We start from the raw sequence: 119,839 nt of genomic DNA, 5'->3' as shown, positions 1-119,839 counted from the left end.
AGTAGAGAGAGATAGAGGATGTGTGTGTCATTTCAGGAGGTGATTAAAGATGAGGCGTCGTCTGTTGCCTGTTGTTATGTGATCCACTCCCTCCTGCCTGGAGAGATGCTGGCATTACCTCAGACCGGAGGAGCTCCAGTTTCTCTCTGTGGCCACAGGACAAATGGGCCCTGGTCGTCCACAAGAGGACAGCTCCTGTCTTTTATCTCCTCTCCGCTCTTCCCCTCCCCTCTCATCTCCTACCCTCTCCTCACATCTCTATTCCCCTCTCCTCTCCTCACCTCTCCTCTTCAGATCACTGAGCAGCTACAGTCTTCAGGGTGATTGGCTTGCAGGCCAAGTGATGATGGGTGCAGTGATCAGGTGATGGTAATGTGCATGGTACCGTGATGGTACCCTCTCTGTTGCCCATGCACATTCACAGTAATGCAGCGTGTATTGAACTGGGGTTGTTGCTTTTTTTACATCTTTGAAATCAATGTTTAAAGTGTGATTACAGCAATTGTTGCACTGATGATCCCTGCAGGACAGAGTGTAGCCGGGTGGCCCGTTCAGTAATAAAACACCTGTGGGAGTACACACTGTTATATACAGACTGCAGTATATGTTGATCATTCAACCATTTATTTGTGCATGCTCATCTCATGTACTTAAATGATCTATTGACTTACAGATGGCTAGCATGGCTAGCATGGCTGCTGAATTTTTTTTTTAATGTTCCTGGAACTTGTTTGATTTGAATGAACATTTGGCTGTTTGTACCTGTCTGCTCTGCAGATGTGATGTGTGTGTGTGTGTGTAGCAGTGACTCATGGCAGGCAGTGCTTGGCGTCATCAACGGTCTGGTCTGGTAGAGGTCAGCAGCTGTGATCGCCGGTGTTTCCTTCCCATCCACACTAGTGACCATGAGAAGCAGCCGTCCTGCTGTGTCTGTTTGCTGAGCAAATAAAAACATTTTCCAGGCACTTCATGACATGTCACCTGGTTGCCATAGTAGCAGTTTGGTCAGCCTTTCCTGTAAAGATTGAAATAACACATTCAGGTCCTGGCATGCGCATGCACAATTCCGTAAAATCTCTTTATCTCCCTTGCTGTGTATGGCTGTCTCTCTCTTCTTCTCTCTCTCTCTCTCTCTCTCTCTCTCTCTCTCTCTCTCTCTCCCTCTCTCTCTCTCTCTCTCTCTCTCTCTCTCTCTCTCTCTCTCTCTCTCTCTCTCTCTCTCTCTCTCTCTCTCTCTCTCTCTCTCTCTTAGAGTCATATCATCAGTGTTTTATTTAGGCATGGTCTCTCATTTTGTTCTTTTGAATTGTATATTGTGCTGGTCTTAATCCAACCATAACATGTTTTACTTTAACAACACTGAAGAGAACAAGCTTTGGTTGAATCTCTTATCATAATTCCACCCCTTCTCCTATCTCCTTCCTGCGAAGCTGTGTTGCTCTTCTGAGGAAGAGAATCAAACAGTCAGGAAGTTTACACAGTTCCAATACATGTGCCTGGTTCCATGGAATTCCAGTTTGGTCCATACAAGTGCTGGCAAAGCTCTCATCTAATAACAAGGGCTCTTGTGAACCAAGGCTACAGCAATACAATTAATACTTTGCTAAGTGTTAAACATTTGAGCTGCTGGAGAAAGGTTTCTAAACTGTTGATCTATTGAGTTATAACATTGAGTTCAGCTAGCTGTCTAGACTGGGGTGGTCCTAAGTTTGGTGTAAAAAAAAGGGCTGCCCAATTTTATTGCATATTACTAATGAGTGCATTGGGAGTGCCATGTGTTGGTTTTCTTTCTATATTCCTGATCTCACCCGAGGAAGGTCTCTTCCCAGGAAGCATGCATTATCTTTCTCCACTGTGTGCCAGTTGTACTATTTATATCACTGTATTTGTTGCGTTCTATATTCTATATACAATCATTGAAGCTAGTACATATTAAAATGTTGGTAAGCACAGTACATCTTCATAAGAGAAATACATTTGAATAGTCTTTTGTCGATTGTTGATGTTAGAATAATATCAAACAGGTCACTACTTGTGAATTTCAGGAAGGACATTTACGTTTACATTTAGTCATTTAGCAGACGCTCTTATCCAGAGCGACTTACAGTAAATACAGGGACATTCCCCCCGAGGCAAGTAGGGTGAAGTGCCTTGCCCAAGGACACAACGTCATTTTTTGGCACGGCGGGGAATCGATCCGGCAACCTTCTGATTACTAGCCCGACTCCCTTACCGCTCAGCCATCTGACTCCAGGGACAGGGGATGATTACAACAAAAAACTAATTCCCAGCATTTAACTTTTTGGACAAACATTGTTTCAGGGAAGTCCTTTTATATGGTGTGCATTTAGGGGAAAGTCATTTGGTTATCTTAAACAGTGTGCTAATCCTTCCGTGATTTCCTTGAAACGAGTGAAACCTGTTGGCACTGCTTACCTGAAGCTACAGGGCTTAAGGGCTTTTACTCTCAAAATCCACAACCTGTAGTCTGCTTTTTATCTCAGATATTTCTCACACTCTTTTGTAGGGGTGGGGGAAAACATTTATTCACATATGAATGTTTTTCTTTTGTAAGAATTATTATTATTTTAATAACAAATCGCAAAAAATTGTGAATCAATTTTTAATCCATTCGTAGCCCCAAGAGTCGATTCGAATCGAGTCTTGAGGTCCCAAAAGATTCCTACCCCTACTCTTTTGCTATCTTTCTCTTCTTTTTTGTGCACAATTTACCGTATTACTATCGTTAGGTACCCCACTGGATTGCATCTCCTACACTCCTTACCACACACAACAATTAATTTATTACATCAACCCTGACAACTGCACACATGGTAGTGTTGTGTGTATCTGTTTATATCAGTGTCTAAAATACAGCTGTATGACGTTCTTCCTCATTGGGTTTGACAAGGCCAGTGACACTATGATCCTCATACAATGCTATTCTACTGCAATGTGAACGGTCAGTTTGTAACAATGCATTTCTTGTATCAAACAGTCAAATCCTGGAAGAGCATCAGACTCATATTCTTGCACTTAACATCACGCATTCTAGTTTTCCTGTGGTGGTCCTCGCCCCATTGGGTTTTTACGGTACAGAGATTAATTTGTATTTTCCGACTGACTATGGTATCTTAGTCTGAAACTTAGTCTCACTAAACCGTTTGTGGTGAAGTGTGAGAGTTTAGAGGAAATGGGTTGTCTGGCAGCTGTGAGCTTTGGTATCATCACCACAGTTACAGCACAGGGGTCTCACCAATGTCACTTCCTAGTACTGCTGTGGAAAGAGGGGGGCGGGGGAGGGGGGGCGGTGTAGTGAGGGTTTCTGTTCTCGGATAGAGCGAAAGGGGGGCGGGGGAGGGGGCGGGGGGTTGAGTGGTGCTCGCATTCTGATTCTGACTGTAATCTTTCCTTGACTTGCGTTACTCTTTTCTTTGAATGCTCCTAAAAAACAACCAGAACATTTAGACACGTCACAGTCCTTTTAATTCCCTGAAATTGAGACCTGGAGATAAACACGTTTCTTTATTACATAGCCTATGCTGATCATGTGCCCAAATACGGTGCTGTAAGCTATCTACAGTCAGTTATGTGAGCTATGTACCGTGCTTGAATCATCATTAGAGTGAACCATCTGTATGACTATGCATCCCTGTTATGGGAAATGGGGAAGGGTTTCTGAGATCCTCACAGCTGACAAGTGTTGCCACAGTGCGCTGTGTAGTATCAGAGCTGTGTCAATATCCTGTCTCAAAACACCCTTCCTATGTGAGAAAGAAATGTCAAAGCGCTAGATAAAAAGGCTACAGAGACACAGGCAGATAACAGGTCATTGGGCCACCTGTTTCTGTTTCACAGATAATGAAGAGGCTGTCTGAGCAGTGGAGGACGAGAGTGTGACGGAGAACGGAAAATAGAGCAACCTGGGGAGGGCTGGGGCTTGCCTTTTGCTCGAGGTGGGTTGTAACCAACACCTGAAGGGTTTCCTGACACACACCACATGATGAGTCACTTCTCAGAGAGCACAATCGATTCCTCGAATTGTTGCTCAGAGAGTAACCCCCTCCCTCTCCCTTCTCTCTTTGGTTTCTCATTCATAAAGCAGCACTGGCTCATTCGAAATTGAGTGATGCATACTCTCGTAGTTCTGTATGGTACACACAGACAGCTCAAAGTCCCATTCATAAGCAGACAGTTACTCATCTTTTGATCCATGACAAGACCATTTGTGAGAAACAATATGGTCTTGTGTTGGCCTCTTTTGTCACATAAACCATTATTCACATACTTTAGAATATTGACTAAATGTATATCTTATGGTTGAAAGAGTTTCAAATGTTGATCTTATTTTAGCCAGGTAAAATTCTTGGAAGTGATAATTGTTTTAGAATGCTTTCACCCTTACATGGCTTACAAAAGACTGTTGCGCAGAAAAACTAATTTCAGTGCAAAAACTTACACCACTTCACGCCTCTTACCAGTTACTTAATGCAACAAGAAATGTACTCGTGGAAAGATCCCTATTACACAACGCCTGTGTTCCAGTTAGTAACGAACTGGAAATTGTACTTCTGTCCCTTCGAGGATGCACACATGCACACACACACGCGTACACACACACACAGACCTGCAGACCCCCCCCCCCCACACACACACACACACAAAAAACACGCACACAGACACACAGACCCGCAGACACACAAATAAGCCCACATACACCCAAACTGACTCCCTCCCCCTACCAACACACACCTACCATCACTTCCAGCTGGCACTACAGCATCATTGGACAGTAGTTTTCAACAACACATGTACTGTATGTTCAGAGGAGCATTTGGAGGGTACCACAGGTCATCTTCTACCAAACTTCTGTCCTGGTCTGGAGTACTTTCCACATCCTATTTCCTAACATTCCTGGAAATACACTCTACTATTCCTGTAACTTTACCAACAGTAGCAAAATTGAGCAATGTGTTTGTGACATCTGAACTAACTGAATTGAGCAAACTCTCTAGTGAGGTAGAGATACTCTATGACCCATAATGACTTTAAAGGCAGTTGTAACCTTCATACAACATCTTCATGTATATACTGTAGGTGCAATGATATACGTATATACCATTAGATTTAGAATTCCTAGTCGTCAGGTTGAACACAGTGTTCCGTTACAGTAAGTTGATATCCACGTTGACTGCATGTTCTATTGGCATTTCCCAAAAGAGAGTATGTGATCAGAGGAAAAGGAGGTATGGGAATGATGATCCATAGCTTGAACTGGAATACTGTCAGCTTTTAGGTTAGTCAAGGGGGCTTGTCAGGGAAACAGATGTGCTTGTTCAAAAATTTAACATGGTTAAGTGAGCAGACAAACCATTTACTGTCAAGTCAGTAATTATGATAAGATGATTCAGCATCCCAATAGTCATGTGCGTGGAATGCTTCTCTCAATGGGAACAAATGTCTCAGAGCCATTGCTCTTTCATGCAGCAAGGGGATACGAATCTCCTTCAAATGTGTCTCAACATGATTTTAATGGGGTAAAATGACATGAGGAAAAGTACATTGTAGAGCTAAAGACAGGGGCCAAGAGAGGTGTGAAAGAAAGAGAGGAACGACAGTGACAGAAAGCAGGAGGAGAGCGAGAGAAAGGCATGGGTTCCATCTTAAATGCCCTCATCTGATCATCTGAATGTCCTTGTCTCTACAGCACGAGTCAGCTCAGTTAACCCGTGCAGGGCTGTGGACCTTGTCCTCCACTGACCAGTGAGCTCATCTCTGTGAACTGGAACCATGCTCAGTCACATGCACAGAGACGCCACTCAACAACGACAATAACACAAGAGCTATTCAAAATCATTTCACAACGACCCTCTGCGTTGGTTGCCAAGCCCAAGCAATGGCCAGACAACATTTCCACAGTATCGTTAACTTTGCACCCAATGCTGTGATTCAGTGGACTGTGTATACCAGCCTGGTCAAACGTTCCATGGCCATGGAAAACTATGCGTAATGAAGGTCATTTCCTTTGTTAAATAAAGTTGTTTTCAGTATGGGGGGTCGTTTGTAAACTTGTCTAAAATGTTGGGGTAAAAAGCATCCCTTTAATGCAATGAGCTGAAATATGTTTAGTTACAGACAGCATACCTTATATAATCCACCTCTGCAATTACTGTTGGAATGTTTTCCATCAACATTCCCGGAACTTCGAAGCCTTGCCTCTATTCTGAACAAAAGTTTGTTTACTGAAGTTTACACCACAGTCACATCGGTGTTCCCATGGTCCCACATACATTTCAGGAGTATTGTTATTATAATCCCATTCCTCACATGGAATGAGACATGTTGTTTTAACCGAACAAAATAACATTGCATGCAGAGTCTAAGGAAAGCATTAATGTGTGACTTCAAAGTAGGCTTCCAAAATAACAACTAAAAGTTGACAGTGTTCCTTCCAAATAAAACGGCTGAGAGGGCTTGGTCTCACACTCAAAACAGAGGGAAACGGCATGATCCAAACAAATATATATTTGACCATTTAATCTGAAAGAATGTAGCCTTTCCCCATAGCTCTGCTGTCTGTGCCAGTAAAAGCATGTTGCTCTGTGCTTGGGGTGACATTAAGTTTTTTTGTGGCGTGTGATATGAGATTTGTTGTGACATGTGGAGCTAGTGAATGCTTCAATGTATTTGTCAGCCTGTGTGTGTAGGTGATCTCCCAGGACAGTAGGGACAGAACATGTACAGTATCAGATTGTTTCCTGCCACCTCTCGTTTCCATGGACACGGCATGGGCTGTTTTTGGAGCGTGCTCAGTGCGGTTTCCTGTAACGCGGGTGTTCTGGGTGCTGTCTGGGCAGGTATCCATGGCAGCAGTTTGTTTTTATGAGGAAGGTTGCCAACTTCCGCTGGACATCACAGCTCTCAGAAGAAACTGGCCCAGTGTTGGTCAAATACCTAGACCCTGGGCCTTACAGGAAAATATCTCCATAGTCAGTCCCCATTTTGATTCATACTTTACACTAAAAGGAAGGACAATATGCTGAAGTAAATTGCTGTCTGATAACTTAAACATTATTAATGGGACATTCATAGTTCAATAAAACTCCCCCAGCCCCAAATAATAGACAATGATAGTGAAGTCTCTTTTATTAAAAAAACAAACATTTTGTGTGCTTTTCTTGGCATCCACAACTCCCATTATTCTTTTCAGGTGAGGTTTTACAGTTCCACTTAAACACAAGACCTTCCCAGAATACTGCACAACACAGAGCACAATCACCCTGGAGAACCTAGAACATGAAGAAGTGCTCTTATGGGTTCTCATTATGCAGTAAATGGAAAGAAAAACATATTACATTTCTCCAGATATATTCCAGATCTCCCAATGATAGATGATACACAATGAAAACAACAATACACTTTCAATAGTTTAACATGAGTTAGCCTGTCTGTTTGCAACTCTCTGAAAACGTGACTAATTATACCATTTTCTTAGCAACTCAAATAACTGATATACCTCGACAGTGTACGTACATATCAGTCTATGTACATAAGAGTACGTTTAGAATGACGAATGTTCTTGGCTTCACTTCCTGTACACTGCAGTCGGACTAGCTGGTGCCTGTGGTGAGGTTTTCTGGTTATGTGGTCTAGTCATTCAAGGACAGTCTATTGAGGGGGAGGGGAAGGTTGGGGTGGTGGGGAGTTGCTGCTGCTGCTGACACACCAGTGCAACATTCCACACCTGGAGAGAGAGAGTGAGGACACACTACGGTTTACAGTAAAACCTTCCTCTTGCCAGGGGCATCTTTGCTCATCCTGTGACCTGTATTTCAGGAAGATTCAGATCTGTTCGCGGCACTTTGAAATCTCTGGTTTCAGTATTTTGGCCTGTTGTCACACAATTTCCATCAACTGTGTTTCACACATATAAATACATATGCAAGCTTGCCCACATTCACTTACACACAAGCACACACACACATACAGTCTTGGGGAATTCTGAACAATGAATTGAAAGTGAAAACACAGTTGTCCTAAGGATTGGATTTCTGAGGGTTTCCACTAAAGCTGCTGCTCGTAGTTCACAGGACTTTTGTACTGAGTCTGTCAGTCAAAGTGTTTTTATCAGATATGCTCTGATAGAGTTGGGCTCCCAAGACAATGTTTGGCCACACAACTTCTTCTCGGTAATCTCTTAACATTTCAAATAGAACATCCAGCTCCCCTTTGATTGTCAAGAACTGTTTGTGCTCAGATGTTATCTGAGCTGCAGTGTGCTTGGAAACTCAATTTCACTGCTGAAACAGCAGGTTATATGTTTAGACACACAACATCTCATAATCCCCCTCTGTGGGGTTCGTCCACATAGGCTTGCAATGGCATGCATTTAATGTAACTCTTGGCATACTTCCTAAGAACTGTGTTATTAGTGTGTCTGACACTCAGATGTACTTGAACTGATTCGGGTTTGCATGGGGATTTACTTACATTTTTGCTTCCAATTGTAATATATTGACAACATTTATAACTTGATCATCGACTCAAAGTTACTGCATGTGTAACCCGACCAGACTCAGGAGGGATCCAAGAACAGAAGGCTTTGTTGTTGAAACAGGGTAGTCCAGGAACAGGCAGAGAATGGTACACAGGCTGAAACAGACAAACTTTAAGAAAGAGTGGGACTTCACAAAGAAACTAGAGAACACAGGTTTAAAAAACAAACGAAAAAGGGTCAAACAAGCAACAGGTGAAACCAATTGACTCAAAACTCAGGGGCCTCCTTAGAGGCTGTTCCGAGTGCGTAAGCGTGACAGTATGTAAATACTTCTTGATCTAATGAAAAACTAATGTACATCTCTTCTGATAAGGTTTCAAGATATTGCTCTGACTTGACGTCAACTTAGAGCAAGGAACTAAAAATACAACAACCCACAGATGATACATTTAGCATTTTGGACAAATGACAGCCGCAGGTGTGCTATGATTCATAAACACATTGTGAGAACATTAAATGAGGATGTGGTTATTCATGTCTCTGTCAATTAAGCTCTACAAAAGTACATACTGTGATGTGTACTTAATGTGCTTGGTGATTGCCACAGCACATCCAATTGAAGCTAAACATCTTCTCCATTACCGGTAATCTCATTTACAAATGACTTCTGAGGAAATTTCTGATGAACTGCAACTGCAGGAACCTCCACCAGTGAATGGCCAGCTGTAACTTGTGGTGATGGCACCATTTATCTGCTGAGTGAAAATATTCTGGGTGATTTCTCGGCCTATATGTAACGGTGTGAAAACCTTGAAACTCACTCGTAGCAGGCCACCTGCGTCAACGAAGAGCTAGCTTTTCTTTGGCATAGTTGGTAGTGGTCGCACTTGGCAAGTCGGAGGTCGAGCGTTCGAATCCCGCGAGTGGCGAACGATACCTTGTCGAAACGGAGCTTGGCTAGGTCTGTTACATACTGTCACACCGAGTTGGTGTAGGTAGGCCTGAAAGTACAGTAGCTCGAGTTTTAATTCCTAAAAAGTCTGTGTCCAAGAATGATTTCCATATTGTCTTTCTCAACACAAAGTTCAGTTGGAAAATCCCTCAAGTGTTGATGAATAGTTCAAACATGACACTGTGATACTGTATGTTTATGTTTCAACTGGGTCCTTACTAGTTAAACACAGGTTTCTTCCATGGGGTTTTTGTTTGTGCTTTTGGTGACCAAAACTTTTGGTGATTCTGATTCTGACAAACCCTACAGAGAGTCTTAGTCTGGAAGATGTTTCATGGTTGGCAGAGGGATACATCTACAGTGCAGGGTGTCTGTAAGTCATCAGTTTGAATGGCAAACTGGAGTTGAATTTCAGTAGAGGCTTAGTAGACTTATCACGCCAAGTAATTGGGAGCTTATTTCCTATTTCTTAACATGAAGGGCCACGTGTTAAAAGGGATCTGTTGCATGTTTGTCTATGGAGCTGCACTTTGTTTAATGTGGTGTAGTATTAAAGAGCTTTAGAAAATATTGTCATTACACATTAGCCAACTACGGTGTGACGTTCACTACGCTGTATCACTACTGTACTAATACACTGCATGACGTGATATTTGTTTGCTGATGTAACAGATATTCTGCACACACTCCAAATGTGAGACGTTCTTTTCTTGTACAAAGCATTTTCCTTAAGCCAGTGTCTTGCTTGTCCTGCAACCTCACAGTGATACTGTTGAAACAATGACATGGTGGTAACATAAATTGTTTATTACCATCCTTGAGAGTTGCTCAACAGTTTTTTTTAAAATCTATACAAATATATCTCCATCTCCATTGCTATCTCTATCAACCCTATGCACAGATTATGTGTGTGTTTACAGCTAACAATCTACGTACACTTTCGATGACAAGATGGGAGAACCACAAGTGGAACTTGGTCAATTCCATGCCTCCGGACTGCCCGCTGTGACCACTGCTCTGAGAAACTTAAAGCACCCACTGCCAGGAAACTAAAGAACATGACGTGTATCCAGGCAATTTAAATAGAGGGTACTCTCAAGAAGAGGGTCAGGTTTTTTCTTTCAGACGGGGACCAGAACCAGAACTGTGAAGTCACCATAACAACAACAACAACACAGGGGACTTTCTCAGAAGGGGAGAATGGAAACCGCTAGCACACACTACCACAAACAGATGGGCCCTCCATCGTGACTCTCAAACTCTTGGACTACATCAGGCCTACACACTCTGGGCTAGCTACACAGTGCACAACCATACAGCAGACAGCTTGTTTTAGCAAAAACTGAGGGAGCGGCGATGAATGCCATTGTGATTGAATCATGTTTGGATGTGAGGAAGATGTACATCATGTGCTGGGACTACAGGAAGACTCCATCATGACAACATTGTTCTCTGAGATAGTACTCCCCTACAGCTACGGGTGATGACGTAACACCACACAGACAAAGTTGTGGAACTGTTGTCAGGAATTTGTAATGCAGCTGGGACAAATCTTTCCTTTAAGGTGTCAAAGTATGCTAAGTTCACAGTTCCCCAGACATGATGAATGTTGTCAGAGACTAATGGTGGCTCATTACTTTTTTAAAGCAAAGCAAACATTGGAAGAATGCCAGTGTCCAACAAACTACCTGTAGTTAAGGTGCAAACAAAACAATCTCTATTTGAGATGTTTCAAGAAAGAGTCAAACAAATTGTCTGTTTCAATAATACACACACACACACCACAACCCCACCCCACACACACATTCATACATACACACACACACACACACACACACACAAGAACACACAAACATACGGGCACACACACACATACATACACACAAACATTGCATTCAGGGAAATCCTGCCAGGCTGCCTAGGCAGGATTCCCTGTGAGATCTGCTTTCCTGAAGTCAACACACCAGACAGTTGTTCAATGACAACAACAGACTCTAGAGACTGTCATTGTTAGGAAGGCAGGCATGTGCTTTCATGCCTGCCTTAGGGCTGTTCCTGGAACAAGGAGCCAGTATGGAGTCAGTGATTTGATCTGGGTCACAGGGGTGCTGTGATGTCACAGCGCTTTCTTATTATAGCTCTGTACATACTTGCGTCAATCTACTAATCCTAGACTTCAGTATGGAAGCCATGTTGATTTTTCATCACCATGGAAACACACTACAACAGATTACACAGAAGTGTTTAATTTAACCCCTAGTACCAAACCCCAACATGGGAATGTACACAAAAAGGTCAATACAGTATAGTATAGTACAGTACAGTACAGTACAGTAAAGTACAGTATAGTATAGTTGTGTAGAGTAGCACTTTATTGATCACAGAGGGGAAATTCCACTGTGTCAGATGCAACACCTGGCATATCAGGAACTAAATAAAAAATTGTGGACTTGTAAAAATGTTTACTTAACACCTGTGAGAATAGCAGGAGATATAGGAAGTATGTATCATATGTCTTCTATCAATCATGAAACTTGGAGTTACATAAATAGACATTACGTTCAATGGCACAGCAACAAAAGTACTTTGAAAGTAATTTGCTTAGCTGGAAGTGGGGCGGGTCTGGATCTTTTTATGGGCTCTCTCATCTCTGACCTCCAAGGTATAGTAGAAGCAAATATGTAGCTGTGACTCCACTCATAACTGTGGTAGGTCTACATTCCCCTTCCCTTTGTGCACCCCTGTGGCAGACTGGAGGTGCCAGTCTGCCAGTTTGTGTTGAGTCACACTAATAGTTTTCATTTATTTGTGTGTGCCTTCATCTGCCCCCACACAACCCATCCTGCAACTGTATGACTGGTTTCCCTAGACTAGACATGTTCATACACCTTCACCTTTCTTCAACCACAGAAAATATGAACAGGAGGCAAAGGAAAATCACAGGTCGTCGACTACGCACGTGAAAATAAATCCCCAAAGAAAAGAGGGTTGACGTGTACACGCAGATCAGCCATTCCATTATGACCGCTGACAGGTGTAGCCAAAGAAACCAATTGACTCAAAACTCAGGGGCCTCCTTAGAGGCTGTTCCGAGTGCGTAAGCGTGACAGTATGTAAATACTTCTTGATCTAATGAAAAACTAATGTACATCTCTTCTGATAAGGTTTCAAGATATTGCTCTGACTTGACGTCAACTTAGAGCAAGGAACTAAAAATACAACAACCCACAGATGATACATTTAGCATTTTGGACAAATGACAGCCGCAGGTGTGCTATGATTCATAAACACATTGTGAGAACATTAAATGAGGATGTGGTTATTCATGTCTCTGTCAATTAAGCTCTACAAAAGTACATACTGTGATGTGTACTTAATGTGCTTGGTGATTGCCACAGCACATCCAATTGAAGCTAAACATCTTCTCCATTACCGGTAATCTCATTTACAAATGACTTCTGAGGAAATTTCTGATGAACTGCAACTGCAGGAACCTCCACCAGTGAATGGCCAGCTGTAACTTGTGGTGATGGCACCATTTATCTGCTGAGTGAAAATATTCTGGGTGATTTCTCGGCCTATATGTAACGGTGTGAAAACCTTGAAACTCACTCGTAGCAGGCCACCTGCGTCAACGAAGAGCTAGCTTTTCTTTGGCATAGTTGGTAGTGGTCGCACTTGGCAAGTCGGAGGTCGAGCGTTCGAATCCCGCGAGTGGCGAACGATACCTTGTCGAAACGGAGCTTGGCTAGGTCTGTTACATACTGTCACACCGAGTTGGTGTAGGTAGGCCTGAAAGTACAGTAGCTCGAGTTTTAATTCCTAAAAAGTCTGTGTCCAAGAATGATTTCCATATTGTCTTTCTCAACACAAAGTTCAGTTGGAAAATCCCTCAAGTGTTGATGAATAGTTCAAACATGACACTGTGATACTGTATGTTTATGTTTCAACTGGGTCCTTACTAGTTAAACACAGGTTTCTTCCATGGGGTTTTTGTTTGTGCTTTTGGTGACCAAAACTTTTGGTGATTCTGATTCTGACAAACCCTACAGAGAGTCTTAGTCTGGAAGATGTTTCATGGTTGGCAGAGGGATACATCTACAGTGCAGGGTGTCTGTAAGTCATCAGTTTGAATGGCAAACTGGAGTTGAATTTCAGTAGAGGCTTAGTAGACTTATCACGCCAAGTAATTGGGAGCTTATTTCCTATTTCTTAACATGAAGGGCCACGTGTTAAAAGGGATCTGTTGCATGTTTGTCTATGGAGCTGCACTTTGTTTAATGTGGTGTAGTATTAAAGAGCTTTAGAAAATATTGTCATTACACATTAGCCAACTACGGTGTGACGTTCACTACGCTGTATCACTACTGTACTAATACACTGCATGACGTGATATTTGTTTGCTGATGTAACAGATATTCTGCACACACTCCAAATGTGAGACGTTCTTTTCTTGTACAAAGCATTTTCCTTAAGCCAGTGTCTTGCTTGTCCTGCAACCTCACAGTGATACTGTTGAAACAATGACATGGTGGTAACATAAATTGTTTATTACCATCCTTGAGAGTTGCTCAACAGTTTTTTTTAAAATCTATACAAATATATCTCCATCTCCATTGCTATCTCTATCAACCCTATGCACAGATTATGTGTGTGTTTACAGCTAACAATCTACGTACACTTTCGATGACAAGATGGGAGAACCACAAGTGGAACTTGGTCAATTCCATGCCTCCGGACTGCCCGCTGTGACCACTGCTCTGAGAAACTTAAAGCACCCACTGCCAGGAAACTAAAGAACATGACGTGTATCCAGGCAATTTAAATAGAGGGTACTCTCAAGAAGAGGGTCAGGTTTTTTCTTTCAGACGGGGACCAGAACCAGAACTGTGAAGTCACCATAACAACAACAACAACACAGGGGACTTTCTCAGAAGGGGAGAATGGAAACCGCTAGCACACACTACCACAAACAGATGGGCCCTCCATCGTGACTCTCAAACTCTTGGACTACATCAGGCCTACACACTCTGGGCTAGCTACACAGTGCACAACCATACAGCAGACAGCTTGTTTTAGCAAAAACTGAGGGAGCGGCGATGAATGCCATTGTGATTGAATCATGTTTGGATGTGAGGAAGATGTACATCATGTGCTGGGACTACAGGAAGACTCCATCATGACAACATTGTTCTCTGAGATAGTACTCCCCTACAGCTACGGGTGATGACGTAACACCACACAGACAAAGTTGTGGAACTGTTGTCAGGAATTTGTAATGCAGCTGGGACAAATCTTTCCTTTAAGGTGTCAAAGTATGCTAAGTTCACAGTTCCCCAGACATGATGAATGTTGTCAGAGACTAATGGTGGCTCATTACTTTTTTAAAGCAAAGCAAACATTGGAAGAATGCCAGTGTCCAACAAACTACCTGTAGTTAAGGTGCAAACAAAACAATCTCTATTTGAGATGTTTCAAGAAAGAGTCAAACAAATTGTCTGTTTCAATAATACACACACACACACCACAACCCCACCCCACACACACATTCATACATACACACACACACACACACACACACACAAGAACACACAAACATACGGGCACACACACACATACATACACACAAACATTGCATTCAGGGAAATCCTGCCAGGCTGCCTAGGCAGGATTCCCTGTGAGATCTGCTTTCCTGAAGTCAACACACCAGACAGTTGTTCAATGACAACAACAGACTCTAGAGACTGTCATTGTTAGGAAGGCAGGCATGTGCTTTCATGCCTGCCTTAGGGCTGTTCCTGGAACAAGGAGCCAGTATGGAGTCAGTGATTTGATCTGGGTCACAGGGGTGCTGTGATGTCACAGCGCTTTCTTATTATAGCTCTGTACATACTTGCGTCAATCTACTAATCCTAGACTTCAGTATGGAAGCCATGTTGATTTTTCATCACCATGGAAACACACTACAACAGATTACACAGAAGTGTTTAATTTAACCCCTAGTACCAAACCCCAACATGGGAATGTACACAAAAAGGTCAATACAGTATAGTATAGTACAGTACAGTACAGTACAGTAAAGTACAGTATAGTATAGTTGTGTAGAGTAGCACTTTATTGATCACAGAGGGGAAATTCCACTGTGTCAGATGCAACACCTGGCATATCAGGAACTAAATAAAAAATTGTGGACTTGTAAAAATGTTTACTTAACACCTGTGAGAATAGCAGGAGATATAGGAAGTATGTATCATATGTCTTCTATCAATCATGAAACTTGGAGTTACATAAATAGACATTACGTTCAATGGCACAGCAACAAAAGTACTTTGAAAGTAATTTGCTTAGCTGGAAGTGGGGCGGGTCTGGATCTTTTTATGGGCTCTCTCATCTCTGACCTCCAAGGTATAGTAGAAGCAAATATGTAGCTGTGACTCCACTCATAACTGTGGTAGGTCTACATTCCCCTTCCCTTTGTGCACCCCTGTGGCAGACTGGAGGTGCCAGTCTGCCAGTTTGTGTTGAGTCACACTAATAGTTTTCATTTATTTGTGTGTGCCTTCATCTGCCCCCACACAACCCATCCTGCAACTGTATGACTGGTTTCCCTAGACTAGACATGTTCATACACCTTCACCTTTCTTCAACCACAGAAAATATGAACAGGAGGCAAAGGAAAATCACAGGTCGTCGACTACGCACGTGAAAATAAATCCCCAAAGAAAAGAGGGTTGACGTGTACACGCAGATCAGCCATTCCATTATGACCGCTGACAGGTGTAGCCGATCGGTGTTTATGTACACAACAGCGGGTCAGGTCATTTGAGGAGTGCTGGGGATAGCAAGGAGAGTCTGAATAGTACACCAGAGTGTGTGGAGAGTAATGTGAGTGGGCCTGGAGCTAACAGCAAACGGTGACTCACTCCCTGTTGGACATGTGGCATGTGGACCTCATTGACTGGGCCGCACCATGGCAACCAGCAGTTGTGGAATTGTAAACAGAGCGAAGGGGCTAAAAAGGCAGACTTACGAAATAGACTTTCGCAGTCTCCCCAACGTGCGAGCCAGCGTTCCAGCTGTCCTCCGAGTTTATATAGACACACTGTGGAGGGGGGTCTTGTGACTAGCGGGAAGTGCTGAAATGTTGAAGTACTGATCCGAAATTTTTACTTCACCCCACGTAAATCCCTCCGGGAATTTAAACACTCATCTTGAGTTTAAACCACAAAGTGAAATAGGATTTAAACATTGTTTTGGGGTTGAGCAGAAGGAGAGTCAAGAAAGCTGACGGTTATTTATGAAGGCCTTTTACATAGAAAACCAAGGTCTGTATTCTAACTGTGTTTAAAGAGAAAAATTATGTGCTTTCAGTCTTAGCCAAATGTCTGGCTTTGACCAACTGCTTGGGTGTAAAATAGCTGTGAAAGCAAATGTTTTCCATGGTAGAGCTACTCCATAGAACCTTTATGTTCCAGTAAAATATATATTTACCTTTTGGTTAGCATCTCCGTTCTTATGTATGCTTCAGTGATAACACATATTATCACTGTTCATAATCTTTCTCAACAATGGATCAATCGGCCCAGCAGTGTCATAAGATAAACAGTAAAAGTCACACTTCCTCAGAAAACCAGCACGAGCTGGGACACACTTTCTCACTCTCTTGTTACCATAGAAACACAGAACACAATGTGGGCGGGGAGTTACAGAGAGTGTATAATAGTTGTATGACAGAGTGGTGGAGACAGCAGTCAGTTCTCTGGAATCACGTGGCCCAGCCCTTTACAGACGAATTTCTCTGAAACCCTGCAGTTCACATGTAGAAATGCACAAATGCTTTGTTAACAGCTTGGGGCAATGAGGCCAGATCAGCGACTCCCATATCATTGCACAAACATTATTTTGAGTATGTGTATCAACTGCTCTACGTTCACTGCTTTAACAGTGTTATGTATAGCATAATGTTTTATGATATGTTGAACTTTCCCATTGTAGACAACGCCACCTCTAACATAGGACTAACATTTACTATTTTTGAAATTATGATAGGACTACAGTATATTACTTTGTACAAAAATATAGCAGGATTACAGTATCTGTACCTATATTTTGAAATTGTTTTACTGCTGACACTTCCATATCTTCTCATGAGCTAAGGTGCCGGTAGTTTTACTTTGGTCTTGAACTTAATTGAACTTTGTCTCCCCCCTTTGCCTACCGTCTTCCCTCGTGAGTGCCTTTCACCAAACCCAAGCTAGCAGTTCTTTTCATCTGGATGTCTGGATTTGACTCTTGAGATGTTGGAACATCTCCACAACTTTCTGGGGAATAGTACATGAATGCACCCATAGAAGACAACATCCTGCCCTCTAATCTCCTCCATGAGAACAAAGACTGCCTTCTTATGCATTACTCAAATGCACTAATGTTTTACATTGGAGGGACCGCTATCCTCTTTCACCTGAATGTTTTATAACACTGTTATCAGCTCATTCCAGAGAAACCCTCTCGTTCTGCTTAGGCCACAGACCTATCTTGGCCTTACGTAAAACCCCCGGGAGAATGTCAAGTCTAAGTTCTCCTTGTCGGCTTTATTGGCTAAGATAAACAATAAAGAGCAGAAGGAGCAAGGCAAGTGATACTCACAGTACAGAAAATGTACAATTGCAATAGTCCAAGTCCAAGTCCTGAATATATTCTGTCATATTTCAGTGAGTTGAGAAAGCATTTCAGAAAGCTGGATTAATTATGGATATAATTAAATAAATGGAGGTTCAAAATGGAGGATTATTCTCTGTCTATGTTTCCTTCTATGCATCTGTACCACATTATGTACGTGTAGTAACTCTGCTCTACAACATGATACATAACACGTGCCAAGACTTGAAGGAACACATTGTTCAGACTGTTGGTTCTATCTAGAAGACTGGGTGTGGTGTTAGGTTAACAGTAAACAGGCATTTGCTTAGTCTCTAGAGCCCTGTAGGCTGGGTGTAGGAGTGGATTGCATCTCTACAGATTATCTAACTCGCTACCCTTCTCTAGGACAAAGACTTGCTGAGGTGTCAGTGTGTCAAGTGCTTACCTTCGATCGAAACTGATAAGCCGAAGAACTTGCAGATGCAAGGAGCATCCGTGTACTGCAGGGTGGCACCAACCTCAAACCCTGTCTGCTCAGATGCCAGGATTCTTTCAAACATTTTTAGAAAACAAAGGTCAAATTGATCATAACCATATCAGTGCATTATGTCGTGTGGTATGCTACTTAGACCCCGCAGATGTCTCCTCTTCTGACTTAATTTGGAGAAACAATGGCATTATGTGGGTCTGTGATGAAATGTGTGCATGTCGGTACTAATTTACCTTAGAAGGAAAAACCACAGACATAGTGACTCACTCGCTCTTCTCTAGAATACCTCCGTAGGGTATGAATCTTCGTCCGCCAGTTCTGCTGTATTTAGTTCAAATCTAAGGAAGTACTTTCCTGGTATTTCTATTGATACTGTATTATCTATGTTACCATGAAACAGATGACAGTGACCGGCTTTTGAGTTAGGTTCAGGGTTAGTAAAAACATTATGTGTGGACGTGTGAACGTTAGATAAATGTTTGATGAGGATTGCTACTGTTAAATGATATAAATAAATGTGTCCAATGTAAACTTGTCCATGTATGTATTATGTGTATCTGCATGTGTAAGTACCCCGAAACAAAGTCACTCATCAAGAAAATCGTTTATAGAAAAATAGTGCACTTTATTATAAATTATTGAAATGTTTATATAAATATGTGCAAAGTTGTTTCGGTCTGCATGCTTCTGCTATACCTATATCTTCAAATGTCTTCAAGCATCTGCAGCCAAATACTTGGCTGGTAACTGTGGTATCTTTATAAAAGATAAGATTATTATTTTCACCACTTAATTTTCATTCATGTAAACACTGTCTTGTTTAAGAAAGAGATAAGAATAAGAAGTATCTTGGGTCCTCTCTTTCCGACACGTTAAAATGTTTAACTACTAAAAACTAAAAAGTTTTTTTAAATAGCTAGCAATAGACACCTGACTGTGCAATAACTACCACCACTTTTAAGTGGGTACATTTTTTCAGTGTCAGTTGGATGCTTAGACAAACAGCTGACAAATCGTTGTATCGCCATACCATTTACATTGAAACATAGATCTAGTTCCCATCTGGTTGGTTATTTTTCAGTTATTTTAAAAGGTCAGGAGGTTTGACATTGTCTATTGTCAATAAACTTATAAACATACAATTGCTATAATGTTCTTTCCAAGTTTCTTTGTTTGGAAGTCAATGTCTCTTGAGTCTCCTTTGTGTTTTGTAAGTTTCCACTGGTGTTCTTTGCAACATTCAGAAAAAAACATTCAGCCTTTTGATCCATTTCTGACAAATAATTACTGGTGTGATGACATTGAAGATTAATGTCCATGGAACAACCGTGCAAGTTCCTGGTGACTGACCAATTGTTGGCCAGAGCACACAGAATTTCAGAAAGCCAGCCTCTTTCAACCGTCATGTTTAAAACTTTCCCAGGTTTGTCTTATCCATGACTAATGTCAATGTCCTAGCCAAAGCCATGGCCAGTCTTGGTGTAATGAATGAGTAGTTAGCCAAGGCTGGTGTGTGTCTGTTGCCTCCATAGCTCAATGGTTAGCAGCAGTGAGGAGATGTGTGGCAAGAGAGGCCAGGGTGCCATCAACTCCAAGCCTACCAGGAGCCCTTTAACTGAACACACAGGATCCAATAGCAGCAGATCCCTCTTTGTCTGTCCTCTGGGGACTGGTTTTCCCTGCTCCCACTGATACCACAGCCTTTAGTAATTGACTGAAAAGTCGGACACTTCTCTTTAGGCAGCGTGCTTCTGCCATGCTTCTCCTGGCCAGCTCTCTCTCTCCTGGTGCTGTGAGGTCAGAACGCAGGCCAAGGCCACAACTCCTCAGGACTTGGTTCTCTTGGTGCACCGTAACGGAACTGCTGCGTACGTCCGTGACAACCACAGACAACGTGCCCAGAGCCTCTAGATGGGAGCGTCATAGTCCTGGAGGAACTCCTTCAGAGGATGAGGGAGTTGGTCTCTTTTTGTGGAGATGTCCAGGTGTCCATTGACTGTTTTCCTGCACAGGTGCTGCAGGGTGGACATGCTGGTAGAAAGGGGCTTCAGCAGCTCCAGAGGGATTTTCTCCCCTCCAGAGTAGATGTAGTAGGAGCTCCCTCCTCGAGTGTTCCCCCCACATGAGGCGCCTTTGCTGGGGGGCATGTAGTGATGGACCAGCTTGAGGATGCAGTCAAAGTGGGGGACAGCCAGTATACTTTTAGGGTCTGTTTGCAGGAAAAACGTGGCCGAATCGCACTGGATGCGCAAGTTCTTGGTGCCCGACGCCGTCTTGACACTGAGGGTGAAGAAATGGCGGTTGTCAGAGCTGTCCCGGATGAGGAAGCTGCCGGTGGCCTCGGAGGCCAGCATGGCGTTGGCCTCCTTGCCACTGATGGAGCCCCAGTAGAATCCACTCTCCTGGAGTTTGTGCAAGTTGGTGAGCACCAGTTGGTACTGCAGCTTGGAGCTGAAGGTCTTGTAACGGTGGGGCAGCCTCATGTTGGTGTCGAACGGGCTGCTGCTCATGACGGAGTCAAACTTGCTGTAGGTTACCATGGCGCTGCGTCCGCACTCTGAACTGCCTGGTGAGCACTAGGCACCACGCAGACGACAGAAGTGGAGAGGGCCTGTCAAAGAACAGGTTGTGACTCCCACAGCAAGGGAAGTTGGAAGTCGACTTGTTGTAGGTCCGTGTTAAGGGATGAAACTCCTGGGAAAGAGACAAGAATCAATGTTAGAGATCAGCGAATGGATGTATGTGGAATGAATTGGATGCTGGGTGAAATGATTATATATCAGCAGCTTTGCTTTGTGTAGAGAAAGTAAATTGACTTTTTTTAATAGACTATCAGATTATATCAATCGAATTACAGCAACGCTAAAACGTTCTGGGTAACTTTATTTATAGAGAAACTAGATAGAGAGTAATGTGATATTCTTCGACCCACGATGCTCTTGGGCAAAGATTATGTCTTAATTCAAATATTGTTGCCTACATCAAAGGCAAACAGGGTTTCTATTGTTAGGCTACTTTGTGAATGTAAGCAAGCGCCCTGAAGTTTTTTCTGTGTTTAACTTTTCTAAATCTTCAAAAGCAAAACAACTTGCTTCAAACTTCAGATGTTATAAATGTTACTATAGTAAGGTTCCGTTAACTGGAGTAAAGATGTTGATAATATTTGAATGTCAGAGCTTATTAACCTATGCACGGCGGACGTTGTTAAAAATCCATTTACCATAAACTTTTTCCGTGTACTTAAGCTCGGTAACAGCGGTCAGTTCCAGTAAAGCAGCGTAATTCTTGAACCATTGCACAATTTTACCCAGGCCAGTCATAATAAACGGAAACACTTAACGGAAACTATGTATTTTTTAGTTGCCGCTCAGCCTTTTTAATTCAGTTCACCATAACATAGTTTTAAGCAAATAATATTTAAGTTCAGTTTTTACCTTAACTGTGTCGGCTCTATTCAGCTTTGAACACGAAATAGTTTGTTCGGTATCCTCAGAGCAGGGTTGAAAAAAGTTAGTCGATCTTTTCTCTTGTAATGTAACAATGGTCTACGAATTGTATCCTTTGTAATTCACGTCAATTAATATAGGTTGGTCCTTTATCCACAGACAGTGGGCTCTCTCTTAACCGTTTGCCTGTTAGTGATCATCTTGCGTGTGAGGCTGGCGCTCATAATGTGTCGGGGCTAACGAGGCTCCTCCTCCTCTTCCAGTAAGGCGCTCTTGGCAGATTGTCAGTAAGAATAGTTTTTTTTAAAGGATTCCTGGTATTCACAGAGGCCATCCCCTCCCCCTCGCTATTCCTTCCAAATGAAGTTAAGAAGTTCCAAGCAGTAAGTCTTCCTGATTTGCAATTTCGAGGCAACGTATGTACACAGACTTCTTATTGTTCAAACATGTAATGTTCTAATGCATGATAACTTATGAATACATTTGATTTAATTATTAAATTCACATTTTGTGTTTTCTCAATCACATTATAAGTTTTATAGCAATGTACCAAAACATAATGGATTAGATAATTATTTTAAAGTTGTGGGGTTATAGAGTTGGCATAGTAACATATGGTTGGTACAGAAGGTCTCAGGATATAAAGCAGGCTGCTAAAACCTGTGCCACAGTGGAGCGTTGCAACAGACATGAAAGCCTGCAGTGCCTTTATGTTAATCATCCCAAGGGGCGGCACCAGTGCTTGGTGAACCTGTGTGAATGGATACTTAAGAACATCAATTCCAATTCTGAATCAAGTCATTTAGAAGACTGTAGTGTTAATCTAATTGCCCAAAATAGACACTTTAACATGACAGTTGTTGTCCTGAGGATCAGTGTCACGAGGATGGCTATATAAATTTAGACTTATGACAACGTTTCCATATCTTATTACCTGGTATCTTTTGTGTGTGTACTGTAAGAGTAATCGAAACATGAGGCCCATCGTGTTCATACGGGAAGTGTGACTTGTGCAGTGCTCATGCTTTCCCCAGAGCTCTCTGCATGAACAACACTGCTCTGACTTCATCCTGGGAGGCCTGGGCACATCATAAAGGCTTCCAGTCACACCAGGCCTTCTCTTCGGATCACCCTCCCTTTAACCACCCCCCACAAACACCCCCCACCCCGTCCAGCTGCCCCCTCGTCACCATGAGGACTCTTGTGGTCAGCCAGAGCCAGGCCCATAGGTTGGGCATTGGCGTACATCAGTGTGTCAAATTCCGTCCCTCAGTTGGCGTTTCCTCCTTTCAAACATCCCTATGAGGGTGTGTGGCGTACATGCAGCAGTGATGACGCCAGACCCAAGTTCCCTAATTTGGAAAGGGCCAGCTGTGTCCAAGTGAGTCAGGTGCCCTCGTGTGAATCAGACCCCCACTGGCAGAAGGGGGGGGAGGAAGTACGGAGACAAACTCAGCGAGGTCCCCGTTGTTTCCAGAAAACCCGCCTGTGTCATGGTTGTAAGCATTGCTTGCAGCAGCTTAATAGCCTTCATAGCCTCCTGGGGAAAACATGGAAATAAAGAGAGAGGAAGGGCTGGGGAGCTGTCAGCATAAGGACATGTTCAAGTCTCCTGTGAAACAATGCTCTGAAAAAGGAACATCCTCTATGAAATGACCAGCAGCCCCAAGCCCCCAGGAGTACACACGCTTAAAAATACATATTATTTGTTCACTACAAAATGTCCAGTGAGCGATGGCCGTGTTTTAAGCGTAAGAGCTGCAGTTACCAGCAGGATGGCGGATGACGTACACAAATATTTAACCATGATCTGACGTCAACATTTAACATTTAAACATTACAGGCAGTGTGTATTTAACCCAAAGTCATCTATCAGAGGGGGGGGAGGGGGGGGGTGGTTACAAGTGCTTGCAGTTAACCCACCCGTTGCTAAGAGAAACTCCCAAACTGCACTGCTGTTTTAAAGCCCATTGCTTTTGGCACGTTATGTGATGTACAGAGTGAGATCCTTGGCTAGATGATGGATATATTTGGCTCATACTCTCTTTCTCTCTCTCTCTCTCTCTCTCTCTCTCTCTCTCTCTCTCTCTCTCTCTCTCTCTCTCTCTCTCTCTCTCTCTCTCTGTCTCTCTCTCATGAACAACTAGTTGAACTCACACACACACAACTGACCGCATGTTTCATGTTCCATGTTGTTTATATATGAGTCGATTATAATTTAGGAGTCATATTTCTAAACATTGTTTTAGACTGCATGAACAACATGCAGCATCTGACCCCTTCCTGGAGTGTCTTAAAGTAAACGTCTTCTTGTAGAGAGAACGTAACGATAACTGTTTCCCCAAAACTATTAGGTGGTTCAAAGCACTTTATTTTTGTGCTAACTAGCTGATTCATATGGCACCTAAGCTGAGAGAAGGTTCCAATAAATCCATTTGTTGTTTGAAGAAGATCAAGATTTTCTGTGTTGAGCTTGACTGAACAACAGGACAAGAGTGAACTTTCTGAAAGGTTGCTTTAATGAGATTATCCACAATATGGTATTGTCCCAAAAAGGCATCTCTATGCATTATGTTTCTATACTGTATAGCTGGATAAACAGTAAACTCAGGATACAGTAGGACAACGTTTAACAACACTGTTAAGGGAAAAAACTGCCCATTCTCACCTATGTGGGTTTGTTGGTTGATACATACCGGTAGATGACTCTGTATGCCATTTGACCTCCTTTAATTTATGCCACACTGACATTAGACAAACCTGTACTGTATTATGTACTGCACAAGGTGACACAGACTAGTCACCATGAAGTAACATTACTACTATATTATTTCAGTTTATTGGAAAGCCACAAAGGTATGAGATTAGATAACACCACAGATCTGTCACTGTTGCCATGTTCCACAGGCTGTTATCAGAGAGGTTCCTGGAACTAGAGATATCGTATTGGTTATGTAACACAAGTCCCATAAGGAGAAGATCATCTGCTTTAGTCCTTACATAACAAAATATAAAGTTCATGTTTTATTATAGAGGAAGTATCTGCATAATTCTCAGAACTGATCAGCGATTCCAGTGAAATATTTAAAAGCCATAATTTGCCCAATTGTAGAAGTCATGCCTAACTCTTCCCCATTATGACTTTAATCAGAAACTTCCTTGTCTGTTTGTTACACAAGAATGTGTGTTTGTGTTTCCGTAACTCTGAAAGGTTCTTTGACACTGTCTCACATGCTACAAATGTGTTTTGTTTCGATTTTGAACAAATGACTATTTGCTTGGGCATAACTTAAAAGACAAAAGGGTGACTGTGCCTTCTCAGATGTGGTCCCACGGCTCTGAAATACCCTTCCCCTCCACATTAGGTCCTCGCCCACTACTGGTTTTAAATCATATATAACGACCCACTTGTTCTCCCCAGCCTTGTGGCCCTGTCTGTGTCTGAGTCCTTGTGATATTGGTGCCTTGTTTTGCCTTGGCTTATTGTACAGCACTTGGCTAACACTGGTTGTTTGTAATTGTGTGGCGATATAAATTTGACTTAACAATAGCAAAAAAGCGTAAAACAAGCAACTATGAGCAAAAGTATCATACAATCCAAAGGTGATATACAGCACGAGTGATTAATATTTCTTTGATGTTTGTTTTTTCTTTCATTTCTTTTCTTCCTGGAAATACCCTTTCACTTTTCTTTTGAATTCTGGCTCTCTCAAGGAAGCATACTATAAAAACATTTAATCACAGCCCTGGCAGGACAAATAGAAATTCCATGAATTATGGCCCCTGTGATAAAATACTATGATACCGATATAATAGAGGGTGGACTGGAATTGGAGCCAAGAACCTTTTTCGAGTGGTATTTGCAGGTAACACATAGGGTCCTATACAGTTTATGTAGAGTTATGTAGAGTGTAACAAAAAAATCCCTGCATGGAGATAATGAGAATCTGACATTATGGTAAAAAGAGAATTGGGACTTTTTAGTTCAAACCTCGTCATTCTAATGAATCGCTACAATACACACAACTTTCATGACAAACATGTGTTCCCAGTTTTAATCTAGAGAGGAAACCTACATTTTTTTAAAGAAAAGTCCCTTGTAAAGCCAAATAGCTTCCTCCAAACAGATGGTGCTCCCCTTATATCTAGAGAATGGAGTGTTGGCACTAGATGGTCCCACAATATGTTGACTGATACCTGGTCATATTGGTGCATGAAGACAAATGCATTAACTAAGCATTCCTTCCTCTGGGCTCACATGATCTCTCCTGCTTCTGGCCCTAAGCATCATCCTAGCTGGGATGAAACAGTCCAGATCAGCATTCTCGAAAGACAGTGAGAGAGATAGCATCTCATTTCAATCATACTAAGGTTTTCTGGAAAGTTAATCCCATTTTTATGATCGCTTATCACATTGTTATTTGCCCACTTTTTCACCGTGGACATACATATTGTATCTTTAAATAAAATGATGTCATTTTGGACCATGTCAAGAGAGTATGTGTTACAGTAACTGATTATTCAGTTGTTCTGATGACGTTTCTGGCATTGTTGGGTGTTGGCCTGATATTTTGGTGCCATTGTGTGGTAGCTACCAAGGGCATGGAGGAGGGCAGGACAGAGTCCAGCCCTTTAATTGGCATACGTTTCCAGGAAAGTAATTATTTGTTTTAAGTGTGAAATACTGGTATAGTCACCACTACAAATAGTATTGATGTTTAGTTTGTTAAAGTAAGAAGAAAAACAAACAAACATGGAAGTGCTCGTTCATGTGCTGTCAAAGCCTCGTGTCCTGTGGGTGTTTCCCAGCATGACCTCAAGTTAGATGGTGAAGGGGAACAGAGAACAAACAGGTACAAAGAGAGATATTGTGATGATGTGTAATGCCATGGGATGCTGGGGTCCAGTTACAGAGAGGAAAACACATTGTTTCACACAAGACTGTAAAGTTCTCCATTGGCTTTTAGGAGACCAGATAGAGGAATGCCCATCCAATGACTAGATCCGGGAGTTCACATTGTTTGTTTCCTAATTACTTTTAGCTTTATTTAGTGTAACATTGTGAAAAAGGGTAATGGAAAGTTTCACTTGCATGTTATCATATTTTGGATTCATGTCATGCTTTTGAGGAAGCAATTTGAACTAAAAATACAATGCAACTAACGTCATAAGACTAAGCAGTGTCTCGTGTTTTCCCACACAAAGTTACATGTCGAAACCGATTGCTTTAAAATGTATTTTTCTGAAATGTAAAAAAAGAGGGTTGGTCTAGGTTTGTGGTCATTGGAATGTACTTTTTGAGACTTTTGTACAAACTTACTTCCTGAAACAGATTGGAGGTATCATGGGATTATATCATTAACCCAATGATATGAGGAATACGTATTATGCTTTGACACCTATTACAGCTCTGTAGTGTAAGGCTGGGTGTCACCCTGCCACCACCTCTCATATGCTCAAAGCTGGAGTTGCTGGACGGAGTCTCTACATGATGGCTCTCACACCTAAGGGAGTCAGGTGGCTGAACGGTGAGGGAATTGGGCTGGTAATCTGAAGGTCGCCAGTTCGATTCCCGGCTGAGCCAAATGACGTTGTGTCCTTGGGCAAGGCACTTCACCCAACTTGCAGTGCAGGGGAATGTCCCTGTACTTACTGAAAGTCGCTCTGGATAAGAGCATCTGCTAAATGACTAAATGTAAATGTAAACACCTCATTGTGTAACTTACTGTGGCATTGCTATTCATATGTCAATGAGTAAGGGTCATGATGTGGTCTGATTGGCTGTTTGGGTTGTTTGGCTAATATGAAACCCCCTACAGTTGCAACGCTAGACTTCAAACAACATGTCCTGAACAGTAAACACTCCACGGAACAAAAGTGGCCCGTCTTCCCCTATGGAGAAGGACAAGTGAGATCATCGCCAGCAACTCTTGTGCCAGCAACAAGCTTTTTGTCTCATGTGCAGTTAACCAGTCAGTTTTTTTTTTTACTGTATTCAGATTATGATCAACTGCAGCATCAGGTGTACTGATTGGATCATTGGAGCAGTTAACAGGGTTCATATGATCCGGTCCACCTCGCTCAGGCTGCTGCAGACGCCACCATCCGTTTTGCAGTATTGAACCTAAGGAGATAGAGGAGCCAATGACATAATCCAAATTCAAAATGGACTTCGATTCCCACAAACCCCAGGAATAGCCAGCTGATGTCATCGGGCAGAGGGTAAATAATATGTCTGCACTATTATAGAAATAGGTTGCTCAGCTAAGACACTCTGCCAGTTAGCTGAACAGGTTTTGGGTAGACACACACTCCCACACTTGCACAGGGCACACACACATGCGCATGCATGCACACACACACACGCGCACACACACAGACACACACACAGGGCAGTAGTAACCTGATCCTGAGTGGTGCCAGTAAGCGGTGTCTGACATTTCCGGATGGATTTAGTGTGCACGTGCGAGGTTAACACACCGGCACGGTATACAGGACTCACTGGGCCATCTCAAGCAAACAAGCTGACGGAAACGTACGAATCAAACCTATTCTTCATAAGTCTCAAAGTATTGCGCAGAATACAATGCCTGGCTTCGTCTACCTCAGATTCCTGAATAGATGCATCAGCCAGGGTTCAGTACTCATTCCAAGGAAAGCTTTCATCTTTTTATGGTGTACCCAGTCTAAATACTCCCCATGAATCATTCATTCTGTGTAAATACAAAAGTCACACTTGGGTTCTAGCATTACTAACAGGCTCATAAATTGGGGCTATGGTGCTGCTGCAACTTGGTTGTGGGTGCGTGCATGCTTGTGTGTGTGCATGCACAATTTTCTCGGCATAGGAATGACACCCCATCCTAGTACTGGTAAATGTTCTCCTTCACTGCTTGCCAGGTATCTTCTTATGGTCCTTAATCCAAGGGAGGCATGCACAATGAACATTCCTCCTCTGTCCTATCATTCTCAAACAGTGGTTTCTGGGAACAGTGGCACAGAGTGAAGCGCAACAGACCTTTCTCATGGCTTTATCTGACAGCTTGCCTTTTTTCTCCTGAAACATCCACAAGATACGCTCCGATCATCACTTAGTGAGATCCACTTCAGACAACCTTCTGGGATCTGGTCCTGAGTCAGCCAATCGGATGGAGGGTCTGAAGCCCTCCCCTTTCAAAAGCATTTCTTCCCGTCCCGCTCCTTACTGGGCACTCCCTGTAGACAGGAAATTCTCCTGGAATCTCTCCAAGATACGGCCCCTATTCCTTCTTTTCCCGGTTCCAGCCCTCCTAGAAGCACAGTACAGACTGTTCCAATCCCAGCACCTACGTGCATAAACAAACTGCCTGCTCTCCAGCAAATCCCCTGAATCCCTGGGGTCTCTTGTTCCCAACTGTTGCAAGTCCTGTCATGCACTCTTTTGAATGTTTGAATGACAGTAGTTGGTATTGGCTAAAATAGCCTAGGTTATATTCTCATTTTAGATTGAAGATGAACCTTAAAGTGTTAGAAAAAAACGCTAATCATTTGGGTGAAGGCATTCAAATCAAAGAATGATTCCCAGAATGAGAGTCACCCACTTCAGTGACTCTGCAGAATATTCCACATGGCTATGAGCGCTCTGGGACAACTGTGACCTCATTGTTCTTTTCACAAAGGCTTTCAACAGAACCTTTCAGAGGTTGCTCTGCTGCTCTAGACTTTCCGTCAAAATAATTTTTACTTGAATAATAATTTCCTTGTACTACAAGTCCAGACAAAGATGCGTCTGTCTGTTCATTCTCCCTGAATGGAACAAAGAGATGTATTATGAGGCTTTCACACAGTAAAGGTGTCATTCTACCTGGTGACTGGCCAAGAGGATATCTGATACCTTGGTATGCTTATATGATCCAGGTTAGTGTTTTTGTGTGTCAAAAAGTGGGTCCTTTGTCTGCAAGAACAAGTAAATTATAATTATATATTCATTTCGCAAAAGTTTTTATCCAAAATGACATGCAGGTCCCCCTGCTAAGATAAAGTGGGGCTAGAAACACACATCATAAAACAGTTTCATGCAAAATGATAGTTTCAATGTGCCAACCTAGACTGCGTGTATGACATTCAAAATCAGTGTGTCGAATCTAATCAGCAAATGCAATGTACTGTACTTGTATCAAATTCTGATCATCTTGGCCACATATTTATGTCAACCAGTCCTTTGTCACTGTTTTTGTCGAAACGAGTGATAAGAAAAATGTCATAGGAAATCTCATTTCAAATGACATTTGCGCTAGTCATTAAAAACACATGAATCCTATAATAATAATACGTTTCCCTGAACTGAAGTGAGTTTGCCTTTGATTTAAATATAAAATCTTCGTTTTGATTTGTGAATAGACTATGCACATTTACAGATGGTGTGCAGAGTTTGGAAATGTTCAATTGAAATGAAATAGAAGCACTGGGAAGAGGGGAGTGTCAAGGTTAAAGCATGCAAGTCTTTTCTTGCTTGTCTTATCCACTCTTTGTGGCCTCAATAGCTCCGAGTGTGTGCTAGTGTTATTATCATGAACTCTCTTTCTCAGAAATCCGTCCCAGGAGTGAATTCCAGGAGTAAGGCATAATATTCCTGGAGGAATGTGAAAAGGATTCACAGAGATAAATTGAAACACAAACCAGCTGTAAATAGACTAGCTAGAGTTCGACATTGTGTGTGCATCTGTGTCTGTTGGGTGCTTTGTTTCTCAGAATCTCAGGCCGCTCAATACATTGCTTTGATGCTACGTATTAAACCCACGGTAGAGAGCCTGTCATCTCACTGTAACTTAGCTGACGTGTCAGTGAACTGGGGGCTCCAGTCAGTCTGCGTGGCAGGCTTGTTTCATCAACAAGATGATAGGAACACCACAGTGACTGGTGTTCCTGGATGTCAGAGAGTTGTTGGGTCTGTGGTCTGCTCTGACTTTGTTCCAGAATACTGATGATCTTGAAAAGGTTACAGCCCTTCATTCCGAAAATACAAATACAAATCTTGAATGGTATTTTTGCACACTATGTCTAGGTTACTAGAAACTGTGATACTATGTGTGTGTGTGTGTGTGTGCATGCTTTTGTCTGGGTGCCTGTGGAGGCGGGCGTAAACACAGCGAGTATCCTGTTGGCAGAGGTTCCTCCATGCCAGTGGAGGTCAGACCCCCGCCCGGTGGGGTGCGCCCCTCTCCCACCTCGGTGGGCCTGCAGGCGGGGGGAGGCCGCCGCACTTCTGGGAAACGGCCTGGCCTTAATTGGAGGACTTGTAATGTCACATGGATCCACTTAAGAGGAGGAGATGGAAGATCCTGCAGGCTCCAAGAGACATGCAGCGTGGCCAGTCTCTCTCTCCCTCCCTCATCAGCACAAACCACAATGCAGTCCTTTAAACACACACACACACACACAGCAAGTTGAATGCATCTGGGATGGAATGTGATGACACAAGTGTGGTGCGTGTCCAGTAGACAGACTATAGTAGGGAGTCCTTGGGTGCTGTTTTCAGGAGGGGCATTACATGGGTCTTGTGATCCCAAACGGACAAGCAGGCGGGCTATAATATGGTTACCGTCTGTAGATCTCTTGCATGCTTCTCATTGTGTTTACTCCCAGACTACATCTCAAATCACTGCTCAGTACTTATTGCGAGTCAATATAGATAAGTGTCCTGTTAAATGATTCAAATGTAATGAGAAGATCCCTGAGAAATGGTGGACATGCTGCATATCTGCACATTCTCTGCTTTCCACAATAGGAAGCAGGGAAGAGGGGAGAAAAACAGCATGCAATCACAAAAACAAAGAAATCCCTCTAGCTTTAGTCTACCACTCCCTCCCTCCCTAGTCCTCTCTCTCTCTCTGGCATCAGCCTTCCTTTTCCCGCATCTGTTAAGGTCACCTCCCTATACAAGCAGAGAGCGGCCAAACTTCCTGATCACAGTGTTTTTACCATGTGAATAAACCAATGTTTCAGTTGGACCATATCAACATGATTAAGGAAACTCTTTTTTAAAGAGCACTTCCTGGATGGCTGTTTGAGTCCAGTACTATGAAAACAGATAAACAGATAAGACATAGAAGTCACTGTTGGCTCCTTTGTACATCTGAGAAGCACATCCTCAACTTCTTGTTAAGGGTTTTGTTTCCTTCAATTGAAATATGGCTTTGTTGAAAGTTTTGTAGTTCTTGAAAAGCAAGTTAAACATTGCTTAACTCACAGTATACCTTTCACCTTTACCAACAGGTTTTGGAAATTGAATCTAAAAACTATTATGCATTCATTATCCATCATAATGTGTTTTTCTGAAAACAGACACACATCACAATTAATTCAGTGTTCTTTCCAGCATCGTCCCCTTCATTGAGTAAATCTGTATTGATTATTTTTCCAGGCAACATTTAATGTGATACTCGTTCAATTGTACATATTGATATTTCTCAGTCAGTTAGGGTTAGGGTTAGTGTAAGGACTTGGGAATGTTGGCCTGTAATCGAACAGATGTAGAAAAGTCATGAAAATATTGGATGTTATGTTTCTCAGTAACTGTTTGTAGTTCACTTATCAAGTGAGCAAAGAAGCTCCCAGGTTGATTAGATACATGATCCTCCTGTGTGTTCACGTGTGTTCATCCTGGTAGTTCCTCTCTGCCCTGCTCTGACCTACAGCAAAGTCAGGAAGTTCCCGTCTAAAAACGTGGCTTTTAGTCTGAGACTTTTTTTTTTCTTCTTCTTTTACCTTTGCCTTTACCTTTGTCTTTGTTTTTATAACTGCCAGCTGGTCACTGATCTAGTGACAGTGTGCTCTCGTCCAGTGCCAGAACAGGATAGCACTGCCACCTGCTGGAGATGTCAAGAATGACTCCACAGCTGAGAAATTACACAATGGAAAATGAGTATTAAGACATGGTTTAAGACGTTACCTTAACTGGAAAGCAGACAATTGTTTTAACAATTTTTATTAACTTCCTTTTAGCTTGATTACATGGCAATGATAGAAACCTGATATAAATCAAACACTACTTAATGACTGAAGAAAAAAAGGAAAATGGCACTCGGCTAATAATATACTGCTAGATCAACTCAAAATGACATATAAAAATTGAGACAAATACCCACTATACATTTAAGTATATACAACCTTGATAAATAAAACAATACTGTCTAGAATTATGATTGTTTTCCAATTCATCCTGCATTGTTACTCGGCGGCATCAGTGCACTGCAAGGGGCAAGCAACTAAACCAGAAGCAAACAAGCTATGACCAATAGCAGACAGGCACTGATGACATCATAGAGGAAATGGCTTTGTGCACTAACAAAACTGTGCCTTCTTACACCTGTGGTAAACTTTGCATCATGTAGCAAATTTTCACTCACAATAAAAGAAAAAAAAGCAGATTGATGTTTACCAAAAGACATGTCAAACATCTTTCACTGCTCACTGGCTTGTAACCTCAGCACATGACAGCATTTCAGTGGTACTAAAGATCTCCGTATAGTATGTTTTTTCTGATACAATAAGCAGTGTTGTATAATTTCACACGTAAGCACAATGTTGTTGAGAGCAAATTGACATTCTGTGATTTTTAAGATCTGCTTGAACAGTTTTAAAGCATCTACAACAATTACATTGTTGTCTGACTTATGAGACTCATCTCAACTCACCGTCCACTTTATTAGGTAACCCTGTTCACTGCAAGTTAACGCAAATATCTAATTAGCAGATCGCGTGGCAGCCACTCAATGCATTTGTGCATGTAGAGACATGGTCAAGACGATCTTCTGAAGTTCAACCCCAGCATCAAAATGGGGTAACAAAGGTGTTTTAAGCGACTTTGAACATGGCCTGGTTTTTGGCGCCAGACTGGCTGGTTGGAATTTTAACACACAACCATCTCTAGGGTTTGCAGAGAACGGCTTGAAAAAGTTAAAATATCCAGTGACCAGCAGTTCTCTGGGTGAAAAGGCCTTGTTGATGGCAGAGGTCAGAGGAGAATGGTCGGACTGCTTAGCGCTGAGAGAAAGGCAACAGTAACTCAAATAACCACTCGTTACAACCGAGGTGTGCCGAAGAGCCTCTCTTAACGCACAACATGTCGAACCTTGAAGCAGATGGGCTCTAGCTGCAGAAGACCACACCGGGTGCCCCTCCCGTCAGCTAAGAACAGGAAACCGAGGCTACAATTCGCACAGGCTCACCAACATTGCACAATATAGGATTGGAGGAAAAAGAAAAAAAGTTGCTTGGTCTAATGAGTCTTGATTTCTGCTGCAACATTCAGAGGGTTGGGTCTGAATGTTTATTTGGCATAAACAACATCAATCATGGATCCATCTTGCCTTGCATCAATGGCTGCTGATGGTGTTGTAATAGCGTGAGGGATAAGATATGTCCAACGGTCAATCCGGGTTGAGTATCAGACAGGATTGCGTGGAGAGGTGATGAAGAGGCGGTCCTACACGGTTACTAGGTTGAAAGCAGCTTGACTGGGAAAGACCATCTGTCGGTGAATTTGTTACCAGCAGCATGATAGGTCACATATCATAAAGTGTGCCACGGCGGGCTGGGAACATCTTAAACTGCATCTGCTTCACTGACCCTTGAATGATCTTATGGGTACTGAGTGAGGGGGATAGTGAGAGACAGAGAGAGTAGATGAGGACAATAGCTGGGGTTCTAGACACCCTAACCCCTAGGTAAGCTTCTGGGAGAAGCTCTGCCCTGACTGAATATTACCAGTCCGGAAGACACCTGTACCCAGAATGCACTTCCAGGCTAGCCAGGAAATGAACACAGTCCTAGTTGTCTTACTATAAGACCCTACCCAAACACAACAACCATGTGACATTTACGCTCCTGTGCATTCATTCAACGACTCTCTAAATCCATACTGTCTTCCTTTCAACTGAGGTTAAGCATTATCAGCCTGTTACATTTCAGAAATAAGACAAGGGTACTGAGTGAAGGTTTTGACTGGAACTCCCATCTTTCCTGATACAGAACATCGTAACAATCTCCTGAGAGGCAACTTTGAAATATTTTAGTAGTTTTTTTTCACCACTTTTCTACAAAATCACAAACAAAGTTGGCAAATTAAACCTCTATTTCCCCTCAGTTTTCTCAAAAGGTCCTTAAAAAGCAAACAAAGAGTGGAGGACTGAGAGGACAAACAGTAAAAGCTGGAAAAATAGACACATATTACCCTAAAAATGAAAGTACACAAGAAAAGCTCAGTTTTCTTTCCAAAAGCTAGTAAGATTATTTTGGTTGGGATGACACACTGTCAGACCTGCTGAGTTTCAATGGTGTATATGTAGCTATACGAGTGTGTGTATGCATGTGTGTGTGTGTGTTGCCGGTAAAGCATGAGAAAAGGGTCTCTTTGAGGGCTGGGGGCTCACACAGAAAAAGGGTCGAGTGTGAACATTCATACAGCGAGCAGGAGGCTTTAGGGGTTTGGAGCCTGGTTCTATGTCGAGATTCAGCATGCTGCCTGTACTATAGCCTGTGTAGTGTCCCAAAGCAAGAGCAAGACATCCCTGGGAGCCTCTGCGGTAATGAGGGGGGAGGGGGGGAGGGGAGACCCCAGAGGAGCCAGGCTAGTGGGCGTCCTCCCCCCGGCCCCTATCTGTCAAGTGCGAGACGGGAGTGGTGTTTATCTCTAGTGCCTCTTCATGGACGAGACCTTCTTCTTCCTGGCAGCCAGCATATCATAGAAGGGATCCCTGCTGATGGCCGCTCTGCGGGAGGAAGGGGAGAAGAAAAGAGAGAAGAGGTGATCGGAGAACCAAAACGAAAGAGCAAGGCGCACCTGCCGAGAGCCCTATAGGCCCTTAGTCGTCCATCTCTCTTTTCCCCAAAAGAACGGCACGGGACGGGTTGACACTAATGGGCGCGTTCACCTTTACTCTGCATGACAACGCAAACACGTCCGAGTCACACGGGTCCACACGCAGTCAGCCTGAGGGACTCACTTGATGCTGTTCATCCAGTCATCCTTCTCCTCCAGGGTGGGGGCAGAGATGCGGTAGACGCTGTGGTTGCCCTCGACGACCCGTCCATCGGCCTCGGTCTTGCAGGCTTTGATCACCTGGTCCTTGTTGTCTGGGATGAAGAGCTCAAAGCAGTTCTACGGGGAAAGTAAAGGAGGTTTGGATTATGAACTTGGATGTGTGGTGTCTGTGTGTGTATTGTATGAGTTGTCCACCAGAGGGGGCTGTTCTTACAGGCTTCTTGTCCTCCACCTCTCTGATGCTCAAGTTCTCCAGAGGAATGATGCCTCGAGGCTCTTTGTCCTGCAGAGAGACATTGTGCACGCATACATAAGAGAACAAGAGAAGGGTTAGCAAAACCTGTTCAAGTCCCCGAAGTGGGGCACACTTACGGAAAAACACTGTCGCTCGTTCCAAAACCTCAGACCCTGTACTCACAGTGGTGTACTCAAAGTAGTAGAGACAGTTGTCCGTGAGAATGAACCAGCGTCTCTTCCAGGTCTTGACGCGTCCACCTGTGTGGAGCAGAGACCCTGCGTTAGAGGCGGGGCGGGGGAGAGGGGGGGCGCTGAGCAGCGGAGGGCGGAGCAGCAGACGGGCAGACAGATGCATGGGGGCGGACGGACAGACAAATGAGACGGCTCTAACAGTCTCCGCATACATCCCATAATACCCCCCGGGGCCAGCACCAGCATCACCATTGCAGCTAGACGACTACCTTAGCCAGACTCATGTCATGGATTGAGGATTTATGAGCGGAAGCTCGCAGACATTAAGACCCTCACTGTCGCTCACTCTGTCTACTGGAACCAAAGGGTTCGGCGTAGGCCTCTCTCTCGCTGTCTTCATTCCAGTGGGCTTATGTAAAAGACCTGCCAGGACTCAGTAGAACGACCTTACGGATCCGCTTCAGACAGAGCTCTATCTGTACACTGGGTCTGAAACCAAAGAGTTCTTCAATTTGAGCCCCACACCTCCAGACTGCGGCCTAACAGCTTCTCACAGCCAGACGGCAGAGAAGGGGTTGAGATGGCAATAAGCGAAACCATTCAAATATATCCCAGGTCTTGTTTTGCTAATTCATCTTTTCAATGAGCGGTATCTTGGAGCGTCATTACTGATTAGGCATGGCAGTGTCTCGTGGCTGAAGCCTTAGCCTCTTAAACACTCTGCAGGGGCCCTCTGGTTAACCCGGCGCCCAGCCATCTGTGGATGACCTCTGAACCCCCCTCACCCCTACTTCCTGCCTGTGGAAACCTGATCAGAGCAGCCGATGGAAGCTCACGCCGGGGGGAGAGGGGTGCTTTGGGCTAAGCTTTTCAGCTCCGCATTATGGGAATCTTCCACTGGTATGACTGGTTAGATCCACTCCTGTCCTAGGACTACTCAGATGACCGACAAACGATATGAAGCCAAATCTAGCCACCTGCTAACAGCCCTGCCAACAACCTCCTGAGCTACTGTCCAAGCAGATCCTTGGTGACGAACGGGTTTATATGAAGTGCCTGGAAATGCCATGCCTAAGAAGTGCTGCCAAGATAGCTATGCAGTTGACCAGTTAGACCACCACCCATGTTAGTACAAGCAGCCCTTCACCCCATCGAATACAGAAGACAGAGAGAACAGTACAGTGACTGAACTGTGAATGTTCAAGTCGTTAAAATCACGGCAAACACAGCACACAGGCACTGGATATCATATAACAGTGATTCTACTGTATATGATAGAACCAATCAATAAATAGGACTCATGATGGGTTTGTCAAGCACTCTCCAGTCCTAGTCTACACATAGGATTGTACATTGGCAGGCAGCATTTTTTTGCATCTTAATCACACATTCGATTCTAGAGATTTCCGGGAAGGAAGACACCAAACACAGAGTTGAAGACCAGACTGCCACAGAGCTAGGGTTGAGAGGAGATTGAGTCGGGAGACTGAGAGCGATGATCACGTCCGATTTCGGTCACTAACGGACATGAGACAACACCTTGGGCGCCCCCTGCTGGACCCCCGCCCCAAAACGTCCAGGGCAAGGGAGGTTGCCTAGGGAGACTTTGGAGAGGGGGTGGCAAGGGTGCTAGTCTGCAGGGGAGGGCTGGAGAGGTTACCCATGCAGGGAGGCCGGGGGGGGGGGGGGGTGGCAGGTAGGAGACTGTGGAGGTGGAAGGGGGAAAAGGGACTGTATACACTGCTTTTGTCCAATCGCCTCTTCAATGAGTCTACTTCATCGACGTGAATCGTTACATCCATCGCGTGGATGAGAAGAACTTCTCTGGACCTCTCAGGTCTTCCTTGGTCAAATCAGACCCCAATAATCCCTCCATCCATCATGACAATTCTGCAGTCCCCCGTCCTCCACTCCCTCTCTCCTGCACGGGCCCACCTCAGTCTCCTCCCCCCCGCCCGGCCAAGGCCCCAGCCACGTCCCCACCCCGAACCCCCACCACACATTCATTACCAGCATGACATAGAGAGCAGAGCTACAGCTATTTGGCAAAGGTGCAGTGTTCCCTTTCCATCCAATCAGAGAAGAGGTTTACACATCGGCGAACCGAGTCGGTCAGTTTAGAAGGTTACTTCTCGTCATGGGTTTCTTCACATGCAAATATGTATACATGCGTATCAAATAATACCAAATACCTTGCTCGAAATGTTTTGTTTTCAATGACTAATTAAACCCAAGTTATTAGTATTTCACATGATTTTGTGCTCTTCGTGTAGAAAAAGGATCACTGCAGCTCCCAAAACAACAAAGACCAGATAGGTTGATCACCACAGCATACAGAGATACATTCAAACCGGTCACTAGGGTGGTCACAAAGCAGCAAACTCGGCCACCGTGACCCAGACCGGGTGACCCAGGCAAGCACCCAGAACTCGGCCGGCACACATAGATACAGAGCAGCACGTGGACAACCCACCAGCTCAATGGAAGACCCGACAAACAGACAAACGAAACATTCAAAACGTGTAAGAATGTGATTCGGACAATGGAGCGACAAGCCCTCGACCGAAACGATGAACCACAAACAAAAACCGTAAAAAGGCGTACGGTACAACAGAAATCATTGAGGAAGAACGAAAGCATGGTGGACCACCAAAGCACCGGAGAGCTGCGAGATGAACTAGGTTTGGGAAGAGCAGGTGTACATACCTCCTGAGGAAAGACAACAGCCAAAATCATGGGAACAAACAAACAAACGAGGAAGGAAAGAAAACAAAATCAAATTAAAATAATTTGGAGAAAAAATAAAATAAATCATAGCACCACATCCTGCTAATCTGGTTACAGGAAGAGTTCAATGCACTGCTTTACAATTCTGGCCTTGAACACACACTTGTAGTCCCACGTGTAATATAAAGTCATTGAAAAGGTGGAGAACTGGCATTTGGTCAGAGTCAGTCCTGTTTCACCATCGGTGTTGGTTCAGGCGGTTATGGCGACAAAGAAACAGTTCTCTTTATGACCACTAGAGGGGGAGTCTGAACCGTCAACACGGTGGAGTGTACAGGACATGTGTTCAAACTAGGCCACTGATCATAAAGCAGTACACTAGAGAGCAGCCCCTCGGGGGGTCTGCTATATCCAATCATTTACCTCTCACCACAATTATCTGTCTTGGTTATCAGAGTGGCAAGTCTGGCCTCTCTGGAGAATGATTAGCTCCTCCTTTCACAGGGTTCATTCGTTGTAAAGATTCACACTGATTTCAGTGGCGGTTCAGACCATCGTGATTTGTTTCATCATCAAAGTCATTGTGAATCTCTACAAAGAGAGAAAAGGACCCCGGTGAAGAGAGGGGTGTTAAGAAGAGGAGACAGTAAGTCTGGGGTTCTGTCTGTTAGGGTCCAGACGGCCGACCGCAGGGAGAACTATGAGACACTCTGAAAGACTCTTGAAGTTAGAAGGAAAACAAAAGAGAGTATTAATGTCAGTCTGACGGTGTGAGTGCGTGCCAGAGTGGGAATCAGGGAGTATATGAATGTGCCTAGTGGTGAATTATTAAAGTGCTCCACATGTGGTCGTCTGAGCTCAAGGCCACATCTATAATGCAGAAGACAAGAGGATGCTCTTCATGGGCGCCTAGTCCAGATACACACACACACACACTTAGCGTGGTGGTGTTAGCAGAGGTCCCATTGGTCAGTGCAGATGTTTCTTTTTAATCCTGGATGAATCCAACATTCAATGATGTGATTAACATGCATACTCAGACAGTCATCAATTGGCACGACAACACTGGTTAGGACACCGTCCTATGTAACCCTGGTGAAGACAGTCCTATATAACATTGGGGAGGAAAACAGTTATCTATAACCCTGATGAGGACAGTCCTATAGTGTTATTTAACCCTGGTGAAGACCCAGTGCTGTAGGGAACTGCATGTCCCAGCATGCATCTGTGCTCCTGGTCCCACTCACCCAGCTTCAGCAGCCAGCCCTCTCTGTCCGGGTTGAAGAAGGTGTGTGTGAGGTCGTTCCCGTCGTCTTCTGGGATTTTGAACGGTTCGTTCTTGATGCTGTCATACAGGTTCTGTGTGGAGGGAGAGGAAAACAAGGGGAGGGTGAGGAAGACAAAAGGAAGTCAAGAGATGTGGGGTCTCTAGAGAGCAGGGCTAAAGAAAGGAGGATGCTGAGAGAGAGTGGGGGCCTGCGTGGACGAGTCATTGGTTGAGAGAGAGAGAGAGAGAGAGAGAGAGAGAGAGAGAGAGAGAGAGAGAGAGAGAGAGAGAGACAAAGACACAGAGAGAGAGAGAGACACAGAGAGAGAGAGAGAGAGAGAGAGAGAGAGAGAGAGAGAGAGAGAGAGAGAGAGAGAGACAGAGACACAGAGAGAGAGACAGAGACACAGAGAGAGAGACAGAGACACAGAGAGAGAGAGACACAGAGAGAGACAGAGAGAGAGAGAGAGACAGAGACAGAGAGAGAGAGAGACAGAGACAGAGACAGAGACAGAGACAGAGACAGAGACAGAGACAGAGACAGAGACAGAGAGAGAGAGAGAGAGAGAGAGAGAGAGAGAGAGAGAGAGAGAGAGAGAGAGAGAGAGAGAGAGAGAGAGAGAGAGAGAGAGAGAGAGCGGTGGTTTGGGCCAGAGTCCGGACAGAGGAAGAGAGGCCTGCTGAGAAGGCCCGGAGCGCGGCAGCAGGTACCCTGAGCAGGTCTTCGGGCAGGTCTCCTCCGTCGTTAATGCCTCTGTTCATGGAGATGAAGCGCTCCACCGGGGGCTTGTCCTTCACGTTGGGGTTGTGCAGGCTGGTGTTCAGCATGATGATGGCAAACGACAGGATGTAACAGGTGTCTGGAACACACACACACACAGATAAACATGAAGAGGATTCACACACTTACACCCCAACAGAGATTAGAGCCTGGAAAAACATGAGTCAATAGTGTGGCGTTCGAACTGCAGAATGTCCCCCTGTATTTAATGCAGTGTTTAAATATGAATGTAAATGAGCAGAGCTGAAAGGGCTGCACTTTGGGGACTGTAGTCCGTTTGAGAGAGAGATAAGCCTTGTTAGCGAGGAGTGAGAGGAGAGTGGGAGTGAGTGAAAGGTTGTGTGGGGGTGGTTTAGCGATTGCATGTGCGCGTATGTGTGTGAGTGTGTGTGTGGGTATACATGTGTGTGTGTGTGTGTGTGTGTGTGTGTGTGTGTGTGTGTGTGTGTGTAAAGACAATGTGGTCAGAGCCCAGCTGACACAGCAGCACTTTATCTGAACAGTTTGGCTGGGGAGAAAGCAGCCAGTGCATGATTCATGAATCCATCTGCATCTATGATCCAGCCAGCCATCATGTCCCTGTCGGAATCCCAGACACCCTTCCAGAAAACACTTCCCCGTGTCTGCTCAGCCACATAGTGAGAACAGAACCACTTGTACATCTCTTCTGATTTTGGCAGCAAACAGAGAAAAGTGGTCAAAAAAAACCTTACGAATTGGTAGCTCCTTCCTTCAGACCATAGCTACATAGCTTTTATTTATATAGCGGGACATTTAGTTCATGTACTTCAAAAGGGGTTGGATTTAGAATCGATCTGGGGTACCGTTAAACTGCCAGGCGTGTGGATGAAAGCTGTGCCAGTCATGTGCTGTTACAGCACACCAGGCGTGTACCGCGAAGGTATGCCAGGTGTGCGGGTGACCAGGTGCGTGTTCGTACCCGTGGACTGGAAGACCCCAGGGTTGCACTGGCAGTAGCGCTGAGCAAAGGCCTCCATCATGCGGTCGATCTTCTGAGCCTCACCTGGCAAGCGGAAGCTCCAGAGGAACTGTCTGTAAGGGGGCGAACACACACAGTCAGGGCGACACGGAAAGACAGACACACGGAGAAGTTACAGCAGAAACACAAAGAGACTGCGGGTCTCAAACAGAGAACGCTATCAAGTGATGATGAGTAGCTATACTGCCGTCACATCGAGGTTAACATAGGACAAATCTATATCAGGATGAGGTTAATATATGTGGCTCAGCTCTCTGGGAACATGCCATACCCACTGAAACTGGATAGCCAACAGGGAACAAGGCTTTTCTAAGGTGAGGCAGAGTGTGTTTGTGTGTGTGCGCGTGCGTGTGTGTGTGTGTGAGAGGCAGAGTTTTGGAGAGGCCTCATTGTGCGTGCCTACTGAGATCTCTTACCTGAGGGCCTGCACCAGGTTCAGGTCTGTGAACTCGTGAAGCTCCACAAAGGCGTGGAGGACCTCGATATTGAAGTCATCTCTTTACAAGGCAAAATGGAGGAGATTAGAATTCACATCTCTAATAGAATCTGATGTCACACATCTGTCACTATTAACACATAGACATCCAGTTCACCCCAGCTGAGGGCGGTCCAAGACACACACTTCACTTATCGCTCATCGCCTAATGTATATCATGACATCATCCCTGACATCTGGGCCCCTTTCCTGTCAGTGATACTCCCAAGGGATTCTGGGATGCCTCTGAGGGGGGAGGGTCTATCTGACAGGGTCAAATCCAATCCCACCGCCTCTCAGTGGTTTTGCCACCGAGCAGCTTTCAGGGCGTGCAGACAGAGAACCCCTACCCCAGTGGGATCAGACCCAGGTCCTGATAGCAATCAGAGGGAGCATCCATAATGGGGCCTGTGCTCCCTTCCCTGGACAGGCCCTGGTGACCACACCCAGGCTGGAAGTCAATGCTCCTGTCGTGGTGTCTGCGCCGGGCAGAGCCTGGGTGTTGGCTGCCTCGTGTGGTCAGTGGAGAAGATGGTATCTCTTCAACCGAAACACCCTGAGCCTCAAGCCCGCCTCCATGACCACCACAGTACATTCCAGAATTATTGGATGCGTAACCATATTATTCACGGCTGAGAAGGAAATCCAAAACAGATGGGCTACGTGAATGTATCTAGAAGGATCTCTGAGGTAGGAAGGCCACAATGTGGTTTTCATGAACAATGTTAGGATGTTAGGATCAAGGGTGTGACTAACTTGGAGAAAATGGGTCACTACAGAAACTATGCAATCTGGAAAGTGTATTCGAAAAGCAGATGTGAAGAAAAAAATAATGTTGACAAATACACGGGCAGCAAGACAAACACACACGCACACACACCTCTCCCCAAGGTAGTCGCCAATGGCGGTCTTGTTAAGCCCCTCCCCCTTATACAGGAACTGGGCGATGTCATCGCTGGTGTTCTTCAGTAGGTCATTCTCAATCAGGAACTGGATCCCCTGAGAGGACAAAGCAGCGAGGTCACTTCCTCATAGTGACACGCAGACACGCCCCCTCGACAGAAATCAGGCGCAACCCAACGCTCACCTTCTTCGGGTCCATGTTAAATTTCTTCCGGCCCATGGCCACCTGTTTGTTCCTCTGCATGTTTTTCCTGCAACACAACAGGGAAAATGTCCTCGTCAAATGCGTCACACTTGGAACATCCCTCCGTTTGAGGCTCAATAAGAGTCTATGTAGTGAGTATGTATGATTGTGTGCGAGTTGCATCCTTGTCCGAAGAAAAACAATGGAAGTAAGCCTAGACGTCTGGCCCATCAGCACCAATCCTGCATATGATTCATCACGATCCAATAGCTCAAGTTAACAAGATTTAAGGCCAGCCTCCAGTATTAACTCACTTCATTTCCTGAGAGTATAATATTCCTTAACATTTATCATCTGTTAGGCCGTGGCTACGGCTCCCATGGGCCTCTGGTGACAGCGCTATGATAAACACCGGGCAGATGGGAACCTCTCATTTCTCAGGCCTCGCGTGATTCAGGGGGTCAGTGTGTGTCCTCGGTCTTCCTCGTCACCATGACGACGCCGTCTCCGTGGCCCGCCAGGGGTCACCACGTCTTCCCGTCCACCCACTCTTTCCTGAAATCCTCCAGCTTTTGTTTGTGGAGCTCCACATCACCCAGACCACAGATGTTTCCCAACCCAATACCACGTTCAGACCACGGGTCTGGTGAGCATCTCCACTAAATGTGTGGGAGAAAAACTCTGATCATTTCAGGTCAAAGGGAGAGTGGCTGTGGAATAGGCCCCCAGGTTGTGCTGGAATGAAGCTCTACCCCACTTGAGTACTCCCATCTTCTACTCCAGACCCCTCACTCCCCAGGGACCCACCATTGTCTGCTCTACCCAGAACCCCTTGCATTATTCACATGGCCCCCATCAAGGGGGAGTGGATGATAAAACATTTAAAGTGCCCTAAAAGCTGAAGCAATTTAAGGAGTGTCGGGGAGGGGTGGGGCTCCTGAACATGCAGCATTAATATTTCACCGGGGTAATTTGCTAAGTTAATAGAAGACAAACAAGCCGTCAATATAGATGGCCAGAGACAGAGGCTAGCTGATACCCTGCCGGTCTTACCTCTCCTCAGTGGAGCCCAGGTTCTCAATCTCACTGGTCACTTCTGCTATCTCATTCTTCAGCCGCTGTAACACAGACAGAACCGGAGGGAGGGTTAGGTTCAGAGAGATTGGGAGGAATGTGAACTGGTTGATGCTTTAGGAAGGGGATTGTTCCCCCAAAACATGAGAGGAACTATGGGAGAACACTCCGTCTGTTTCAATGAAGGGGAGAGGGAGAGACAGCGGGAGACTGAGAGGGAGGAAGGGAGGGAAGCCTGAGTGTGTGTGTGTGTAGGTGGTTTACAGTGTGTGTGTGTAGGTGGTTTACAGTGTACAGTGTAGGTGGTTTACAGTGTGTACTTATAAATGTGTGTTTGCTGGTGAACCTATCCAACAGTCCCTCCCAGCCAGCTGGCTTTGTGTCACGCGCACCACAAAACAAATCAGAATGAATAGCTGGGACAAAGATAAAGAGGACAGAAGCACTCCTCAGACTATTGACAAACGCAGCACTGGTGTAACAACCACAGGGGTAAAGCTCCGGAGCACCTTCAACTCTCTAGACTGGCAAACAGTCTCTCTCCTACCGGCCTTCTGTTGTCCTAACCAAGCCCAACACGAACCAATCGGATCTAATAATGCGGGCTGTGTATGTGGCCGCGGGCCTCCCCACTCTACAAGGACTTGGTTTCCTAAATGCATTAAGAGACGAACTTTGGGGAATGACCTCAGTACAAATGGACTAGGGAGGGTAAAACCGGATTATATTTTGGTGGCGTTTCCGAGATGAAGAGTGGTAGAGGCCGGCTCAGACTGTTGAACCAGACGTTATCAGGGCACGGAAGGGGCACGCGGGCAGACAGGGCTTCCTGGGTGAAACTCGGTTACCTCATCTTGATTAAGGAGAGGGGGCCAGAAACACATCCACTAGTCCTGCATGGCATAAACACACACTACGCAACACAGAGACAAAATACCTAGACGAGGGACACTGACACATGCGTGTCTGTTTATCTTCTGGCTTCTTCGCATGTGGTGTGTACATCACGTATACCTCACCACTTGGTAGAGGAAGAACCAAAATCAGGAACATGTGTGTTTTCAAGGCCTACGCAATCACAACACATTCCTCAGATAGTTGGCTCCGTAAACAAAGGCTGTGCTTGTGCAGGAGGGACCTTGGCACACAGGGCCACTGGAGTGTGTGTGTGTGTGTATGGGGGTGGGGGAATAGAGTCGGGGGGGGCGTAAAGTAGGAGGTTAGTCCTAGCTTATAAATGGAAGGTGTCATGTCAAGCCCAGTGTGTCTGTCCAACCAGGGCCAGAGGAATTTAGATCACCATGGGGACATTTAGAAAGCCAATTAGGTAGAGCCCCAGTGAGAATGAAAGCTCTGCCCTGATGGAAGCAGGTGGTTTGGGATGTGCTCTAAGGTCAGGGCAGAGGTAGTAGGTAAAGTACAGGCCACAGAGAACATTTGACTTATTTTGCAATAGGGAAATCTAACCTCTCAGATTGGACTCCTGGCTCACTCAGTGAACAGGACACTGCTCAACTCCTCAACAAACTCTCTGTTTGTTACAACAGGAGACAAATGAAACAATGTTCCACGTTTGAATGTTTTCATCCTATCCTGTACTATACTGTTCTGTTCTTCAACTCAGTAACCAACCTGGCAGCTAATGGCCTTTTCCCATGAGTGTAGAGTATGTGCAAAAGCATGCTTCAACACAAATGACCACATCGGTAAATATAAACTGTTTTACTAGAGTAGAAGTGGATTAGCTCGGAAATGCCAGACATTCCACACCAGCTGAAATATTTAGAGGAAGTTTGAGTCTTCTGGGAGATGAGGGAGCTGGACGCAGGCGGTGCAAACACGGGTGCCTACGTCAATATTGAAGCACACAGCAGAAGAGGCGTGGACGGCAAGGAGGTTGGCCAAGCATCTGGACCTTCTGGGGCCACAGGGAAGGAAGAGAGGCCCTCCACCCTTACTCCTCCACCTCCGAATCCCTTCTCCACCACTCACCCCTAGCCACCCAGCCCCCTAAACCTCCTCTTACCCACCCCCTAAAACCTCAGCCCTAGAGAAGTTTCTAATATCATGTTGAACCAAAACACACACACACGCACACCGTATTACCTGAATGTCCTCCATCAACTCCTGCTTGCGCCGGCGGATGTTCTCCAACTCCTGCTGCTCCTCCGGAGTGAGATCGTCTGGGACTGAGGAGCAGAGAGACAGTCAGTCAGGACAGACAGTCAGGACGGAAAGCCAGGACAGCTCGTTAGGACAGCAGTTTGGTCAAGGCTGAACCGAAATGCGGCCTTCTATTTCTACACTGCCACACGATGTCTGGGATTTATCCTTCAGGTAGCGAGCCCACACTGAGGAAGACGTCCATCCGATCGGTCCACGTCAAAAAGGTTATCGAACGCCCGAGGCGAGCGCTGTGAAACGAAGTGATGGAGAGAAAGCACAGAGGGAGGGATTGAGGGAGAGGGTTTTGTTTTCCCAAAAGGGGGGAAATCCATAATATGGAGAAACACTAGCGAGGGGGGAGAGATGCAGGAGGACAAGGAGGGGAAGGAGGAGGCTTCTTGCATACCGTCCACGAGAAGCCAGCTAGGGGAGAGAGCAGCACTGGGAAGCCTTGAGAAGAAGCAGCTGGCGCGAGGCAACGGGAAAAGGCCAGGACCGGGGCCCGATCAGCCAACCAGTAAGTTTGTTCTGTGTTTACAAACAGTCTCAGTGTCAATCATGTCCACATCAGAGCTGGAGAAGCAACAGCCATTCCTCGGCCCTAGGGCCCAACAGACAACACTACAGAGTACAGTTTCTCGCGCCAAACCGACAACACTATACATTATAAAGTCCTGCTCCTTGTTGCCCCACGCTGACAATGCTACATTACTACTCCTTTGCTACCAAGGCCATCTCCGCTCTAGTCCTGCTAGGTTCCAGATACCAAACACAGTATTATCCACAGAGTTGGAATACTGTTTCAAGCTTTATCTTAACTTTCATGAGTTACGATAAAGCATGACACAAGGCCCTTTTGACATGACTATCTAGTCCGTATACCTGCAACACAACAGAGAGAACTCCGCCTATCAGGATGAGACAATGATGTGATGATGTCAACAGCTTCTTCACATCCACCTCTAAACTGGTTCAACCAACAGGTTTTTTGATGGTGTGTTTTTACAGGAGCACAGTGTACTTTCGGGGATAATAACCTGTGTGTGTGTGTGTGTGTGAGAGTGTGAGCGCGCATGTTTGTGTGCGTGTCTATAGGTGTGCTTGTGTGTGAGAGTGAAACCAAAGGCCATTCAGCAGCAGTGCTGAGTACAAGAGCCAGGCCAGCACTAGCATGGCAGATCTTTAAAGAGTTGTCTGTCACTGCCTCTGGTATTGTTAGATCCCCAGAGCCAAGGACGGAGGGAGGAGCATAGTGTCCTGAATGATGGCCTGTGCTGCATCACTGTATGGAAGTGTGTGTCTGCGTGTGTGTGTGTATACGCATGTGACTTCAGCATGCGCACCACTCCAAGCCGTGTCACCAGAAGTTTAAAAACGGTTTCATAAAAACGTCTTATTGATCAAAAATATGTCCCAGCCTTTTAGAAAGGAAGCCACAAGCACAAAATACTAGGGACATTGCTTAGTCCATTATACCTACAAAACATTTCTCTCTCTCCCTACAAATAGACTCAAGGGTGACTTCCCCAGTAGCAGTGTGACCACTACCCTCGGTGACCTCTCCCTCCCCCTCTCGTTCCCTTCGTCCTAACCCCACCAGGAGTGGGTCAAGGGTCAGGGGTCAGGCATGCTGGTTGACCCATCAGGGCACCACAGAACCTAGCCTTTTAAAGAGGTGGAGGGCAGTGGAGGGCTGACCCCGACACATCATCCAGGGACACTTATCCTTTATTACTACTCATTCCACCAAACACTCGGAGCCTAAAAAAAAACTACCCAGCATTAGCACTCCTGCCTCCTCTACCATCCCCCCACCCACACATTACCTCTCTTTCCCTGAGGGACAAATCCACTCACTCGATCATTTCAGGAAGACACATTGGCTCTGTGCATAATCCTGCTATAAAATGCAGAGGTAACCTACGCGACAGACAGATTAGATTCCCTCAACTCAGATTGGCCACTCTATCCCTGCAGTGAATGCTCTGGGTAGGTGGCTACAAATGGCCGTTTACAAATACGTAAAGATCCTGATTGGCCAGACAGCCACACAACAAAGGCGTACTGTAGTCTGCAAGTCAAGCATGAGAATGATAACAGGTATATAAGCTATCCACACAAACTTGCTCTGGGAGTTCTGAGCATTTTCATACAGCTTCATTTTTCATGAGGCTTTCCCGGGGGTCCCCCTCACAGAATATAGGAAATGCAAAGGCTGAAACGACGAGGTGATTTGGGAACGCGTCATTTATCATTCAGCAGAAGTCCTACAGAAAACAAATAAGGAAGTTACACTGCATAATTAAAGCAAGGTATCTAAATAATAAAAAGGCATGCCAACCCAAACACCTCAGGGGAGACGAACCTTGCCCTCCTAGAATTCATCTAAATGTCTGGTAATCTTTAAACAGGAGAGTAATAGACAAAGAGGATCTCAAACAAGGACCAGGGAGTGGGCCTGGGCTGTGGAGGCAGGGCTGGGGAGGCAGGGCAGTGGGAGGCAGGGCTGTGGAGGCAGGGCTGTGGAGGCAGGGCGGTGGAGGAAGGGCCGTAGAGTTAGGGAATATAGGATGGGATGGCCTTCCTTAAGTGACCCTTGTGGTTTGCCACACACCAACAACCACTCACAATCTTCCCAACAGCTCCTGATAACCATGGAAACTGTGCACTCTTTGATCTATTTCGTACCTGTCTAGGTGGAAGGTGGGGGGAGTGGCTGTGGTGGGGGAGGTGACAGGCTCTGGTACTGAGCTGGACTCACAAAGAGACTAATAAATAAAGAGTCTGGCCTGGGTTTCTCCATTCAGCTCCCATAACAGCAAGAATCTTTACTGTCTATAGTATATAGTCTTGACTGCACAAACGCATACACACACAAACCCGGACAAGAAGTGCTGATAAACCTGAGAACCCAACAGGGTACATTTCATGCAGTCTTAAATGTATCGGCTGTGTCTCCCATCGATTGAACAGGGTAATGTCAGGGAGAGTTAACCCAGAACCATGTGTGCTGAACAGCATAAACACAGGCGCCAGGTTGGTGGGGCTGCACATGATACAAACATGACAAAGGACGTGGTACAGGACTACACACAGGAAGCGCTGCGAGACGTGACACGGGACGTGACAAAGGACTCAAAGCCCTCGTCCTGAAACGGTGAAGTCGTACCGGGGTGGAGGACACAGAAGATCCACAGCCCTGCTGAGCTGGCCTGCTAGCATGGCTAACCACAAGCCCCGGAGATGGAGGCGGGCACGATGTGACAGGCCAAGCTTCAGGCTTGTGTCCCAGGAATCCTCTAGCGTTACAGGCCAAGGAGGAGACCAGACACACACCCCACCCAGGCCTGGCAGCTTGCTCAAGGCATCTGCTTCCAATCCGACAATGAACCGCGTGAGGGTGGGAGCCTCCTCACTGTGCCAGCTTATAATGGCAGAGAGCACCAAGCGGGTGTCATTTCCCAGAATCCCGTTCATCAGGCGCGGGGGGGGGGGGGGGGGGGGGGAGCCCATCCACTTAACTAATTGCTGAGGAGGGCATGTCTGGATACTGCTACCCTACAACGCTGATTAAGGTTGGCTGTCATTCGTCAAACCCTTCTGCTTGTCTGGCACAGAGCTGATGCACGATTCTGTCTACAGCTACGGATAAAGGGAGAGAGAGAGGAGGAGAGAAGGACAGAGAAAAAGAGAGAGACAGGAGGAAAGAGGGAAAAAAAAGAGACGCAGTCAAAGAAACTCCAACTATTATGAAACTTGACATTGTGGAGACGATGGAAACAGGTATGAGAAAGTGTGAAAAATGGCCAACATATTCATAAAAGAACAAGTAGGAACAAGTAGCATGAGCTGTTTTACTCATTTCCTAGCTTTTCTGTAACTAACAAGTTGTCCCATCTGAACCCTGACAGTCCTCAGCCCTGTCAACCAATGGACGGGCAGACTCAGTTCACCAGGAGCCAATCACAGAAGCCCGACAGCCATCGGGCCACGGTGTGTGTGTGAAGTGATTTCTGTGGGCTGCGAGAGAAACCCAGAACACCCACGTTCTCTCTCCTCTTGGCTTCGCATCGCCCGGAAAGCAGGTCATTCAGGGGAAACAGGCACACAAAGACACACTCATCTTTTTAGTAGACACACACACACACACACACACACACCCCACAGGCTCCCACAGTCTACCCCCTGCTATGTTCGGCGTTGTCAGCACTCCACAACTGTTGTTCATCAGTAGTTCCAATAATAAAACGGTAATACTATCTAACACACAGTATAGCCCTTCAAACTCGGGTGTATTTTCAATCCAAATACAGAACATGTACACATGAGGGTCTGCGGGGGCCCGACAGGAAGTCATGAGGTAAACACTCCACAGGCGTGAGAGAGGAGAGGCAGACATGCCGAGGACGCCAGGAGAACATAGAACAGTATCAAATCAAATACAGAATAGAAAAAAAGGTTCTTTTCGAGACGACTGAAACATTCTAATCTGGGGGTTTGACCTGCTATGCTCATGTATACAAAGCACGATTCAACCCCGATTGATAGGTGACCCATTTGAGCATGTGTTTTCCAATACAGTTACTGTAAGTGCCCCCAGACACGCATTCTCGCAGAGTGCAGACCACATTTGAGCTATCTTGTCTGGGTGTTTTTGTAAACAATGTTCTCTGTGGCTGAGACGAGGGGAAATAAAGGACAGGGATTTTTGTCATACCGCAGAATTTCACAACTTTCCAGAACTCAAGTCCAAAATCTAGTCTAAAGTGAATAGCATGTACCCGTAACTATGGTAATCGGAACTGGAACCCAGATGTACCGTTACTGACCAGGGCAACTGCACCTGCAGAGGCCCCAACTACCCCCTACACACGGACGGGTAATTTGGGACTGAGGAGGGGGAGGGGGGTGCTGACTAGGGAGATGCCAATTATATCACCACCCTCCCAACATGTGCAATGCCCTCGAAGACACAGCCTGATTGCCATCTTGGCAGTAGAGGCAGACAAACTCATTTCCATTCATATCACTGGAGAAATCACTGGAAACCCGGAAATGAGGATCCCCCAGTGCCCAGAGGTTGGTGCCCGGCACATGTGACCCACTTCACAGCTCCTCTCACCAGGACCGCAACGTGACGGCCCAAATAAGCCAGGATCCTCTCTCCTGTCAACCTAGCAGCCCCGGAGGGCTATGGGATCACAGCATCAGAGAGGAACACACCCACAAACAAACAAACAAACAAACCAAAGTGTCCAGTGTTAGTGTCAGGGTGTTCAGTCCTGAGCTTGATTCCTCATGAACGAGTGAAGAGAAGTCCAGTTCAAAGCCATGCGCCACCGGGACTGTGTGTAATCCCCTGGCCTGCTGGAACAGCATTAAGTAGATAGTGAAACGCTAGTGAATATTAATGTTGACTCCGGTAGACTGCGTCTGCTGACTGAGGGAATATGTAAAAGCAGGGAAGTGAAAACATTCACTCAGCAATCTGTTTATTAAAAGTGTGTGTGTGTTTGTCTGCATTTTGATCAGGTCAAATGGCTGATAGAGCTAGACCGGTATGCAACCAATGGTTGCTATACTTAGTGTGTGTGTGAGAAAGTCAGGACTTTGTTCCCAGCGAGATGTTTTGTTATCCTTATCTGTGTCATGGAACCAGACGCCATCTGGTTCCTTCACTGTGTTCCCTCAGACCTGCTCGTCCTACTCCAGCCTCCATCCTTTCCTCCCTCGTCCTACACTATCCCATTATTTGATCCTTTTGTCTTCCAGACCAGTCTTATCTCCCAAATGTAACCACAAGCACCAGCCCCCACCACCCACCCCTCCCTTCCTACCATCCCCCTAACCCCACAGGGAGAGCATCCAGCATCCCCTCCCACCCCCCTCACCTCAGCTTCCGCCCCTGGCCCCAGCTCCAGTACCCTCCCTGGGGACGGCTCCCTATAGAGTCCAGCATCGATCTCCCGCCTGGACCAATCTGCCTTAGCATGCTCAAGAAGGACCAGTGGGCTATGCGATGAGATATAATGCATTAAACAATGCACACGCACACACAACAACGGGCACGGGCACACACACACACCGAGAACCGTTCCATTAGACAGCGTCCGGGTGTCTACGGTCTATTAGCAGTTGCCTGAACTGTCTGCCTGGACAACAAAGGAGGTCTAGGAAGCTTGTGATCTGAGGGAAGTGTATTAGGACTGGGATTGTCAGGGGTCCCCCACCCCCCTTCCTGGCTAAAGACAGGACTTGACAGCCTTTTACAGAGCATAGCAGGGCTTGTGAAGGAATGCCATTCAGCAATATGGGCACTGCCCCAAGTGGACTGCCCACCTCTGGACCACAGACGCTGACACACACACACACACAAACACAGGCACATTGACTTCGTCACACACCCTGCCTCCCTCAACAATCAGAATCCGGACACAATCAGGGCAAACCAGGAGAGGGCATGGAGGAGGCAGGGAGGGGGTAGAGGCCAGTTATGGAGGGGGCAGAGCAGGAGGCAGAACAGGCTCTGTGTTTGGCTGGGGAGGCGTGGGATGGAGAATGGCAGGAGAACACAGAGACAGTTGGAAGGCCAGTGGGATGATCACAGCTCTGCTTTGTGTTTGGACAGCACACACACACACACACGGACACACACACAGTGAACATTCCTTTACAAGGCCAAGAGGCCAGAACTGCGTCTCCCGACAGTAGGTCTCCCTCAGTCATGTCTTCCGTGTCTCTCCCTGCTGGGTTTGTATTCCTGAGGTGGACGTCCTCACGTCTTTGTTCTCTCCCTCAGAGCTAACGCATAATCACCTCAAAATCCAAAGAAACCACAGCAACCTGACGTCCATTTCATTTTCCAAATGAACCTGACCCAGTTTCTTTCCCAGACCAAGAATAGGTCACAAAATACAGCTCACCCCCCAACCCCCCCCCCCACCACCACACACACACACACACACACACACACACACCTCTGTCAGTGACATCCGACCCAGCCATTGACCCAGTGAACCAGCCATATCATGCCGTGTGCTGCTCAGTGTAGCTGCCTGGCTGACTGACACCGCAGACAGGTCGAAGCAGCAGCATGATGGTTCGACCCTCGCAGCGCAACACCCTGGCTGCTATCCTACAGCCTGTGGTTCATCAGTTTGCATATACACAGCTTTGAACAGGTCCTGATCTGCTACTCTTTGGCTGAAACGTACCACTCTTGTATAGGTTAACTTGCTAAAACAATGCAAGCAGTCTATAGACTTACATGTCAACACACACACAAACAGGAACATGCAATCAGTTCCAGCTTCCCAATTGTAAGCTGGGAACCATTACAACCTGGTGTCAATGGAACGCACCTTAGGCCAACAGTGCACAGACACATGTCTTATTAAAGAATGTCTAGCCAACGTTTATCAATAAGCAAAGGATCAGACTAACCTGAGACCGAAATTCTGGAAACTACCAGCTCTGGTCTCTTCAGGAACGCTCCTTTTCCTCCTCCTCTCCTCCCCCTCTCCTCCCTTCAAATCACTTTTTTTCCAGAGATGAAGGATGTCATAGTCCTTGCTTCTGTCAGCTATTCCAGGAAAATACTAATAAGCCAGATATCCACATGGTAGGTGGAGAGACAGAGAGAGACAGAGAGAGAGAGAGAGAGAGAGAGAGAGAGAGAGAGAGAGAGAGAGAGAGAGAGAGAGAGAGAGAGAGACAGAGGCTGTGCCTAACCCTACTATAAAAGACACTCAGTCTCCACAGCCTGCTCCAGTCCTAACACTCCGTCACAGTCCATCTGGAGAGATCCCTTACTCACTGCCCCTCTCTCTCCCTAGCTCTCGCTCTCTCCTTTCCTGTCGCCGTCATTAACTTGGAGGCTCCACCCAGTGGCCGTTCTCCATCCTGCCTCCTCTTCTCCCACTCGCACACTCAAACACTCAGATGCACTGTTTCAGAGGGGGTTTCCGTATGAAGCGCAAACTAACTCCGTAGGCAACTGGGGGGTATTCCAACTGTCATCTATGTTGTTAATAAAGCTGTGATGGCGAAGAAAGCTTGTTTCCGGAAGATGTATTTCAAACAAACCTGGAGACTTCTGAATTATTTGTCTGACATCGGCCATGTGGCCATGTCCCAGAAGCCTGAAGATGATGTGAACTTTACATATGAGTCAGAGTCTTTATCATCACTCCGAGTCATACACTTGAAATGGGCCTTACCTCAACACCCAAACACTGGAGGAGGCACATTCCAAGCTCACCTAAGAAACAAGACCTGGCAACACAGATAAGGAATGTGAATCGGGGCACAGGCTGAAATGTAGGTTGTTAATGACTGCCAAAGCTTCTCTCCTTTAAATCCCGTTCTAAAATGAAACGGGTATAAAACGACGTTACCCTGGAGACTGTACCTTCCTCTAAAGAGAAACAGAGTGACAGCTGTGAGACCTCGCCTCGCATATCATCCTGCAAATACTGCCTGGGACTCCTGGCGGACCAAAGACTGGAGAACGTCACCACCAGAAGCTATCAACCATTAACACCGCATTCACATAACACTGTTGACTGTCCGTGCTCAGCCTACCAGAGCGATGTCTTCTTCATCACGCTGCATCACTAGCTCAGTGTATGGTCACCTAAGATGTGGCCTCATTGACTAGTCAGTCGAGTGGGTGATGCGAAGTGCACGACAAGGCGATTCCTATGTACGAGTGCTCACCTGGATCATAAAAAGGTGCGCACGGATGTGTGCGACCAATCAGCGCACGGATATTTCAAACCGTCTGAAAAGAGGCAATAGGTTGAAGACACACATTTGGAGAGCATCCACTCTCCTTGTGCAGACAGGTCTGTAACGATACGCTGTAGTGACGGAGCACACAGCGTCAGACAGCGGAGAATGAGACCGCTCTACTTTACGACAGCAGTCCTGTGCATGCTGTGGGGGGTCTGAGCAGCGATGCTGACCTGTGATACAGCCAAGGATCTAGACGGGTGGGAACCAGAGTTGTAGCCCCGTGTAGGACAGCCAGAGTAGACAGTGCCTCTGGGCTAAACACACACATGCTCAGCTCTGTAGGACTAACATCCGGACTCAGGCTCAAGTCAGTCTATAATGACAGATTGAATCATTTCAGGTCCGTTACAGTCATGCAAATATGTGTCTGTCTGCGTCCATATAGTTGTGTGTGGTGTTTTTCTCTCCCTTTCTGTCCTGCCTCTCACTCTATGGATGTTCACCACAGTCTTCCTCCACACAGGGGAGTGGACCTGGCTGCTATTCGTGATTCACAGTGTCAACATCATGACTGGCAGGGACCGTACACACCGTCTGTACTCTTTGCCTGTGCTCTCTGTCTCTCACTCAGTCACACACACACACGATGAAGCAATCACAAAAGACTACCAATACAACAGAGCTGGCAGACAGGAAACACACTGTGTGTATTCTCGTGTGTTCCCTTCACCATGAGGCCCTCTCCAGCTGCAACCTCCACGCACACTCTTGAGGTTAGAATCAATAAGCTATCAAATCAAAATGTATTTGTATAGCCGTTTTTACAAGCAACGTCACAGAGGGCTTCACATACATAGAACTGCCCCTCCTCAACCAACCTAAACCCTCAAGAAAGACAAGGAAAAACTCCCAGAAAAACTGGATGAAACCTTGGGAGGAGCTATTCAGCGAGGGATCCCCTCCTCAAGAAACGGTTAGTGAAAGAGAGATGCAAAACACAGGCTAAACATAGTCATACAACAGGGAAGTGTCAATGGGTGTCGAGACTCAAAACATCAACAACTGTGATAAAAGGGGTTACAAATACTATGCCAGGTTGCAAAACGACATCCTGTCAAACTGAATGTCTTTGACTTCCTGTTTTGCTCACAGCTTTCTCTGCTATCGGTAGGTTTTGAGGGGAAGAGAGTGCTGTCCCCACCCACTGCGGGCAGAGGCACAGCTGCACACCCAAACCCAACCAGTCCTTTACTGTGAAGAGGCCATGTCACAAAGTCTCTTAGTAAACACACAATACTGCTCAAAACCCTGGAGCCAACTCCCGACGGCTTCACCAATGAGCCTGCATCAATGAATTGTTTAACTCTCGGACAATGTTTCTATGGTAGCTGGACTTTCTCCTCCTCCCTTTCACAGATAGCAGCACACTAATACGTAATATGGCTGCTTGCAATGTTTGGGACTACCTCGTTGTTATGATCAGTGACCTATGCTCTTTTTTAAAGCTCTCTCTTGGAAGTCGCTTTGGATAAAAGCGTCTGCTAAATGCATAAATGTAAATGTAATACAACGCACAAGCACACATAAATACCCTTCAAATAGCTTCTAAAGCAAATAAAAGAAATAACATTGTAGGTACAACTGACAAGGATAGAAACTCTAGGCTTTCCCTCATCTTAAAAACCGAAGGGCAAACAAATTATGTGCATACCATGCCTTTAAAAAAAAGTTAGGATAGGCAACAACACTGGAGCTTGCACTTCAGCCATTTTAAACACCTTGGCCCTGTCAACGGCTGATAAGAGCCATCTAACCCACAATGAATCAAATGGAAGCTTGTTGCTACCTGCACTGTTATTTATTTATTTTAAGAAAGAAAAATAAAAAAAACGGTTGAGGAAAAAGAAGGGCAGAGAAAGGTTTGGGACAATAAGGGAAGCAATGGGAATGGAGGAAGTTGGATGTCAGGGAACAAAAGGTTGGTTCAATTGGTGTTGCATGTGTCCATGTGACTGTCTGTCAAACAGAATGGGGCCAGTAAGGGGGAAACCTTATCAGCTCTGGGCCCAGACATTGGCCTGCATCCCTGCTCATGCTGCTTCTAGGCTCTCTCTCTCTCTCTCTCTCTCTCTCTCTCTCTCTCTCTCTCTCTCCCCCCCCCCCCCTCTTTCTCTCTATTAAACTGGGTGACCTATTTATATAATTTGAATATGATAAGAGAACTTCGTTGGACTTGTTTTGGATATCAGTCAAGGCAGAGCTAGGCCTGTGAGATGACAGACATCCTGTCTGTGCTGCTCCAATGTGCTGCTCCCATGTGAAAAAAGCAGAACAAGAAATAGTAATGGAGTGGAAGGAGAGAAGAGCATGTGACTACGGAGAGATGCTAATCACCCCACCACCAGGGCATGGAAGCCAAATCTCATTGTTCTAGAAGGCCTATTAGCTCTCTCAAGCTCTGGTCATTAGGTCTCCATTAGTGGCAGCAACATGTCATCCAGACCACCCACTTCTACTTTGCAGAGACTAATGGAGCTGGGCGAGAGAGAACGTTGACTGTAGTTCTGTCCTTTTCCACGTGCCAGGGGGGGTAGAAGGCCGTGCCATGACCGCTGATGTAGGGGTTCTCACACAGAGCCAGCATGTCATAACAGGATCAATCAGTCAGAGGTTCACTGTTCACAAGGGTTCATTGTAACATGATTAACCGGGATGCAACCTAACAAAGCTGGCTTAAGCTTCCCTGAAAAGGTGAATAATGCTATGATTATGGTTGACATCAAGAATATAGAAAAACAAGAATAATAGGAATCTGCAGATTCCGATGGACATCAAAGGGAAACAGGGCTATGGGGAGGTTTGCATATTACTATTGTTCTGATGTACTGAAGAGGCGATATTCAGAAGGAACTCCAAATGTCCCAAACCAAATTGTGGACCTGCTCTCACACCTGTTGCTGAAGCTGACCCAAGTTGTGGATAATTCACTGAACTGAAAACTGAGCTTTGTTGCAGATGATTGACTATAACCTACTGTAATAATCTAATGGCCAAGCAAACATTACACACCTGTAGTGTAGAATAACTTACAAATAAAGTATTAGCCTACTTCCAAATTCAGAAACACTCCTTGGTCACTCTCAGCAGTATGTTCGTCAGCTAATTATGTAAACAAGGCAAACCAAGTCAGTTCATGCATAAGCAGGGCCACTAACTTCAAGCTACACACCTTTACGCCGCGCGCTCAACTAAAAAGACCATACAGAAATGACAAAACATTGACAAATCACGTGATTTTCATATAATGTAAATTTGTGGTTAATCTGCAACAATACATCAAATCACTTGTTTAAATTTCTTACCGACTCCGTCTTCCGACTTCAAAACCATTCTGTCGAGTCTTTAGTACTCTCCAAAGAATTAAATGCTGCGCTCCGAAGTTTTATCTTCAACTATAACTTGTAGATCAATATTAACATATGAATCAACTTTTACTTTTAGACACTGGAATGACGACCGTAGTCTACCGGAAAATACGAAGGAAGCGAGCTCAAGGGAGTGGTTTCGAGGACTTCAAGCAGCCAATCTTTTCAGCAGTGAGCAAGTCGGTGAAGCAAATGGGCTGGCCAGATGACGCGCCCGTTGCCCGTGCGTAACGATTCCGCCCTGTTGTACACGGCCGCGCTGCATTGGGATCAGTTTCACAACCACGCACACAAGTACACCCACGCACGGGCACATTCACACACAGAGACATACATACATACACGCACACACACGCAAACACACACTGTTGTTACGGAGGAAAGCCGCAGAGTTGGGTGGGGGCAGGGAAAGAGATTGACAGAAACAGACTGGTTTCTTGACCACACTGCTAATCTTTGCAACATTACTTGAGCACTCCGGTTTCCTTAAACACATCGGTTTAGATGACAGAGAGTGATTTATACACGATGTTATGTGTAAAATAATGTTATGTGAAAATACAACTCAAACATCCACATACTCAGGTTAAACATCTTAAATATGATTTTTCCAGGAGCTTTGAGGAAGAAAAAAAACCTTAACTTCTCCTCTTCATTAAACTGATAATATTGATTGAGGTGGTGGATAGAGAGAGAAGGTTCATAGCAACTGACCACAAGAGCAATACAATACTCCACCTAAGTGGTCCTGCCATGGGTTGCACAACAGCCTCTGTTAATCTCAACAGCTAGTTTAAGGGGAAGCAAGATGCTATTATCCCTGTTTGCCTGCTATATAGGTCCATCTGCTTGGAGATTTCACCTGGCATTCTGTTTGTTAAATGGGCTGTGACCGACAGGGAATCAACCCAGCACTGTTAGTTGTTCTATTGTACAGTGCTGAGGATGAGTAGCACACCTGCATCACTGTACAGCAGAGCCTGTCCCTGCTTGTACAGAGATAGGACATGGGGAAGAGGAATGCTGTCTGTGCAGTTCTGGAAGGACTGTATGCATCCTTGTGGGTGTGTATGTCTCAGTTGAGGAAAAAGGGCAGAGAAAGGTTTGGGACAATAAGGGAAGCAATGGGAATGGGGAAGTTGGATGTCAGGAACAAAAGGTTGGTTCAATTGGTGTTGCATGTGTCCATGTGACTGTCTGTCAAACTGGGGCCAGTAAGGGGGAAACCTTATCAGCTCTGGGCCCAGACATCGGCCTGCATCCCTGCTCATGCTGCTTCTAGTCAGTCTCTCTCTCTCTCTCCCTCTCTCCCTCCCTCCCTCCCTCCCTCCCTCCCTCCCTCCCTCCCTCCCTCCCTCCCTCCCTCCCTCCCTCCCTCTCCCTCTCTCTCTAATGGCCTCCCTACTTCTGATGAAGATTGATAGAACCAAGAACCTTTCTTTGAGGAATGATCACTGAATGCCCCAGTTGTACTGCCCAAATTCAAGAAGGACAATGTTCTCAGTGTAGACCAGCTTGTCAGCTCACACAAAGATGTATTCATTGTCTGCGATTCATTCCCCAAGCGCTGTTGTAAATACGTGCATAAACTCAAAGACAAGCCATATGCGAAGAGCCCTGACCTTATTCTTAGAAGAAGGCATTAAGATGAGCACTTAGAAAAACAGTCAATGCGCTGTACTCAGACAGATCCACATCTCACTTTACATCCCAAACGCAAAGCCAATGCTCTGACAATGGGACATTTCATGGTCATGTACCGTAAATGTCACACTGTTTGATAGAGTGTAAGAAGAGTTGCGTCTTTGTATGTTGAATCATGCCTAAATGCACTGCATTAACTCAGCCATGCACATTCCGTAAAGAAACAAAAGACTACTTGTTTTGTGAAATATCTACTTGACTGCATGCAATATTTGTTCTGTATGCAAACTTAAATGATGTCTAATCTGTATGGTGATATACCCTCACCTGCAGTAGGTGTTGCACTGTTCACTTGAGATGTCGCCACACTCATTTCACCATGTGTGAAACTGATGCCCATGGTGACATACATCAAGCCAAGCCAACTTAGACAAGATTCAACTTTCACATTCTTAGGGTGAGTTTGTTTTCATAGGACAGGACAGACACCGGCTCTGCTATTTGTGGAATGTTTTGTTTCCTAGCATTGTTCCTCAAGGCCATGTTCGCTCCTGCTGCACCATGGGATAGGTCGGGAGGGCTCGGGTTATGCCGCTGACGTCTGAGGAATTTTGAGGCACGTATTGTTTCGGTACAGCAGTGTTCACTACAGATGGGGATTGGACATCCAGAAAAAACGGAATCTCGTTAAAAACACACACTTTAAAACATACTCATATACAGTGTAAATTCAGGAAGTCCATGCTCTGCCTTGCCTGATACAAACAGTAACACAGCCATGTCCCATTGTGAAAGAGCTTAGGCTGATTGACCTGGCTCTGAGGCCAGAAGATTATGGGCTTAAAGGGAGCAAAAGACTGATCCAGCATGAAGAGCATTGTTCTCACGTCATAGGAGTTAGTCAGGCCTCTTGACACAACAGGCCAGCTCCCACACCTCATCTGAGCATGGCGACATACTGGTCACTGACTAACTCGGCACTGAACAGCATGGAATCATACTGTGACAGTTGTGAAATTGTCAGACAGAAATGGATGGAACAAAAAGCAACTTTTCGAAATGTGATCCACTGGATCTTGGATTGTAAACTACTGAACACGGCCCCTCAGGAAACCGAATGTGCATGTCTCTAACCAGCAGATTATACATGGTAGTGAAGTGACATCTGCAGGTGACGTGCATGTACTACAGTTCCCAAGCCTACACAAATTGTATCAATACAATTTGAATATGGTTCTTTAAGGAAGAGTCATAAATCTAGCCAGATTAACAATAATGGGGGTGAGCACAGTCATGATTCCTGAAGGTAGGGGGAGGATATGGATCTATTTACATAATGGCCTCATATGTATTTATTTTCCAAATGTACCTCATTCACTCAGCTACAACTGGGCTATCTTTCATCTTTTAGCTGGTCGTCTATGAGGCTTGAGTTCTGGTACTAGAAATAAACTGATATTAACCTTGAATGTACCCTCAGGCAACACAGAGAAGGAAGAACATGAGGAAAGAGTCTGAGTACAGAAAGAAAAAGAGGGAGAGCAGAGAGAGAGAGAGAGAGAGAGAGAGAGAGAGATATGTGAAGTCAAGCATTTACCAGTGTAGCTCTCCCATACATTTACCCTTCTAGACCAACTGCAAACTGCAACATGTCTGATTACACAATGCAGTTGTGCCGTTTAAGATCCAAGGTGACGACTGGCTTTCACAGGCTCTCCTTAAACTGAGCATTCAAACCAAAAGCTGCTGTAATTTTCTTTGCAGACTGGGTGAACGCCTGCGTAATTGCTCCATTACTATCATGACTCATATAATAGAACTACATTTGACCGTCAACTCATGAAATGTGTTCATGCATGGGTGCTAAAGAAGGTGATAGAGAAACGGAGTGAAACAGAGAGAGAAACAACAGAAAATAAGAGAGCAAGAGCACGAGAAAGAGAGACATACAGCGAGAGAGAGAGAGAGAGAGAGAGAGAGAATAAAACAAAACAGGAGACAAACAAACAGTATCTCCGGTTTAGTAGTGCTGATGCCTGAGGACGGATTCACTGATTATCCAACCATGTTTCTGGCAATGAGGGGTAATTGGGTTTAGTCAGCTAGCCCAACCATGATATAACACACCCAATATTGTGCTCATTAGGAACCTAGACTCGTGGTGCTGTGTGGTACTCAAGCACACATGCACTACATGCATAAACAAGAGGGCGAGGGAGGGAGGAGAGAGAGAGAGAGAGAGAGAGAGAGAGAGAGAGAGAGAGAGAGAGAGAGAGAGAGAGAGAGAGAGAGAGAGAGAGAGAGAGAGAGAGAGAGAGAGAGAGAGAGAGAGAGAAGGCAAGGGAGAGAGAGAGAAGGCGAGGGAAAAAGAGAGAAGGCGAGGGAGAGAGAGGGAGAGAGAGGGCAACAGAATGCAGGGTACTAGGCAGTCAAAAGCTTCAGTGTGTCCATGACCTCGCTGATCAAAGCCCTGAATAGCGAGCGTGAAATGCAGGCACCTCCTGACTAAGCAGTTCTGCTGGAGACCAGCTTGGGTTCGGGTCACTCATTGACGTACCCCTACCCCGGGCTATGACCACTGGTGCTTCAGTTAGCTCCAGACTACACCACTGGTGCTTCAGTTAGCTCCAGACTACACCACTGGTGCTTCAGTTAGCTCCAGACTACACCACTGGTGCTTCAGTTAGCTCCAGACTACACCACTGGAGCCTCAGATAGAAAATACTGCTTCTGCTGCTGAGGCTTCCATTACAGCCTTGAAGCTTCCTTGTACACACATCACACAACGGCGCAGTCTTTTTTGTCGGTCTCCACCTCTCTCATCTCTCATCCCTCCAGACATCATAGCTCAACCCGCTCTGTGGATAACATAGATCCATGGGGATGTGTCTGGAAGTCACGACATAGGCTAATCATGTATACAGTACATGGTCTAGTCCGCTCTCTCAATACCTGTACTGGGAAGGTTGTTTTTTCTCATTTCTATACTGTCTTTGTACTTACCTTATTGGCTCTAAGTATTCTAACACCGTCTATGTGTACACTATTGCATGATAGCAGAAGCCGTGATAAAAGTTGCCTGCTATTTCATTCCTCATAAATAAAAAGGAGGCATTTGGAGAAAAGGGAGCTCCACCAAACAGACATCTTGCCTTTGAAGACCTGGGCTTTGTGGAATCCATGTGCTTCTGTTTGGATTCCCTCATCCCCCTCTCTGTAAAGGGGCTGGCAGACACGTTCTGTCTGGCTCAGCATCTGACAGCCTCAGAAATCGCACGCAGTCTGTCAGTCTGTCAGTCTGTCTGTCTGTCTGTCTGTCTGTCTGTCTGTCTGTCTGTCTGTCTGTCTGTCTGTCTGTCTGTCTGTCTGTCTGTCTGTCTGTCTGTCACAACAGAGTCCCTCAGTCTTCCATAGGTATGGCAGCACAGCATCTGAGACTTCACACCAGATCATTTCCTTGTGCACCGGTAAACAGAGGGTATGTGAAATATGCAACCTATATTTGACTTTGTTGTAGTCTTCAACAACAAAAAAGTTTGAATAGCTAATAGATATGACACATTCAACCATCCACAGATACCACACCTGCTCAAGTTTCCATCTGCTCAAGCCCCCCCCCCCCAAAAAAAAAAAAACCTGAAGCCAAATCAGTAGATAGGATTATCCTTCCTCTCAAGCTACTTCCTGGTACAGTCCTTTACAATGAGCTGATTTAGCAAGTAGGCCAAGTATATGCTGCTATAAGCTGCTGACATAGAAGGTTCTGTATTCCCAGAACTGGAGGTAAGAGCCACCCCTGTCTGCCCAGCTGTCTCTGGCTCCGTGCTCAGTAGAACCCACAGGAGACACCAACACACCGGGCAGCTATTAGGCCCTCACACCTGCCTCAGAGCACCACAAGCGGTCTCCAATTACCCTGATATGAAACTGCTCGTTATCATTCAACCCCACTTTTAAACTGTTTGGATCCAGTGGTAGACTTGTCAGTTGTGGACAGAATGAGTCACATCCCTCCTGTTAGAAACATTTTAAGTTTCAGTTGTAACTGAAATAGGTTTTGACGTCAGAACTGGGCCGTCTGTGGACTGTGTATGTTATCCAGGCCAAGAAACAGGATAAACTCATGGATAAAAATAAATAACCTGGATAATGAATACTTAACAATGCATCCTTCCCCTTTGGACATGTACTGTGTGGTGCTGCAGCTGACTTCATACAGCTGGGGTGAGTGGTCGGTGGTGATATCATTCGAGATTCCTGTCCACCCATTGCATGAGTCATCCTATCCGATAATAACTAATGTAACCCCCCCTCCTCTCACACACACCACACATGTACACACACGGTCAGTCACCAGCTCTGGTGCTGACAGCTCAGTTTATGCAGAGTGGATGCTTCCCTGGCAGGTGATGTAAAGGCAGAGTCCATGGTTCTGCTTCCTGGCTGGTCTGAAGCCTGTAGACATGACTACTTTGCTCTCCCAAACCTTCAGTCAGCACAGGCCCAGCCTCGGCCGAGTCAATCCCAAGTACAGCACGACCACGTCATCATGACACGTCACTGTGACAACAAGGACCTCAACACAGCTTGCACAGCAAATTGCATTTCCAGTTTAGACTTCTACTTTCCCCTTTTCTAAAATGTTTCTTGTCTTCACACAGTACCCTGCTGCTGACTCAGGTGTGGAAGCTCCTGACTATCACCCTGACAGCACGACCGCGCGCAGACAGCTAACAGGAAACTCGGAGACCACAGTCCTGGCGCTGTAACAACACACCACAAACAACAACAACTGCTAGCTAACAGTCCCAAATTATTATGCTCAACAGCACGCATTCCCTACGGCACTCTCTCCCCATGTGGCAGGAAAAAAATCCACTGCTCCCTTCTCACTCACAGTAATAAATGATGAGGTTCTCATGTGTCTTTGTTGGTAAATGAAGGCAGTGTCTAACATCAACAGGGTATGGATGATATAACTCCCTGATATCTAGGTTCAGAGGCAGGGCCTGTGTCCTTCCTACCCTCTACTGTGTGCTTGTCTTCTTAGCCTTTAATTACAGGTAGAAGTTAAGCTAATCTGGGTTCAGGAGATGATCCATGGTAAACATTGCCTTGCCCTTTGTTGACTGGGAAGCAGCACTTCATTCGAGAGAAGAATGAGCTGTCTGGCATACAAGGGTGTCTTCCTGATGAAATGTCACAGCTGGGTTAGGGTTCATTAGGGTTAGAGGAAATGACATTGTCGGTGTACAAATGCACTGCTGACAAGTCGCTGTGGACAGTGTCTTAGAATGAAGCCATGGAAAGTCTGAATCAACCTCTGTGAGACCTACACTCGCAAGCTAACATGGATGATGTGGGTTCTGTGGATATGGTGAAACAGAGGCGTGTGTGGATGGGTTTGTGTGTATGGGTGTGTGTGTGTGTGTGTGTGTACGGGGGGGGGGGGGGGTATGTATGGGATCTACTCAGTAATAGCATTAGCAGGAATCACTCCACTCCCACTTTGAATTGAGTCGAGGAGTTATGGCTTAATCCAGCCCTGATTAGTTAGTCAGATCAAACAAGCTCTCCCTATATCTGTGAGTGTTGTTACTGTGCAGACCACACGTTACTGGATAATCCACACACACATATACACACAACGTTTGGATACCATATAATGTTGTTGTTTTTCCTGTTAGTGGCCTAGTAGCCTAACATGTAACAGAATGTATGAGTAACGATTCAAACGTACATTATCCGCAAACAGGATTCTCAACACAGAACCGATGTAGACGATAACCCAATATGTCCGAATTACCCATTACAGATGATTAATATCCACAACTAGGTCAACATGAGTTCTACAAGCCTACAGAATGTTTTATACTTCTAGTAGGAATTCTTATATTTCTCCATATTTCTTTTTGCACAGAGCTCAAGTACACCAGCAGAGCAGCCCCACAGACTGTCTGACAACAGCCACAGAGTAGGTTACCTTTGTCACTTGTCCTTACCTGTAGGTGGGGCCTTCACAGTGGGGCACAGAAACGCCTGGAAACTGGACACACAAAGCTCACTGACGCTTCCCATAGCTCCACTTTCAGAGGATCTGTGTGTGAGTGGGATTTAGAACGTGTGTGGGATTGTGCGTGTGTCCTCAGTCTCTATGGTTCAGGATAGGTGTAGAGAGGAGGTCCAGGCTCCCTGTGTGCGTGCGTGTGTGTGTGCGTGTGTGTGTGTGTGTGTATGTGTGTGAGCTGCTCCACTCCTTGTACAGTATGTCTCAGCCTGCCCGTCCATCCATAGAAGAATTCCTCATCTGGACCTGGTGTGTGTCACACTGTTAAAGTAGTCCGCTCCTCTCTCCCCTTCTCTCTCCTCTCTCTCTCTCAGATCTTAGTCTTCTTCTTCACTGTCTGGAAGTCCCTACTGCTTTCTCCTTCCCCTTTTTGCGCTCTCTCTCGACTTCTCCTCTCACTCTGTTTGTGCTTCCCTCTTTTTCGTTGATGTCCTCCACCCCTCCCCTCTCTCTCTCTCTCTCGCTCTCTTGTTACTTTGCACATTAACTCTGCAAGATATTCTTAGACCTAACAGATTGCACACAACCATTTTCTCAGGCTGTGTCCATGAGAACAGATTAGCACACCTTAGAGGCAAATTATACTCCCATTTGCCTCCTCATTCAACAAACACACACACACACACTCTCTCACAGAGGCACACACGCAATATTATGATTGTTAGCAGTGCAACCGAGCGACTAAACCGCATACTGTCTTTAACATTGTTTTGAATGTATTCATGCAGACAAAAGCTATTAAAAACAGTCCAAATTGAAATGATAATATCAGAAAACAAGATGAGTGAAGAGCTTGAGTATTCATATGTGGGCATTTGCAGTGAGAAACTAACGCAACAACATGACACATTGTTCAATAGCAGTGTGAGTTCTGTCCGCCCTCTCTTCATCCTCTAGTTTACCGTCTGAAGCCTTGTGTATGTACAAATCAAGATTTCATTGTTGCTTGGCAACAAGTTACAGAAATGAGTTATTCCCGAATGGGAGTCAGTGAAGCATTTGTTTTGATTATGTTATTCTATTTCACCCTTACAGTTATTCACAAATCAATATTGGATTTCCTTTTCATTCCCCCCCAGAAATGAAATTCTAAGCATCCCAAACACCATGAAAATGGACTCCATTCACCTGTCACCGTGGACCTGTCCAGCTGTCAGTCACACGGCCTGCCAAGATTGCTCATTAACAACAATATCTATCTCTCTGTGTCATTCTGCACCGGTCTCTTCTCGTCGGCTTATGAGACAGAGCCCCTCAGAGCAGGGAGAGCTCTGTGACTCTGACTGAGCAAAGCGACAATTAGTGAGGAGGACCAGGGGGCACAGCTGGGACAGAGAGGGTGGGGAGGAGGGGTATGTGGTGGCAGCTCCGAGCCCAGAGCTCCCACCCCGGCCCCCGTGTCAAGAGAGGTGAGCCGGGGACAGATGAGACACGAGCTGAAGGGTCAGACCGTTATCTAAGACCCCCCTCAGTCAGCTGCAGCTGCATGTCGTCCAGAGGAACAAGACTGTCACAGGACAAACTGTGACACACAGCATGGGCCAGTCAGCACAAATGTGGCTTCTGCTTTGCTTTGGTTTCCTTTCGGAAAAATACAAGAAATTGCCTCCTCAGCTGTGTTCTGTGGTGGCTCTTTGCAGAAGAACAAGCTTTTCTGACAGAAACTTCCTGCCGGCACCTGCAAGGGAGCATGAGACGGAAAACTGGTGGGCGGAGGGCTTGGATGCTAAAACCATAGGTTGTCGGCTCTGTGTGTGAGTTCGACATCTAGTAATGGGCATGTGTCACTCTCTCCAAAGTATATATGTGTCCTAATGAAGCTAATGAAGCCAAATTGCTTCGGTTAATGATGATGGATACAACCTCATTAAGTCTGAAATAGACCCCCATGAGTGATTGTAGTAAGCAATGCCCATACCACTATTACACTCGAGGACTCACACACCCCATTTCAACAGCAGCCATTTATACCCACCAGTCACAATGATTAATTGAGGAAAGGGAAGCATAAAGCTGGTGCATTGTTTGAGCTCATTCTTACACTGCTGCTGATCTCATATACATTCATACTGCATACAGAACACTGGTACATATACAGTACGCAAACATACCATAGAAGTCCGCTCATCCGCACACGCACACACGCAAACAGACACCTGCTTAAGTATGCACGATTTTGAAGGTTTCAGAGAGGAACAGAACTGTGCTTCTTGGAAGCATGGCCTTGAAGCCAGAACAAAAACAGCTGAGCGATACAGATCTTCTCGCATCGTGCATCAAATGTCGTACCACACAACTCTCACTGACTGAGCTGTCCCAAACAATCAGCATCTTTTGTTATCAGGCCTATAAGTCATTTATTTTGACTGATGAAGTGTTCTACAAAGTTACCTTTTTCGCTTCTGCTGTACTGAAAGTCATTCCTGTTTATTGTGATAAAACTCTGCCACCCAGTGGATGTTAAAGGTAAGACATCATCTTGAAATCAATTGAACTCTGTAGTGCTGACACATGTTGAGAATGTGTGTACTTCCTCAATTAGTGTCCCTCAATGAGCAGATGAATCTGTGGGTGACACAAAAACAAGCCTTGAAAGATCCATAGTTAATACATTTCAATACAGCAAACTCGTAAAAGTGTCCCAGGCTAGTCTGAAATCAAGCACACAACAACTGAATGGAGAGTGATGCTATCTGGAAGCTGTCAGAGATTCCTCAGCCAGCTAGAGATCCTTGTTAGCTGCACAGAACAGTGTTGGCGGAACACCCACACAGGCACAGCGGCCTGATGTGGCACCCCCTCCATCCTGACTAACAACCACCAACACCAAGCAGGAGAGGGCAGCTGGATGATAGGGGGCAGTGATGTTCAGACTGAATGCTTACAGTGGGTACTGACGCATCCAGTTTCATACGGACGCACCCATGCGATCCTTTCACATCCGTTCAGATGAAACTCATCTCGTTTTCATTTGCATGTTTTTTTTTTGTTTTTTTTACCACAGGATGTGGCTAGATGCTGTACAGGGATTTGGCACGTGGTCGCTTCTATGATTTCAGTCTCAGTGTTTCTGGTGTGAGGGCAGAGGGACTAATACAGAGCTGCCAACAAAGACCTATCTTATCAAAGGAGTCCAAGGCCTGGTGGTCAAGATAGTAACCTAACAACAACAAGGAACCACTCATGTCCACCCTTGTCTTTTTTTGCAAATAAGGAAAGATTGCAGATATGTATATTGCCAGTATGAGAAGAAAAAATAATCTGCAATCTAACTGCCATAACCGCAGCGACCACATGCACCTGCTATCACACCTAAGAAAAACAGCATGTGTACAAACCAGGCCGCTGTCATTGTACTTCCTCCTCCATGTGCACAGAATCATAAACGAAGCAATCGAAACCCAAAGCACAGAGGTAGCACAATTTCATATTGAACAAAGAATAGATCTGTTGACGCTCTACAGCTCTCTGTCATTATGTAATTCAAGCCAAGTAACCACACCCAACACAACCTCTGTTTGCTTCGAGAGCTCAGGCTGGACTGGCTGAGAGTATCGACCACAACAACATTAGAGCAGGGTAAGAAAGTAGAGATGAAGGTTTTAGTAGGCTAGTATAACTCTAACTCTCCTGGTTCTCTCTCCTTTCCTCTCTCCCACTAGGGACACCCACACATGTGGACAATATCTCGACAATTGAACAATACCTTTGACCTTACAAGGTTTCAGCTATACTGAATAGTCACTTACCCTCAAATGACTCACAACTCCCTGTTTGTGTTGTGAGCGTCACTGAATGAGTGTGTCATGAACATGCTGACTATATCACTATGTAGTCCTCAATCTTACTCTTGACATGCAACCATATGCTATATTATAGGCATGATAAAGCTATGAAGGTGATTCCAAAGAACTCAAAACGGGCTCCAAGTGTGAAAATGTGACTGCAGACAACAGTGATTCTGTGTATAAGACTGAAAGTACAGAAAGTGACATCATTTCACCAGCACCAGGCCGCACCATTTGAATAAAGCTTCAGATGATATCTTCCAAGGAGGCCATTGCTGCATGGTCTATTTTGAGATACATTAAGCACTCAGCCAGCTAACAGATAAATAATTTAGATGAAACCTCCATCATAATCAGGAGCCATTGGGCCAAGGCTGTAGCATGACATCATGAAGGATGACCATGAAGCCCACATGATGTCATTTAGTCTATGTATCAGTCATTTCTCTAATGGTATCTGTTCCCATTATGGTCCTGTTTACAGTATCTGGTGCCTGCATATTCTGTCTATATGTTATACAAAGTCTCAGATGCGCCCAATAATTATATATATAATTTTTTTTACAATAAACAAACTTAAAATATATGTTTTTCAGTAAAGTGAATATGCTTCATTAGTCAATACCTAGTAATGTATATGTCACCGATCATTGAGTTTATTCTGAGAATGTTTCATATATAATCACGCCGTTGATACAGCTTGACTGTCCATAATTGTGTCTATTTTCCATTTTAAGATTTCCACAAGAGCTATTCTATAGCCTACCTGCTGATCAGGTAAGAAGACCAGAGAACTTCCGCCAATAGTAAAAACGGACAAATCACTATTCTGCGATTATTATAGTCATCTTGCCTTTAAGAGAACCAACGCTTTGACAATTCTCATTAGAACGTTTATGTATAGCAACAAACCGGCACACGGCAGATTGTAGTCCTAATAAGGTACCAAATTATGTTGAATCTCGTTATCGTAAACGACCCACCGTAATTCTCTCCATCCATCCTGACGTTGCTGCAGGCTTAGCCTAGTGTGGTGGGTTTTCCTCTGCGAAGTACCTGCCTGCACCCAATGTGTTTCTTCCACCCACGCTTGTCCGGCGAGTCCGCCTGGTCGTAGTACAACCTCAGAGGTATCGCACTTTCTCTATTGAACGTCAAATTCGGTCATTTTACGTGAAATTGTTAGTTAATAAGATACAGCAGTAGGTTAGAGATGCGTCTGTCCATCCCTTCCTGATCTTCCAGACGGCAAACATAGCCCCGCCTTTCAGATATGAGTCACGAGGTTTAACTTTATTTTCTGTGAACTTGTGACAAAACTGGAACTATCTATATTAATTAAGACGTACAATGTGAAAAAGACACCGCCACCATGTATGTTCACAAAAGTCACAACTTTATTGCACTTGTATAATCACGTTATGTATTTGCAAGAGTCCTCTCCATTATGAAATGTCTCCTTGGTCAGAAAAAGAGGTGCAAAATTGAAACATCGATGCAAACGTTTTGGGCCATTCATTCATTCACACCGCTATTATGTTCTCCTGCGTATGTTTCCTTGAGAATTGAACAATATAATTCACAGTCAACATTAACACTTTCTATGGAACTAGAATAGGTCGATACCATATTCCTGTACTGTATGACACTACAGTAACATAGTTAAGGTCTCACAGAAAAAAACTAACGGCATGTCTTGCATACACACACATGAAGAAACATCTGCAGATAGGTTTTCTAGTTTACAATTCACCAACCCTTAAACACAACCAATTGTATGTGAATATTAGCACATTAAAGATTTGTGAGTTTTTCTTTAAATTAATATATTCATAACATATTATCCTATGCTTTTTAAAGCCAATTCAAGGCAACATCTCTAGAATGAAAGTAACGAGAAGGTGACTGTACAGCAATGACAGGGGACACAGGGAGCACAAGGTGGACTGTACAATCTTCTACATTGGCAAAGCATCTTGTATAATGACTCGAATATCTACATACAGCATGTGTGCCCAGGTGAATGGAAGAAGATCCCTTGTTTGTTTCCCCCTGACACACTGGTATAAAACCTACAGGGTACAAATGGACATGGTATGAATCTGGGTCCGGGGGAAGAGTGGGGGTCAGACATGGGAGGGGTATGGTTGGGACAGAGAGGTGGCTGAGTTCTTGAATGACCGCGTTCCTGAGGCACACCCCAGTTCCAGGTGACCAGTTGGACTGTCAAAAGTATTGCATAGAGTTCAGATTAGGGGAAAACGATCCAGCAATAGCATAGAACTCCCTCAATCTAAAACAATGTGTTGACAGAGGGCAATGGAACCTGTTTTATTTGAGTGAAACACAAAAGTAACTGTTAAGGCCAGTAATTAATAAAAGAAACATGCCTAACAATGAACAATAATGTATTGACGATACATTAATAATGTGCTTTAAATAATGACACATACAGTGGTGTGATATGGTACAGGATTAGAGTTCAGGTGACAGATGAGAAGCAGCAGACATCAATAAGGTAGCTGCACTGAGAACATGCCAGTTATCAAAAGATCAAAGATGACATTTTACATAGACTCAAACTGGTCACCCCAACCCTCCCACTTGCACTTAAAGGTAGGTCACTGACTTAAACTGTTTCAGCAGACACAAAAGCAAATGGATAAGCAAGCAAATGAAGCAGTGATATGTCCAATTGGGTTTAAACAGTTGCCGCCAAAATGGATCCTGAATAAATACCAGGAAGCATGGTGGCTAAATAAAATACAAACCAAAAAAAGGCATAAAAACTAAAACATTAGAATCAAACCTCAAATACAATTTGTCAATGGTTTGTAAAAAGAAAAAAAAAAAAAAGATAAAACTGGTTGGACAGTTCTGGTGGGCCCTTTCTTGATTGGGAGATATACATTTTTAGAAGCAGGGTGGTTTGGATTAATATCAGTATGGTAAAACAGGTCCTTACAAACAAAAAGGCCAAATGTGAATATCAACAGGTCTCCATGAAGGGTCTGCACATGCGTCCCATTAACCTCTACGAATGATCAACAAGGAACCAGGGGCATACGCTGGCATCATTATAGGGGGGGTTTAAGTTCGACTGAACAGCAGCTTAGTGCAGTGTTCGGCAAGGTAGGTGACGGTTATATCATTGTATTTAATCTCTGACACAAATATGCTTTCAGGGCACATCAAATTGATACAAAGGACATTTCCAGGATGTACAAGTTAGAATCCTAGAGGTTTTCCAGTACTGTTTCCTGTATTATTCATTATTAAAATTGGGGTTAAATAGTAAGAAGTTGTATTGAGGGCAGTCTATGGATTCGGCTTTGTACCGTTATTGCCATTTACAGTGTTATTCACCAATGTGTCGGTGACCCTAATGTTGGTGGAAATGGCCGCATCTCATGTTCATGAGTGAGTCCTTCTCACTAACATATCTCCTCTCCCCTTGAGGGGGAGGGGGGCTTGGGGGGGGGGGGGGGGGGGGGGGGGCTTATCAGCTAAAACACCATTTGACCACGACGGTGTCGTCATGTGACCGATGCGGTTGGAACGCGTCAGCGGCGGAACCCAAAGCAGCTCCTCTTCCCCCCCGGAGTGACGGACCACATGCTCTTCCTGTCCTGGATCATCTGGAAGCTGTTGCCACTCCTCCACTTCTCTCTTTTATACTTCTTCATCTTCTTCACCTGGTTCATCCATTCCAAGCACAACAATGTGGGTTAAGAAACGGGGTTGGAATAGTGACAGAATGTGTTGGGAATACTTGCGCTACATCTCGCTTGCCTGACAAGGACAACACAGAAGAGGGCTTGCGATGCTACTTGAATGACATTGGTTCCTCAAGATACCGAAGCACAACAATAAAGACGCCCGCTCACCTTTCCACTGTCAAAATCCTCGTCCCACTCATCGATCACCGTGTCATATTTGGCATTGCGGGCATCCTCTATGGCATCCCTACTAGTGGCAGAGGCCTCTCCTTCCCAGCTGAGGACTAGAGACACACAATCAGGTCAGCAAAACTCCACAGGCGACGGCCACCAATCCTTCAGTTATTCGACAGCATTTGGCAGAACCAAAAAAGTCAACTTCAAAAAGGTGCAGGACCCGTCATCGTTTCCTCTCCCGATGGTTCTACGCGAGCCGGGACCCCTGGTCTGTGTTCTCACCTTGGGCTCCGTAGGCCTTGTCTGCAGAGTTCTTCAGGAGCTCCTCCACCACGCTGCTGCTCTTGTTACCGTCCCAGGCCAGGGGGGCAGGGCGGGGCGTGTCCTTGCTCCCCTCATGCTCGTCCGCAGGGCCCTGGGATCGCCTGTAGCCCTCCTTCACCTGGCTGTCCCACACCACCACTGAAGCTGGACCAAGAGGGGAGAGAGTCAAAACTGCACGACAACACCAGCTCAGAGGGCAGGAGAAACAGATCCCCCCTGTACCAATATCCATAATCAGGACATTTGTCAAATGTTGTCCAAGGATATTATTCGGGGAGAGGGGTGAGACGGCAAGTTTCACATGGCACGGCAACTGGAGTCCATCCTATTTCCCTGCAGCCTGAGTAGGTTTGAGAGGAGCGCGTGTGTGTGTGTTGTAGCACCAACCTGTCCCGGCTCTGCTGCTCTTGGCAGTCTCCACGGTCTTCTCTGCAGGAGAGGTCTCTGCAGCCTGGGGCTCCGTGCTGGGGTGGTCCGCTGGGCGCCTGCTCTCCTCCCACAGGCTGGGCTCCTCTTTTAGCCTCCGCTTCTTCCTCCTCTGCTTTCTCTTCGGCTCCACAGACTCTCCGGCGTCGTGCTCCGCGACTGCGTGCTTTCTCCCTGCAATGCTGTGAATACATTGGCAACATTTAGTATCGGGTCTGTTGAGTTTACAACCCCAAAAATACAAGAGAAAATACAACACGTCAGGCTAGTCAGTCTACTGAAGACTAACAAATCAGCATTTTATGACGTTATGATTCATGACGCAAGATTTCATCTGACCTTCCTGGAACTAAACATGCTGATGCGGTGTCCTCCGGTCGATTCTTTTTCCTTTTCTTCTTCTTCCTCCTCTTCAAACCCGACGTGGCATCAGACCCCTGTGCTCCCTGAGGCTGCAGAGGGACCAGCGGGGCCTTCGCAGGGGACGCTGGGGCCGGAGCGTCCACAGGCTGGGCCTGGGCCTGCGGCTGGGCCTGCGGCTGGGCCTGCGGCTGGGCCTGCGGCTGGGCTTGCGGCTGGGCCTGCTCCGGGCCTGGAGGTTTGAGGCTCCAGGCCCCGCCCTGGCACCAGTCCTCTTCCTGGGTAAGGGGTTCCAGATGGGACTGCACGCACTCCCTCTTGATGGAGGATCCGTCTCCACTCTCCTCCTCCTCCCTCCGTCTCTTTTTCTTCCTTTTCTTCCTCTTCTTCTCGCTGGCAGGCTCGACCTGCAGGGGTTCAGGGGCGCTGGCTGGCTCTTCCTCCATCTCGGAACGCCGGCGTTTCTTCCTCTTCTTCTTTTTTGGCGGAGGGGAGGTGGTGTCGTCGGCGTGCCCTGGGGGGCTTCTCAGGCCTGGCTCCGGGAGGCTGGCTCTGGGGGGCTTTGGAGACGGGCAGTGAAGCCCGTTGGTTTTGGGAGAGGAGTTGGAGTTTGGTTTTTGCATGGCGGAGACGGGGGACTGTTTCTCTGGACTCTGGTGTTTGAGTGGGAGGCCTGAGTGGGTGGGGGCTGTGGGTGGAGACTGCAGTTTGGATGAATGGAATGGGCCAGCCCTGGGAGGAGGAGGAGGAGGAACAGGCGGACAACATTCAGGAAACCGCATGCAGCCAGACAGTGCAGCATTCGCGTCCACTAATCTCACGTTGTATCTGGGCTGTGGGTGGAGAGTTTTGTTGTGTGTGTGTGTGTGTGTGTCTCACAGCGGGCGTGGCTGCACTAGTAAGATGTTGGTGGAGTGTGTTTCTCTGTGTGGTCCTACCTGGGGGTTTGGGTGGGTGAAGCGGAGGTGAGAGTGTGAAGTTGAGCTGGGTGCGTGGGGTCACTTGGTGGCTGGCGTGGCGGAGCATCAGTGCTGCTCTGAGTCCGGCTGCGACTGGCCTGCAGTTATCGACATAAATAAAAACTTGGTGGTCTAAAAAAAATTGCCATGGTCAAGACAAAAAGGAGGGGGGGGGGGGGGGGGGGGGGGGTCAAATAAGGAGGAAAATCATTGAAAGACGGAAGGGAGAAAAATGATGGGAGGAGAACAAAAAGAGGAGAGGTTATGACAGAGAAGTATTAGAAATGGTTAGAAGAAAAGAACTGAAACTGAAAACCAAAATAAAAGAAGACAAAGAAATTCTAAAAGACGGCGCTCCGGTGTGCATTAAGGAGTACAGGGACAATGGCGGATTGTCGGAGCACCCACAGCTGACTAAAGCAGATCCAAACTACTACTGCATGTGCCCTACTGCTTTCTGGAGGCATGTTTTGGAAGCGCGCTTACAACTAAGGGACCAGGGTGAAGGACAGGCAGCAGGCAGCAAACACATGACAAGAGGAGAAGCGCAGACCCACAACCCCACTAGCCGGCTCACCTTCTTGGCTGACAGAGCCAGTTTCTTGGCGGGTGGGGGGGACATGGTGCTGGTGGCTTCTGATGAGATGTTGTTAAGGGCCGGGGGTTTTAGCTTGACAGTCTTCTGCTCCTCTGTGCCCAGCCGGTCGGCACTCTTGGCTGGGGAGGCCATGCCGTTGGAACCGGTCCTGGGAGCGGTGGAGGTCTCTCCGACCGGAGCACTTTTAGGACCAATAGAATCCTGACAAGAATAGCAGGCGTATTGTTCTATTCCAATAATATACCCACATCAAATACTTTGTGTCCTGTGTTTTGTGTGTGCGCGCGAGTTTGGGTGTGTGTGTGTGCGACTTAGTGCATGTGTGAGTCTGTGTGCGTCTGTAAGCGTAGGTTTGTGTGTGTGCGTGTACCTTGGAGTCAGAGGCTTCCGCTGAGGACGAGTCTGACAGGGACTTGAGTGAGGTAGATGCTGCCATGCCCCTGCCCTCGTTCCCACTGTGCCTCCCTCCGTCAGACCTCGCCACGCCGTTGGAGATGGCAGGGGTGCTGCAGCGGGACTGCGCCTGGCTCGGGGCCTGGCTCTGGGGGAAGGGCTTCTTCAGCTTTTTGAAGGGCTCCTCGATCATGGTGGGACCCCCCGGTACTTTGGGGGGGCCGTAAGCAGAAGATATACCATTGGACAGCTTGGGCTGCTGAATGCTGACACCATTTCTCGATATAGGAACACCCAAACCCCCGTCCATGGACTGGATTTTGCGCAGCTGGGCCGGTTCCAGCTTCTATGGTGGTTAAAAAATGGAAAAAGAAAACGTCAGAAGATTAGATTTATTATGTTCCAAAGGCACTGAGAAAATGGATGGCTGTTCCTGCCATGAGGCCCCATACCTTGGTGACCTGTGGGGAGGAGAGGGGCCCATTCAGGTTGGTCTTTCTCAGTGGCTCAGATGACATGCTGTTCTTCCCCGAATGCATCATTCCCTGCTTTGTGATTTGCCCATCCACGTTCTTCTTGGTGTCCCCAAGCCTAAGACACAGAGAGGTTGGGGGGGGGGGGGGGGGGTAAGTTCCGAATGATAGATGGGAGTTGAATAACCAGACTGTGTCCACAGTGACGAGATCTTACCTTAGGTAAAAGAGGACATAAGCCTGCTGGTTAAGTACTACTTTGATGTTGCTAGAATGGACCATGGAGTCATTCATCTGGTACCATTGCCCATTACTAGCCTAAAAGAGCAAAGACAACAAAGGCCTTTCAGCAAAACAATGGGACATTAATAAAGAAAAAGAGCATTGCAGAAGTAGCAGCCTTCAGAACTTCCAACAACAACAATCTCAAGGAGTGCCTCAATCTATTCCTTACCTTGACATAACAGTAGTAGTGGCCGGCGTGGCAGCTGTACCCAGAATGCACCAGGACGGCGTAGAGGCCGTACATGACTGGGTCCCCGGAGCTCTGAGACATGTAGGGCCGGATGTTCAGGAACTCGGGGTAGCCCACGTCCTTGGTAATCTTCCCTCCACTGAAGTTAGCGAACCTCTTGAGAGAGACGGTCAGCACGTTGGACGTCCGATGGACCGTGAAGCGTTTGGTTGCCGGCACCTTCTTCTTACACCTTACAGGGGGGGTGGGGGTGGAGGAGTGAATGTGAATTAAAATCCGAAGCCTGCTATGTCATTTGTGTGCGCCGTCAAAATGGATGTGTTGGATCTACTTTACGTACTTGGCACACATGTAAGCATTCTCTCCACTAAGAACATCAGGCTTGACAAACAGTTCGAGAGCTCGCACGATGTTTGCTGCTTGCTGAAAGAGACCATACAGAACACCAATCAACACATGCGGTCAAAGCTAACAGACTGGAGCCAAGTGTACGACGATGGGAGGACTTACCCGAATCTCAACAGCAATATCCAGGTAAGGGTCGTAAGTGTCTGACACACTTTTGCAAATGGAACACTTGACTGAAAGAGAGAGTGTAGGGGGGGGGGGGGGGGGGGATTATGATCCTCCGGTTTTAAGTGGAAAAAATGTTTTGGGGCATCATTCAAAACAGCATGTATTGCAGTAAATAGTGGGTGACGTACCTCGCGACCTGAGATAACCTCCGAAGATCTGGTGGACCAAGGTGGTGGCCTGTGTCTGCCTGTCTAACCTGCAGGCAGAGGGGGAAAGGAGACCCGACAGGAGAAGTCAGTCCTTACGTAACCCCACGAGACACGAGACCTCGGACCCCTTCTGACGGCTCGCAAACCCACATTCACGTGCATCAGGGCAAGCTTACTTGGGGTAGCCATTCAGACAGGCTTTCTGCATGGCATCGATGGTGTAGCGCAAGAATTCATGGGCGTCCTCCTGGCTCCCGAAGCGAAAATGTCTGGCGATTTCTGCAGGAACACACGATGGCACTGAGGTTACCTTGGCTGTCTCTAACACACGACACCTTCTGACACAATACTTAAGCTAATAACCTAACAATTAACTAATCACGATTACCTACATACCTACTCCCGCCCGACCCCCACCCTCCCTGAGAGCAAGGAGGAAGACAAAGGTATACGTATGACCTGCTTACAGAGGCCCCAACCACCACAGAATGAGAGGGGGTGGTCGGCCCTGAACAAGAGACAAAATGCATCCAGAAATCAAGAGGAAATATATATATATATATAATTTGTTTTCCCCTTCTGACAAGGATATCTCTTGTAGTAAGTACAATTTAAAAAGTGTCAGCAGAGTGGACTGTTAGTCTTACTGCGTCTATGGTTTTGTGCTAATGCTGCTACTCCCTGTCCCCTCCGCAGTCACAAGGAGACCGAGAGGGCAAAGGAGGGAGGCGGGAAAGGGGGAGGTGAACCCAAGAGAGGGGAGAGGGTATTGCAGTCATACATTAGGGAAAAGAGGGGTAGGGAGAATGGGAGGGGTAAGGCCGTGATAGGGGTGTGGGAGCAGTATGTCGGACCGGGGGGGGGGGCTCACAGCAGCAGTGGGCCCTGCAGCTCCTCTAACGGTGCGTTCACACTGCAGCGTTTTGTAACGCTCTGCACCGCTGGCCTTCCCACAGTGCATCACGCTCGGGGGCGTATTAGAAAAGTTAATACAGAGTTGTAGTTCTCTAAAGTCACTGTTGTAGTTTGTGTAAAACGGTGTCATGGACAAGTGTGCAGACTTGGGTTCATGCACTTACAATATCAATCATTATTGATATAAATATAGGTGCTCCTGTCTCGATCAAAATACAGCTTTTACACAGCATGATGCAAGGAATCAGATACGCTGACTAGATGTTGCATGATCTTGTCAACTAGGTTATAGTACAGCACTTCATACATTTTTCCAGTAACATTCGCTAGGTTATGGCCACTACACATTTACTGTATGGCTAGCGAGTGTCTGCCAACCAGCATTTCAACGTTGAACTTCAGTCGTGTGCTGGGTGAACTAGACTAGCTAGACTACTGTAGTATGTAGCTAGCACAGATGAAAGTTAGAGCTATGTAGGTAGCTAATGTGACGAGACTGAATTTAACACTCCACGGATACCGACAACCTCGGCAACCCTGCGCCAGGTATGTATTTTTTGTTAAGGTCTCTTTAAAATCGTACAGAGGCGTATAAAACAAGACTGGGTGTGTAGACACATATACGATAGCTAAGTTTCTCCTACATCTTGAAACCTAGAAAATGGTTACCATTACCAACGGTTGCTACGTTACAACAAACCAATCCGATTGGCCAACGATAGCGTTTTCACGCTCTTCATTTACATAAAATTGAGAAAATCCAACTTGTAACGCTCCGATCGCCTTCCCACAATGCCCTACGCGAGCGTCAACGCCCGGTTTAATTGAAAATGAATTGGAAGCCGACCCCCCGCTCCGCTGAAGTGTGAACGCACCGCAAGGCACTGCTGCAGTCACTGGCTACCCTGACAGCTCAATACTTCATCACTGGAGGCTCTCGGCTAGTCACCTCTGCTGGGAGCCTATTGTGGCCTTCAGGGCTACTAATAGTCATTCTTATCGTCATGCTGACGATAACAACTTAAAAAACTGTATTAATTTGTATTTCTTTTGGATTTGCACCATGGCCCGTTTCATAATAAAACACCCCAAATGAAATGGGCTCTACGATCTGCTGTGGTGAAGACGTTCTTACTCTTCAGGTCTCTGATGAAGGAGACAGGCTTGATGGCGTTGCCCGTGTTGGCAAAGGCTTGGATGATGTGGTTCTGCATTACACACATCATACAGAAACCTGACTGGTGGCCTGTAACACACAGGAATCATTGAGCATTGGATAAGTTGGACAATCACTGAAGGGTCACAACTCAAACAGTAAATCTGAGGAAGGCAGAACTCACTTGGCACCGGTATTCAACTGCTGCCAGTGGAATTATTGATAGCTATACTTTGTGTAAATCTCAATGCGGGACAAATTAGTTAGCCTGTCAACATAAGTACTCTCTCTCTCGCTCGCACTCTCTACTCACAGGCACGGCTGTGCTCCTTAGAGAGAAGGTAGTTGGCCAGGGGAGGCGTATAGGTGAGACACTGCACCGTAGAGTTGAGGAAGCAGGTGTTGCCCAGGTTGTGGAGGCCGGCTCCCACTCTGTAAACACGCTCCCATCTCATAGACAGCCTGTTCCCAGGAAACAGCATCTTCTGAGGGGCTGGGATCCCGTCACCCTGGCCTCCAATCACATTCTCAGACACTGTCAAAAGAAGTTCCAAATTCATTTGCAGTTTTTAACAAGTGGAATAATTATTTTTTGATCATGCTCTTCATGCGTTTCTTAGCAATCTGACCTAAATCCCATATGGCTCGAATGCCTACATAATCATTCGTCTGTGCTTACGAGAACGCCTAAACCCATACACGCCAGCCTACTGATTATTTGTTGTAAACATTTGAGCAGGGTAAAGGCACTGTACCTTGCCGCTTGATCTGGGCAGGTTCTAGGGCCCTGTGTCCTGAGGCGCCCTCAATTCTGGGGTTGAGGATCACATACTTGGTCTTCAGGCTGTCCAGCTGGTAAGAGAAGCCCTTGCTGGCAGGCTCAAACTCAATCTTCTGCAGAAGAACCTTCTTGGCAGAAGAGGCCAGCAGTTTGTTGAGGTCGCCTTCATCGCTGGAGTCCTTTCGTCCAGGTTTCAGGGCCTCCTTGAGTTTGTCCACTATCGGCATAGTTGGTGCATCACTGTGGATCAGACAGAAAACATCCACTTCATTTGCCATTTGTCAGACCTTGCTGATTTAAACGCATTTGTAATGATCCGTTTCTGTGAACCCCAGACTCAGATTCTCCTGAAATAACCCTTTATCCACGATGAAGAATTAACAGTTGAGGTTATTTGTGTTTTGTATAACAGTTTACTGTATGCGCCCGGGCCCAGTGCTGTGAAGACATGGAGCTGACCATACCACAGGAACAGTAAGTGCAACTGAGGAGCCAGGTTGGGGACTTCGCACCTGTCCCTGCAGTTATGCAACAGAGACAAGCAGGCACAATGTGTGGGAGTGGGAGTGTGTGTGTGAGCTCGGTCGGTCGGTCGGTCGGAGGGAGGGCACAGCTGTTGTATCTGCCAGATCAGACTCATGTTCTTTGCCTAGAGCAATCAATCTCTTCATCGCCGCTCTTCTGTATCCACACATGAAGAACTTTCTGTCATACTGGTTAATGTACTCAAATAGGGCTGCAACAACGAGTCGATTAAATCGATTATTAAAAGCGTAGGCAACGAATTTCATTATCGATTTGTTGTGTCGCGCGATTATTACGCCACTCAATATTTCGCGAAGATGTTTGAGTATGAAAAAAAAAAAGTTTAGTTGAGCACGGAGCAGAGGTAGAGGAAAGGCCATCGGAGAGACGTTGTTGAGTAACGTTGTTCTGAAACACATGGCGGAGGCAGAGAAATTAGTACGACCCAAGTCATCCAAGGTGTGGGAGCATTTCACACTAAATACATCGAAACAGTGTGTTAATTGACCGAGGTGAAGTTAGTTTCATATTAGACATTCGTCTCACATTCGGGAGACGCTACTTTGCAGCATCGCGTTAGGGACCGGGTGAAAACAACCCATACCATTTTGAAAATGTAGACTTATCATATTTTTGGGAATATAAAACCTCAAACAGACACCAGAGTATCTTAACAATGTCTGGCATACTTTCACAACCTTTACTTTTTTGATGAAGTTTCAAATAAAATGATAGAAAATCCCTAATCTTTGAAAATAGCTTAATCCTCGCAAATCTTAACTTTTTTTTAAATTGTGTCAACAAATCTTAAATATGCACCAGATTATTCTAATTTAAGTATGGCTTACTTCCACAACCTTTCAATTTTCAATAAAGTTTTAAACAAAACCCAAATAAATTGCTCATCTTGGAACATAGCATTAAATCCACGCTAATATTTATATAACTTTATTAAAAATTGTGTGCCTGTTTGTGCACATTCTGAGGATTTTGCACTGTGAATTTGCACTGTCAGTTCTGTTTTTGAATAAAGGGTTGGAAATTAATGCTTTGTTTTTTAATCCGATTCATCAATTAATCGAAAAAAGAATCAACATATTTATCGATTATTAAAATAATCTTTAGTTGCAGCCCTGTACTCAAATCCCTTCCTGTAGCCTCACTCTAATTACTCAGTTGTAGGCCCAGGAATTGGCTTCAGATCTACAACAGTAGAAAATAGAAGAGAAAAGACTGGGCTACTAAACTCCTGTACAAGGATGGTTTGGAAACAAGAGGGTGGTTATACTGTACTGTCCCTTTAACAGTAGGCCCCTCAACAAAAGTGCGCTGTCTGTGCAGATAACAGGGTTCACGTTTCCACAACCACCGCTGCTTGTGTCAGCCATTTGGCCTGTGAATGACGACTGAGGTGTCATTTCCGATGTGTGTGGTAGCCTGCTGGCAGACAGGGTTCAATGAAAAACGATGACTGTGTAGTCACAAATATTATTTTGTGTCTGCCTCAAACTCAGTTATCACAAAATTCATTGCAAATAGCCAAATCCAAAAACAATTAAATAGTTTGAATCAGTGCAGTAACATAGACCTATATTGTCTGAGTGAAATACAATTTTCTCCAAAAGGCAGACATTGTCCACAAATGTAGGTTCATAACATGCATTAGGCTAAGCATATTGACTAAAGCCTTTAAAAAAAAAGGTATCGGAAAGGCTTCAAAGCTATCAAAAGCTCCAAAGAACTGAAACCCACATACACACACGCCACATAAACAATTTATACTCCAAAAATCAGAGGGGAGAGCATCAGAGCCTCACTTGGGAGCGTGGACAGTGACGTAGTAAGGGTGGGAGGGAGGGCTGCACATGCATCGCGTACACAACAAGGGCACACTAACCTTCATGTGGCGATGTTGATACAATTAAAGGATGACATAGCTCAAGGGAAGTGGCACAGCTGACTGCAGTGACGCAATAGGATGACCACATGTGTAGTTTACACATAAGCCCGAACCCAAGAGGGGCCTGTACTATTGACTAATTTAAACCTATCAAGTATTGACTCATGGACTACTTAACATAAAGATTAATTTAAAAAAATGATTTCCTTCTTTTCCATGAATTGGATTGTTTACAAGGATCTAATAATACATCAAATTAATCTAATGAATACAAACAAAAGTAAAATGGACAATGATGCATTAAAATTGGGCAATTTACCAAGCCACATACTTATTTAAACAGGTATACTCTTAGGGATGTTTAACAAAACGATATAGTTTTGTTAAACATCCCTAAGAGTATACCTGTTTAAATATCCCTAATAGTATACCTGTTTTATATGATTTAAAATCACTGCCTAATAATACTTGATGAAACATGTAGTTTATACTTTGAAACCATCAACCACTCCCTCTCATTTAACAAACATTACACTGTAAATGAACCACTACATAAGTGACAGTACACTAATGTGTTGCAAGACTGTAGAATCTCATTCATGTATTAAACACAAATGTTTAATAGACGGGAACCCATCCATGCCTAGGGGTACACGTGCATTTGGTAGTGTAAATTTAGCTAGTTATATTAAAGAAACTCCAGCGTTGGTATGCGATGGAACAAAGTAACACCCACAGTTAACAGGAATGTAGGAACAAAGTAAGCTTTTGGTTGATTTGGCCAGTTGTCCACACACCACAACTCGTGGATCTAGACATCCATCTCAAAGGCTATGACCAATGAATGGTACACCACACTAAATCTAGTTAAATGGTTAGTATGTACCTCATAGCTAAGCGGGTTTTACGTAAATGGCCACTTGACAAAACATGTGACTGCTCAAAGACTTTGCAAAAACTGTATTACAAAAAAATATTGCAATACAACTATATATTCATTATTTGATAGCTACGCATCCAGCTAGCCTAGCTACTTACGTTAGCTGATAATAACACTGCCGTGAACCATGTCTGAACCGTGTCCCATGCTCTGGCCTGGGATGTGATCAAGGTAGGTAGCTAGTTATTGCAGCTTAGCCATAGACAGCCCTACTACTAGCTAGGATAGTAGCAACTAGCCAGCAGTAGTGTGTTTACAAGCAAGTCAAAAGGCTACGTTGCTAACGTTAGTCAATTCCCAATAAAGTACTGCTCTTCACTTTGGCTGTATTGTCTGACAATAGCTTAACGGTGACCTATTAGACAGATTTGCCAGTGTTAAACGTTTTGTAAATGTCAACACGTTGCAAACTAGATAGACAACCAGGTAAGTGCATGTACTCACTCCCCACGCGGCCGCTATGAGTGCAATGTGAGTCACGGGAGGTTAGCTCGTGAGTCGCCAACAACATGCTGTTTGGTGGTGGCAGTGACAGTGGGTTTTGATTCGCAAACTGCTAACTAATAATAAGTACTGTATGTGGTACATTATAGACTGACATTAGCTTCAGACCACAAGATTATATGTGCTATTTATAATAGTTAGCTCAATAAGAATAATAGCTGGCTGTTTACATTATTCGCATACTGTTCCGAAAGCTAATTTTGTAGCTACTTTACTAGCTAACGTGGCAAAAGCGTCGTCTTGATGTGCTGCAATGAGGTTAGCGAGCTAGTTAGCTAGCGAAATAGATTGTAGATAGCTACCAAACCTCAAATTTGCCGCACTTAAATTACATTATTAATACAATGGGACATTTTGTCCATTAATTTGCCAATCGTCATATCTATTCTTACTCACCGAAACTCACCTTTCGTTCAAACATACGAAACAATTTACTGGTAGGCGATATCGCTCTGCTCAGCTACAGTTCCGTCATTTTGTTACATTCTTTCGCCCATGCTGCATTATGAGAAGGGGCGTGAGCAAAAGTGAAAGACAGAATTGTGAAGCCAATCAGATGCCGAGCCAATAGTACACAATTCATTCTCTCACGTGCACAGCCAATAGGTGTCCAATCCTCCGCACTGCTGAAGAAGCAAATCTCGTTCAGAAGACCATTCGAACATTTTGGATTACATTGTGAACTGTATCCAATGCTGGTCTATTAAGTCTTCAACTCATTATGTAAGACTTACAAGTAAGACTTACATAATATCATGTTGACATTACCTCTCGCATTGCCATCATATGTCTTTGATTCATTTTATTGCATGCCAAAATGATAAACGTTTTTTTTACTCATATATACCAATATTTACCATTTAGTAAAATGATTTTCTTTCTTTAAATCATTGCACACATTCCTTAGAAAAACATAAATCTGTGTCTGTGCACTGTCCCCATGGACTGACCATAATGCAGGGCGGTCCTACAGTGTTGGTGCAATCGCCCATGTACTCCGAAGGATGGCGCGCTTGCTTTATATCTTTTGGTGTGAAATGCACGTTTTAGGCAGTGATTAATACTGTATTTCTGACACCGTTGGCTGGCTATATAAGACCACTGTTACCACAAAAAGCAGGAATGAAGGAGTAAAAGAATGTGGAAGCTATCATGGTGCACATGCAAACATAAACAGGCAGAATTTTCTTCCAACACTTTTATTTACTGTAATTTTTTTTTGCAATTCTCTTAAAATAACATACAATTTTAATTGATTCAAGAAGAAAAAAAACGTATTCATGCAAAAAATATGTCTTATCTTTACACAAGTCCCATATGAATCCTGCACGGGACATCTCCCATTCTCATGTACCTCACAAATTCAAGATAGATTACAGACACAAGAATACAGAATCGATGCCATTAAAATATAGTTCTGTTGATGCTTAACAGTGTCCCCAGATGCTACTTGGGTAAAATGTATTTTTGGCTTATTTTTTATATTTTGGAATAATTAGAATATCTGTTAAACAGTAAAGGAATAAACCTCATAATGTGCTGGCCAACTGTAGTCTGTCAAGTACAATTTTGGAAGGTGATTATACATACATTACATATAATATATGTAAAGGTCAAGGGAGTGAAAAATGGAACATCCCGTAAGTCCTTTATTTGATAACGCACTAACAATGTATTTCTTCATAATTAAAACATTGCAGTTTGTAAAATGGTCAAATTAAACTTCCACCTTCCTTAAATAAAACATTCTTTCAACAATTGTAAAGAGACAGCAATAGACAACTAACACAAATAACTAGCATCACAGATGAAGTAATATAAAAAAGTATAAAATAAAACTGGAGGATTCAATCCCCTTAATATAATGACACATTATAATGCCTATGACAAAAACATAGCACTGAGTTGACCTAGACAATCAGGTTTGCCATGTCAGTTAACAGACCATGTAAGGGTTTTATTCATTATTATTATAAGTAGATAGACCAGTAAATATAATAAATGAAGAGATTAAGCCGATATAGTGACTACAACGGTGTCATCAGTGTGGCCTTCTTTGTGATACCACACTGCTTTAATACATTTTCATCCCACTGAAGCAATAACAATGTTATAAGTCCTTAAGCAAAAGTTTTAATCTGTTAATGTGTTTCTGTTGGCATTAAAACAAATCTGTACCACTAGTGAAAAACAAATAAACTAAACTTCAAGATAGAAGTATATATTTTTAATATAATTTCATATCTGAGCACAACAACATGGAACAACACCGCTATTGAACATTTTGGATCAGGTAGCTAGCAATGAAGAAATGGCACATGAGACCTGGAAAAGTAAATTAGAAGTGTATTTAAATTTTATTTGACCTTTACAATAAGTATTTAAGATATATTGGGGTTGTTGTGGTCAGAAAGTGCTGTTTTCATGTAATTGACGCCTGAATACATATAGTTTTTCATCTCCTGGTTTAACTAGTAAATTCACCCTGTGACATCCCAACTGGGCCAATCTATACAAATTGAATGACCTAGTTATGAACCGCAATGTTATGGTTTCATCAAACATTTATTTTGAGGGGGGGGGGGGATTTTTAAAAGACAGGCCTATCCAGTCACATTGTGAGTGTGGGTGCGATTGTGGAACTAGGGTTCCTCGATGTCCATGAACTCCTTCTTGGGAGGTGCAGATCCTCTGTACCAGGCACAGGAACCATCACTCCTCTTGATGCAGGAAAAGTGTTTGGCCTGTGGTCCGCTGATGCTCTTCTCAATCACCCAGTCTGTCCACAGACACTCCTCCGGGGCGCTGATCATACAGGGGATGGAGGTGCACCGTGTGATCTGTGGAATCAAGCATTCACAGTCAACAATCAGACCAGATTGTAGCACGGTAGTCCTGTTTATGATCTATGTGTTATATTTTAATTTTTTCCTAGTAAATTAGCCAATATTTGCAAATACACTTATGTTGGGCTATTAATTTGTGGTCAGGGTATTCTGGGACATGAAGTCATGAAATAATAACCGTTCTACCCCGTACTGTACCTTGCAGTCACAGCCCATGTCATAGCGCTGAGTCAAGCTCTTCTTCTGTGTGGCACTTAAGGCCTCCCAAGATTCAATGAAGTCGCACAGAGTCACATGCATTGTCCCATCAGTCTCAAGCTTGCCTGCAGGTGTAGAATAGTACAGAATATGACATAAAAACATACAGACAATAGGCGCACTGTTGAAAGATAATTTTCAATTTCTAGCAAGTATGAGTGGAGGTAATTGAAATTCTTTAAAATAATAGCACAATAATTTCTGTGGGAGTGGTACAGTCAAGTGCATATAGGTGTTAGATTGTAGCCTGGCTGCCAGCCCAACTTCTCCCCGCCCACAAACAAATTTGGTCGGGAAGTTGGGTCTGGAGGGTTTCGGATTGGGGAACAACTACAGAAAACCAGAATCGGGACGGACCAATGAAATTGCCAGGGCGGGCTTTATACGATGATGGACAGATGATCAACAGTAACGTAATCAACAACGTCACGAAAGAGCGCTTGGGTTGAATTCATTTTCAACAAACAACATATTACGTTGCTCTGATTGGTTGTAGGTCTATCCAATTGAGCGAAGAGGCATTTTACGAGTTCGGTTGAAACACGCCCAGTAGTCACAGCCCAACGGAGAGTTTTCAGACTCATATTCTGACTAGAATTATGAGTATGACAACGTCAGGCTAGTTAGATTGTGTCACACCTGTGAAAAGGTACTCCTTTTTTCCATTGGTCTCCAGAGTCATCCCACACATGGCTGAGGAGGGGGCTGTGAAGATTGCGTCAATGTCCCGGTTAGGTCCTTTGAACATCTACCCAATCATACAAAGGAGAGAAAGATTAGGTAATCTCAAACATAAATACGCCATACTGGATGATACACTGAGACGTCGTTAGAGGAAATAGGATTAAAATACCTTGATCTGTTTGATGTCATACTTGATCCGTTTGATGGGGTTGCCGTAGACATCGTTGCCAGAGTCAACCTCGTTGCCAGCGATCACTTTTGCCCTGATCACTAGAAAGTGGCAGAAGACATGATATTTCAGTTCATTATACGGTGCGTTATGCTGGCATGGTATATTACCTAGTAGTGGACATTTAAGAACATTCATTTACAAATGAAGCACAAAGAAAATGTTCATCGGGATGAATGAATTGTTAAATCATCTCTGCTCTACCATTATTATTGGAAATCAGAAAAAGAGGGTAAAAGGCCAGAAAAAGAGCAAAGAAAAAGACAAAACAATGGTCCACAGTCCCTTTTATACCCAACCATCAACTGTGAGAAACACACTGACCACATATTGATCCTAATTAGCACACATTGCAACCAACACAAAAGGTCACAATGAAGTGTGAAGCAAAACCGACTCCAGTAACTCAAGTCTTCAACATGAAGAGGTGGGGGCAGAGTTTATCCAGGCCTATACACTGAATTATGGGATCCCAGTCAATCTGCAACCTTCCAGGTCTTACCAGACAGACCACAGTAATGACCAGACTCAGCACACTGTACAGTAATATTTGCGCTACTGTTCTAAACAGATGACTAAGTGATTTAGCATATTTTCTTACTTGGTGTAAGCATAGCTTTAACTTCATTTAATCTTGACTGTGTTGTGTTTTTGTATGCCTGGTTTTGCTATGGTGCCCTTGGTTTGCAAAATTCACAGGTGCCAAGAAGACCCCGGCACATGAGTGTTTCATCAGCTGCAATCAAAGAGAGGAATGCAGCCTGCCTGCTCCCAGGCTCCTGGGCAGACACGGGAGGAAGCCAGTCAGCACTTTATAAAACTGAACTAGCCCTAACCCCTAGCCCCCAGGCCCCTCCGCCTTCCCTGTCTGTCTGCCTGCCTGTCTGTCTAGGTGAAGGTGCTGACATGCACAACAACACTCCCAATCCCAAACACACACTCCTACCCCCATCAATTTGTGATTCAGTCAAGTTCATGAAATGTCAAGCTTTGGTTGATGTGGATGAACCAGTGGAAAAATAGTTAGTGCAAACCAGATGCGCTCTGCTCTGTAGTGCCATACCGAATACTCAAAAGAAGTTAGTCTGTTATTGTTCAAACATCAGTGATGTAGTCTGCCACAGTAGTACCAGGGTATTTACTGGCAGCACAGGAAAGGGCGGTAACAAAAAAGGAAGTGACACACTACAAAGTTTGAAGAAGTTCATCCTGATATTTTCGAAGGGTTGAATTTAGCTGTGAAGTGATACAAGGGACAGGGATAATGTCAAACAGATGTCTAGTTTCAGCTGGGTCTCATGGTGGCAGCTGTGGCCAGCCTGGGAGCTGTTACCTTACCAAATAAGATCCTGCTTTGGAGGCATTTTTTTTTATTTTGACCAAGGTATGAAGCTGGGAGCCATATGTGCTCTGATTCCATTGCAATACAGGCTTAGAGAACATCTCCTTTTAAGGGTTTAAAAAGTCAACCATTACAAGAAGCAAAAGAAAGGGAAGGACAAAAAAAGGGCAAAAAACACAGTACCAAGAGTTGGGATTGGTGAGAGTGATGGATTTATTTGAGATATCAGCATGCAAGGAAGCAAACATAGGTAGTGACATGCATAATAATCACAATGCAGTGGTAGAATGATCATCACCATTTCAAATGGAGAGATGGGGAGGATGGGCCTGCATAGCAATATCATAAACCAGCACAATAGCAAGAAAGGTGGAGAGAAAGGGTAAAAAAGGGAGGGAGAGATACAGAGTAAACGAAAGAGAGGGAGAAATGGAGGGGGATAGGGAGAGAGAGAGAGGGAGAGAGAGAGAGAGAGAGAGAGAAACTGAAGGGAGAATGAGAGTTACAAGCAGGATTTAGTTCATAGCCAGGAAAAAGCACTAAACTCTGCTCCATCCAGACTTGCATGCTTTTCCGTGTGCATCAGAGTTGCTCTTAGAGGGCAGCCATACAGACCTATACAGACTCCTCACATACTCCCAGACAGGAGGACAGAGCTCCTTTTCTCTAGGCCACACACACCGGACGCCAAAGGTGCCCTGGCGATACCACAGTGCACTCAGTAATCCCTTACAATAATCAAGCAACACACACACACACTCAAGAACAAACACACACCTTTCTCTCCTTTCTGCCGCCACAAGGTGCTCGAGTTACTGCTATGGGTGGCACAAGTTTCAAAGAAAAGATAAATACATAAAAAGTCCTTCAGTTGCAGTGGCAATGGTGGGAATCTCTTTCTTGACTGCGCAGTATAATCTTCAGTGAGAGGAAAGCCCAGATCTCTACCCTGCTATTGTAAGTAGGTCAGGTGAAACTATCCACATGCAGAGCCAGAGAGATGGACTGGTTCCTCTCTTGCTGCTTTGTGTGCAGCTGGAGACTGTCAGACATCACCTTAAAAATGAGGGATAGATGTACGATAGTAACTGCAACCTTGGTACAGTCATCATGCTCTGCACTAACAAATTAGGGACCAACCACAGTAATGCTGACATTGTCACGATGATCTTGCCAATTTTGACGATCTTCTTACAATTCCTTCAAAGAAGGATAGGATTCTCCTCACCGTTATTCTTACATACTCACACCAACATAATAAAGCCATAATATTTGAAATGAGCTTCAGCTCCCTGTGTAACTGAACTGCTTCCAGTAGCCATCAATCACATTACTCAGGGTGAAGCCAGTGGAACATTAGAGCTGCTATTGTAAGCCTCACAGCCAGGATGGCTCTGATAGGCCCCAGGGGGCCTGTTGAGGCAGTGTGGGGTTGACAGTTCATCAGTGTAATTGGATCTCTGATGAGAAGTGTGTTACACACTCGCTCTTCATCACAACACTGGTCTTGGGCCATAACAGAAGGTGAGGAACAACACCAGCTGGCATTGTATGTTTACAATAAAATTGTAATAGCTAATGTACTGTAATAGAGACACAGTAAAGTCAATCTGAAAATCTATCCGAAAAAGAATCAAGGATACATTCTAATTGCTTATGAAAATCGTGACCTGTAGATCTTTCCATTTTGTGGTCCCTGACAAGCAGCATGCCTTTACAGTAAAAATCCCTGCAACATTTTTTCCAGTTTTCATGTTTAACCTTTGGGGACCAGTAAAGGACTCTTCCTATAACTCTCCCAGGCTAGGATGTCATTGAGGCATTCACAAGGCAGCTCAACTGTGAAGAGGGTAAGCTGACTAGTATGCGTGTGCATGTGACCCCTATGTTAACCTCCAAATACCAGTTGAACCTGTGGTACTGGACCCCACATTCGGTGGCAAAAATAGAAACTTTTCAGAAAACATGTTTTATGGAGATGATTTGAAGACTGTTGGAAGTGTTAGAAATGTTGGAAGACTAGTTTTATAAAGGCATTTCTGAACTCAATGTTAGGCATGAGCCTACAGGCTAGACAAGGACAGGCATGAAAGACTAGACATGTAATGTCTTCCACCCAATTTATCTCTGCAATAGATAAACAACAAGCAAGTGACAGATCAAGGGAACCAATGTCAAATTTGGCACAGAGTTAATCTGGGTCAAAGAAGGATGATCTGGTTTGAATGTTTCATCTATTTACACAGCTTGAAAGGGCTGGACTTGGTCAGCCTTTCCAAATTTCAAATGGCTAGCGTTCCTTTTCCAAAACCCTTTAGTACACACCCATCCAACTCAGCACGATGATGCAAACAGCATGATGAGCATAACATCTGACATTCCGGAGCTTGAGGCAAAAGCCATTGGGAATCATTTGAAATCATGAGGATATAGTCTAATGATAGAACAATTATTTGCATGCTCCATTCTTATTACTGTTGGACAATTAATGACTCTGTTATACTTTGCCCCCATATTTCCACACTTCCCAAACAGAGATATTAGGAAACAGGTTCAAAGTGAGTCATCTTAGTCACCTGGCATCATATCCCTTTGTTTGGGTTGGCAGACAAAAGAAAAATGGCACCTCATCTTAAATCAAATGAGATCTCTGGATTTACAATAATTACATTTGTCCAATATAAAAATGTAAGCAGTCAGTATGGGTTAACCTGATCATGGAACATAACTTGTGAAGAAAACAGTTAGGCCCTCAGGTTCCAACAGTGATTTTAAATCTTTCTAATGGCTATCAAATTGCCAAGATGGGTTTTTAAAAGCTGCACTTTGTGCCAGGAACACTCATTTGGAACTTGCAGAAATAAGTCAAAATGGTAGGTCATGCACTCAATTTCCTCTACACTTAACAGACATGACTAAAATCTAAGGTTTACTCAATTCAGAGATCGGATCTGTGAGAGTTGTATGGTTATGAAATACATACTAAACTCTGTGAATAGAATTTAGTTCAATACATTGCAGAATTTAGAATAACATTTTAAAATGTCTAATTCTTTCGCTTTAATCTTAGAAACAAGACAATATTTTTCTTCATCTCCAGTGCCATGGAAACATATGGCAGAGCAAAACCTCAGAATAAGTAAACTGCTGTATACATACATACCACAGTCTACTCACAAGGGGAAAAAAAGACAGTCAGCTAAATCCTATTTGAACAAGCCAGTCCCTGTTTAGATTCTTGTTGGCATTATATGAGAAGCCAAGCAACAAGCAGTGTTCTGTAGCAGGTCAAATTGTGGTAAAATATTCACGCAATCATTTGAAATCTAATATCAGTATGAGGAATTACATTTTTAGGGAGGGGGTATGGACAATTGCTTATATTTTGAACAGTATACACTATTTTACAAGCCCACTATATACTGTACAGCATTCTGTTAATCCAACATACTACGTATGTAGAAAGTGCGTCGGTCGTTTATTACTTGCGTTTGCCACAAGGGCATTTAGTTTGATTGACTAATGGGAATACAAAATGTATTTATTTTCACACACTGAAAAGGCAGGGTACTCTGTGGGCCTCTTTACAGGTGGTGAAGTTGCATTTGAATAGGCCTTCTTACCTGCACGTCAAAACGGAGTCACCTGGTGTCACTTTTTAGATGAACTATCTCCAATACATTTAGAGGTAAGGCTAGTCAATACAGTTACGACTTCAGAGAGATAGTTTGTGCACTGTTTTCACAAGTGACTGAGACTGATGTGTGGAATTGAACGATTCGAACAATAAATAAAACAAAAAAATTACGTTGACTTACCGACGTCTGCATTGCAAAAAGCCTGTTGAGGATGAGCAGGGGAGCAACTGCAAGCCTCTGCTATTTCTTCGACCCGCCAAAGGAATAGGAGGGCTAGAGTAATATAACAACTGCTAACTGTCCAGGTCATTCTTTAAAGTGTTATTATTCAGTAGGCTGTATACAAAATGAATGCAGTTGTATAACTGAAGAATATTCAACACACTACAGCTAGCTAAAGAAAAATTGAATCACGATCTCTTCGGGGGTTTCAAAGAATCGTAAAGTCTACCTTGCGTGTAAACAACAAAAAAGGTCCACTTGTTAAAATAGAATAGACGTAATACATCAGTACGTGTCAATTTCCACTCAAGACTGCGCCTACTCAGTTTGCCTGCCTCCTGGAAATCTGTTTCCTCTATCGTCGAGAGCAGTCTCTTTTTATTACTGCCTGTCTGAGCTCCTCCCCCAGAGAAGACTCGGTGAGCTCTCAGAACTAAAATGTTTAACTAGCCCACGCAATAACATTCACATTTCATGAATAAGACGCATTGACGCATCAATAAGTCGCATCACCCCTTATGGCCTAAATGGACATCACATGTAGGCTACAGTATATCCATTTCTTCACACACCGTTTTGACATCTAATTACAGTGGCATTTTTATCTGCCAAAAGCAGTGTTTTAAATAAAAATCATAAGGCTACTATACCTCACAAACAGATACCTTGGTGTCTGACTTTATATTAAGTATGATTTTATACAGACTTAATATTTGTAATTAATGTTCTACCAGTGGACTGACATGCCAGGGAAACCCATATCTCTGTAAAATACCTTTGCAGTCCTTTCCTAGTGTTGCATGGGCAAGCAAAAACACACAGTAGCTAATAAGAAAACGAAGACACCGCAACACATGGAAAAAGAGAGAGACAGAGGGAGAGAGAGTATGAGGGAAAGCGAGGGGGACTAAGGGAAAAGGGGTGACATCATCCCATTAAGTTAATAGATTCAATCTGTTAGCAATTCTTGTAGTGTATAGTTGTCCAAGCTCTCCTCCCTTGAGTTAGACCGCCATACTGAAAGAAACATTATGCTATAGTCAACTTCTTTCGGGCATTTATCATCTGCTACTAATGCAGTGGATAGTTCTTTTGTTGGAAACTTCACCACAGCTACATCTATTCAGTAAGCTGAGAGTTAGGGTTTGTGGCCTCCAGTGTTATTTCTGGCCAAGAGGATGAGATCCCTGAGAGTGCATAGTGAAGGCTGACATAGTGAGGGGACAAAGCAGAGTGAATTGTATCTGCTGTGGTCGCCTTGCTTAACATCTCTGACATCATCTTTGGCCATAGTCTGTAGGTCCACTGGGTTCTCCAGTAAATATTTTCTCTCTTTTCCACAGTTTAGCATTTTGCTGGGTTTCTTTTCCACAGGTCATTTTGTACATACATCTATATCTGAGTGGTTAAAGACCCAGGAGTAAGAGGCGGGTAGAGGGGAGATAGCTCATCCAAGCTAGGTCTGAGGCGGGCTAATGCTTCACATCTAAACATCTAACCCACTCTCTTAAGTAATGGGATTGTCTGAAAGAGAAAATGGCCTTTCCTCAACCAGCATGATTCATTCCCCCTCTGGTTAAATGTCTTTGCAGTGATTAACTTCAAATGTCATTGAATGTTTAGTTTTTTTAGTTGGCTTCCAAGGAACTTCCTCTGAGAGCATGGGCGTAGAATATCCCCGAAGTTACTCTCAGAGGTATCCGTAAGGAGTAAATGAAGACAACATGAAAGGAAGTGGCGCGTCAAAGATCAAATGAGTCCAAAAGTGCCTTGTCTGTTCTACTGTGTGCCCAAAGCCAACGGGAAACAGCACACTTCTCTATTTCTTGGCAGTCGAAACAGCCGACTTCCTCTCGGTTGTGATGCTGACTGGTCTAGTGGGCTCCATCTCCACCTCTCTCCCTCTGGGATTCCAGCACTTTGATACAGCAGAGGAGTGGACATGTTCGCAATTGAGAAAAGAAAAAATCAATGACTGGAAATCATTTGGGATTCCCACAGAGGCCTGTTAGGTTAAGGAATACACAACAAACGAACAAACCAAAAACATACGGCGTGAGATGCAACCAGGCCTCTTTATTGATCTATGTATCTGTTTGTCTTCAGGTTTTCGTTTGAACAATGAGGGTAGACTGGATTGATCAAATTAGACACATGGTAAACACCCAGAGGGGCCTGGGAATGGTCAGACCTCCACAGACCCAAATTATAGACTGGCCAGGACAAGAATACTCTCTGAATAGAATACGTCCGGTAAGACGGAAAACGAGGGTCTCATTGTGGGTACTGGTGGGTGTGGTGGCAGTGACCCACATCCTCTCGCTCCAACCATCCTTTATACATTAGAGGGGATTGCTATGGCGACCCGAGTGACCACCACCCTGCCCTTCATCTCGGATCTCCCACGAGCCTCACCGTACCTTCCTCCTCCAAAGCATTCTTTCCATTTGAGCCACATCCCCCTGGACAGTTCCCATGATCTTTCAATGATCAGCTAAGCTTGTTGGTTGATGGCTTGTTATTTAATGCACATGCCGTGGCTGTGATATAAAAAGGGGGATGCATACAAAACTTGCATACAAAATGTTTGTATGTGTGGTTGTGGGTTGGGGGAGAGAAGGGGCTGACCTCCTACCCTCTCACCCTCTGTCCTCTGTTGCCACACACTAGGTCTGAGTTTCCAGCTTGGGTGTGATGAGGAGATCAGGAACATTTGTGGTGGTGCAATACCGTCAGAGGCCTTGGTCAAGTGGTCCACTGTCCAAGGTGTGGCTGGGCTACAACAACATGAGTCACCATCAGTCTGATGATTGTCTGCAGTGAATCCTTAATCCAAGAACGGTCAGATTGTAACAATACGCAGCCTCCATTTCACAATGATTATTCACCAAAGGGAAACTTTTCCTTTTACGAAATGCCTCATTGTGGCATGCTATTACAACACCCACATTTATTTAGTTCAACCAGGAAATGACACAATGACAGGGAAACGCAGTCATATGTTTTTCCAGACAGGGCAACTACTTGACCTTTGCCATGGACATCAAGAGTATGATATTGCATAAGTGGACATGCTTTACATGAGGAACACAGTTTGTCATCACTGAAACTCACATTATGAAATGTCAAAGATTCATGTACATCTGACCTCTTGAAACACACCATAACCCAGGGACAATTACAGTTTTTTGCAAGATCGTTTTCATAGCGAAACAGGATCTTATCTAATGTGGAGCTTATAAACTTTGTGAAATATCACAAAATACCTTTCTTTCTAGCATGCAAACTGCCATCTCTTAAGATGTAGGTGGAAGAGATGTTCTCTTATCAGTTTATTTGCTCAATGATCCACTATCATATATTCTGTTGCCATAGCTACAGTGTGTATCACGTTTTAGTGTAAACACTTCACACTTCACCCCCAGACACGAGTCACCTCTGATTCACTTTCCTTTTTACACTTGGTGATGAGCAGCCTACCCTGGTATGCTTGCTTACGTGTTCCAAACTCATCTTGACTGGAAGATTATATCATTCAGCGATAAGAGGACAGTAGTCTTTTCAACGAGTTCCAGCTCTGTAGACAGGCAAAAGTGATAGTGACATGGTCTGAGAGGGTGGTCTTCAATTGAAATGTTGTGTGAATCGGTAAGGTCTGTACTGAATGAATCTTTGGTATTATATACTGTATATGTACACGTACAGTGTTTTCTGGTAGCAGAAAGGACATGTGACAGATGTTCTGTCACAGTAGAGAATGACCAGCTACTGACTGATGATATCAATCCCCTGCCGAGATTCCACTCCGATAAAACAATCATTTATTTGTATCAGAAGGCGTCAGAGAATTCAGGTTGGAGAGAGCATGGCCAAGTAGTTTGTTCACAAATGACCTACAATGTTATTACATTGTTGTCTATTTTATTTGTGTGTGGTGTTTAAGGTTCTTTAGGTGGTCCCTCTAGTGGCTCTTGTGAGCGTGGAAGAAGATGTCACATGATGAGGGAAAAAAAACTTTGTAGCAAAAATACGATCCACATTTCAGTGTATTCTAAATGCCTTTATTCAGATTAATTTCATATAAATGCTGATTAGAGAAAATAAACATTTCAATTTTTTTCAAAGTGTAGTAGGTATATAAACATCACATACCGTATGCTAAAATACCTATTTTCTACTGCTAAAAGAATCACTGTCCCAATATAATCAATAAATGGGTGATTGATTGGTGACATATTTCAGTCAATTGATTGGTGGCAAACAGAGAACCCAGAGTGCTTTCTGATTAGAAGTACTCAGGTCTCACTACAAAGCGGTAGGCATACTGTTCATCAGGGCAGGGGTAGGCCAACTGGCTGCTATTATTATTGGGCACCAAGGCCAGGTTGTCCTTGAAGTCTTGGACATGAGACACATACTTTTCCTGACACAGTATCAGCAGCCTGTTACTGTAGCGAATGGTGCTTTGGTCTATTGTATTTCGGGTGGACAGTTTCGCTGCGGGAAGGGACTCACAACTTGGACATTGTTGACGATTCAGATAGACATCTGCAGTCCAGCTGATCTTGTTGTCCTGAAAGACAAGGCTACTGTGGACAGGAGTGCTGAATGATTTAGCTGTGTTCGGATAGTATTCTTTATACTGGTAATAACCTCTACGTTGATTATACACCTGTCTCCTGTATGGCGAGTCATTTTTGGTATTGTTGATGTTGAGGCTCCATGGTTCAGCTGTGTAGATCCTGGGTTGGTAGTCAAACTCCTCCCCCTTGAAGTCCGCATGCTTCTTCAGCTTGCCAAAGAGCAAGACGTTAAGCTCGAAGCCCTTCAGTACGCCGTCGCTGTACAGCTTCTCGTGGCTCTTGTACAGCTGAGAGGTGAACTGCAAGTCGTAGAGCTTCTCAGCAGGGATCATAGGAAAGCGGATTTGCCCCAGCAGGGCATTCTGGTCATCCAGGTCGACTGAGTTTTCCCTTCCTGAGATCCAGCTCTCCAGGGCCTGCAGGAGGAAAGCCTCATCTGGCACCACCAGGTCCGAGCGAGACAGAAGGGCCTGCAGCGCGTTTATGGAAAGATCCATCCAAGCAGGGGAGCTGGTCAGATCCTCAAAGTTCCAGGACAGGTACTGAAGACAGTTCTCCTGGAGCACGAGATCCCCAGTCTCCACAGAGTACTGGTAGAGGGCCACCTGGGTGTGGAAGGTTCTGTCCTCAGGGAGCAGCACAGTGAAGAGCCTGCCGGTATCCTCCATCAGCTGCGTCACCCCAAACTCGGACGCCAGCTGATGGAGGCAGTGGGCCGAGGAGACAGTCACCTCGGTCTGGCGAGTGTAAAGGTACCTGAAGAGACGAAGAACGACAACTACAAACGAGATCCAAAGCCCAATATCAACATACACGTCTCATCAGCAATATAGGATGGAAATCCGTCGTAGGAAGAGAAATGTTTGGTGGGGACTCTACTGTACCTGATGAAGCTAGTGACATATGTCTGACAGGGCTGGCTCACTTCAATGGTGAATTTTCGGGCTCGAAGGGTAACATTGAACTGTGGGAAAAGGAAGAGGACCAGCCTGTGCATGCAGATGTTCCTCTCCTCCATCTCTAAGGAACCGTTATCCAGTCTGTTCCCAGTAGGACTCTGGACCAGGATGTCCACGTCACACCCCTCCCCAGAATCAAACAGCTGGCCCAGCTCCTCAGACAGGCCATGGCGATGGTCCAGCAGATGGACTGTGCTGCTCATATTGCTGCCTGGTACACCAGCAAGAGAACAGGAGATGAAGTGGGCACAGGAGAAGACAGAGATATAAAGTATCATAATCAAGGACTTTTGTCAAAATGTTTCTGGCTCATTATGCATGTGATGTTTCTCATGTTGTAATTTTATGGTGTTTGTTTCTTTCCACAAGGGGGCGCTCTTGGTTCATTTTTGTAGTATGTGGCCCTCTTGGTTCATAATCAAGTGACTATTAAAGCCAATAAATCAAAAGAGGTTTGTGTACCACTAAAGTTCCATGAGCTTACTAAAGATGTTAAACACTGGTTTGCTGTGTTGGTTGTTTTCATAACTTTACGGGACTTGGTGGAGTTAGGATGTTGATAAGCTCTCTCACAGAAACGTGATGTTTTAGATGCATGGTGAAGCGTACCGGTCTCACAAACGACCCCAGCATCTTCCTTGTGGGAGCAGTCTGTTAACGCCCAATCTTTGAAGGTACAACTGGATAAGGATTTTTCTGTTCCTTTGCAGTCCATATCATCCAGCCAGATGGATCCAGAACCTTTCACATAAAATCAGTTACTGTATTGTGTCACCTGCAAACGTTCTTTTTCTGCATTCCCTGTTACCTGCGTTAAATTGTTTTGTATTGGTAACCCGTTTTGTCACTAGTACTTTCTTTACTTACCTGCTGTAACACTGCAATTTCAGCTTAGGGATGAATAAATAACTACCTACAAATACGCCATACAAGCCAAAACGTCTCCCTACTGCCCCATGGTGGCCGAACAGTGTAAGTAACGTAGGGATGATGCTTGCGGATGACTAACCCTCTCCGTAGGTTCCTCCAGAGACTGCAGCTTCAGCAGCAGGGAACTGCAGCTGCCGACACACCACCTGGGCCTCTGCCAGGTCCCAGCCATCGTCACACACCGTTCCCCATTTGCCGTTGTGGTAAATCTCCACTCGGCCCTCCGATAGCACTCGCCCTCCCACCAGCCTCACGTCGTCCTCCAGGGGAGTCCCGCCCGAGCCTCTCGCTGGACACAGGGAGAATAATAATACATTTTATTTGTATTGCATTGTAGAGGGTGGGGCCCAGCACAGAGCCCTGAGCGACACCGCAGGTGATGTTGTGGATGTGATCTAGTTTACCCAGGGCAAACCGGTAGAACCGGTCACAGTTCATGCTCCCTATGACAGGGAGCATGTACTTCTTCCAACTCAATTCTATCTGTTTGCATTCTATTAGAAAATAGCCATGATACATTTATACAGTGACATTCATATAATAATGATGTGTGCCATGGGCTGACTTACTGAATAGGTTTCCTCTTACTGAGACAGAGTCTAGCCCAGAGACATGAAGCAGCAACAGCAAAAAGCACCAAGGGAATGTGATTGCACAAGTCTGCATGTCTGTCACTGCACGTGGGCCGCTGACACAGGCAATCGAGGAAAAGGGAATTGAAAGTTATTATTATTTTCACTGCCCTTTAACTGTGAAGGACATTTAGTCGAGTGTTGGATTTTTAATTTCTTAATTATAAAAAATAAAAAATATTTAAACAAGTATTTTAAACTTTTTTTAACACTATTTTTAACACTAGAAAATAATGATACATACACACAACCCATCAGAGATAAATTGAAGAGTCACACAATGCATTCATTTTTGCAAAAATGCATACATGCAATAAGCCAATAGTTGGCTAAATGATGTGCAAAATGCATGCTGATGTGTACAGTAATATAAAATACTTTCTACTTGTAGGACCTTCTAAAACACCCCCACTTAATAGAAGATCATTACATTGAGATATTGTTAAAATATCTTACCTCTTGATAGCTGTTTGTACAGTAGCAGTCGTCTCTCTTCAGAAACTGAGGCAATTTCACAGCGAGCTTACATATGCAATGGTTGAGACAGCAGTTCAGTTTAGATTCAGTTTCGTTTCTTACAAAATTGCACAATGAGGGTCAGTTGCACAATCAAGCTACAACTTGTTTGAGGTGGGAGGGCAATGTTTACGATGCGTTAACTAGGATCCAATCCCAACAAATTAAAGACTCACAGAGGACAGGTAAAGACTTTTACTTAAAAAACAACCAGAAATATTTTGTTATTGTGAGGGAAGAGTTATCGTGTATCTATGACATTTCTCTTTCTCTCTATGAGTCAAACATGGTTCTTTTCAATTAAGTTTATATTGATTTCACAGAACGTACAGAAACTTGCTGGAGTATATGATCTGATTAAATAAAAAGGAGAGCAAACAGTGCCATTGTACCAAGAGAAACCCATCCCAACTTCATGTAAACACACAGTATGTTCATGTTGTAATTTGTAGTTTTCTTCAATCACCATCTTAAATTAATCCATAGTCTTTTGTACATTCATTAGAGTCTGCAGTACTATTGAGGGAGATGGCCAGATGGCCAGGGGGAAGGATGGAACAAGACCTTCCTTCCCTAGGTGGCCTCCTCCACGCTCCCATTCACTGATCAACAGTCACCAGTCTTTACACCCAAAACAGACCAACTTGATGGCAGCCAGGGGTCTGAAGGATCGGACTGGGAAAGATGCGTGTTTGGTGTGAACACCTCTTTTTCCGGCAGACCGTCAAGGCACTGTGAACCCCCCTGTCTTCCAAATAACAACCATGTTAAATTCAACAACACTGGGCAACATGTGGTGTGGGGCAGTCCGAATCAGCCTGTGGAGCGCTGGGTTGATGTCACTAACATGCCAGCAGCAATCCCTTTTCCCTTGTCACTTTAAGAGGAAGTGACTGGATTGAAAAACATCCCCAGCTCACAACCGCATGGCCAGGAAAAGCATTCAGCATTGAACCTATATGAACTCCACCCCCTCGTACTTCACATCCCCTATCTTGGTCTCAGGCATGAGGAGGCGGCCGTCCAGGGTGAAGGCCATGATGTAGGAGGCGATCTTGCCGGCGTCCTCCTCCGACTTGAGGGCCAGGACGATCTGGTCGTCCATGTCGGGGACAAACTTGAAGGAGGAGAAGCCGTGGGTGGGGTTCAGCGGGCCCACGCGGCTCACCGTGACGTCCTCGAAGTCGGGCGAGCAGCTGAGCACCAGGTTGGTGCCGCGCCGCTCGTCCTCCGTCTCGTCGTAGCGCTGCTCGCTGGCGCGGCGGGGGAGGAAAAACCAGCGCTGCAGGCTGTCACTCCACGCAGCGGACTCGTGGATCAGGTAGCCTGGGGAGGGGGGGGTCGGGGAGGAGAGAGAGAGAAAGACAGAGGGGGGGGGGGGGGGGGGGGGGGGAGGTTTTGAAAAGGAGGGTAACGGTTAGAGTGGCGGGAAGGAGGCAAATACCAGGTAAGAGAAACGTTTTGTTGAACCAGGCTCATTTTCACGTTGTCAGATAAGGCCGAGAAAATGGAGGAGGGGGAAAACCAACACGTGGACTTCGCAACACAGTTGTTCTAAAGGCAATCTGGTAAATCATTCCAATATGCAGACCATACTATGTATCTTGGCATGATGTGGCCAGCTACTACCCAGCCCTGACCTCAGCTCTTACCTGGGGGTTGGATCCCCACGGCAGCCTTCAGCAGGTTATACATGGGCACCCAGTTCTGGTGCTGAATGTCCCCATGAGGCCCCACCACCTTCACCCACTCTGGGTTGTTGTTGACGAACTCCCCTGACGTGGTCGTCCACTCTTTCCCCAGACCTCCCACGTACAGACGCTCGTCCTTCACGGCTAGCCACTCTGCCTTGAACCCTGACAGTGACAAGACAGTGGAGTTAAGTGTCAATAGGCAGATCAGTTTAATGTACTTAGGAATGACGTGCTGGACCTGATAGTTTCCTCCAGGAACACAATAATTCTTATTGAGGGACTTGTTGCTCTTGTTGGTTAGTTGTAACTGATTTAACTTCTTGTATACGCTGTGAATTATATTATTGTTGCCTGCTTTCCTACAGGTACACTGGGACGACATGCTCTTATGTTTCTTCCCATTGGCACTTATTTGCTTTCCACAATGTATGATTCATGTTTTGGCTGCCCACAATGTTTTGGGGCCATCTCGTTGTTTATGATCATTGACCTATGCACTTTTCTAAAGCTCTCTCTTGGAAGTCGCTTGGGATAAAAGAAAAGCATCTGCTAAATGAATAAATGTAATGTAAATGTTAGCAGATCATCTGAGGAAAAAGAGATATTCTCGGGATTCGTTCATTTCCATACTTGAGCTTCACTGACCTTTGGCGACAGAGCCATCGCCGTCAGGCAGGATGACCCAGGGCACGGCGTTGTCCCCGTCAATGTGGTACACCACTCCCGTACGGTCATCCACGGTGTACAGCTTCCCGTTGAACACCACCAGCTCCGACAGCTCCATCGCCCTGCCCTTCTCCGCCAGGTGGCTCTCCAGCACCACCCTGTCCTGGTCCCACTCCACCGTCACCCGGTCCCCGCTCGGGGACACCAGCAGGTGGCCCCTCCGCATGTAGCTGAACCACGTCAGCTTCTTGTCGCTGCGAGAGTCCGTGTCTAGGTCGGCGATGACGGCGATGCGGTAGCGCGTGCCCTGCGCCGTGCGCTCGGGGGCGCTGAGCGGATAGGTGGCGTTGTAGCGGTCGGCGTCGACGCCGGTGCGGCTGCTCCTCCAGCCCCGAGGGCTGCTGTGCTGGGGGGAGCCCAGCTGCATGTAGAAGAGGAGGGCCACGGCCAGGGCTCCTCCCACCACGACAATGGGCCTCCACTTGAGGCGGAAACGAGGGTCTGTGCTGCTCGTCATGGAGGCCAACATAGGGAGTCCTCCCACAGAGATACGCAGAGGGGTTAGAAGATCATTCTGATCCGCATGGGAGTAGCCTGGAGGCACAGGCATGGGAGAAGGTGAAGGACCTGAGAAGTTAGAGGGAGAGAGGGAGAAAATAGAAAGTCAGCGAGAGTTAGGCGTGGCAGTGTCCGTCCGCCTTGGCAGACTTGGTTTGAAGAGGGATCTGCATGAACGTTAACTATGTTCCTTCTAACTCCTGTTCTATGATGCACTATACACTGCACTTTTTTGACTCAATTTCAGTCCACATCTTAAGGTATGCAATCATTCCAGATTCAAAATGTATGCAAGGATAAAAAAAAAATGGTTTGACCAGGAAAGCCACATACTGTGAGCTTATTGTTATGACTATGACTACAGTTAGTTAACAGTTAGTTAAGTAGTGTAATACTAGATGCAGCAAAAAACGCTCTTCTTGGAAATGGCTTGAATTCAAGACAGACAATAGTCTAACTACTACAGACAATCCTTTCTTTAATAATAATAATAATAACAGCATTTGTAATGCACTTTATATTTAGCTGAATCTCAAAGTGCTACAGGTTAAAAACAAGAAAGGGCGCAAATAAAACATGTAAAACAAATAAATATATAAATAATAGGACAGATAAAAGAGGTTAAGAATCAGCCAAAGGCTCTGTTAAAAAGGTGGGTTTTTAGGCCACGTTTAAAAGCATTTGACAGGTCTTTAGGGAAGCCAAACGACAAATTAGTGCACAAGAACTTAGCTGTTAAGTCAAAAATGTGGTCATCTGATATTTAAAACGGAACCTAGTAAGAACTTTAAATGAGATCACCTTACATGTTCATCCTAAAGACGTCTGTTCTTTAGAATCTCCTCTGGACAGAGCAGTGGATCAGATTGTTAACTAGATCTTGGGAGAGGACAGGTTTGCCTTAGCAGTTCCGGCTCAAGTTAGAGAGAAAAAAATAGTGGCGTGTCAAGCTAGGTAGGTGAACCAACAGGTGTTCAAGGGAGTGCCATGTCTACGTGGAGTATAGGAGTGGCCTAGTTGGCCCCCGGAGTGACAGCCATGTCAAACAGGAAAGGTCATAGACAACATAACCTACGTTCAATCCACTCTCTGGAGTTTCACTTACTTCTTTTGGTACAGTACAGTAACTTACAATGAGGTGTTTTTAGTTTAGTACCGTCTAAACATACAAATATTAGGGTACTCGGTGAATTGATGGAACAGTTATCGAGGCTCACAACTCAACTTCCATGACCTGTCCATGTAGTCTAGTTCCAGAAATGTCACATTCTCCAACCGGATTTCTTTTCAGAGCAGCACCCCGCCCACTGAAAGGCTCTGTCATAGAAGGGCCCTAGCCAAACACAACTCCATAGTGTCACCATTAGGGCTACTCTAGAAGACACAGCGGCTGGTTCCAAATAGACTTTCCCTGACAGTTTAGCCTACTAAAGCACCAGTAGCAGCCTATGGTCCAAGCATCTAAGCACATGCAGCATCGAAGTATTAAGCTTTTCCTTAGACAAGTTCCAGTCCACCAATATAAGATATTTTGTTCCACTTCACTCTGGAAGAAAAAAAAATCCAATGATCCCCATGCATGTTCTAGGATTAGTTGTGACTGAAAGCAAAGTTCTGTTTCTTATTTTGGCCTACCCTCCCGTCTCCTCCTGCCAGAACGCTGGGCGACTGTCATCTTTCAATCAATCACGGACAGAAACAGTTCAGACACACTTCCTATACAGCCCCTGTTCTTTAAAGCACTGAGCTGGGAACTGTTCCTTTGAACCTGTGACTTGACTGTGGCTTTTCTAAGTGTAATCATGACTCAGGGCAATACTCTAACAACAACCGTGAACTTTATGTAGACTTAAAGGATTATAATTGATTAACCACAAGTCCGAAAGGGCAAGCCTTTCAATTTAGTCAGCATTGCAGGCTTTTTCACAAGACCTTAATACATTAGTTAAGTTACTGTTGTGTGGGGTTGGAACAATCAGTGACACCATTGTCTATTTTTTGTGGCATGCACAGAAGTAAACGGTCTAAAATCAACAAGTATCAGTTAACAAACCTTATCACACAGTACAGCAATATGTGTTCACGCTATGACCAGTCCAAACCCAGGCATGGACAGGCTTCTGGGGGTGTGTCTGTGATGCAAGGAGAATGCCAGGGACTGTTCAGAAGAGAAGTACAGTTGCACAATATTATAAAAGGTGAAGATGTAGTAGACACCAACTACAAAGGGCTTCCTGGGGCCAGATTGCTGACAAGTACATTTTGATCTTCGGGGGAAAATTCCACTAAAAGGTGAGCTTCAAAGCCTTTGGAAGTGCCATTTAAGCAGAAAGCAGGCAGGTGACACCACAATGTAATACACTGAATGAAAATGTAAATGCAATATGCAACGCATGATGGTCCTTTGTTGCCTGAGCTCAAATAAAAAATGACACACAAAAACACATATCCCTTTTAGGTGAATCCAAAGAGTAGGGACGAATACCTCAATTTCAATTGACTGATTTACTTACATGAAATCTGAAAAAAAAAAAAAAATGTTGCAAGTTGTATTTTTACTTTTAATCAATACATCTATGAATGATGACGTGGTCCGGGGTGCTGACAGCTGATGATGCATGAGAACACCCAAGTTCCTGCTTGTAATGAATTAGATGGTTATAGCTAGCTAATGGCTATGGTTTTGTTTGCTACCATTGTGCCAGGTCTACCATTGTACCATTGTGTCCTTTCATATGTTCATTTTTGTTATTGTGAGGAAAAAAAGTAGGCTAATGAAATGGTTCTGGCGCTCCTAGCTACACTGTACTGTAAACTGTAGCCTTTAGTTCCATGGATGGTAGCGCACTGTAGATTACACCAAGCATGCATTCTCAAAGAATAGTAGACGGTCCAACGTCAACAATACTTACTACTTTAGATTTCCCAAATAGTCAAGTAATATGATTGGAGTTGACATAGTTGCTTGGGTATGGCTCTCTCCTTGCAACAACTATTGATTTACTAGCTAGCTACTCCCTCACAGCGTCACGTCAGTCCTGTCGCCTTCTGATTACGTCACAAATCGTCTTCCCAAGTGGTGTGCGTGTCTTCTGAGTGCATACAGAACCACATTGCCAACATATACCTTTGTGTATGAGTTAATCGGACACATTGTAAATCATGTCTTTAAGGGTAGACAATGAAATCAAGAAAAAGGTAAGGCTGTTTACATTACTAGCTCGCTATCTAGTAATACATTTCTTGTACGCCAGAGTTAAGAAATGATGATGCTTGCAAGGCCTGAATGCATGGTCAGTGAGCTAGCTAGCTAGCTAATTAGCTAACAGTTCTAGCCGGTAATGTTAACCCGTGGCCTGGCTTGACAGAGGGTTGCGCAATATCTGGGAGTGAATACGGAATAAAAGTTATCTTGCCGATTTATTTCTTAAAACACCCATACATAACACAATTGTCTGCAAGTGCGCCAATGTTTTGTAGCTATGCCATTAGCTAGCCAGTGTGGCAATGGAAGTGAGAGTCATTAGCTACAAACTAACTTGCTGGTCATATCTGAACTCAAATTACCTCACAGGTCGATACTTTCAGAGAACGGATCACGGGTGAGGTGAGTAAAATTATGGACTCGTCAAGCATCGTGCAGCTATTCAACACGTGGAAGTCTCGAAAACTCACCTGGCCCGGCGGCTACTGCATTCTAACGTGTGTGCCAATGCTATCCGTTTTATTTTGTTACTCAGGCTGAAGACTTGGTTGCCAACTTCTTCCCAAAGAAGTTGTTGGAACTTGATGGTTTTTTGAAGGTAATATAATGGATTTGTAGCTATCACAGTGAGCAAACACAAAACAGTCTGTTACCATTACATTTGTTGAATGTCATGCACATGACCTTTGATGGCTGAAGATGCCTTATATTTACAAACGTAGCTCTTGGTTTCAAGGAGCCCGTATTTAATGTAGAAGACCTGAGAGACATCCATTCAGAGATCAACTTCAAAGTACCAGACCCAGTGGTCATCACCAACAGTCATGATGGCCTGGATCTGGTAAGTGTCATTTAGATCTGATCCGTCTGAATCTGATCATTGGATACCACGGTTTCAAAACAATAAATTAACTTTCATTTCTATGTCCACAGCAACATGCCAAGAAGCGGAAACTAGAAGACGGAGCAGCCGATGAGAATTGCCAAGGTGAACTCCTGTGGAGCCTGTCTGAAAATGTTTACTTGGCAGCAGTGGCTAGTGGTGGATGTTAAACTGATCACTTTTGTCCTTTGTCTGGTTCTGTGTGGTGGTTAGGGGGTACCAAGGTCTTTGTCATGCCTGAGGGAATGATGAAAAGCAACGGTCAGCTTGTTGACCTGATAGAACGAGTCAAACCAGAGATCAGAAAGCTGATTGAAAAATGCAACACAGTAAGTCCACCACACACACACACGACATGAAAGATGACATGTTATTTCCTGTCCATTTCTTTTCCTCTGATTCCTCTGATGTCACTTAGGTCAAAATGTGGGTCCAGCTGTTGATTCCCAGAATAGAGGATGGGAACAACTTTGGTGTGTCTATCCAGGTAATCACTTTTCCAGCAGTGTTTCTGTTGGATAGATGTCTGTTTCGTGTCTTAATGTTTTTGTTGTCTTTAATACAGACTCCCGGTTACATACATCAACTTTAAAATGGAACAGCTATACTTTCATGCAAGGAATCTCTTCTTAATGGATCAAATTATGGACAGACAATATTTAAAGTGGATACTTAACTACATTTTGTTAGATGAATTCATGTGTTTACTGGTGCAAAAACTCTGCCCGCACATTGCAAATGTGCACAAACTCCAATTAAACTAACACCAAATCAACTAACTGACATTATAATCACCAGCTGCATCATGGTATGTCTCACCGACATCTTAATCACAGACTGCATCATGGGCACCGTGCACTAGCGATTCTAATGCTGCAGATGACATGCTTTGTATTTCCCACACTAGAGGGCAGAACTGTTCTGATGCCGTTTATTACTTGTTAGGATAGTGCCTGTAATAATGGTCCTTGTGTACTGTGTCTCTATAGGAAGAGACTGTTGCAGAGCTCAGAACTGTTGAAGGGGAGGCTGCTTCTTACCTGGACCAAATATCCAGGTACCTAAAGAGTGATTGGATAAGTGTGTTGAATCGTTTAAAGACACACCCATGCATTGGTTTGCCTTTCATTTTATTTATTTTTATTCCAAAAATGTGCCAGTCCTTTCCAGAAAATATGTGATTGTTTTTTTTCACAGATATTACATCACCAGAGCAAAGCTTGTCTCCAAAATCGCTAAGTACCCTCATGTGGTAAGAGTTTATTTTATTAATATCCTTTTCACACTGAGAACCAGGGTTTTACCTGCAGTATTTCAAGTGGGTTCAAGTCAGATTCATTCACACTAAACGGTATGAAAATGACCTTGAGCACTTGTTTAGTCCCCAAGGCAATGGGGGCAATGGCCTCTTTGACCTGCTCAACATTCCTGATCAGTCTGGGGGTGCTAAGGTGTATAAAGCACTTTTAGTTTTTGTTGTTGTCCCAGAGCCAAGTTGCTCTTTTAATCATTGACCACCCCCCACCACAGGAGGACTATAGACGCACAGTTTCAGAGATTGATGAGAAGGAGTACATCAGCCTGAAGATCATTGTGTCAGAGCTGAGGAACCAATATGTGAGTGTTTCTCTACATAAATTACATAGACAGTATCAGACATTTTAGTGTATTTTTAGGACCTCACACCATCAATCTATCTAGCTGTCCGTTCCTTCCTGCAGACTCACATACTTTATGCTCGCAGGTCACTTTACACGACATGATCCTGAAAAACATCGAGAAAATCAAGAAGCCGCGAAGCTGCAACTCTGAGGCCCTGTACTAACCTTCCCTTGCCCAGACGGCCACATTGACTAGAACTGGGACATGTTCTTCTCAAGCTGGACTATCATCCCTCATCCACAATAAAGTGGACAATCATCCCTCATCCACAGTAAAGTGGACTATCATTCCTCACGCACATTAAACTGCCACGCAGCAGGACAGTTGACTTCCCTGGGCACAGACAGGCCCTGCATCCCCATCCCCTGCACACTTGACATGATTTGTAATACCCCCCCCCTACCTCTATGGTTTAAAAAGTAAGTAAGGCATTGGTGTCAGAGCTCTAGGCTAATTCCACTCTGCCTCTTTATGAGAAGTGCTTTAGCAGATGGGATAAAAAGATAAGCCTTGAGTCTAGCTGATCAAGTTCGCCATTTCAGAATTGTCTTGTGGCCCTACTCTGAGAGTAGGGCTGTTCTACAACCCTCTACAGACATTTTCTTAAATCCATGTGTTTTTCCCAATGGCCTGTAAGAGTGGTTGCATAAGGTGACTTATTATCCACCAACCAAGAAGAGTTTAACTGCAAACATGACTCCCTACAAGATTTGTGGTAGTCAGGTACGGTGGTTTCGGTTCTTGTGGGCTGTCCTCTTTACACAGGTATTTTATTTGTTTGTCACAAGTACTTTTATGTCATTGGTTTTAGGCATCTGAAATGCTCCAAGGTCAAGTGTGTGTGTGTGTGTGTTTTTTAGTTTTGACCAATTGTGTTGTGCTATCTTTTGGATGTAAGGGGGGGGCACCAGACAAAGAAAACTCTGATATTTCATATCAGATGGTGCAGTGTGAAGTCTTATCTCCATTTACCAATTTTTGATTTAAGGATAAATATTTTACTTAATAAAAGTATTCTTTTGAGAACGTGTTTTTGTTTCTTAAGCGGTCTATCATTTGGCAACAGTTCTGTTCTAGTTATAAATACAGTATATTGCTCCAGAGCAAGTGAAGACAATAACAAGGTTTACATGACTTGTAAAATAAGCAAATTATAATTAAAAGCTGTTCAAATCTATATTGACTGAACCAAGATTAGGAAGGTTCAGGAAGATAAACAGTAAAGTTCAACCTGTACTTTGCTGGATACAGTACAACTCACATGACTGTTCGGAAGTTCTCTAGCTCTCCAGAGTAACAAGCCCCCATCCTTGTAATTCACAAAATCCCCACAAAGTGTCATCAGATCATCGAGGGAGAAGATTCCAATGAAATCTCAGAAAATTCCAGGGATCTGTGTGTCTGTCTATTCTTTAGAATGGGATTTTAGGGCATCGAGTTTCCCACGATTATCTCGAAGAACAGGTAGAATGCAGAAGATCCGCAGCACAGCACGAACCTCTCCGATAATACTTGCAATCTGCATCTATCTCCCTTTGACATCCTGAATGTTTTGGCTACCCGCAATGTTTGGGGATATCTCGTTGATCAGTGACCTATGCACTTTTGTAAAGCTCTCTTTTGGAAGTCGCTTTGGATAAAAGCGTCTGCTAAATGCATACATGTAATGCTAAAGACACATGGGTTAATGAATAAACACTATGTACCAAAATAAACAATAAAATAAATAATAAAAAAGAAAGAAGCAGATTACTGGATTTTCTTTATAAAAATTAGAGCGAGCAAGAGCGCGCACAAGAGAGAGAAGACAGGGCTGGTCAGCAGGTACAGAAGTCAACTATGATTTGTTGCAGCTTTAGTTTGAATATGTTGAGAGAGCGGGAGGCTGCCGTCACCACACCTACATGCAGCGGAAGGCTGCCGATACCACATCTACCTCCCGACGATCACAGCACCACCCACCAGAGCAACGGCCTGGCCGCTATTACCTGCCCAATTTAAGGTGAATTATTTCTGACTGGTCAATGCCACCAGGATGTCTCCAGCTCCAGTAGCCGGCCAGCTTTCGAGACATTTGCAGCCGTGCCTCTAGCTCCTTCGCATAGGCAATCAACGCCTATTAAGGACAAACCCCTTAAAAGGGGCATGTTGTCGGGGAGAGAGAGCGTGGGTGTGTTTGTGGTAGCCTATCACAAAGCTGTGCGAACAGCTTTTTTATTGGAGTCATTACATTTAGTTATTTTAGCAGACGCTCTTATCCAGAGCGACTTACAACAAATACAGGGACATTCCCCCCGAGGCAAGTAGGGTGAAGTGCCTTGCCCAAGGACACAACGTCATTTTGCACGGCCGGAAAATTGAACAGGCAACCTTCTGATTATCAGCCCGATTCCCTAACCGCTCAGCCATCTGACACCCCATGGTGTGAGGTAATTAGCGGTGGAACCCCAAGTGAGCACGGGGAGAACAAGCAATCACAGGCGATTCTAGGATCAGACCTTTAGGGGGGCTCAGCCCCCAATGTAAATGTGACAGCAACGCCATGAAATTACTTCTTCACCTGCTTCTCCTGTCCACTTAAAGGTGCATGGCGACACTGGATATGAAACCAGTTTAAAGCCCTTTTGAACCTGTAATTGTTTGTCATCTGTCACTAACAGACACGTCTGTACTCTTACCTTAGAGCACTAAAACTTATTTAAGATCATAAAAATTCATAATTACTTTAATTTTTTTATTTTTAGGGATGCTGAGATGAAATGTAAGTACAGGGAGTTTAAAATCGCCACTGCACTGCGCACTAGTTGACATAATGTAAAGTCTATGCATGTGGACTGAGGGCTGTTAAGTGTGCAAACCAAATTCTTTAAGTTTCAAGAGGGAGTTCTGGTTTGATAAGACCGAGTGGTGGGTGGAGCTCTTAATTCGTCCTTGGTTCACATAAAAGCTACGCGCATTATGTACATTCCCAAATATTGCATCTCGTAGATTTTAAGCGTAATGGTCGCTCAGAGGATGAATTCATTGCTGAAATGGACAGCGATACTTATTTGCCTATTTTCCTTTATCCTAAACATCGTGCTTATATGCCTTAATTCAAATAAGGTGCCAAAATGCACTTCGAAGCCGCTTCATCCTTTGAGGGTCCAGCACAACCCGCGCAGCGCCGTCTTCGCCGACTTGTCTGCAAATGAATATCTCCAAGTGCGCGACTACATGCTTAATCTGAAAAACGTGGACATTTCGAATCTTAGTCTTACCGAGCCCTCCAAAAACTTCTTGTTTTTAATTGATCTCTCTTTGCCGAAGAAAATGGATGCCCTGCGCTACCTAGATAGTAACGGGCCCAAACCAATAAGGGAGGCGACCGTCGTGGTGTTCCACGGCAGCCATGGAAACATCAAGGAGTACGTGGTGGGACCTCTTCCACATCCGAAATACCACCAGGATGTCACCATGAAGAAGTACAAAACCGAGTTGCCTATCAACGCGCGAACAGTCACAATTGGGGAGTATGCCCTTATTTTTCAGTTTCTCGACAAGGAGGTATTTTCGAAACTTGGTCAAATCATGAAAGAAAGTTTTGATGTCAGCAAAGAAAAGAATTTGAATGCATTTGAGGGAATGCCCAGAGGTGTCCAGTCGGGTGACAGACAAACGTGGATATCTTTTTTCAGGGATTTGAGCGGGATGTACATACACCCCGTAGGATTCGAAGTCTTGGTCAACCACAACAGCACAGACTCATCCAATTGGAAAGTTGAGAAGGTGCTTTACAACGGAATATATTTCAACGGTGTGGAGGACCTGAAACAACAATACGAGTCAGGGAATGTAGATAAAATTGTCTTTAAATCTCTTCCGAATTATGCATCGTTGAAACTCAAAAGTAAACCAACAGGATTGAGCCCACAGCAATATTACGCAAAAGGCAAACGCTTTAGTGTCCAGGATAATCATGTCATATACCTTGACTGGAGTTTTGCGTTTGGGTTGAGTTCACTTACCGGTATGAGAGTTTTTGACGTAAATTTCAAGGGGGAGAGAATAGTTTATGAACTAAGCGTACAGGAGGCAATGTCGGTGTACGGTTCTGTCACACCGGGGATGATTCTGACAAAGTTTCTTGATTCCAGCATCGGAATAGGGCGCTTTGCCCACGAACTCGTCCGAGGAATAGATTGTCCATATGAGGCAGCATACATTGACACCTACCGATACATCGACATCGGTACCCCCCAGCGATTTAGGAATTCTATATGCGTTTTTGAGCACAATACCGGCCGTCCTCTTAGGAGACATTTTTCTGACTTTTTTCATAACAATTATGGAGGACTAGTTAACAGCGCCTTGGTGTTTAGGACAATCACAGCCATAGGCAACTATGACTACATATGGGACTTCATCTTTTATCAGAGTGGTTCAATTGAGGCCAAGGTGCACGCCACTGGATACATCTCTTCATCTTTCAAAGTGGACGGCAGTTTAAAACACGGCCACCAGGTGGCGGAAAACACAATTGGAAACATCCACACCCATTTCATCAATTTCAAAGTTGATTTGGACATATTAGGTGTGTGTGAAAATGAAGTTTATAGATGCAGTTGTTTGTCATGACATTTGTTTAAGTGAGCGTCAGAGCTGACAGTAACAAACCATTGCAAGGGTCTTCCCTTTTGGCACTTGTTTAGTTTTTTCACAATATATGCTTCATGTTTTGGCTGCTTGCAATGTTTGGGACTACCTCGTTGTTATGATCAGTGACCTATGCTCTTTTGTAAAGCTCTCTCTTGGAACTCGCTTTGGATAAAAGTGTCTGCTAAATGCATGCACCAGTATCTCTTGGTGGCTGTCTGTCAAGTAGATGTGTTAAGATGAAGATTACCTCTATAGTTACATTTTGTCATTTAGCAGACACTCTTATCCAAAGCGACTTACAGTAAGTACAGGGACATTCCCCTTGAGGCAAGTAGGGTGAAGTGTCTTGCCCAAGGACACAACGTCATTTGGCACCACGGGGAATCGATCCCGCAACCTTTTGATTAATAGCCCGATTCCCTAACCGCTGAGCCATCTGACTCCCACTAACTCTATTGTTAGTCCCATACTACTGGTGTGTCAGTGTGTACACTTAGGTGTAGTTTCACCATAGGAAAAAACGAAGCCAGAGCATTACACTTTAAAGTTACAGTTCACGAAGCATTGCTCATTGACGTTGAGTTCAGTCCTTCGTTTACATGCTCCACAGGCGTTAAAAATGTGTTCCAGACCAAGGACATGAAGTATGTGAAGGTGCCACTGCCCTGGAAGCCAGAGCGCTCTGCCATGGTTCCACAGCTGGTGGAGAAGCAACTGAAGACGGAGCAGGAGGCTGCACTCCGCCACGACACCAAGATTCCACGTTACCTCCACATCGCCAGCAATCGCACCAACCGATGGGGCCACCAGCGTTCATACCGCCTCCAGGTGGTCACCTTCGCTGGAGAACCCCTTCCAGAGGCAGAACCAGAGGAGAAGTCTATGTCTTGGGCTAGGTAAGGACTCTCTCCCCTTTAGATGTCTGAGGTGTTCAATTGGGATCTCTGTTTCTAGGGTTGATGGTGGAACCCATGAGCGGGATGGGTTTTGCTCATTGGTAGACCATTTGAATGCCAATCAAGAGGTTGAGGGTTCAAATCCCATCTGTATATTGCTTTGGATGAAGGCAGCTGCTAAATAAATAAATACATGACATTACATATAAGTCTGTCCTCCAGTCTGGGGTAGAAACCCTTTCCCTGACCATGGCTTCTCTTCTCTTTCTCTTTTGTTTATTATTTTGTACTACAGGTATAAAGTGGCCATAACCAAGCACAAGGACTCGGAGCAGACTAGTAGCAGTCTGTACAATCAGAACAACATCTGGACTCCAGCAGTCGACTTCAGCAAGTACATTGAGGACAATGAGAGTATCGAAAATGAGGTGTGAAATTCATCATGGAGGCCTGTGAAAAGAATTTGTATGGCAAGTTCATTGATTTGGTGAAAGTAAGATTGCAAAAAGTCACCAAAGTGTTTTCCTATCCTCCAGGACCTGGTTGCCTGGGTAACCGCTGGCTTCCTTCACATCCCTCACGCTGAGGACATCCCTAACACAGTTACCGTGGGGAACGGGGGCGGGGTCATCCTTAGGCCTCACAACTATTTCGATGAGGACCCGTCCATCCACTCTGAGGATGGGGTGTATATCGCACCTGGCTCAGAGGAGAGCTGTGAGAGTAACAAGATGGCCTGCTTGGCTGAGGACACCTGCAGCCCTGTCCTCGAACCCTTCACCTTCCATGGCTTTGAGGGAACAATGAAGTTTGAGTGACACCCTCTTAATCCGTTGGGTACACTTGTTTAGCTTGATCTCACATAGAGATCTTCAAATGTGTGGCCAAGCACAGTTGCCGATTGCATTTTAAAGCTTCACATCTCCAAGGCAGTATAAGGATGAAAAAATAGACAATTTTTCAGATAATGAATACGTCAAAATTACATTGGGAATTTTGTATTCCTTTTGGGTAGTAAGACATCCTTCCTTTGCACTTGCTAATTTTAACTGTGTTATGCATTAACATAGAGACAATTTATCTCCCACGTTTTATTAACTCCAGTCATCCTTATAACCACTGCCTACACTTTTTTTTTATTCTTTATGGCACTGAATTTTACTAATTTTAACATTGTTTTGAACACCACATGCATACATGTACCAATGCATTAACAACATATACGATTTATCTCCCACATTTTATCAACTCCAGTCATCCTTACAACCACTGCCGACACTTTTTTATACATATTAACATTATTGGTTGGTTGCCTGTGTATAGATGCACAAAGTTAATTGTATTTGAACAGCTGATGGTGTCCAAGACAAAGTTTCATCAGGACAATAACATCTATCACAAGTGTGTGTTTGATATAGGACACGTTTGATTCTACATAGTTCTTTTTAACTTCACTAATAGCGTACAGAAATATTATGTAAGACGGTTTATAAAATAAAGGCAGTTTGTTTAAATGGTCCAGACAGCAGAATTCATTGTTTCTTTTACGGTCTTTCTAGGACCTGTGTTTTCTAAAGGAAGTCTGAAATATAATTCAGACGAGAGAGGACCAGTGAACTCCTCACCCCAACCCCTGAACTGACAAACTAAATGCACAGAAGGAATTGACTGGGAAATAGGTTTTTCATCTGTTTGTGTATAGTACAACAACATCAAAAGTGCAAGAGATTAGCATGTTTTGAATTAGTCTGTTCTAGGTATCATTGGTTCACTCAAAGAAAGTTTTCCCATCTATAGTAGAATATTGTCATGCATTTTGTCCTTTCTGTAAAGAATTCAGGATAAATGGCTTCTCTAACCCCCCACCCCCTCTCTCTGTTTAAGTCAGAGGCCATGTGTTAGGTACATTTAAGAGACATCAGACGTTTGAGGAGGAGGCATTCTGGAAATTCAGAGACAATTCCGAGAGAAAAGAGGTTTCCGAGTAACAGTCAGTTAGATGGATTTGTCCTGCTCAGTAGTTCACTGTGAGCTGAGGAGCTGCCTTCTCTTGAGTACCAAGCACACTTTGCGAACGTGTATTATAATCCAGCAAAGCTTTTCAGATTCAAAACCCACTTTGGGAAACAAGACAGAAAAAAAGAAATGCTCAAGAAAACAAACACAGGAACTGCATTCCGGATTCTTTACAGTATGACCTGTGACCCTTTAACCACATTCCCTCCAGTAGACCGGAGATAACAGCATCTGCGTTTGTTTTATGGATAGTTCCCAAAACAGGTTTACCCCAGATGCAAAGAATAACTGAAATCCTCAAATGCTGCTCCTGGATCAGTTTTGTTTGTCTGTCCCTAAGGGTTAACATTCGGATTTGTGGAAATAAAGCTGAACTAAGTTCAGGTCACCATAGCACCTTTAAAGGGGAATTGAAATAACAATAAAAAATCACAAGGCCATTTAAGCTTGATACAGTTGAATACAAAACAGTTTACGCACCATTAGTGTCAACAGAGAAAGCTGCTCTGTTGTAACTTGGATAATGGATCCAAACTAGAGCCAAATACCTCAAGGCCTCAAGGGGATAAACAGCCAAGACTTGGCTCTGACTGGGAGAGAGTGCAACCAGAGAGCCTCCATATTGGTTGTGTCTAGAAAGAATCCCACCATAATAACAACAGTATCTATCTCTGTGATAGAAGTGGCAAGCTGCCCGGACAAACTTCAAGAGTGGCTT

General features: G+C 44.7%; 8 protein-coding genes across 15 annotated transcripts; 2 read left to right on the top strand and 6 right to left on the bottom strand.

The window, feature by feature from the left end:
* Positions 1-19,180: 19,180 nt before the first annotated feature.
* socs3a (suppressor of cytokine signaling 3a) lies at positions 19,181-22,242 on the bottom strand. The gene is made up of 2 exons (XM_047038874.1): positions 22,014-22,242; positions 19,181-21,273 (listed from the first exon to the last, which is right to left on the bottom strand). The coding sequence occupies exon 2, from the start codon at positions 21,117-21,119 to the stop codon at positions 20,487-20,489; it is 633 nt and encodes a 210-aa protein (XP_046894830.1). The 5' UTR covers positions 21,120-21,273; positions 22,014-22,242; the 3' UTR covers positions 19,181-20,486.
* Positions 22,243-32,975: 10,733 nt separating this feature from the next.
* On the bottom strand, positions 32,976-71,960 carry cyth1a (cytohesin 1a). 4 transcript variants are annotated; one of them, XM_047038986.1, is made up of 13 exons: positions 71,698-71,960; positions 46,995-47,077; positions 44,868-44,932; positions 43,815-43,881; positions 43,608-43,726; positions 42,669-42,749; positions 42,193-42,305; positions 41,183-41,331; positions 40,451-40,563; positions 36,467-36,545; positions 36,263-36,331; positions 36,011-36,165; positions 32,976-35,776 (listed from the first exon to the last, which is right to left on the bottom strand). In XM_047038986.1, the coding sequence occupies exons 1-13, from the start codon at positions 71,714-71,716 to the stop codon at positions 35,698-35,700; spliced, it is 1,191 nt and encodes a 396-aa protein (XP_046894942.1). In that variant the 5' UTR covers positions 71,717-71,960; the 3' UTR covers positions 32,976-35,697. The 4 variants fall into 4 exon arrangements, with proteins under 4 accessions (XP_046894942.1, XP_046894940.1, XP_046894941.1 ...); XM_047038984.1 differs by lacking the exon at positions 71,698-71,960 and adding an exon at positions 66,862-67,258 and having other exon boundaries at positions 36,467-36,543; positions 40,452-40,563; XM_047038985.1 differs by lacking the exon at positions 71,698-71,960 and adding an exon at positions 59,153-59,391.
* A 133-nt stretch (positions 71,961-72,093) lies between these two features.
* Positions 72,094-86,580, bottom strand: usp36 (ubiquitin specific peptidase 36). Of its 2 annotated transcripts, none has more exons than XM_047038344.1 (19): positions 86,471-86,580; positions 82,170-82,435; positions 81,728-81,949; positions 81,394-81,504; positions 79,520-79,622; positions 79,323-79,390; positions 79,129-79,199; positions 78,959-79,041; positions 78,598-78,850; positions 78,361-78,461; positions 78,123-78,261; positions 77,648-78,016; positions 77,257-77,478; positions 76,659-76,777; positions 75,700-76,452; positions 75,322-75,542; positions 74,893-75,078; positions 74,602-74,717; positions 72,094-74,409 (listed from the first exon to the last, which is right to left on the bottom strand). In XM_047038344.1, the coding sequence occupies exons 2-19, from the start codon at positions 82,420-82,422 to the stop codon at positions 74,278-74,280; spliced, it is 3,522 nt and encodes a 1,173-aa protein (XP_046894300.1). In that variant the 5' UTR covers positions 82,423-82,435; positions 86,471-86,580; the 3' UTR covers positions 72,094-74,277. The 2 variants fall into 2 exon arrangements, with proteins under 2 accessions (XP_046894300.1, XP_046894299.1); XM_047038343.1 differs by having other exon boundaries at positions 86,461-86,557.
* Positions 86,581-87,700: 1,120 nt separating this feature from the next.
* On the bottom strand, positions 87,701-95,681 carry LOC124479938 (metalloproteinase inhibitor 2-like). The gene is made up of 5 exons (XM_047038907.1): positions 95,242-95,681; positions 90,022-90,122; positions 89,808-89,916; positions 89,109-89,233; positions 87,701-88,904 (listed from the first exon to the last, which is right to left on the bottom strand). Exons 1-5 carry the CDS (start codon positions 95,369-95,371, stop codon positions 88,707-88,709), a joined length of 663 nt encoding a protein of 220 aa, XP_046894863.1. The 5' UTR covers positions 95,372-95,681; the 3' UTR covers positions 87,701-88,706.
* Positions 95,682-99,328: 3,647 nt separating this feature from the next.
* On the bottom strand, positions 99,329-102,960 carry LOC124479080 (galectin-3-binding protein A-like). Its single transcript, XM_047037582.1, has 6 exons — positions 102,844-102,960; positions 102,325-102,443; positions 101,835-102,044; positions 101,435-101,566; positions 100,751-101,036; positions 99,329-100,622 (listed from the first exon to the last, which is right to left on the bottom strand). The coding sequence occupies exons 2-6, from the start codon at positions 102,419-102,421 to the stop codon at positions 99,569-99,571; spliced, it is 1,779 nt and encodes a 592-aa protein (XP_046893538.1). The 5' UTR covers positions 102,422-102,443; positions 102,844-102,960; the 3' UTR covers positions 99,329-99,568.
* Positions 102,961-103,083: 123 nt separating this feature from the next.
* cant1a (calcium activated nucleotidase 1a) lies at positions 103,084-108,866 on the bottom strand. Of its 4 annotated transcripts, XM_047037584.1 has the most exons (5): positions 108,734-108,866; positions 107,875-107,979; positions 105,243-105,890; positions 104,556-104,759; positions 103,084-104,229 (listed from the first exon to the last, which is right to left on the bottom strand). In XM_047037584.1, the coding sequence occupies exons 3-5, from the start codon at positions 105,871-105,873 to the stop codon at positions 103,859-103,861; spliced, it is 1,206 nt and encodes a 401-aa protein (XP_046893540.1). In that variant the 5' UTR covers positions 105,874-105,890; positions 107,875-107,979; positions 108,734-108,866; the 3' UTR covers positions 103,084-103,858. The 4 variants fall into 4 exon arrangements, with proteins under 4 accessions (XP_046893540.1, XP_046893542.1, XP_046893541.1 ...); XM_047037586.1 differs by lacking the exon at positions 107,875-107,979; XM_047037585.1 differs by lacking the exons at positions 107,875-107,979; positions 108,734-108,866 and adding an exon at positions 106,623-107,793.
* Positions 108,867-108,871: 5 nt separating this feature from the next.
* Positions 108,872-112,601, top strand: LOC124479083 (proteasome activator complex subunit 3-like). Its single transcript, XM_047037587.1, has 11 exons — positions 108,872-109,019; positions 109,396-109,428; positions 109,562-109,624; positions 109,763-109,867; positions 109,960-110,014; positions 110,123-110,238; positions 110,328-110,396; positions 110,899-110,966; positions 111,107-111,161; positions 111,440-111,526; positions 111,654-112,601. The coding sequence occupies exons 1-11, from the start codon at positions 108,984-108,986 to the stop codon at positions 111,732-111,734; spliced, it is 768 nt and encodes a 255-aa protein (XP_046893543.1). The 5' UTR covers positions 108,872-108,983; the 3' UTR covers positions 111,735-112,601.
* A 1,894-nt stretch (positions 112,602-114,495) lies between these two features.
* Positions 114,496-118,630, top strand: aoc2 (amine oxidase copper containing 2). Its single transcript, XM_047037655.1, has 4 exons — positions 114,496-116,144; positions 116,820-117,105; positions 117,401-117,533; positions 117,642-118,630. The coding sequence occupies exons 1-4, from the start codon at positions 114,572-114,574 to the stop codon at positions 117,921-117,923; spliced, it is 2,274 nt and encodes a 757-aa protein (XP_046893611.1). The 5' UTR covers positions 114,496-114,571; the 3' UTR covers positions 117,924-118,630.
* Positions 118,631-119,839: the final 1,209 nt, after the last annotated feature.

This window comes from Hypomesus transpacificus, chromosome 17 (genome assembly GCF_021917145.1).
Source record: "Hypomesus transpacificus isolate Combined female chromosome 17, fHypTra1, whole genome shotgun sequence".
NCBI classification, from domain to species: Eukaryota; Metazoa; Chordata; class Actinopteri; order Osmeriformes; family Osmeridae; genus Hypomesus; species Hypomesus transpacificus.
This window is presented reverse-complemented; position numbering and strand designations above follow the sequence as displayed.

What these genes read in the sequence shown, in the direction of transcription:
- LOC124479083 (XM_047037587.1), top strand. Translation starts at nt 108,984, where the DNA reads ATGTCTTTAAGGGTAGACAATGAAATCAAGAAAAAG. An exon ending in TGATTGAAAAATGCAACACA is followed by an intron (nt 110,239 to 110,327) that starts GTAAGTCCACCA and finishes GATGTCACTTAG; the next exon opens with GTCAAAATGTGGGTCCAGCT. An exon ending in TCGCTAAGTACCCTCATGTG is followed by an intron (nt 111,162 to 111,439) that starts GTAAGAGTTTAT and finishes CCCCCACCACAG; the next exon opens with GAGGACTATAGACGCACAGT.
- LOC124479080 (XM_047037582.1), bottom strand. Translation starts at nt 102,421, where the DNA reads ATGCAGACTTGTGCAATCACATTCCCTTGGTGCTTTTTGCTGTTGCTG. An exon ending in TGGAGGAACCTACGGAGAGG is followed by an intron (nt 101,567 to 101,834) that starts GTTAGTCATCCG and finishes TTTATGTGAAAG; the next exon opens with GTTCTGGATCCATCTGGCTG. An exon ending in TATGTCACTAGCTTCATCAG is followed by an intron (nt 100,623 to 100,750) that starts GTACAGTAGAGT and finishes TCGTCTCTTCAG; the next exon opens with GTACCTTTACACTCGCCAGA.
- usp36 (XM_047038344.1), bottom strand. Translation starts at nt 82,422, where the DNA reads ATGCCGATAGTGGACAAACTCAAGGAGGCCCTGAAACCTGGACGAAAG. An exon ending in ACTACTACTGTTATGTCAAG is followed by an intron (nt 78,462 to 78,597) that starts GTAAGGAATAGA and finishes TTGCTCTTTTAG; the next exon opens with GCTAGTAATGGGCAATGGTA. An exon ending in GAGCAGCAGAGCCGGGACAG is followed by an intron (nt 75,079 to 75,321) that starts GTTGGTGCTACA and finishes CTCTTGGTCCAG; the next exon opens with CTTCAGTGGTGGTGTGGGAC.
- LOC124479938 (XM_047038907.1), bottom strand. Translation starts at nt 95,371, where the DNA reads ATGACCTGGACAGTTAGCAGTTGTTATATTACTCTAGCCCTCCTATTC. An exon ending in ATGACATCAAACAGATCAAG is followed by an intron (nt 89,917 to 90,021) that starts GTATTTTAATCC and finishes ATGATTGGGTAG; the next exon opens with ATGTTCAAAGGACCTAACCG. An exon ending in AAAGGAGTACCTTTTCACAG is followed by an intron (nt 89,234 to 89,807) that starts GTGTGACACAAT and finishes CTACACCTGCAG; the next exon opens with GCAAGCTTGAGACTGATGGG.
- cant1a (XM_047037584.1), bottom strand. Translation starts at nt 105,873, where the DNA reads ATGCCTGTGCCTCCAGGCTACTCCCATGCGGATCAGAATGATCTTCTA. An exon ending in CGATGGCTCTGTCGCCAAAG is followed by an intron (nt 104,760 to 105,242) that starts GTCAGTGAAGCT and finishes TGTCACTGTCAG; the next exon opens with GGTTCAAGGCAGAGTGGCTA. An exon ending in CGTGGGGATCCAACCCCCAG is followed by an intron (nt 104,230 to 104,555) that starts GTAAGAGCTGAG and finishes CCCCCTCCCCAG; the next exon opens with GCTACCTGATCCACGAGTCC.
- cyth1a (XM_047038984.1), bottom strand. Translation starts at nt 66,937, where the DNA reads ATGGGAAGCGTCAGTGAGCTTTGTGTGTCCAGTTTCCAGGCGTTTCTG. An exon ending in GGCGACTACCTTGGGGAGAG is followed by an intron (nt 42,750 to 43,607) that starts GTGTGTGTGCGT and finishes TGCCTTGTAAAG; the next exon opens with AGATGACTTCAATATCGAGG. An exon ending in TGGGGTCTTCCAGTCCACGG is followed by an intron (nt 41,332 to 42,192) that starts GTACGAACACGC and finishes TGTGTGTTCCAG; the next exon opens with ACACCTGTTACATCCTGTCG.
- socs3a (XM_047038874.1), bottom strand. Translation starts at nt 21,119, where the DNA reads ATGGTAACCTACAGCAAGTTTGACTCCGTCATGAGCAGCAGCCCGTTC.
- aoc2 (XM_047037655.1), top strand. Translation starts at nt 114,572, where the DNA reads ATGGTCGCTCAGAGGATGAATTCATTGCTGAAATGGACAGCGATACTT. An exon ending in AAGTCTATGTCTTGGGCTAG is followed by an intron (nt 117,106 to 117,400) that starts GTAAGGACTCTC and finishes TTTGTACTACAG; the next exon opens with GTATAAAGTGGCCATAACCA. An exon ending in ATGAGAGTATCGAAAATGAG is followed by an intron (nt 117,534 to 117,641) that starts GTGTGAAATTCA and finishes CCTATCCTCCAG; the next exon opens with GACCTGGTTGCCTGGGTAAC.